Below are 144,179 nucleotides of genomic sequence, written 5' to 3'. Positions count from 1 at the left end.
TGAACTTGCCACACGTGAAGTCAGTTCAGACACTGCCAGCCTGAGTCAGGTCATTCCCCTCATCAGGCTTTTGCAGAAGAAGCTGGAGACATTGAAGGAGGAGCTAACACGGAGCGATTCCGCTAGGCATGTGGGACTTGTGGATGGAGCCCTTAATTCGCTTAACAAGGATTCACGGGTGGTCAATCTGTTGAAATCAGAGCACTACATTTTGGCCACCGTGCTCGATCCTAGATTTAAAGCCTACCTTGGATCTCTCTTTCCGGCAGACACAAGTCTGCTGGGGTTGAAAGACCTGCTGGTGAGAAAATTGTCAAGTCAAGCGGAACGCGACCTGTCAACATCTCCTCCTTCACATTCTCCCGCAACTGGGGGTGCGAGGAAAAGGCTCAGAATTCCGAGCCCACACGCTGGCGGTGATGCAGGGCAGTCTGGAGCGACTGCTGATGCTGACATCTGGTCCGGACTGAAGGACCTGACAACGATTACGGACATGTCGTCTACTGTCACTGCATATGATTCTCTCAACATTGAAAGAATGGTGGAGGATTATATGAGTGACCGCATCCAAGTAGGCACGTCACACAGTCCGTACTTATACTGGCAGGAAAAAGAGGCAATTTGGAGGCCCTTGCACAAACTGGCTTTATTCTACCTAAGTTGCCCTCCCACAAGTGTGTACTCCGAAAGAGTGTTTAGTGCCGCCGCTCACCTTGTCAGCAATCGGCGTACGAGGTTACATCCAGAAAATGTGGAGAAGATGATGTTCATTAAAATGAATTATAATCAATTCCTCCGCGGAGACATTGACCAGCAGCAATTGCCTCCACAAAGTACACAGGGAGCTGAGATGGTGGATTCCAGTGGGGACGAATTGATAATCTGTGAGGAGGGGGATGTACACGGTGATATATCGGAGGATGATGATGAGGTGGACATCTTGCCTCTGTAGAGCCAGTTTGTGCAAGGAGAGATTAATTGCTTCTTTTTTGGTGGGGGTCCAAACCAACCCGTCATATCAGTCACAGTCGTGTGGCAGACCCTGTCACTGAAATGATGGGTTGGTTAAAGTGTGCATGTCCTGTTTATACAACATAAGGGTGGGTGGGAGGGCCCAAGGACAATTCCATCTTGCACCTCTTTTTTCTTTAATTTTTCTTTGCGTCATGTGCTGTTTGGGGAGGGTTTTTTGGAAGGGCCATCCTGCGTGACACTGCAGTGCCACTCCTAGATGGGCCCGGTGTTTGTGTCGGCCACTAGGGTCGCTTATCTTACTCACACAGCTACCTCATTGCGCCTCTTTTTTCTTTGCGTCATGTGCTGTTTGGGGAGGGTTTTTTGGAAGGGCCATCCTGCGTGACACTGCAGTGCCACTCCTAGATGGGCCCGGTGTTTGTGTCGGCCACTAGGGTCGCTTATCTTACTCACACAGCTACCTCATTGCGCCTCTTTTTTTCTTTGCGTCATGTGCTGTTTGGGGAGGGTTTTTTGGAAGGGCCATCCTGCGTGACACTGCAGTGACACTCCTAGATGGGCCCGGTGTTTGTGTCGGCCACTAGGGTCGCTTATCTTACTCACACAGCTACCTCATTGCGCCTCTTTTTTTCTTTGCGTCATGTGCTGTTTGGGGAGGGTTTTTTGGAAGGGACATCCTGCGTGACACTGCAGTGACACTCCTAGATGGGCCCGGTGTTTGTGTCGGCCACTAGGGTCGCTTATCTTACTCACACAGCTACCTCATTGCGCCTCTTTTTTTCTTTGCGTCATGTGCTGTTTGGGGAGGGTTTTTTGGAAGGGCCATCCTGCGTGACACTGCAGTGCCACTCCTAGATGGGCCCGGTGTTTGTATCGGCCACTAAGGTCGCTTATCTTACTCACACAGCTACCTCATTGCGCCTCTTTTTTTCTTTGCGTCATGTGCTGTTTGGGGAGGGTTTTTTGGAAGGGACATCCTGCGTGACACTGCAGTGCCACTCCTAGATGGGCCCGGTGTTTGTGTCGGCCACTAGGGTCGCTTATCTTACTCACACAGCTACCTCATTGCGCCTCTTTTTTTCTTTGCGTCATGTGCTGTTTGGGGAGGGTTTTTTGGAAGGGACATCCTGCGTGACACTGCAGTGCCACTCCTAGATGGGCCCGGTGTTTGTGTCGGCCACTAGGGTCGCTTATCTTACTCACACAGCTACCTCATTGCGCCTCTTTTTTTCTTTGCGTCATGTGCTGTTTGGGGAGGGTTTTTTGGAAGGGACATCCTGCGTGACACTGCAGTGCCACTCCTAGATGGGCCCGGTGTTTGTGTCGGCCACTAGGGTCGCTTATCTTACTCACACAGCTACCTCATTGCGCCTCTTTTTTTCTTTGCGTCATGTGCTGTTTGGGGAGGGTTTTTTGGAAGGGACATCCTGCGTGACACTGCAGTGCCACTCCTAGATGGGCCCGGTGTTTGTGTCGGCCACTAGGGTCGCTTATCTTACTCACACAGCTACCTCATTGCGCCTCTTTTTTTCTTTGCGTCATGTGCTGTTTGGGGAGGGTTTTTTGGAAGGGACATCCTGCGTGACACTGCAGTGCCACTCCTAGATGGGCCCGGTGTTTGTGTCGGCCACTAGGGTCGCTTAGCTTAGTCATCCAGCGACCTCGGTGCAAATTTTAGGACTAAAAATAATATTGTGAGGTGTGAGGTATTCAGAATAGACTGAAAATGAGTGGAAATGATGGTTTTTGAGGTTAATAATACTTTGGGATCAAAATGACCCCCAAATTCTATGATTTAAGCTGTTTTTTAGGTTTTTTGGAAAAAAACACCCGAATCCAAAACACACCCGAATCCGACAAAAAAAATTCGGTTAGGTTTTGCCAAAACGCGGTCGAACCCAAAACACGGCCGCGGAACCGAACCCAAAACCATAACACAAAACCCGAAAAATTTGCGGCGCTCATCTCTACATTTTCCCTCTTCCCTCGTTTGACCCGCCTGCTTTTTTGAAGCCGAAAGGACTGTACCTGATAATACAGTGCGTTTCTTAGGCTGTGAGGAAACCTGAGGTAAAATATTTTTATCCCAGCTGTTGCTGTGGATACGAGGTCCCAGAGATCATCCCCAACCAATTCCTCACCCTTATAAGGCTCTATGTGCCTTTTAAAGTCAGCATCACCTGTCCAGTGTCGGGTCTCCAATACCCTCCTGACAGAATGGACATTGCAATAATTCAGGATGCCAGCCGGCAAAATATTCCTCTGTGCATCCCTCATATATAAGACGACGTCTTATGTTCGCAAAATAGTATCCCTGTTTGAAAGGGGTACAGACCACGCTGCAGCAGTCTGCAGGTCTCAGTCTAGTACCTGAGTGTGTAATTACAGACTTCAGGATAGCCTCCTGCTATTTATCAGCAGGTACCTTCAAAGTGGCCGTATCCTAAGACGGCAGTGCCACCTTGACAAACATGTGAGCGCCTTATCCACCCTAGGGGATATCTCCCAGCGTAACTTATCCTCTGGCGGGAAAGGGTACGCCATCAGTAACTTGTTAGAAATTACCAGTTTCTTATCGGGGAAACCCACGCTTTTTCACACTTCATTCACTCATTTGATGGGGGAACAAAACACTGCCTGCTTTTTCTCCCCACACATAAAACCCTTTGTTTTTAGTAGAGATGAGCGCCTGAAATTTTTCGGGTTTTGTGTTTTGGTTTTGGGTTCGGTTCCGCGGCCGTGTTTTGGGTTCGAACGCGTTTTGGCAAAACCTCACCGAATTTTTTTTGTCGGATTCGGGTGTGTTTTGGATTCGGGTGTTTTTTTCAAAAAACACTAAAAAACAGCTTAAATCATAGAATTTGGGGGTCATTTTGATCCCAAAGTATTATTAACCTCAAAAACCATAATTTACACTCATTTTCAGTCTATTCTGAATACCTCACACCTCACAATATTATTTTTAGTCCTAAAATTTGCACCGAGGTCGCTGTGTGAGTAAGATAAGCGACCCTAGTGGCCGACACAAACACCGGGCCCATCTAGGAGTGGCACTGCAGTGTCACGCAGGATGTCCCTTCCAAAAAACCCTCCCCAAACAGCACATGACGCAAAGAAAAAAAGAGGCGCAATGAGGTAGCTGTGTGAGTAAGATTAGCGACCCTAGTGGCCGACACAAACACCGGGCCCATCTAGGAGTGGCACTGCAGTGTCACGCAGGATGGCCCTTCCAAAAAACCCTCCCCAAACAGCACATGACGCAAAGAAAAAAAGAGGCGCAATGAGGTAGCTGTGTGAGTAAGATTAGCGACCCTAGTGGCCGACACAAACACCGGGCCCATCTAGGAGTGGCACTGCAGTGTCACGCAGGATGTCCCTTCCAAAAAACCCTCCCCAAACAGCACATGACGCAAAGAAAAAAAGAGGCGCAATGAGGTAGCTGGCTGTGTGAGTAAGATTAGCGACCCTAGTGGCCGACACAAACACCGGGCCCATCTAGGAGTGGCACTGCAGTGTCACGCAGGATGTCCCTTCCAAAAAACCCTCCCCAATCAGCACATGATGCAAAGAAAAAGAAAAGAAAAAAGAGGTGCAAGATGGAATTGTCCTTGGGCCCTCCCACCCACCCTTATGTTGTATAAACAAAACAGGACATGCACACTTTAACCAACCCATCATTTCAGTGACAGGGTCTGCCACACGACTGTGACTGATATGACGGGTTGGTTTGGACCCCCCCCAAAAAAGAAGCAATTAATCTCTCCTTGCACAAACTGGCTCTACAGAGGCAAGATGTCCACCTCATCTTCACCCTCCGATATATCACCGTGTACATCCCCCTCCTCACAGATTATCAATTCGTCCCCACTGGAATCCACCATCTCAGCTCCCTGTGTACTTTGTGGAGGCAATTGCTGCTGGTCAATGTCTCCGCGGAGGAATTGATTATAATTCATTTTAATGAACATCATCTTCTCCACATTTTCTGGATGTAACCTCGTACGCCGATTGCTGACAAGGTGAGCGGCGGCACTAAACACTCTTTCGGAGTACACACTTGTGGGAGGGCAACTTAGGTAGAATAAAGCCAGTTTGTGCAAGGGCCTCCAAATTGCCTCTTTTTCCTGCCAGTATAAGTACGGACTGTGTGACGTGCCTACTTGGATGCGGTCACTCATATAATCCTCCACCATTCTATCAATGTTGAGAGAATCATATGCAGTGACAGTAGACGACATGTCCGTAATCGTTGTCAGGTCCTTCAGTCCGGACCAGATGTCAGCATCAGCAGTCGCTCCAGACTGCCCTGCATCACCGCCAGCGGGTGGGCTCGGAATTCTGAGCCTTTTCCTCGCACCCCCAGTTGCGGGAGAATGTGAAGGAGGAGATGTTGACAGGTCGCGTTCCGCTTGACTTGACAATTTTGTCACCAGCAGGTCTTTGAACCCCAGCAGACCTGTGTCTGCCGGAAAGAGAGATCCAAGGTAGGCTTTAAATCTAGGATCGAGCACGGTGGCCAAAATGTAGTGCTCTGATTTCAACAGATTGACCACCCGTGAATCCTTGTTAAGCGAATTAAGGGCTGCATCCACAAGTCCCACATGCCTAGCGGAATCGCTCCCTTTTAGCTCCTTCTTCAATGCCTCCAGCTTCTTCTGCAAAAGCCTGATGAGGGGAATGACCTGACTCAGGCTGGCAGTGTCTGAACTGACTTCACGTGTGGCAAGTTCAAAGGGCATCAGAACCTTGCACAACGTTGAAATCATTCTCCACTGCGCCTGAGACAGGTGCATTCCACCTACTATATCGTGCTCAATTGTATAGGCTTGAATGGCCTTTTGCTGCTCCTCCAACCTCTGAAGCATATAGAGGGTTGAATTCCACCTCGTTACCACTTCTTGCTTCAGATGATGGCAGGGCAGGTTCAGTAGTTTTTGGTGGTGCTCCAGTCTTCTGTACGTGGTGCCTGTACGCCGAAAGTGTCCCGCAATTCTTCTGGCCACCGACAGCATCTCTTGCACGCCCCTGTCGTTTTTAAAAAAATTCTGCACCACCAAATTCAAGGTATGTGCAAAACATGGGACGTGCTGGAATTTGCCCATATTTAATGCACACACAATATTGCTGGCGTTGTCCGATGCCACAAATCCACAGGAGAGTCCAATTGGGGTAAGCCATTCCGCGATGATCTTCCTCAGTTGCCGTAAGAGGTTTTCAGCTGTGTGCGTATTCTGGAAACCGGTGATACAAAGCGTAGCCTGCCTAGGAAAGAGTTGGCGTTTGCGAGATGCTGCTACTGGTGCCGCCGCTGCTGTTCTTGCGGCGGGAGTCCATACATCTACCCAGTGGGCTGTCACAGTCATATAGTCCTGACCCTGCCCTGCTCCACTTGTCCACATGTCCGTGGTTAAGTGGACATTGGGTACAGCTGCATTTTTTAGGACACTGGTGACTCTTTTTCTGAGGTCTGTGTACATTTTCGGTATCGCCTGCCTAGAGAAATGGAACCTAGATGGTATTTGGTACCGGGGACACAGTACCTCCAACAAGTCTCTAGTTGGCTCTGCAGTAATGATGGATACCGGAACCACGTTTCTCACCACCCAGGATGCCAAGGCCTCAGTTATCCGCTTTGCAGTAGGATGACTGCTGTGATATTTCATCTTCCTCGCAAAGGACTGTTGAACAGTCAATTGCTTACTGGAAGTAGTACAAGTGGGCTTACGACTTCCCCTCTGGGATGACCATCGACTCCCAGCGGCAACAACAGCAGCGCCAGCAGCAGTAGGCGTTACACGCAAGGATGCATCGGAGGAATCCCAGGCAGGAGAGGACTCGTCAGAATTGCCAGTGACATGGCCTGCAGGACTATTGGCATTCCTGGGGAAGGAGGAAATTGACACTGAGGGAGTTGGTGGGGTGGTTTGCGTGAGCTTGGTTACAAGAGGAAGGGATTTACTGGTCAGTGGACTGCTTCCGCTGTCACCCAAAGTTTTTGAACTTGTCACTGACTTATTATGAATGCGCTGCAGGTGACGTATAAGGGAGGATGTTCCGAGGTGGTTAACGTCCTTACCCCTACTTATTACAGCTTGACAAAGGGAACACACGGCTTGACACCTGTTGTCCGCATTTCTGGTGAAATACCTCCACACCGAAGAGCTGATTTTTTTGGTATTTTCACCTGGCATGTCAACGGCCATATTCCTCCCACGGACAACAGGTGTCTCCCCGGGTGCCTGACTTAAACAAACCACCTCACCATCAGAATCCTCCTGGTGAATTTCCTCCCCAGTGCCAGCAACACCCATATCCTCATCCTGGTGTACTTCAACACTGACATCTTCAATCTGACTATCAGGAACTGGACTGCGGGTGCTCCTTCCAGCACTTGCAGGGGGCGTGCAAATGGTGGAAGGCGCATGCTCTTCACGTCCAGTGTTGGGAAGGTCAGGCATCGCAACCGACACAATTGGACTCTCCTTGTGGATTTGGGATTTCGAAGAATGCACAGTTCTTTGCTGTGCTGCTTTTGCCAGCTTGAGTCTTTTCATTTTTCTAGCGAGAGGCTGAGTGCTTCCATCCTCATGTGAAGCTGAACCACTAGCCATGAACATAGGCCAGGGCCTCAGCCGTTCCTTGCCACTCCGTGTGGTAAATGGCATATTGGCAAGTTTACGCTTCTCCTCCGACAATTTTATTTTAGGTTTTGGAGTCCTTTTTTTACTGATATTTTGGATTTGACATGCTCTGTACTATGACATTGGGCATCGGCCTTGGCAGACGACGTTGCTGGCATTTCATCGTCTCGGCCATGACTAGTGGCAGCAGCTTCAGCACGAGGTGGAAGTGGATCTTGATCTTTCCCTAATTTTGGAACCTCAACATTTTTGTTCTCCATATTTTAATAGGCACAACTAAAAGGCACCTCAGGTAAACAATGGAGATGGATGGATTGGATACTAGTATACAATTATGGACGGGCTGCCGAGTGCCGACACAGAGGTAGCCACAGCCGTGAACTACCGCACTGTACTGTGTCTGCTGCTAATATATAGACTGGTTGATAAAGAGATAGTATACTCGTAACTAGTATGTATGTATAAAGAAAGAAAAAAAAACCACGGTTAGGTGGTATATACAATTATGGACGGGCTGCCGAGTGCCGACACAGAGGTAGCCACAGCCGTGAACTACCGCACTGTACTGTGTCTGCTGCTAATATAGACTGGTTGATAAAGAGATAGTATACTACTAATATTATATATACTGGTGGTCAGGTCACTGGTCACTAGTCACACTGGCAGTGGCACTCCTGCAGCAAAAGTGTGCACTGTTTAATTTTAATATAATATTATGTACTCCTGGCTCCTGCTATAACCTATAACTGGCACTGCAGTAGTGCTCCCCAGTCTCCCCCACAATTATAAGCTGTGTGAGCTGAGCAGTCAGACAGATATATAATATATATAGATGATGCAGCACACTGGCCTGAGCCTGAGCAGTGCACACAGATATGGTATGTGACTGACTGAGTCACTGTGTGTATCGCTTTTTTCAGGCAGAGAACGGATATATTAAATAAACTGCACTGTGTGTCTGGTGGTCACTCACTATATAATATATTATGTACTCCTGGCTCCTGCTATAACCTATAACTGGCACTGCAGTAGTGCTCCCCCGTCTCCCCCACAATTATAAGCTGTGTGAGCTGAGCAGTCAGACAGATATATATAATATTATATATAGATAATAGATGATGCAGCACACTGGCCTGAGCCTGAGCAGTGCACACAGATATGGTATGTGACTGAGTCACTGTGTGCTGTGTATCGCTTTTTTCAGGCAGAGAACGGATTATAAATAAAACTGGTGGTCACTATCAGCAAAACTCTGCACTGTACTGAGTACTCCTAATGCTCCCCAAAATTAGTAAATCAAGTGTCTCTCTAATCTATTCTAAACGGAGAGGACGCCAGCCACGTCCTCTCCCTATCAATCTCAATGCACGTGTGAAAATGGCGGCGACGCGCGGCTCCTTATATAGAATCCGAGTCTCGCGAGAATCCGACAGCGTCATGATGACGTTCGGGCGCGCTCGGGTTAACCGAGCAAGGCGGGAAGATCCGAGTCGCTCGGACCCGTGAAAAAAAACATGAAGTTCTGGCGGGTTCGGATTCAGAGAAACCGAACCCGCTCATCTCTAGTTTTTAGTGGTACTTGGGTTAATGTCAGAAATGTGTAACACATTTTATATTGCCGGGATCATGTAACGGATGTTCCTAGTGGATTGTGTATATGTCTCAACCTCGTCGACACTGGAGTCAGACTCCGTGTCGACATCTGTGTCTGCCATCTGAGGGAGCGTTGATGGCCTTTGAGACGTCTGGGCAGGCGCGGGCTGAGAAGCCGGCTGTCCCATAGCTGTTACGTCATCCAGCCTTTTATGTAAGGAGTTGACACTGTCGGTTAATACCTTCCACCTATCCATCCACTCTGGTGTCGGCCCACAGGGGCGACATCTCATTTATCGGCAACTGCTCCGCCTCCACATAAGTCTCCTCATCAAACATGTCGACACAGCCGTACCGACACACCGCACACACACAAGGAATGCTCCAATGAGGACAGGACCCACAAAAGCCCTTTGGGGGAACAGAGTGAGAGTATGCCAGCACACACCAGAGCGCTATATAATGCAGGGACTAACTGAGTTATGTCCCCTATAGCTGCTTTTATATAATTTATACTGCGCCTAAATTTAGTGCCCCCCCTCTCTGTTTTAACCCTGTTCTGTAGTGTAGACTGCAGGGGAGAGCCAGGGAGCTTCCCTCCAACGGAGCAGTGAGGGAAAAAATGGCGCCAGTGTGCTGAGGAGATAGGCTCCGCCCCTTTTTCGTGGACTTTTCTCCCGCATTTTTATGGAATCTGGCAGGGGTTAATATACATCCATATAGCCCTGGGGGTTATATGTGATGTATTTTTGCCAGCCAAGGTGTTTATATTGCTGCTCAGGGCGCCCCCCCCCCCCCAGCGCCCTGCACCCATCAGTGACCGGAGTGTGTGGTGTGCATGAGGAGCAATGGCGCACAGCTGCAGTGCTGTGCGCTACCTTGGTGACGACTGATGTCTTCTGCCGCCGTTTTTCCGGACCTCTTCTTGCTTCTGGCTCTGTAAGGGGGACGGCGGCGCGGCTCCGGGACCGAACACCAAGGACTGGGCCTGCGGTCGATCCCTCTGGAGCTAATGGTGTCCAGTAGCCTAAGAAGCCCAATCCGGCTGCAAGCAGGCGAGTTCGCTTCTTCTCCCCTTAGTCCCTCGCTGCAGTGAGCCTGTTGCCAGCAGGTCTCACTGAAAATAAAAAACCTAAATCTATACTTTCTTTCTAAGGGCTCAGGAGAGCCCCTAGTGTGCATCCAACCTCGGCCGGGCACAAAATCTAACTGAGGCTTGGAGGAGGGTCATAGTGGGAGGAGCCAGTGCACACCAGGTAGTCATAAATCTTTCTAGAGTGCCCAGCCTCCTTCGGAGCCCGCTATTCCCCATGGTCCTTACGGAGTTCCCAGCATCCACTAGGACGTTAGAGAAATATGACGTACATAAAATATACCTGCAGGGCTCCAGTAGCATTTCCAACCTCTGTAGTTTGTCCATTTCAGCTGTAGTTGGCAAGGCAAGTTTGGTGTTGTGTGAGGTGAGGACATCCCTCAGTGGCTGTTCGTTTCTGCGGATGCTTTTTACCATGTCCAGAGTCTAATTCCATCTGGTTGGAATGTCTTGTATAAGTGAATCCTTCTTTTGTCCATGTTCAATATGTTGTTGTTCTAATTCTGAAGCACTTGCTTGACTGTGTTTAAAGTGGTCCACAACTTTTTTGCATTGGGCCAGGACATTGTCAAACGCACTGTTCTGCAGAGACACTGTGACAGAACGCTGGAGACTGTGCGCAACGCAGGGGATGTGATCAAAAGGCAGATGTCTTGCAGTAGGGATCATAATTCTCGCACTATCTGTGCTAAGTGTGCCGACTTTATCTGAAACGCTCCACTGCTAGTCAACATGAAGAAAATGTTCCGCGCACGTTTCAGCAAAATGTCTCTCTTCTGTTTTCATTACAGTCAGAGCATGTGAATGCAGCTCCCACTGTTCATCTATATAATGCACTGTAACTCTGAGGTAATTATGGTTACCCAGCAATGTTCAGTAGTCTCCAGTCAGAGCAACATGTGGTGCACATTGTAATGCCGTCGCTTATGTAGTCCTCTCCTTTTCATACAACTCATGTATTCTTCTTGTGATGGTGCGTCTTGAGGGAGGCTCATGTGCAGTCATCCGCTGCGATCCTACAAACGTTCCTCAGACTGATATCTTCCACAATACTAATCGGCCTGCAGTTTGTAGCTATCCACTTCGCTATGGCATTTGTTAGCTTGTCTTGCTTTTGTTTATCTATACCTCTCCCATACGTTGTATCCAATGCAGTCTGCAGAAGTCTCCCTTCACTGTTTGGGTAGGTGATTTGCTAGCATCAACGGTATGTATTGCATTTAAGTGATACCTCAGACTCGAAGTACTCAGGTGATAAGAAAATTCAACTTAGCAGTGGTTACAAAATAACTTTCGCTTAATCAACTCTGCAGTCTGGAAGAGATTTAAAATGAAAATGTCTATGTAAGATTTTGGTACCTTTCTCCATTTTTTCTAACATCCATAAGGGATACTGGGATTCACTTAATATGATGGGGATGCCACAAAGCTTCCAGAATGCAAACTGGGTATCCTCTTTGGCCAGGCTATCAAACTTGTAGAACTTTACAAAAGTGTTTCTCCCCGACCAGGTAGCCATAGTTACAAAGCCAAGGCTCCACGAGCAGCCGCCCAGGAGGATCCCACCAATCTTGTAGAGTGGGCCTTCAGAGACTGTGGAACAGGTAAGGCTGCCAAAGTATAGGCCTTTTGGATAGCAAACCTGATCCAGCAATCAATCGACTGCTTCGAAGCAGGACAACCCTTTTTCTGAGCATCATAGAGCACAAAAAGGGATCCATTTTCTGACCCGAGCCGTCCTCTTGACGTAGATCTTCAAGGCTCTCGCTACATCCAATGTCACAGGATTAGAAGAAGCGTCAGAATTGGCCGGAACTACAATTGGTTGACTCACATGAAATGCCAAAACCAACTTCGGCAGAAACTGCTGGCGAGTCCTGAGCTCCGCTCTTCATGATAAGTCCCCAACTCCGAAACTTGCCTAGCCAAAGCTAGGGCCAGTAGCATCACCATCTTCCATGTAAGGTACTTGTCTTCTACCGTCATCAATGGTTCAAACCAGGAGGATTGTAGAAAGTCCAGAACCACGTTCAAGTTCCAGGGTGCCGTTGGAGGCACAAATGGAAGTTGTATATGAAGGACACCTTGCAAGAAAGTCTGTACTTCCGGCAATGCTACCAACTTCTTCTGAAAGAAAATTGACAATGCCAAGATCTGAACTTTATTGGAGCCTAACCGTAGGCCCATGTACACTCCTGCAGCCTGTAGGAAACATACGAACCGATCCAGGTTGAAATCCACAGGGAAGTACTTTCTGCCTTCACACCAGGAGACATACCTTTACCAGATATGATGATAGTGTTTTGACGTCACTGCCTTCCTGGCCTGAATCATGATTGCAATAACATTGTTCTGCTCAACCGCCATGCTGTTAAACGAAGCCGCCGTAAGTCCAGATAGATGAATGGCCCTTGCTTAAAAAGTTCTTCTCGCATTGACAGAGGCCAAGGATCTTCTATCGACATGGCCAGAAGGTCTGCCTTCCAAGCTCTTCTAGGCCAATCGGGGACAATCAGAATTGCCTGAACTCTTTCCATTCTGATTCTCTTTAGCAGCCTTGGTAGCAACGGGATCGCAAGGAACAAGTATACCAAATGGTAAAACCACGGCGGCGTCCACTGCTGTCGCCTCAGGGTCCCTGGTCCTTGAACGCCATCAGATCGATCTGTGGACAACCCCACTGGTACGCAATCTGTTGAAAGACTTGTGGGTGGAGGCCCCACTCTCCCGGGTGGAGGTCGTGACGACTTAGGAAGTCCACCTCCCAGTTGTCTACTTCCAAAAATGAATATGGCCGATATTGCCTTTGCATTTCTTTTCGCCCAGAGGCGTACCTTTGAACCCTCTTGCATGCAAGCTCTGCTCTTTGTTCCCCCTTGTCGATTGATGTACACTACCACTGTGGCGTTGTCCAATTGAACCTGAATGGCCTGATTCTGAAGCAGAGGAGAGGCCTGAAGCAGAGCATTGTAGATCGCTCGGAGTTCCAGAATGTTGATCGGAAGAAGGGCCTTGTGGGTTGACCACCTGCCCTGGAACAGCGTCCCTTGGGTGACCACTCTCTAACCCCTCAGACTCGCATCCGTGGTTAGGAGAATCCAATCCTGAATCCCGAAGCTCCGACCTTGAACCAGATTGGAGGACTGCAGCCACCACAGGAGAGACATCCTGGCCTGAGGTGAAAAACATATGATCCGATGCATCTCCAGATGCGACCCTGACCACTTGTTCAAAAGATCTAGTTGGAAGGTTCTGGCATGGAACCTTCCATATTGGACTGCCTCATATGTGGCCACCATCTTTCCTAAGAGGCGTATGGAAAGATGGATGGAAACCCGATTCGGTTTTAGAACCGCTCGGACCATTTCCTGAAGCGTCCTAACTTTGTCTGCTGGGAGGAACACCTTTTGAGCCACTGTGTCCCGAATCATTCCCAGAAACAGAAGCCGTTGAGTCGGCTCGAGGCACGATTTTTGCAAATTGAGAATCCACCCATGGTGTGACAGTAGCTGTATAGTGAGGCTGATATTGGTCAATAGATGCTCACGGGATCTTGTTTAGAGATGAGCGCCTGAAATTTTTCGGGTTTTGTGTTTTGGTTTTGGGTTCGGTTCCGCGGCCGTGTTTTGGGTTCGAACGCGTTTTGGCAAAACCTCACCGAATTATTTTTGTCGGATTCGGGTGTGTTTTGGATTCGGGTGTTTTTTTCCAAAAACACTAAAAAACAGCTTAAATCATAGAATTTGGGGGTCATTTTGATCCCAAAGTATTATTAACCTCAAAAACCATAATTTACACTCATTTTCAGTCTATTCTGAATACCTCACACCTCACAATATTATTTTTAGTCCTAAAATTTGCACCGAGGTCGCTGTGTGAGTAAGATAAGCGACCCTAGTGGCCGACACAAACACCGGGCCCATCTAGGAGTGGCACTGCAGTGTCACGCAGGATGTCCCTTCCAAAAAACCCTCCCCAAACAGCACATGATGCAAAGAAAAAAAGAGGCGCAATGAGGTAGCTGTGTGAGTAAGATTAGCGACCCTAGTGGCCGACACAAACACCGGGCCCATCTAGGAGTGGCACTGCAGTGTCACGCAGGATGGCCCTTCCAAAAAACCCTCCCCAAACAGCACATGACGCAAAGAAAAAAAGAGGCGCAATGAGGTAGCTGTGTGAGTAAGATTAGCGACCCTAGTGGCCGACACAAACACCGGGCCCATCTAGGAGTGGCACTGCAGTGTCACGCAGGATGTCCCTTCCAAAAAACCCTCCCCAATCAGCACATGATGCAAAGAAAAAGAAAAGAAAAAAGAGGTGCAAGATGGAATTATCCTTGGGCCCTCCCACCCACCCTTATGTTGTATAAACAAAACAGGACATGCACACTTTAACCAACCCATCATTTCAGTGACAGGGTCTGCCACACGACTGTGACTGATATGACGGGTTGGTTTGGACCCCCCCCAAAAAAGAAGCAATTAATCTCTCCTTGCACAAACTGGCTCTACAGAGGCAAGATGTCCACCTCATCTTCACCCTCCGATATATCACCGTGTACATCCCCCTCCTCACAGATTATCAATTTGTCCCCACTGGAATCCACCATCTCAGCTCCCTGTGTACTTTGTGGAGGCAATTGCTGCTGGTCAATGTCTCCGCGGAGGAATTGATTATAATTCATTTTAATGAACATCATCTTCTCCACATTTTCTGGATGTAACCTCGTACGCCGATTGCTGACAAGGTGAGCGGCGGCACTAAACACTCTTTCGGAGTACACACTTGTGGGAGGGCAACTTAGGTAGAATAAAGCCAGTTTGTGCAAGGGCCTCCAAATTGCCTCTTTTTCCTGCCAGTATAAGTACGGACTGTGTGACGTGCCTACTTGGATGCGGTCACTCATATAATCCTCCACCATTCTATCAATGTTGAGAGAATCATATGCAGTGACAGTAGACGACATGTCCGTAATCGTTGTCAGGTCCTTCAGTCCGGACCAGATGTCAGCATCAGCAGTCGCTCCAGACTGCCCTGCATCACCGCCAGCGGGTGGGCTCGGAATTCTGAGCCTTTTCCTCGCACCCCCAGTTGCGGGAGAATGTGAAGGAGGAGATGTTGACAGGTCGCGTTCCGCTTGACTTGACAATTTTGTCACCAGCAGGTCTTTCAACCCCAGCAGACCTGTGTCTGCCGGAAAGAGAGATCCAAGGTAGGCTTTAAATCTAGGATCGAGCACGGTGGCCAAAATGTAGTGCTCTGATTTCAACAGATTGACCACCCGTGAATCCTTGTTAAGCGAATTAAGGGCTGCATCCACAAGTCCCACATGCCTAGCGGAATCGCTCCGTGTTAGCTCCTTCTTCAATGCCTCCAGCTTCTTCTGCAAAAGCCTGATGAGGGGAATGACCTGACTCAGGCTGGCAGTGTCTGAACTGACTTCACGTGTGGCAAGTTCAAAGGGCATCAGAACCTTGCACAACGTTGAAATCATTCTCCACTGCACTTGAGACAGGTGCATTCCATCTCCTATATCGTGCTCAATTGTATAGGCTTGAATGGCCTTTTGCTGCTCCTCCAACCTCTGAAGCATATAGAGGGTTGAATTCCACCTCGTTACCACTTCTTGCTTCAGATGATGGCAGGGCAGGTTCAGTAGTTTTTGGTGGTGCTCCAGTCTTCTGTACGTGGTGCCTGTACGCCGAAAGTGTCCCGCAATTTTTCTGGCCACCGACAGCATCTCTTGCACGCCCCTGTCGTTTTTTAAAAAATTCTGCACCACCAAATTCAAGGTATGTGCAAAACATGGGACGTGCTGGAATTTGCCCATATTTAATGCACACACAATATTGCTGGCGTTGTCCGATGCCACAAATCCACAGGAGAGTCCAATTGGGGTAAGCCATTCCGCGATGATCTTCCTCAGTTGCCGTAAGAGGTTTTCAGCTGTGTGCGTATTCTGGAAAGCGGTGATACAAAGCGTAGCCTGCCTAGGAAAGAGTTGGCGTTTGCGAGATGCTGCTACTGGTGCCGCCGCTGCTGTTCTTGCGGCGGGAGTCCATACATCTACCCAGTGGGCTGTCACAGTCATATAGTCCTGACCCTGCCCTGCTCCACTTGTCCACATGTCCGTGGTTAAGTGGACATTGGGTACAACTGCATTTTTTAGGACACTGGTGAGTCTTTTTCTGACGTCCGTGTACATTCTCGGTATCGCCTGCCTAGAGAAGTGGAACCTAGATGGTATTTGGTAACGGGGGCACACTGCCTCAATAAATTGTCTAGTTCCCTGTGAACTAACGGCGGATACCGGACGCACGTCTAACACCAACATAGTTGTCAAGGACTCAGTTATCCGCTTTGCAGTAGGATGACTGCTGTGATATTTCATCTTCCTCGCAAAGGACTGTTGAACAGTCAATTGCTTACTGGAAGTAGTACAAGTGGGCTTACGACTTCCCCTCTGGGATGACCATCGACTCCCAGCGGCAACAACAGCAGCGCCAGCAGCAGTAGGCGTTACACGCAAGGATGCATCGGAGGAATCCCAGGCAGGAGAGGACTCGTCAGACTTGCCAGTGACATGGCCTGCAGGACTATTGGCATTCCTGGGGAAGGAGGAAATTGACACTGAGGGAGTTGGTGGGGTGGTTTGCGTGAGCTTGGTTACAAGAGGAAGGGATTTACTGGTCAGTGGACTGCTTCCGCTGTCACCCAAAGTTTTTGAACTTGTCACTGACTTATTATGAATGCGCTGCAGGTGACGTATAAGGGAGGATGTTCCGAGGTGGTTAACGTCCTTACCCCTACTTATTACAGCTTGACAAAGGGAACACACGGCTTGACACCTGTTGTCCGCATTTCTGGTGAAATACCTCCACACCGAAGAGCTGATTTTTTTGGTATTTTCACCTGGCATGTCAACGGCCATATTCCTCCCACGGACAACAGGTGTCTCCCCGGGTGCCTGACTTAAACAAACCACCTCACCATCAGAATCCTTCTGGTCAATTTCCTCCCCAGCGCCAGCAACACCCATATCCTCCTCATCCTGGTGTACTTCAACACTGACATCTTCAATCTGACTATCAGGAACTGGACTGCGGGTGCTCCTTCCAGCACTTGCAGGGGGCATGCAAATAGTGGAAGGCGCATGCTCTTCACGTCCAGTGTTGGGAAGGTCAGGCATCGCAACCGACACAATTGGACTCTCCTTGTGGATTTGGGATTTCAAAGAACGCACAGTTCTTTGCGGTGCTTTTGCCAGCTTGAGTCTTTTCAGTTTTCTAGCGAGAGGCTGAGTGCTTCCATCCTCATGTAAAGCTGAACCACTAGCCATGAACATAGGCCAGGGCCTCAGCCGTTCCTTGCCACTCCGTGTGGTAAATGGCATATTGGCAAGTTTACGCTTCTCCTCCGACAATTTTATTTTAGGTTTTGGAGTCCTTTTTTTTCTGATATTTGGTGTTTTGGATTTGACATGCTCTGTACTATGACATTGGGCATCGGCCTTGGCAGACGACGTTGCTGGCATTTCATCGTCTCGGCCATGACTAGTGGCAGCAGCTTCAGCACGAGGTGGAAGTGGATCTTGATCTTTCCCTAATTTTGGAACCTCAACTTTTTTGTTCTCCATATTTTATAGGCAGAACTAAAAGGCACCTCAGGTAAACAATGGAGATGGATGGATTGGATACTAGTATACAATTATGGACGGACTGCCACGGTTAGGTGGTATAAAAAAACCACGGTTAGGTGGTATATATTGTAATACAATTATGGATGGACGGACTGCCTGCCGAGTGCCGACACAGAGGTAGCCACAGCCGTGAACTACCGCACTGTACACTGGTTGATAAAGAGATAGTAGTATACTCGTAACAACTAGTATGACTGACTATGACGGTATAAAGAATGAAAAAAAAACCACGGTTAGGTGGTATATATTGTAATACAATTATGGATGGACGGACTGCCTGCCGAGTTCCGACACAGAGGTAGCCACAGCCGTGAACTACCGCACTGTACACTGGTTGATAAAGAGATAGTAGTATACTCGTAACAACTAGTATGACTGACTATGACGGTATAAAGAATGAAAAAAAAACCACGGTTAGGTGGTATATATTATAATACAATTATGGATGGACGGACTGCCTGCCGACTGCCGACACAGAGGTAGCCACAGCCGTGAACTACCGCACTGTACACTGGTTGATAAAGAGATAGTAGTATACTCGTAACAACTAGTATGACACTATGACGGTATAAAGAATGAAAAAAAAAACCACGGTTAGGTGGTATATATTATAATAATACAATTATGGATGGACGGACTGCCTGCCGAGTTCCGACACAGAGGTAGCCACAGCCGTGAACTACCGCACTGTACACTGGTTGATAAAGAGATAGTAGTATACTCGTAACAACTAGTATGACTGACTATGACGGTATAAAGAATGAAAAAAAAACCACGGTTAGGTGGTATATATTGTAATACAATTATGGATGGACGGACTGCCTGCCGAGTTCCGACACAGAGGTAGCCACAGCCGTGAACTACCGCACTGTACACTGGTTGATAAAGAGATAGTAGTATACTCGTAACAACTAGTATGACTGACTATGACGGTATAAAGAATGAAAAAAAAAACCACGGTTAGGTGGTATATATTATAATACAATTATGGATGGACGGACTGCCTGCCGACTGCCGACACAGAGGTAGCCACAGCCGTGAACTACCGCACTGTACACTGGTTGATAAAGAGATAGTAGTATACTCGTAACAACTAGTATGACACTATGACGGTATAAAGAATGAAAAAAAAACCACGGTTAGGTGGTATATATTATAATACAATTATGGATGGACGGACTGCCTGCCGACTGCCGACACAGAGGTAGCCACAGCCGTGAACTACCGCACTGTACACTGGTTGATAAAGAGATAGTAGTATACTCGTAACAACTAGTATGACACTATGACGGTATAAAGAATGAAAAAAAAACCACGGTTAGGTGGTATATATTATAATAATACAATTATGGATGGACGGACTGCCTGCCGACTGCCGACACAGAGGTAGCCACAGCCGTGAACTACCGCACTGTACACTGGTTGATAAAGAGATAGTAGTATACTCGTAACAACTAGTATGACTATGACGACGGTATAAAGAAAGAAAAAAAAATACCACGGTTAGGTGGTATATAATTATACAATTATGGATGGACGGACTGCCTGCCGAGTGCCGACTGCCGACACAGAGGTAGCCACAGCCGTGAACTACCGCACTGTACTGTGTCTGCTGCTAATATAGACTGGTTGATAAAGAGATAGTATACAACAATATACTACTATACTGGTGGTCAGGCACTGGTCACCACTAGTCACACTGGCAGTGGCACTCCTGCAGCAAAAGTGTGCACTGTTTAATTTTAAATTAATATAATATTATGTACTCCTGGCTCCTGCTATAACAACCTGCAGTGCTCCCCAGTCTCCCCCACAATTATTATAAGCTTTTATACATTGATGTGCAGCACACTGGGCTGAGCTGAGTGCACACAGACTGAGTCACACTGTGTGACTGCTGTGTATCGTTTTTTTCAGGCAGAGAACGGATATAGCAGAGAACGGATATATTAAATAAAAGTTAACTTAACAACAACTGCACTGGTCACTGTGGTAAACTCTGTCTGCACAATCTCTCTCTCTCTCTCTCTCTTCTAATCTATTCTAATGGAGAGGACGCCAGCCACGTCCTCTCCCTATCAATCTCAATGCACGTGTGAAAATGGCGGCGACGCGCGGCTCCTTATATAGAATCCGAGTCTCGCGAGAATCCGACAGCGTCATGATGACGTTCGGGCGCGCTCGGGTTAACCGAGCAAGGCGGGAAGATCCGAGTCGCTCGGACCCGTGAAAAAAAAAGTGAAGTTCGTGCGGGTTCGGATTCAAAGAAACCGAACCCGCTCATCTCTAATCTTGTTTTCTCAAAAGATCGTCCACGGAGCTGAAACATCATTTCTGCCATCACCTTTGTGAAGACCCTTGGTGCCGTAGAGAGACCAAAGGGGTAGTGCCTGGAATTGGTAGTGATCGTTTAGCAGAGCAAACCTGAGGTAAGCCTGATAGGGCGGCCATATTGGAATATGGAGGTAAGTATCCTTTATATCCAGAGATACCGGGAACTCCCCTTCTTCCAGGCCTGCGTTCACTGCTCGCAAGGATTCCATCTTGAATTTCAAAACCCATAGATATGGGTTTAAGGATTTTAGATTCAAAATAGGCCGTACCGAACCATCCGGCTTCGATACCACAAACAGGTTGTGATAGTATCACCCTCCCTGCTGTTGTAGTGGAACTGGAACAATGACCTGGGTCTGAACCAATTTTTTAATGGCCTCCTGCAGCGTAACTCGAGTTTCCTCTAAATCTGGCAAGCTTGACCTAGAATATCTGTGAGGTGGAGCACTGTTGAACTCCAGTTTGGAGCCCTGGGAGATCAGATCTTTTATCCTGGCAGGAGCTGTCCCAAATACGGCTGAAGTGATGTAACCGAGGCCTTGGTGGATGCAGAGCTGGTGCTCTGTTCTTGTGAACCTGCAGCGGCAGGTTTTCGTGTCTTACCTCTGGTGCCTCTCTCAGCATTTGAGGCGCCTCTGGTTCTTGGATTAAACCTCGCAGGCCAAAAGGACTGCATGGAGGGACCCGAGTAGGAACGTCTGGCCGGTGGAGCTGCAGAGGGGAGATACAGTATGTGGATTTCACTGCTGTAGCTTTTGAAATCCATGTGTCTAACTCACCCCCAAATAGCCAATCTCCTGTGAAAGGTAGAGCTTCCACATTGCCCTTTGATTCCACGTCCGCTACCAATTGACGCAACCACAAGACTCTGCGTGCAGAAACCACCATGGTAGTGGTCCTCGCGTTGATAGCGCCTATATCCTTGATGGAGTCACAAAGGACACATGCAGTATCTTGAATGTGTTTCACCAGCGTCACCATTTCTACTAAGTAACATAGTAACATAGTATCTAAGGTTGAAAAAAGACAATTGTCCATCGAGTTCAACCTATTTGTGGTCTCCTATGCACGATTATTTTGTATAAAATTTTGACTGAAGTTGATGACTGCCGTTACGTTTTACCCCTCTTTTTTTATAATAACCATAGTGCGTGACTATGCCCCGTAACCCTGGATATCGTTATCCATTAGGAAATTATCTAACCCATTCTTAAAGGTGTTGACTGAGTTGGCCATTACAACTCCCTCAAGCAGGGAATTCCAAACACGTATCATCCTTACCGTAAAAAAGCCTTCACGCTATATTGTGTGGATTCTCCTCTCCTCTAACCTGAGCGAGTGTCCACGAGTTCTCTTTGTTGGTCTAACCAAAACAGGTCCTGCGCAAGATCTGTATATTGTCCCCTTATATATTTGTAAATGTTGATCATGTCCCCTCTTAATCTCCTCTTTTCCAGTGTAAACATGCCTAGTCTTGCAAGCCTTTCCTAGTATTCCAGCGTCTCCATACCCTTAATTAGTTTGGTTGCCTGCCTCTGAACCTTTTCTAGCTCCAGGATATCCTTTTTGTAGTAAGGTGCCCAGAATTGTACACAGTATTCAAGGTGTGGCCTCACAAGTGATTTATATAATGGGAGTATAATACTCTCGTCCCTAGCATCAATTCCCCGTTTTATGCATGCTAATATCTTATTAGCCTTCTTTGCTGCAGTCCTACTTTGGGTACTACTGCTTAGTTTGTTATCTATGAGGACACCTAAGTCCTTTTCCAGTACAGAATCCCCTAATTTTACCCCATTTAGCAGGTAGGTGTTATTTTTGTTCTTGTTACCACAGTGCATTACCTTATACTTGTCTGTATTGAAGCGCATTCTCCATTTCACTGCCCAAGCTTCTAATTAAGTCGTTCTGAAGCGACTCAGCATCCCCCACCGCATTTATAACTTTACACAATTTGGTATCATCTGCAAAAATTGACACCATGCTCACTAGACCTTCTGTTAGGTCGTCAATGAAAATATTGAATAGCGGTCCTAATACTGAGCCTTGCGGCACACCACTTAGCACTTCAGTCCAATTTTAAAAAGATCCATTAACCACAATGCGCTGCTCCCTATTATCTAACCAGTTTTTGACCCAAGTGCATATTGTGCTTCCTAGCTGTCACAATCCCATGTAGTTTCTCCTCCATGCCTGGGGTGGCGCTCTCTTCTCTGGTGTTCAGAGTTCTGCTCTGTATCTGCAGCTTGATTAGTAGCTGCTACCACAGCTGTGAGCAGCACCTGTACTCACTACTTAGGCCAGCCACACAGGCTCCCTGTTGCCAGTTCATCGAGTCAAGATTGTTACAGCTCCTGGTCCTGGTCATGCTGATCTCTGCTGCTAAATCGACCAAAGAACTGCCAGTGCTCTTGTTCCCGGCGGGTTTCTCCGCAGTCTACCCCAGTGTCTCCGGTGCTTCCAGCATTAACTGCTGCACAGCTTCCAGCGTTCTCAAGCAGCTTCTGGACTTTAATGTGTCTCGGTCATCAGCGTGCTGGGAGTCAGTGTCTGCATCAGAGTCTTTAAGTATTATTTTCAAGTTCCTAGAATCATCAGTGTCTCCAGTCACCGTGTACTACTTTGCAAACCACCAGTGTCTTTAATTATTGTTCTTATCGAGTTCCTGGAATCATCAGCGTCTTCAGTCACCGTTTACTACTCTGCAAACCATCAGTGTCTTTAATTTTCATTCTCAAGTTCCTGGAATCATCAGCGTCTCCTGTCACCATTTACTACTCTGTAAACCACCAGTGTCTTTAACCATTATTCTCAGGTTCCTTGAATCATCAGCGTCTTTAGTCATCGCTTACAACTTTGCAAATCATCTGTGTTTTCAATCATCATTCACAAGTTCCTTAACTCATCAGCATCTTCAGTCACCATTTACAAGTCTGCAAATCACCAGTGTTTTCAGTCATCATTCACAAGTTCCTTAACTCATCAGCATCTTCAGTCACCATTTACAAGTCTGCAAATCACCAGTGTTTTCAATCATCATTCACAAGTTCCTTAACTCATCAGCATCTTCAGTCACCATTTACAAGTCTGCAAATCACCTGTGTCTTAAATCATCATTCACAAGTTCCTTAACTCATCAGCACCTTTAGTCACTGTTCACAAGTTTACAAATCATCAGTGCCATCCTGTGTTCCAGTTACAGTGCAGTCCTGCAGTCCAGCTACAGTGCAATCCTGCAACCCTGGTACGTGCATACTCTACCACAGTCTACATCATTCTCATGTACTCACAGTTTCCTGGCATCCCATGTCCCCTCAGTTTTCCCTTTGTGTTCTCTAGTTATTCCTGCTTTATATTTATTGTTTACAGTTGTACGTTGCTTTAATAAACTAGTTATTATTCCGTGAACCTCAGTCCCTACTAATATGTTTTCACACTGGGAGATCCAAACGAATTCTGACAGTATGAACTGGCCAAAAACAAACAGCAGAGGAGATAATTGCAGTCTGCCTGAGGGAGTTTTCTCACAGCTCGTTAACCCCTCAGCTCCCGGGACATCACCTTCTTTAGATTTGTTACAACTGGGGGTTTTAAAGGAGAAGTTAGACCAGCTACAGACTTTAGTGTCCGGTATTCTATGCGCTCTTCCTGAATTCCTGGGGAGACTGGTGGACCCAAGTAAAATAGCTCCAGAAAAGGAGTTTTCTTCTGACCCATGGACTGGGCATGCTAGGGGCACCTCTCCTCCTCGGACAAGAGGCAAGTTCCAAAGTTTCCCTCGACCTAGCCTCTCTGAAACAGAACGCCAGTATCGTAGAGACTATAAACTTTGCCTGTATTGTGGGGGTCAAGGACATTTTATTTTAACCTGTCCCCTTCGAAAACCAAGAAATGAGGGCAGAGTGTATCTCCAATCTTTAAATACCATCTGTCACAAAACTGGTCTTCCACCTAGAGTTTCCAAGCCTGTCGCCCCAGGAGGGGGTTCTTCAGAGTGTCCAGCCCCAAGAAGGGGTTCTTCAGAGTATCTTGCCCCAAGAAGGGATTCATCAGAGTGTCCAGCCCCAAGAGGGGGTTCTTCAGAGCGTCCAGCCCCAGTGAGGGGTTCAGAGCGTCCACCCCCAGTGAGGGGTTCTTCTGAGTGTCCAGCCCCAAGAGGGGGTTCTTCAGAGCGTCCAGCCCCAAGAGGGGGTTCTTCAGAGCGTCCAGCCCCAGTGAGGGGTTCACAGTGTCCAGCCCCAGTGAGGGGTTCTTCAGAGCGTCCAGCCCCAGTGAGGGGTTCAGAGCGTCCAGCCCCAGTGAGGGGTTCAGAGGGTCCAGCCAGAGAGACTACAGAGCGCTGCCCAGCCAAAGAGACTACAGAGCGCTGCCCAGCCAGAGAGACTACAGAGCGCTGCCCAGCCAGAGACTACAGAGCGCTGCCCAGCCAGAGAGACTACAGAGCGCTGCCCAGCCAGAGAGACTACAGAGCGCTGCCCAGCCAGAGAGACTACAGAGCGCTGCCCAGCCAGAGAGACTACAGAGCGCTGCCCAGCCAGAGAGTCTTCAGAGTGCTGCCCAGCCCGAGAGTCTACAGAGTGCTGCCCAGCCCGAGAGTCTACAGAGTGCTGCCCAGCCCGAGAGTCTACAGAGTGCTGCCCAGCCCGAGAGTCTACAGAGTGCTGCCCAGCCCGAGAGTCTACAGAGTGCTGCCCAGCCCGAGAGTCTACAGAGTGCTGCCCAGCCCGAGAGTCTACAGAGTGCTGCCCAGCCCGAGAGTCTACAGAGTGCTGCCCAGCCCGAGAGTCTACAGAGTGCTGCCCAGCCCGAGAGTCTACAGAGTGCTGCCCAGCCCGAGAGTCTACAGAGTGCTGCCCAGCCCGAGAGTCTACAGAGTGCTGCCCAGCCCGAGAGTCTACAGAGTGCTGCCCAGCCCGAGAGTCTACAGAGGGCTGCCCAGCCCGAGAGTCTACAGAGGGCTGCCCAGCCCGAGAGTCTACAGAGGGCTGCCCAGCCCGAGAGTCTACAGAGGGCTGCCCAGCCCGAGAGTCTACAGAGGGCTGCCCAGCCCAGTAAAGTGGGGGCTCCTGCCCCAGCCCAGCCCCGTGAAGAGGGGGCTCTTGCTTCGGCCCAGCCCCGTGAAGAGGGGGCTCTTGCTTCGGCCCAGCCCCGTGAAGAGGGGGCTCTTGCCTCGGCCCAGCCCCGTGAAGAGGGGGCTCTTGCCTCGGCCCAGCCCCGTGAAGAGGGGGCTCTTGCCTCGGCCCAGCCCCGTGAAGAGGGGGCTCTTGCCTCGGCCCAGCCCCGTGAAGAGGGGGTTTCTGCCTTAGTTCAGCCCCGTGAAGAGGGGGTTTCTGCCTTAGTTCAGCCCCGTGAAGAGGGGGTTCCTGCCTTAGTTCAGCCCCGTGAAGAGGGGGTTCCTGCCTTAGTTCAGCCCCGTGAAGAGGGGGTTCCTGCCTTAGTTCAGCCCCGTGAAGAGGGGGCTTTTGCCTTAGTTCAGCCCCGTGACGAGGGGGCTTTGAGCATTATGTCAATCTCAGAAGAAGAATCTAACACTCTCGTTTCTCACAACACAGGCCATATATCTAGACACATAGGCACTGTTGTAGTCCTGGGTTCCAATTCTACTACTAACTTGTTGGCTCACGATTTGGGTACAGCCCAGTCCCCCAGGACTTCCAGGAGGGACCAAATCCAAAAAGTACCATCCAAGCCTCTAATCAAAGTTCAGTTAGGATCATCATATATTTCTGACCAGTCTCCTGAAAGTCTGTCGCCTCCTCAGTGTCCTGATGATCCATCTCCAGTGTTTCCAGAAAATCAAGTTTCCACTTCACAGAATTCATCCAACGCTCCATCTTTGGATTACTTTGATGGAGATTTAACGCAATACTACGCACTAGTTAATCGATATGTTTCTATGATGGAGACAGATCTTTCCCTCGGAATTACTCCATCCAACATAGTTAAACTTTTATTCCTGACCTTCAGAGGAGAAGCTGCGGCTTGGGCTAGTCCACTAATTGAGACCAATGCCCCAGTTCTTCTCAATCTTGTGGCCTTTAGTGAAATGGTAATTAAGAAATTCAATTCATGGTCTTACCAGTCTTCAGTCCCAATTGAGGTTCCTGCCCAGCCGGGGTCATCTAAGGTTCCTATCTATCTTGATTCATCCGAGAATCCTGTTGCCAGCTTAGAGACTCCAGCAATCCGCTTACCTGTTGGTTTTCTTCAGCTCCAGTCTATTGTTCCTACTGGGAAATCCACAAAAAGGAGAAAGAAGAAAAAGGGAAAATCTAAGTTGAAAGCCTCTGTTGGACTTCCTTGGCAGCATGAGGATACCTGATATGCCCTCTACCTTTTGATTCAGACTCTGACATGTGTTGAGCGTCTGGAATCCGCTCCTTAGGGAGGGGGTACTGTCACAATCCCATGTAGTTTCTCCTCCATGCCTGGGGTGGCGCTCTCTTCTCTGGTGTTCAGAGTTCTGCTCTGTATCTGCAGCTTGATTAGTAGCTGCTACCACAGCTGTGAGCAGCACCTGTACTCACTACTTAGGCCAGCCACACAGGCTCCCTGTTGCCAGTTCATCGAGTCAAGATTGTTACAGCTCCTGGTCCTGGTCATGCTGATCTCTGCTGCTAAATCGACCAAAGAACTGCCAGTGCTCTTGTTCCCGGCGGGTTTCTCCGCAGTCTACCCCAGTGTCTCCGGTGCTTCCAGCATTAACTGCTGCACAGCTTCCAGCGTTCTCAAGCAGCTTCTGGACTTTAATGTGTCTCGGTCATCAGCGTGCTGGGAGTCAGTGTCTGCATCAGAGTCTTTAAGTATTATTTTCAAGTTCCTAGAATCATCAGTGTCTCCAGTCACCGTGTACTACTTTGCAAACCACCAGTGTCTTTAATTATTGTTCTTATCGAGTTCCTGGAATCATCAGCGTCTTCAGTCACCGTTTACTACTCTGCAAACCACCAGTGTCTTTAATTTTCATTCTCAAGTTCCTGGAATCATCAGCGTCTCCTGTCACCATTTACTACTCTGTAAACCACCAGTGTCTTTAACCATTATTCTCAGGTTCCTTGAATCATCAGCGTCTTTAGTCATCGCTTACAACTTTGCAAATCATCTGTGTTTTCAATCATCATTCACAAGTTCCTTAACTCATCAGCATCTTCAGTCACCATTTACAAGTCTGCAAATCACCAGTGTTTTCAGTCATCATTCACAAGTTCCTTAACTCATCAGCATCTTCAGTCACCATTTACAAGTCTGCAAATCACCAGTGTTTTCAATCATCATTCACAAGTTCCTTAACTCATCAGCATCTTCAGTCACCATTTACAAGTCTGCAAATCACCTGTGTCTTAAATCATCATTCACAAGTTCCTTAACTCATCAGCACCTTTAGTCACCGTTCACAAGTTTACAAATCATCAGTGCCATCCTGTGTTCCAGTTACAGTGCAGTCCTGCAGTCCAGCTACAGTGCAATCCTGCAACCCTGGTACGTGCATACTCTACCACAGTCTACATCATTCTCATGTACTCACAGTTTCCTGGCATCCCATGTCCCCTCAGTTTTCCCTTTGTGTTCTCTAGTTATTCCTGCTTTATATTTATTGTTTACAGTTGTACGTTGCTTTAATAAACTAGTTATTATTCCGTGAACCTCAGTCCCTACTAATATGTTTTCACACTGGGAGATCCAAACGAATTCTGACACTAGCCCTGTTTCTTGTAGCTTGTAGATAAGTCTCATGTGTGGTACAGTGTCGAATGCTTTGGCAAAATCTAAAAAGATTACATCCACCTCATTACCCTGATCTAGGTTTACGCTTACTGTTTCATAAAAGCCCAGTAAGTTGGTTTGACAGGATCTGTCCTTCATAAACCCATGTTGATTCCTTTTAATTACCTTATTGACTTCAAGGAACTGCTGAATACTATCTCTTAGAATACCTTCCAATACTTTCCCCACTATAGATGTAAGACTAACTGGTCTATAATTACCTGGTTCAGCTTTACTTCCCAATTTGAATATAGGCACTACTTCCGCTATACGCCAGTCTTTGGGAACCATACCTGATATTACTGAATCCTTAAAGATCAAAAATAGCGGTTTTGCAAGTTCAGAGTGAAGCTCCATTAGAACCCTTGGGTGAATACCATCGGGACCTGGTGACTTATTAATCTTTAAATGTTTTAATCAGTCACAGACCTCGCTTAAATAAGTACCTATCAGTGGGATATTCTCATTATTGAGATTATGTGTTAGTCCCTGAATTGAGTCCCCTCTAGTAAATACTGTTGAAAAAAAACTCATTTAGTGTGGCCACTATGTCATTATTATTTTTGCCTAAGACTCCCAACTTGTCTTTTAAAGGGCCTATACTCTCCTTCTTTAATCCCTTGCTATTAATGTATTTAAAGAATTATTTGGGATTCACTTTGCTTTCCTTTGCTACTAGTTTTTCAGTTTCCACTTTAGCAGCTCTTATTTCCTTTTTGCATATTTTGTTACATTCCTTATAGTGCTGAAATGACTCTGCTTACCCGTCAGATTTGTATTTTTCAAATGCTCGCCTTTTCTTGCCCATAACTTCATTTATCTTTTTGTTAAGCCACATCGGTTTATGATTCTTATTCCTTTTTTTGCTGCTCGTAGGAATAAATTTGAGAGTATTTTTAGCTAGCAGGAATTTTAGTACCTCCCATTTCTCCGTAGTATTTTTTCCTAAAAACAAACCTTCCCATTCAATATCCCTGAAAAATAGCCTAGTTGAGCCAGTATAGGGCTGTTTATAAAAACTGATATTGAATGTGACCGTTTCCTATGGGTTCCCCTACTATAATACCTGATACCAAATCCCCATTGTTTGTTAATACCAGGTCTAAGATTGCATTGTACCTAGTTGGTTCCTCAATTAGTTGAACGAAGTAGTTATCATTAAGTGTGTTTAAAAACATATTGCCCCTAGCAGTATCACATGAATCGTTTTTCCAGTTTATCTCTGGATAGTTAAAATCTCCCATCACTACTAGGGCCCTCATTCCGAGTTGTTCGCTCGTTATTTTTCATCGCATCGCAGCAAACTGCGCATGCGCAATGTTCGAACTGCGGCTGCGCCAAGTAAATTTGCTAAGAAGTTTGGTATTTTACTCACGGCATTACGAGGTTTTTTCTTCGTTCTGGTGATCGTTGTGTGATTGACAGGAAGTGGCTGTTTCTGGGGGGAAACTGGCCGTTTTATGGGAGTGTGTGAAAAAACGCTGCTGTTTCTGGGAAAAACGCGGGAGTGGCTGGAGAAACGGGGGAGTGTCTGGGTGAACACTGGGTGTGTTTGTGACGTCAAACCAGGAACGACAAGCACTGAACTGATCGCACTGGAAGAGTAAGTCTCGAGCTACTCAGAAACTGCAAAGTAAAATCATTTTGCAATATTGCGAATACATCGTTCGCAATTTAGCTAAGCTAAGATTCACTCCCAGAGGGCGGCGGCTTAGCGTGTGCATTGCTGCGAAAAGCGGCTAGCGAGCGAACAACTCGGAATGAGGGCCTATGTCTCCTACTCCTGTTGCTCTTTCAATTTGCTTTAGTAACAATTCCTCATCAGATACGTTGATATCAGGCGGCCTATAGCATACACCCAATACTAACTTTTTTATTCCTTTTTCCCCGCATGCAATTTCTACCCATAATGTCTCGACAGTGTCTACAGTCCCCTCCTGAATATCTTCCTGTATATCAGGTTTTAAAAATAGCTTTACGTAAAGACACACCCCTCCACCCTTTTTATTTAGTCTGTCTCTCCTAAACAGTGTATAGCCCTCTAGATTGACTGTCCAATCATGAGATTCGTCCCACCAAGTTTCAGTAATACCTATAATATCATAGTTTGCTTGCTGCAAGTATTTCTAGTTCGCCCTTTTTACCAGTAATGCTTCTAGCGTTTACATACATACAACTAACATAAGTATTTTCCCTTGCGTTAGGGACATCTTTCACCTTATGTAGCAATGATGACCTGTAATCGTCATTGGTTAGTGCTTTGGTAAAATCTCTTTTAGTACCGATATTAGTAACCTCACCGCCTGCTCTTACCCTCCCCCCAACTTCTCCCCCATTTCGTTTACTACCGCCATCCCCACTATTCTCACTGCATGACCCGTAGTTTCTAGCTAAACCCTCCCCCCAGGCTCCTAGTTTAAAATCTCCTCCAACCTTCTAACCATCCTTCCCCCCAGCACCGCTGCCCCCTCCTCAGTCAGGTGCGATCCGTCTCGACAAAAGAGATGGCTCCTGACTGAGAAGTCCGCCCAGTGTTCCAGGAACACAAACCCCTCTTTCCTGCACCAATCCCTAAGCCACACATTTACCTCCCTAATCTACCTCTGCCTCCCTGGACTAGCGCGTGGCATGGGTAATATTTCAGAGAATATTACCTTAGATGTCCTTACCTTAAGTTTCTTTCCTAAGTCCCTATAGTCTTTCTTAAGGACATCCCACCTTCTGCTAACTTTGTCATTGGTGCCAACGTGCACCAAGACCGCCGGGACTTTCCCAGCCCCTCCCAACAATCTATCTACCCGGTCCGTGCTGTGCCGCACCCGGGAGACAACAGACTGTACGGCGATCACGGTCCCGGTAGCAGATTGCCCTATCTGCCTTCCTGATGATAGAATCCCCTACCACCACCATCTGACTAGGTACCTCACTATCTTTTATCCCAACTGCGCCAGAGGGACCGCTCCTCTGGATGCTAGAGGGAGCAGTCTCCTCCGGCACCATCATTTCTTCACTATCATTCTCCGATTCCTCGTCAAGTCGGGCAAATTTGTTCGGGTTTGATAGTTCGGAGATGTCGAGCCTCCCCCTCTTTTTCTTCCTTCTAACTGTGACCCAGCTGGCTACCTGATCATCATCCTCTTCTACCACTTCAGATACCTGGATGAGGGAAGTTGTCGCTCGAGGTTACGCCATACCCTTCAAGAATCGCCCCTCTCATCGATTTTGCCTAACAGATGTGGATCCGGCAACAGCAAACACGTTGCACTCGGTGGTACATTCCCTCCTGTCCACAGGAGCGGTGGTACAGGTGCCTCTGACTCAGAGGGGCAAGGGGTTCTATTCACTGCTGTTTCTAATCCCGAAACCGAACGGGTCCTCGCGGCCCATTCTCAATCTGAAGTTCCGTGAACAAGCAAGTGTGAATTTCCAAGTTCCATATGGAAACACTGCGCTCTATTGTTCTGGCCATGGAGCCTGGAGACTATATGGTCTCCCTGGACATAGAGGATGCCTACCTACATATTCCTACTGTGGTATCTCATCAGCAGTACCTGCGGTTTGCAGTGGGCAACCTTCATTACCAATTTCGGGCATTACCTTTTGGTTTGACAACAGCTCCGTGGGTCTTCCCCAAGGTTATGGCGGTCATGACGGCCACGCTACGCCGTCAAGGGGTCAGGATACTACCATACCTAGACGATTTGTTGATCCTGGCGAGTTCCCCAGAACTTCTCCTGTGTCATCTCGATTTGACAATCCAGTGCGTGCATGCCCACGGATGGCTGATCAACTGGAAGAAATCCTCCCTGGTTCCAGCTCGGAGCATGGTACACCTGGAAGCTTTATTGGACACTTACAACCAGCGGTTGTCCCTGTCTCAGGAGAAAGTCCTGCCGCTTCAGGACAAGATCCGATGCTTCCTATCCCGTCCAGGTGTCGATCCATTCGGCAATGCAAGTGCTAGGTCTCATGGTGTCGGCTTTCGACATGGTGGAGTATGCTCAATTCCATTCTCGCCCTCTGCAGAAATTGATTCTGTCCAAGTGGGATGGCCTGCCTCATCGGATCGGATCTCACATGATCTCCCTATCTCTGGAGGTCCGTCTGTCCCTGAGCTGGTGGCTTCAGGACCAACGATTGAGCAGGGGCCGTCCCTTCTGGATATCCAACTGGGTCCTGCTGAAAACGGATGCCAGTCTGAGAGGTTGAGGCGTGGTGTTGGAACAACACTCTCTCCAGGGTCGGTGGACCGAGGAGGAGTCTCTACTCCCGATAAACATTCTGGAACTGCAGGCATGGTTCAATGCATTGACAATGGCCCAGCATCTGATACAGAGCAGACCTGTTCAAGTACAATCGGACAACGCCACCACGGTGGTGTGCATCAATCATCAGGGCGGCACTCACAGCCGCATGGCAATGAGGGAAGTATCAAGGATTCTTCAGTGGGCAGAACGCCATCTGCTGGCCATTTTACAGCAAGGCCTGGATTTAGGCCTGCGTCTGGCCTCCCTCAAGGTTCACATCTCGGCTTTGTCGGTTTGGTTTTAGAGAAAGATCGCTACCCTACCTGATGTCCATACTTTCACTCAGGGTGTGCTGAGGATTCAGCCTCCTTATGTGCCACCTGTGGACCCTTGGGATCTGTCGGTGGTTTTGGAGGCCTTACAAGAGTCTCCGTTTAAGCCTCTTACCTCTGCTGACCTTAAGTGGCTTTCCCTTAAGGTGTTGTTTTTGCTGGCTGTTGCTTCAGCTAGATGGGTCTCGGACTTGGGTGCCTTATCCTAAAAGTCCGCCTTTTTGATTTTTCACCGAGACCGGGCGGTTCTTCGGACACGCCCAGGTTATTTACCCAAGGTGGTGTCTTCTTTCCACCTTAACCAGGAGATTGTGGGGTTTCCGGCCTTTAATTCTCCTGAGTTGTCTTCCAAAGAGCGGTCTTTGGATGTGGTACGGGCTCTCCGTATCTATGTGAAGAGGACTTCCTCCGTTAGGAAATCCGATTCTCTTTTTGTGTTGTTTGGTTTTCACAAACGTGGCTGGCCTGCTTCTAAGCAGACATTGGCCAGATGGATTAGAATGGTGATTGCACATGCTTATGTACGGTTCCTGTTACCATCAAAGCCCATTCTACTCGGTCGGTTGGACCTTCTTGGGCGGCCCGCCGTGGTGCGACCCTGGAACAATTGTGTAAGGCGGCTACGTGGTCCTCGGGGAACACGTTTATTACTATGCCTTTGATACTGCCACTTCCCAGGATGCTTCATTTGGACGCCGGGTTCTTGTGCCCGCTACAGTGCATCCCCTTCCATAAGGAACTGCTTTAGGACATCCCCGATGTTATTCCTTGTGGAGCCCAGTGTACCCTGCAGCAGAAACGAGATTTATGGTAAGAACTTACCGTTGTTAAATCTTTCTGCGAGGTACACTGGGCTCCACAAGGCGCCGACCCTGACGCACTTTGCTTTTTTGGGTTGGTATTGGCATAGCCGCTGACACCCTCTCCTGCGGTGAGTGTGTGGTGTAATTGGCTACGAGCGGTTGTCGTCTCTGGTACCTGCTACTTCATTGGGCTGGTTAACTAAACTGAGCTCACTGGCATGGAGGCGGGGTTATAGAGGAGGCAGCGCTGTGCATCTTGGGAACAGTCTAAAGCTTTGAGCATGTTGGTGCCTCGGATCAAGATCCTACTCTACACCCCGATGTTATTCATTGTGGAGCCCAGTGTATCTTGCAGAAAGAGATTTAACAATGGTAAGTTCTTACCATAAATTTCGTTTTTCTTAGATAAGCGTGAAACCGAGGTGTCCAAAACAGGGGCATTTTACCATATTTTCCTGCCTTCTTGGGCAAATGGGAAATATGTTAATCAAACGATTTGGCACCTGGATTTTTTTTTATCAGGATTGACTCAAGGTTGCCTGAAAAGATCATCTAATTCTTTAGAATCAGGAAATGTGACATTAGCCTATCTCTGCAAAGAGAAAAATGACTGCTGTACCTCAGTATCCTCAGCAACAATGTGCTGGAGAGGAATCTTCTCTAATGGGTTCTAGCTCATCCCCCTCCTCTTCTGGTACCTCCTCGTCAGAGTCCGAGAGGATGTCTGGCAACCCGCACTTATGTGGCCCTGATTTAGAGAGGGGTGACCCGTCTGTCATCTGCTTTACTAGACCGATCTGCTACAGACTGTTGCAGTCTCTGTGTTTCCTGTCTATTAGCAGTTAATTCATTTGACATGTCAGCCATCATGGTCTTTATAGATAATAAACAAGATGGTTCTTGTATATCGTACCCCCCCAAGAAACCTCACTAAGTTGTGAGGACTGGCTGCATTGTTCACATGTGAGGGAATCAGCAATGGAGGGGGGAAACCTGGTGTTGCATACAATACATTGTACTTGTTTCACCATGTTGAAAGGAGACAGAAAACTCACACACCAACACACAGACAAAGGGGGTAATTCAGACTTGATTGTAGATGTGCCTAATTTAGCATATCTACGATCACTTCCACAGACATGTGGGGAGACGCCCAGCACAGGGCTAGTCCGCCCTGTATGTATAGCTCTACCCCCCCTCACCCGCACAGGTACAAAAGCATCGCATGGCGGCATTGCTTTTGTACCTAAAGAGTAGCACCTTACCAGCGCAGCTCCTGCGCGCTGGCAGGGAGCTACCTGTCGCTCTTCGGGTCCCCACGGTCCGGGCCCGCCTGCATTGCCCGGACCGTGCCCCCAAAATGGTGGCCCAACGCCGCTGGCCCGCCCCAGCTAATGCCTCTGCCCGTCAATCAGTCAGGCAGAGGTGATCGCTGGGCTGAGATGCTGATCGCATCCCTGGCATGCGCTGGCGCACTGCGGTGCCTGCGCAGTTCAAACCTTATCACCCGCTGTGCAAAAATGCACAGCAACGATCAGGTCTGAATTAGCCCCAAAGTGCAAGCAAGCCTGCCCAGACTGGTATGTGTGGAAGAGACTCAGCTAGGAGGGACCAGCACACAAGCCAAGCAGACTCTGTAAGACTGCAGGGCTACACTATATACAATTTAAGCTGTGCACAAAACATAAGATTATAAATGCATATATCAAGTGGCTCCCCTCCTTTTTACACCCCTGTACCAAGAAACCTGGTTGCTGGATTGTCCCTGTAGAAGCTGGCAATCATGCTGCAGCTGCTGGAATGCAGAGGAAGGTGCCAGGAAGCAGCTGGTCCTGCTCTGAGTTAGTTCCGCCCCCTATAATGGCGCTGGAGCTTTCATTTATTTATGCTGGCCAAAGTCTCCCAAAAGTGTAAAAACAGACCCCAAACACCTGTTTTCACTAATAGCTGCCAATCTACTTGGGGGGCTATGGGATCACCCCAGGGAGTGTCCGTATGCCCTTCCCCATGATCGCGCCGCACCGAAAAACCGGGGTATCCCCCTAGTGGGTCCCTGGTTGTCACTTAACACTCTTCTCATCTTCAGGCTGCTCTTAGGGGTGTGCGGCGTGCTGTCGGTGTGTGCGCTATAGCGCAATGCCATGCGGTACACTGCCCTTCAGGACTGATGTCCTGTCAGTGGGAATCAGCTCAGGCACCTAATGAGGTCGGTATCCGCCCCCCACCTGAGTCCCTCAATGCAAGGTAGGCTGTTGCCCAGACAGCCTCAGTCACATACAGATATACAAGTATCACATATCAAGTTAATCAGCAGTCTTCTGATGAGCCCTAGTTGCGTTGCACTGCGACTAAGATGCATTCCCCCCCCCCAAAAAAAAAAAAAAAAAAGATGCACAACACTAGCGGAGTTGCACGGGACCTGTCAGCTCACTCATGCCATGTATCTCCTGCTGTATGGCATATTGAGGCTATAGATGTATGAGGTCATATCTGAATGTGCAATACTGCCTGCAGAATGGTTTGGAGAGATGGAATGATTGCAAGTTTCCTCTGGAAAAAAAAACAGACAGGGCTGTGATCTGCACTTAAATTGAGTTGAGTCTGATACAAAGTTGTAAACCCTCTTGCAAGAATAGAAGAAGTCTATATAGAGATGTTTTTGTAGCCTTACGTATAATTTGAACGATGGTGTTAGAAAACAACGTTGCTTTTATGATGGCTGCAACTAGAAAATCTATAATATCTGAATCCATAATACCACGACTATTTGAGATCTTCCCCTTTTCACATTTATTACTGTTGGTGACGTGGCAACCAGTGGGAAAATATAGATGAGAGGATAGTTTCACAAAATTATCAGAATAATTGGTTTAATATAGTGCTCTTTCTCTTACAGGACTATAGGCGCTTAATAGATAACATGTGCATAATACAATACAAAAACTGTTAGCATATAGGGGTTTAGCTTTGTGTGGAATGCAGAGACCATGAATATAATAAAAAGAGTGTGTCAGCCATTTTGGGTCATCAATTGTAGGGATTATTCAACCAACCCACAAAACATCCAGTAGAGGCAGCCATTTTAGGCACACTACATAGGATTACAATGAGAAAGGCAAGTTAGATGCTTGGTTGCATAGCGATAGGAATCAGTAGCAGGAAAAAATAAGTAATAATGCCACTGTATAGGTTACATTGATACACCCTCATCCGGAATACTGTGTCCAGTTCTGGAGCCCATATCTCCAGAAGGATATAAATACATTAGCGAGTGTACAAAGAAGGTCAACTAAAATGGTGCATGGCCTACATCAGTGGTACTCAACCGCGGTCCTCAAGTACCCCCAACAGTTCATGTTTTCCAGGTCTCCTCACAGGATTGCAAGTGAAATAATTTGCTCCACCTGTGGGTCTTTTAAAATGTTTCAGTGAGTAATGAGTACACCTGTTCAACTGCTAGGTAACCTGGAAAAATAGGATTTTAATTACCTACCGGTAAAACCTTTTCTCGTAGTCCGTAGAGGATGCTGGGGTTCCATTTAGTACCATGGGGTATAGATGAGTCCCTTGGGAGCCATGGGCACTTTAAGAGTTTAATAGTGTGGGCTGGCTCCTCCCTCTATGCCCCTCCTACCAGAATCAGTCTAGAAAGTGTGCCCGACGAGACGGATATACTTCGAGAGAAGGAAATACACAGATAGTGGTGAGAGTCACACCAGCTCACACATAACAGAAAGCCAAGCTAACCAGCTCGAAACGATTCAGCGACGGCTGAACAACAGTATTTAACCAAGTAACAATGCAGGAAAATAAAGCGCTGGGCAGGCGCCCAGCATCCTCTACGGACTCCGAAAAAAGTATTTACTGGTAGGTAATTAAAATCCTATTTTCTTTTATGTCCTAGAGGATGCTGGGGTTCCATTTAGTACCATGGGGATGTACCAAAGCTCCCCAGTACGGGAGGGAGCGCTGAGGCTCCTGCAGAACAGATTGACCAAACTTAAGGTCCTCAGAGGCCAAAGTATCGAACTTGTAGAACTTGGCAAACTTGTTCGACCCAGACCAAGTAGCTGCTCTGCAAAGTTGTAAAGCCGAGACACCCTGGGCAGCCGCCCAGGAAGAACACACTTTACGAGTAGAGTGGGCCTTAACATATTTTGGACACGGCAAGCCTGCCGTAGAATTAGTATGCTGGATCGTAAACCTGATCCAGCGAGAAATCGTCTGCTTAGAAGCAGGGCATCCAACCTTGTTGGGATCATAAAGGAGAAACAGAGCGTCCGACTTTCTGTGACGAGAAGTTCTCTTCACTTAAATCTTCAAAGCCCTCACAACATCCAAGGACTTTGAGGTAATTGAGGAGTCAGTAGCCACTGGCACCACAATAGGTTGGTTGATATGAAAAGCCGACACAACCTTTGGAAGAAATTGCTGACTTGTCCTGAGCTCAGCTCTATCTTCATGGAAAATCAAATAGGGGCTTTTGCAGGGCAATGCCCCCAATTCTGACACACGTCTAGCAGATGCCAATGCCAACAGTGTGACCGCCGTCCAAGTAAGAAACTTGACATCAACCTCCTGTAAAGGCTCGAACCAATCCGATTGCAGGAACTGCAGTACCACATTAAGATCCCAAGGTGCCGTAGGAGGCACTAAGGGTGGTTGGATATGCAGAACCCCTTTCAAGAATGTCTGAACCTCAGGGAGAGCAGCCAATTGTTTCTGGAAGAAAATGGACAAGGCCGAAATCTGGACTTTTATGGAGCCCAAGCGCAGGCCCACATCCACACCTGCTTGCAGAAAGAGGAGTAACCATCCTAGTTGAAACTCCACCGTAGGAAACTTCTTGGATTCACACCAAGACACATACTTTTTCCAAATGCGATGGTAATGTTTAGACGTTCCTTCCTTCCTAGCCTGTATCAGGGTAGGAATTACCTTTTTCGGAATGCCCTTCCGAGCTAAGATCTGGCGTTCAACCTCCATGCCGTCAAACGTAGATGCAGTAAGTCTTGATAAGCGAACGGCCCCTGGTGAAGAAGGTCCTTGCGAAGAGGAAGAGGCCTCGGATCCTCCAGGAGTAAATCCAGAAGATCCACGTACCAAGCCCTTCTTGGCCAGTCCGGAGCAATGAGGATCGCCTGTGCTCTTGTTCTTTTTATTAGTTTGAGAATCCTTGAGATGAGCGAAAGTGGAGGGAACACATACACTGAGTGGAACACCCACGGAGAATCCAGTGCGTCCACCGCCACTACTTGCGGGTCTCTCGACCTGGAACAGTACCTCCGCAGCTTTTTGTTGAGGCAAAAGGCCATCATATCTACCTGAGGGACACCCCATCGGCTTGTCACCTCTGTGAACACCTCTGGGTGGAGGCTCCATTCTCCTGGATGGAGATCGTGTCAGCTGAGGAAGTCCGCTTCCCAGTTGTCCACTCCCGGAATGAAGACTGCTGACAGCGCCACTGCATGCTTTTCTGCCCAGAGGATGATTCTTGTTACCTCTGACAATGCCGCTCTGCTCTTCGTTCCACCCTTCTTGGTTTATGTAGGACACTGCCGTTACATTGTCCGACTGAACCTGAATGGCCTGGTCTTGTAGAAGATGTGCCACCTGCAGAAGACCGTTGTACACGGCTCTTAGTTCCAGAATGTTTATCGGAAGGATGGACTCCAGACTTGACCACTTTCTTTGGAAGTTTTCCCCTTGGGTGACTGCTCCCCAACCTCTGAGACTTGCGTCCGTGGTTAGAAGGATCCAATTCTGAATCCTGAACCTTCGGCCCTCGAGAAGGTGAGAAGTTTGTAGCCACCAGAGGAGCAAAAGTCGGGCTTTCGGCGACAGGCGAATCCGCTGGTGCATGTGAAGATGCGATCCAGACCATTTATCCAGGAGATCCAGTTGGAAGGACCTGCATCAAATCTTCCATACTGTAGAGCCTCGTAGGAGGCAACCATCTTCCCCAGAAGGCGAATGCACTGATGAACCGATACCCAGGCAGGTTTCAGGACCTCCTGGACCATTGATTGTATCACCAACGCTTTCTTCACCGGTAGAAACACCCTCTGCACTTCCGTGTCGAGGATCATCCCCAGGAAGGACAGACGCTGTGTCGGCTCCAAATGTGACTTTGGAAGGTTCAGGATCAACCCATGATCCTTGAGTAGTTGAGTTAAGAGAGCAATGCTCTGTAACAGCTTCTCCCTGGAAGATGCCTTTATCAGCAGATCATCCAGATATGGAATAATGTTCACTCCCTGCTTGCTGCGGAGTAGCATAATCTCTGCCATGACCTTGGTGAACACCCTCGGTGCTGTGGAGAGGCCAAATGGCAGTGCCGGGAACTGATAATGACAGTCCAGTAGCGCAAATCTTAGATAGGCCTGGTGAGGCGGCCAGATCGGAATGTGAAGGTACGCATCCTTGATATCCAGGAATTCCTCCTCCTCCAGATCTTAGATCACCGCTCTCAGAGACTCCATCTTGAATTTGAATTCCCTCAAATAGGGGTTTAAGGATTTTAGGTTTAAAATCGGCCTTACCGAACCGTCCGGTTTCGGCACCACAAATAGGTTGGAGTAATAACCCAAGCAATAGTGGGCCTTAACGCCATGCCTGTAGCTGTGTATAGTGATTTGAGCGTTGTCTCAATCTTGCAGTCAGCCAGCTCTTTTAAAGCAGTTGAACCAGGGACAGGTAAAACCACCTTTTTAGACAACCTAGATATGGAAGCGTCTACTATAGGTGGGTTTTCACACTTTTTCCTGTCCTCTTCAGGGAAGGGAAAAGCAATGAGAACCCTCTTTGGGATCTGGAATTTTTTCTCCAGGTTTTCCCAGGATTTTTCAAACAAGGAGTTTAACTCCTTAGAAGCAGGGAAGGTAAGGGAGGATTTCTTATTGTCTGTAAAGTAAGTCTCCTCTACCTGCTCAGGTACTTTTTCAGTAACTTAAATGTCCATAATGGCCTTAATCATTAGTTGCACCCCCTTAGCAAGGGATGCATCTCCCCCCTGTATATCCCCCATCACCGTTCCCTGTATCGGAGTCGGTGTCCATGTCAGCCTGCATTATCTGGGCCAGAGCACGCTTTTTAGGGTATGTAATGGAGGCCTTAAATGAGGTAGTGGGAGCTGAACACTTCAAAACCGCTACAGATTGTTTTAAAACCTGCGTTTCATTCTCATTATGTGACATCCTAAATGAGATCTGGGATATCATTTCCCTTATAGAATCCACCCATGGGGGTTCGGATTCAGAAGGGTGAGAAGGAATATGGCAGTCCTGAGTACATGGAAGAGACTCTTCAGAAGATACACACTCTGCAACGCAAGACACAGAGTCCCTAGACATGGTAATGTGAGATATACAGACACACACAGGCACGTCTGACAGTTTCCCCCAGAGTACCTTCAGAGAGTCACAGAGTATAAGGAGCCAGCCACACAGCGCCCCTGTAGGCAGTTAATAGACTAAACGGCTGGCGCTTACTGAGTAACCTTAATAGGATAAACAGTTCTTATAACACCCTGGTACTGCAGAGGTATGCTGGAGTTATGAAAAGGGCAGCGCTCCCTGTCAGCGTCTCATCTGTGTGATCTGCAGGGAGAAAATGGCGCTGGTGAGTGCTGGATCCACTCTGAGAATTCCCGCCCCCTGTAATGGCGCATCTTCCCGCACTTAATAGATTATACTGGCCTGAGGTATTCGTGCTGCTAACAGCGGGATTAGCCCCTTTTAGCATATTTGACCAGTGTAGGTAATGTGTGCTGGCCCAGGACGCCCCTCACAGCGCCGTACACCATACTAAATGGAACCCCAGCATCCTCTAGGACGTAAGAGAAACATGAACTGTTGGGGGTACTTGAGGACCGAGGTTGAGAACCACTGGCCTACATCACAAAACTTACCCGGAAAGGCTAAAAGATCTTAACATGTATAGTTTGGAGGAGAGAAGGGAAAGGGGGGAAATGATAGAAACTTTCAAATATACCAAGGGTTTTAACAAAGTTCAGGAGGAAAATATTCTTCAAAGGAAGAGAAGTATTAGAACTTGAGGACATACACAAACTGGAGGGGGGGGAGGTTCAGGGGAAATATAAGGAAAAATTACTTCACAGAAAGGGTAGTGGACAAGTGGAATAGCCTCCCATCAGAGGTGGTAGAGGCTAAGACTGTAGAGCAATTTAAAATGCTTGGGATAGGCATATGAATATCCTTACAAAGAATTAAGGTTCAAAAAGCGTTGAGATTACCTAAAGGATACAAAAAGCGGCAGACTAAATGGGCCAAGTGGTTCTTATCTGCCGTCAAATTCTACGTTATGTTACACTGGGCAGGACAGGCAATGCTTGGAACTGATGGCACAGAAATTCTAGGCGGAGTCCTTGCATTTTTTCATTCAACACAGAGCACCAGGTGAGCTAGCAATGTTGGGTGCACTACACTGGTTACAATATGCATATAAGCAATACATGGAAATAGGACATAGAAAGATAAAATAAACAGTGAACTAATCACTACAGATATAGCCACGCTCATCATAGCTACATCTGCCGTGTACGGGCACTCCCGGTGCTGCTAGTTGTGCCGAGATGCATCTTGCCGCCCCCACTCATGCACACGGTCGCGGCAAACCAGGCATGAATGCGCCTAGATGTAGCCATAATGGGTGTGGCTACATCTGTACATTGACAATTCAATGGGCAGTCATCTAGGGAGAACTACATGGGGGTAGTAGTTGATTTACCGACGATCATAATCCCGACAGCCATTGACAGTCAAAATACCGACATTCATTATGCCGACATGTTTAAAATGCAGACATATTCAGAATACTGACATTTGAAATGCTGACATGTCTCAATGCCGTCATGCATTTTTAAGGAATTTTTGCCCCAAAACAGACTTGTTCATACTTTACAATCCCAGTGTCCATGTCGACATTGACACAACAAAAACCCAGAAAAACTAATGTCGGCATTTTGACAGTATTCAATGTAGACATTTTGAACATGTCGGCATAATGAATGTTGGTATTTTCACTGTAGGCCAATGGCTGTCGGGATTATGACCGTTGGTATTGTGTCCGTCGGTAAATCATATTAAACCCCTACAGTGAGCAGGATGAACAATTCATAAAAGTGTAACATACAGTGCGGAGTTACAGAGAAAGGAAAGAACAGTTTTGGTGACGTTCATGATAAAGCAGCAAGATGAGACAGTAGATGACAGTACCAGCATAGGGCAAGAAAATACAACAGAATTTAAACAGAAATTATAGTTCTAGATTAATGTTGCAAATGGTAGATTGAGCAAACAGAATGCTAAATCATGTTTACAAAGCACAATGGGCAACATAACGATGAATCTAGCAATATGAAAGTTTACTGAAATAGAGACCAAGTTAAAGCAGAGGGAGAAGATAACTGTATGTTGGAGGGAGGAGTTAAAATAATTAAACATAAAATAAAGTACAGTAGTCTGCTGCAAACCCACTGGAAGAATCTGCCTTTGTATCCCACCACAAAGGGGGGAATTCAAATGTTTGAAAAGTCAGTTGGGAGTCTGTTTTTTCCTATCTATTAGACAGGAAAAAACAGACACCCAACCAACTTTTCAAACATTTGAATTCCCCCCCAAAGTGTCAACAGCAGTTACTGCCAGATGCAATGGGGGTGTCTAAGCCAGCCAATGTATGGGCTGGAGAGGGAAGCAGCCAGAAAAAGGGAGTGGGCAGCAGGATGGGCATCCAAAAGTCGCCTGTCTGTACTTTCTTCCAGGGCAGCAACAGGAGGATTCGGAATCTATTAAGGCTCTTGGATATCTAGACCTGGAGTAATATTTGTCCACTTTTGACATGATGGCATCCTTCTGAAACGGTATCTGGATGTTAGACAGTCAATAGACAGACACCATACACAATAGGTTAGACAGACATTAGGTCAACAGGGTCAAAAGGTCGGCATGAAAAATGTAGACAGTACAAAAGATCGACAGGGTCAAAAGGTCGACATGAAAATGGTCAACATAAAAAAGATACAGTTTAAAAAAAACGTTTTTGGACTATTTCATACCGTTTCTATCCATGTCGCATAGAGCTGATAAATATTGTGGCAAGCGCAGCGAGCCACCGAGCCCGAAGCGTGCCGAGCGGATTCCTTTCTACAATTGGAGGTCTCAGATGACAAAACTATCCACAAACCACAAAAAAAGGGTATTTTTTTAATGTTAACCATTTTCATGTCGCCCTTTTGACCTTGTCGACCTTTTGTACTGTCTACCTTTTTCATGTCGACCTTTTGTCCTAATGTCTGTCTAACACATATGGTGTCTATCTATTGACTGTAGCTGTCATTCCACACCCGGTGAAACAAAGTCTCGTTAAACCCACATGCTCGTAATTGTTGAAAAATATACATATGTAACATAGAAACATAGAATTTGATGGCAGATAAGAACCACTTCGCCCATCTAGTCTGCCCCTTTTTTTTTTATCCTTTAGGCAATCTCCACCCTTTTTGAACCTTAATTCTTTGTAAGGATATTCATATGCCTATCCCAAGCATGTTTAAATTGGTCTACAGTCTTGACCATACCCCCGTATGAAGGCCTTTGCAGCTTAAGTAGCCCACTGGATTAATAGGAATTCGTTTATTACAATTAATATGGTTGTTTTTAGCCCATCTTATAATGGGTTGAGTTTGTGTATGAGCTTCGGTTTTTTTAGGTTTATTTTTTTATATAGGCCATTGTATGGTATTGTCCAACTGGACTTTCACTGGGTTGTCATGTAGAATGGCATGAGCTGCTACCACATCATTGAAGATTGCACCAAGCTATAGAACGTTGGTAGTAAATCTTGATTTTAATGTCCAATAACCCTGAAATCTGTCCTGATAAGCCACTGCATCCCGTCTTAAGTTGGCATCTGTGGTGCAGAAAATTCAATTTCAAACTCTGAATTGTCAGCTCTTATTGAAGTTGTTGCTATCCAACCAACAGGTAAGCTAATGTCCTGTTTCTGACAATAACCTGACCATGAGATTTTAAATGTAAGTGCGTCAGAATCTCAGGATGGAAGATTCTGGGGAAAAAAATTGTGAAAAATATACAACTTGCACATATGACTGGATACCCATACCATTGTGTTTCAAAATGATGTTGTCAGCTGTACATGAGAGAGTAATGTCTGAGCAGAGTCTGCTTTATGCATGAAATCATCTATCATATTTAACCCCTTGGCCACTAAGTGGTTGATAGGCAAGGAAGTGCTCAAAACGAAAAAGTCCCAACGCAAACTTGAGAAGTTATTGGTGTTTCTCCCAAATGACCGCGTGAAATCTATGATATCTAGAGTTATCAAGTATTCACCTTTTTCCATGCTGTTTATTACAGATCTCAGAAATTCCATTTTGAAGCTCTGCACCGTGAGGTGGAGTTTGAGACTTCAGATTCAAAGTAGGACTGAATGACCTGTCCAGGTTTTCGACCGGGAAGACATAAATAAAGCTTATGTTCAGATTTTCTTACAGGGACTGGGTGATCTATTTAATTGCTCACAAGTAACTGCATAAATATGCCACACAGTTACCCCAAGATCACAGAATTTTGTATGCAAACAAAAGTCTACAATTTCAGGGTGAAATTGGGGCAATTTTATCTTTCCACACCATTGCAATAGCACAGCATGCAATTGTATCAACCCCTTGCTGTGAATAGAGTCTTAATAGTTCCTATTAAAGCCTGTCTCTTTCTGTACTTGGGAGGTAGTCCAGCTGTAAAATACCTGTTATGTTTTGGATCTCAAGGAACCGACACCAAACTCCTGGTGACAATGGGGGTAATTCTGAGTTGATCGCAGCAGGATTTTTGTTAGCAGTTGGGCAAAACCATGTGCACTGCTGGGGAGGCAGATATAACATGTGCAGAGAGTTAGATTTGGGTGTGGTGTGTTCAATCTGCAATCTAAATTGCAGTGTAAAAATAAAGCAGCCAGTATTTACCCTGCACAGAAACAAAATAACCCACCCAATTCTAACGCTCTCTGCACATGTTATATCTGCGCGGCGGCGGCCCCCCCCCCCCCCCCCCCCCTGCAGTACACATAGTTTTGCCCAACTGCTATCAAAAATCCTGCTGGGATCAACTTGGAATTACCCCCAGTGCCACTTATCAAGGTGACTGATGTTGTTGAATAAGAACAGTCCCTGAACAGTAGATAGGCTCCCACTGCGGTCTCTTGTGGGTGGGATTTAAACGCATCGTGGTGTAGGTTTGTCGGCAGGTTTCAGGGTCAGATGGTCTGTCCAGACCGGCTTTCCCTTAGCTTGTTCACCTTTAGATGTGGACTGACTTGACAATTTTGAATAAGTTCTAGACTTTACAATAGGGTGTAAGGAAAAAAAGGAATGAAAGTTTCCAATACTTTGGTGCTGAAGGAAGAAAATAACCTTTTGTTGCAGATGAAGTAGCAAGGAACTTTTCTACTTTCTGACAAAAAGTACATCACCTGTGAAAGGAAGAGATTTGAACGTCTTTTTTTAATTGTGTCAGCTTGCCAGTATTGTAACCAGAGGCACACCATGCTGCTATAGTGGCCAAGGATTTTGTTTTTTTCCATTCCTCAAAGAAAGAAAGGGCCAGCATCAATTGCTGCTTCACCAAAGTATAAAACACATATTAGAAGAGATAAGGAGTTCATATGTCTGTTTAAAATATTCAACCCACTGCTGCTATATAACGAGTTTTATGGTAAGAACTTACCTTTGTTAAAACTCTTTCTGCGAGATACACTGGGCTCCACAAGGATAGACATAGGGGTGTAGAGTAGGATCTTGATCCGAAGCACCAACTGGCTCAAAACCTTTAACCTTCTTACCAAGATGCATAGCGCCACCTCCTATATCACCCCGCCTCCGTGCACAGGAGCTCAGTTTTGTTAACCAGCCCAATGCAGTAGCAAGTAAAAGAGACGACAACTGCCAGTTGCCACAAACACCACATTCTCCCGACAGGAGAAGTGTCAGCGGCTAATGCCATACCAAGCCAAAGAAGCTAAGTGCGTCAGTGTGGGCGCCTTGTGGAGCCCAGTGTACCTCGCAGAGTTTTAACAAAGGTAAGTTCTTACCATAAAACTCGTTTTCTGCTGCGGGGTACACTGGGCTCCACAAAGGATAGACATAGGGGATGTCCTAAAGCAGTTCCTTATGGGAGGGGACGCACTGTAGCGGGCACATTCCAAAGGATGCATCCTGGGAAGCGGCAGTATTGAAGGCATAGAACCTTATGAACGTGTTCACAGAGGACCACGTAGCCGCCTTGCACAATTGTTCAAGGGTCGCACCACGTTGGGCCGCCCAAACAGACCGAGTAGAATGGGCCTTAATGTGATCAGGAGCAGAGAGACCAGCCTTCACATAAGCATGTGCAATCACCATTCTAATTCATCTGGCCAGAGTTTGCTTGTGAGCAGACCAGCCCCGTTTGAGAAACCCAAACACAACAAAAAGAGAATCAGATTTCCTAATAGGAGCAGTTCTCTTCACATAGATACGGAGAGCCCGTACCACATCCAAAGACCGTTCTTTGGGAGACAGATCAGGAGAAACAAGTGCCGGAACTACAATCTCCTGATTAAGGTGGAACGAAGAAACCACCTTAGGTAGATAGCCGGGACGAGTCCTAAGAACCGCCCGGTCACGGTGAAATATCAGATATGGGTAACTACAGGACAAGGCACCCAAATCCGACACTCTTCTAGCTGCAGTAATAGCCAGCAGAAACACCACCTTAAGGGAAAGCCACTTAAGGTCAGCTGAACCAAGAGGTTCAAACAGAGACTCTTGTCGGTGGTTTTGGGGGCGTTACAAGTCCCAAGGAGCCACAGGCGGGACATAGGGAGGTTTGATACGCAACACGCCCTGAGTAAAGGTATGCACATCAGGTAAGATCGCAATTTTTCTCTGAAACCACACAGACAAGGCAGATATTTGAACCTTGAGGGAGGCCAGACGCAGGTCTAAGTCCAGGCCCTGCTGAAGAAAGCCAACAACTTGGCTATACTAAACTTGGAAGCGTCATAATCGTTAGATGCGCACCAAACAAAGTAAGAATGCCAGACCCTATAGTTAATCCGAGCAGAAGCCGGTTTCCGGGCCCGCAACATAGTTTGAATGACCGCCTCAGAAAACCCTTTAGCCCTTAAGATGGAAGCTTCAAGAGCCACACCGTCAAAGAGACAGCCGGGCTAGGTCCCGGTAGACACAGGGGCCCTGAACGAGGAGGTCTGGGCGTTGTGGAAGTAAATTGGATGCTCTGACGATAGGCCTTGCAGGTCTGAGAACCAGTGCCGTCTGGACCACGCTGGAGCTATGAGAAGCAGAATTCCTTTTTCTTGCTTGAACTTCCGAATTACCCTGGGCAGGAGTGACACCGGAGGGAACACGTACGGCAGCCGAAACCTCCACGGTACCACCAGCGCATCCACGAATGCTGCTTGAGGATCCCTTGTCCTTGCTCCGAAGACCGGAACCTTGTGATTGTGTCGAGACGCCATCAGATCTACGTCTGGAAGGCCCCACCTTTCCACTAGGAGTTGAAACACTTCTGGATGGAGGCCCCACTCGCCGGCATGCACGTCCTGACGACTGAGAAAGTCCGCTTCCCAATTCAGGACTCCCGGAATGAATATTGCCGATATGGCCAGTAGATGGCGTTCTGCCCACTGTAGAATCCGTGAGACTTCCTTCATTGCTAGGGGGCTTCGAGTGCCGCCTTGATGATTTATGTAAGCTACTGTGGTGGCGTTGTCCGACTGTACTTGAACAGGACGGTTCTGAATTAAATGCTGGGCTAGGTTCAAGGCATTGAAGACTGCCCGCAACTCCAGAATATTGATCGAGAGGAGGGACTCCTCCTTGGTCCACTGCCCCTGAAGGGAGTGTTGCTCCAGCACCGCGCCCCAACCTCTTAGACTGGCATCTGTCGTCAACAGGACCCAGTCAGATATCCAGAACAGACGGCCCCTGCACAGTTGCTGGTCCCGGAGCCACCAGAGCAGCGACAGACGGACCTCCGGAGTCAATGAGATCATTTGAGACCTGATCCGGTGAGGCAGGCCGTCCCATTTGGCTAGAATCAGCCTCTGGAGAGGCTGAGAGCGAAATTGAGCGTACTCCACCATGTCGAATGCGGACACCATGAGGCACAGCACCTGCATCGCCGAATGTATCGACACTTGCGGACGAGATAGGAAGCAACGAATCCTGTCCTGAAGTTTCAGGACTTTCTCCTGAGACAGGAACAACCGCTGGTTGTGAGTGTCCAATAGTGCTCCCAGATGCACCATGCTCTGAGCAGGGATCAGGGATGACTTCTTCCAGTTGATGAGCCACCCGTGGGCTTGCAGAAACCGGACCGTCACATCTAGATGACGCAGGAGAAGTTCTGGGGAATTTGCCAAGATTAACAAGTCGTCCAAATACGGCAGTATCCTGACCCCTTGACGGCGGAGTACCACCGTCATCACCGCCATGACTTTTGTAAAGACTCGCGGAGCCGTTGTTAAACCAAAAGGTAACGCCCGAAACTGGTAATGGCAGTTGCCAGTCGCAAATCTCAGGTATAGCTGATGAGACACTGCTATAGGAATATGCAGGTAAGCATCCTGTATATCCAGGGAGACCATGAAGTCCCCAGGTTCCAAGGCCAGAACTATAGAGCGAAGGGTTTCCATCCGGATCTTGGAAACCTTCACAAACCTGTTCAATGTCTTGAGGTTGAGAATGGGCCGGGAGGACCCATTCGGTTTCGGGACTAGAAACAGCGGAGAATAGTACCCCCGGACCCTCTGCGCAACAGGCACCTGTACTACGACTCCTGTATCCAGGAGGGTCTGTACCACCGAATGTAGAGTGTTTGCCTTTGTCTTGTCCAACGGGACTTCTGTCTGGCAAAATCGATGAGGGGGTCGGTTTTTGAAGGCTATGGCGTAACCTCAAGTGACGACTTCCCGTACCATGGCATCTGAAGTGGTCTTCAAACATTCCTGAGTATACCCTAGAAGCCGGCCCCCCACCCTGGGATCCCCCAGAGGGAGGCCCGCCCCGTCATGCGGCAGCCTTATCTGTCTGGGAAGCTGGCTGACGGGCCGCCCAGGCTCTTTTGGGCTTAGGCTCACCAGGTTTGGAAGTGCGGGCCTGCTTGTTGTACGCCTGACCTTTTGCTTTACCTGAAGGACGAAAGGGGCGAAAGGAAGTACCTTTAGCCTTCGACACAGAAGGAGCAGTACTTGGCAGACAGGCAGTTTTGGCAGTAGCCAAGTCAGCCACAATCTTCTTTAAATCCTCCCCAAACAGAATATCTCCCTTAAAAGGGAGTACTTCCAGGGTTTTTCTAGAGTCCAGATCCACAGACCAGGATCTCAGCCACAATATCTGGCAAGCCAGGACTGACGTAGTAGAGGCCTTGGCTGCCAGGATACCGGCATCAGAAGCCGCCTCTTTAATACAACGAGAAGCTGTGACAATATAAGACAAGCATTGTCTAGCATGGTCAGAGGAGATTTCAGCATCTAACTCCAAGGTCCATGCTTCAATGGCCTCTGCAACCCAAGTAGCTGCAATAGTGGGCCTTTGTGCAGCACCCGTGAGGGTGTAAATAGCTTTCAGACAACTCTCCACACGTTTATCCGTAGGCTCTTTTAGAGAAGTGACGGTGGTGACCAGTAGAGCTGACGAAACCACATCCTAGCCACATGTGAGTCAACTGGAGGAGGCGTTTCCCAATTCTTAGACAGCTCCAGCGCGAGGGGATAGCGAGCCAGCATCTTTTTTTGAGAAAGAAACTTTGTTCCCGGGTTTTCCCAGGGTTCCTGTCGTATATCAATTAGGTGGTCAGAGTGAGGTAAAATAAGAATTTACTTACCGATAATTCTATTTCTCGTAGTCCGTAGTGGATGCTGGGAACTCCGTAAGGACCATGGGGAACTCCGTAAGGACCAAGGACTACCTGGTGTGCACTGGCTCCTCCCCCTATGACCCTCCTCCAAGCCTCAGTTAGGATACTGTGCCCGGACGAGCGTACACAATAAGGAAGGATTTTGAATCCCGGGTAAGACTCATACCAGCCACACCAATCACACCGTACAACCTGTGATCTGAACCCAGTTAACAGCATGATAACAGAGGAGCCTCTGAAAAGATGGCTCACAACAATAATAACCCGATTTTTGTAACAATAACTATGTACAAGTATTGCAGACAATCCGCACTTGGGTTGGGCGCCCAGCATCCACTACGGACTACGAGAAATAGAATTATCGGTAAGTAAATTCTTATTTTCTCTGACGTCCTAGTGGATGCTGGGAACTCCGTAAGGACCATGGGGATTATACCAAAGCTCCCAAACGGGCGGGAGAGTGCGGATGACTCTGCAGCACCGAATGAGAGCACTCCAGGTCCTCCTCAGCCAGGGTATCAAATTTGTAGAATTTTGCAAACGTGTTTGCCCCTGACCAAGTAGCAGCTCGGCAAAGTTGTAAAGCCGAGACCCCTCGGGCAGCCGCCCAAGATGAGCCCACCTTCCTTGTGGAATGGGCTTTTACAGATTTTGGCTGTGGCAGGCCTGCCACAGAATGTGCAAGCTGAATTGTACTACAAATCCAACGAGCAATAGTCTGCTTAGAAGCAGGAGCACCCAGCTTGTTGGGTGCATACAAGATAAACAGCGAGTCAGATTTTCTGACTCCAGCCGTCCTGGAAACATATATTTTCAGGGCCCTGACTACGTCCAGCAACTTGGAGTCCTCCAAGTCCCTAGTAGCCGCAGGTACCACAATAGGCTGGTTCAAGTGAAACGCTGAAACCACTTTAGGGAGAAATTGAGGACGAGTCGTCAATTCTGCCCTGTCCGTATGAAAAATTAGGTAAGGGCTTTTATAGGATAAAGCCGCCAATTCTAAGACACGCCTGGTTGAAGCCAGGGCCAACAGCATTACCACTTTCCATGTGAGATATTTTAAGTCCACAGTGGTGAGTGGTTCAAACCAATGTGATTTTAGGAACCCCAAAACTACATTGAGATCCCAAGGTGCCACTGGAGGCACAAAAGGAGGCTGTATATGCAGTACCCCCTTGACAAACGTCTGAACTTCAGGAACTGAAACCAGTTCTTTCTGGAAGAAAATCGACAGGGCCGAAATTTGAACCTTAATGGACCCTAATTTTAGGCCCATAGACAGTCCTGTTTGCAGGAAATGCAGGAAACGACCCAGTTGAAATTCCTCTGTAGGGGCCTTCCTGGCCTCGCACCACGCAACATATTTACGCCAAATACGGTGATAATGCTGTACGGTTACATCCTTCCTGGCTTTGATCAGGGTAGGGATGACTTCATCCGGAATGCCTTTTTCCTTCAGGATCCGGCGTTCAACCGCCATGCCGTCAAACGCAGCCGCGGTAAGTCTTGGAACAGACAGGGTCCCTGCTGGAGCAGGTCCCTTCTTAGAGGTAGAGGCCACGGGTCCTCTGTGACTCTCAGTACCTTGGGTATGAGAGGCAGAGGAGGGAACACATACACTGACTGGTACACCCACGGTGTTACCAGAGCGTCCACAGCTATTGCCTGAGGGTCCCTTGACCTGGCGCAATACCTGTCTAGTTTTTTGTTGAGGCGGGACGCCATCATGTCCACCTTTGGTTTTTCCCAACGGTTCACAATCATGTGGAAGACTTCTGGGTGAAGTCCCCACTCTCCCGGGTGGAGGTCGTGTCTGCTTCCCAGTTGTCCACTCCCGGAATGAACACTGCTGACAGTGCTATCACATGATTTTCCGCCCAGCGAAGAATCCTTGCAACTTCTGCCATTGCCCTCCTGCTTCTTGTGCCGCCCTGTCTGTTTACGTGGGCGACTGCCGTGATGTTGTCTGACTGGATCAGCACCGGCTGACCTTGAAGCAGAGGTCTTGCTAGGCTTAGAGCATTGTAGATGGCCCTTAGCTCCAGGATATTTATGTGAAGTGATGTCTCCAGGCTTGACCGAATCTGCGTCCCTCTAGAAGATGAGCACTCTGCAACCACCACAGGAGAGACACCCTTGTCCTTGGTGACAAGATTATCCGCTGATGCATCTGAAGATGCGACCCGGACCATTTGTCTAGCAGATCCCACTGGAAGGTTCTTGCGTGGAATCTGCCGAATGGGATTGCTTCGTAAGAAGCCACCATCTTTCCCAGGACCCTTGTGCATTGATGCACTGAGACTTGGCCTGGTTTTAGGAGATTTCTGACTAGTTCGGATAACTCCCTGGCTTTCTCCTCCGGGAGAAACACCTTTTTCTGGACTGTGTCCAGGATCATCCCTAGGAATAGAAGTCGTGTCGTCGGGATCAGCTGAGATTTTGGAATATTGAGAATCCAACCGTGCTGGCGCAGCACTATCTGAGATAGTGCTACTCCAACTTCCAACTGTTCCCTGGATCTTGCCCTTATCAGGAGATCGTCCAAGTAAGGGATAACTAAAACTCCCTTCCTTCGAAGGAGTATCATCATTTCGGCCATTACCTTGGTAAAGACCCGGGGTGCCGTGGACAATCCAAACGGCAGCGTCTGAAACGGATAGTGACAGTTCTGTACCACAAACCTGAGGTACCCTTGGTGAGAAGGGTAAATTGGGACATGTAGGTAAGCATCTTTGATGTCCAGAGACACCATATAGTCCCCTTCTTCCAGGTTTGCAATCACTGCTCTGAGTGACTCCATCTTGAATTTGAACCTTTGTATGTAAGTGTTCAAGGATTTTAGGTTTAAAATTGGTCTCACCGAGCCGTCCGGCTTCGGTACCACAAATAGTGTGGAATAGTACCCCTTTCCCTGTTGTAGGAGGGGTACCTTGATTATCACCTGCTGGGAATATAGCTTGTGAATGGCTTCCAATACTGCCTCCCTGTCTGAGGGAGACGTCGGTAAAGCAGACTTTAGAAAACGGCGAGGGGGAGACGTCTCGAATTCCAATTTGTACCCCTGAGATACCACCTGAAGGATCCAGGGGTCCACTTGCGAGTGGGCCCACTGCGCACTGAACTTCTTGAGACGGGCCCCCACCGTGCCTGAGTCCGTTTGTAAAGCCCCAGCGTCATGCTGAGGACTTTGCGGAGGCGGGAGAGGGCTTTTGTTCCTGGGAACTGGCTGTTTGTTGCAGCCTTTTTCCTCTCCCTCTGCCACGGGGCAGAAATGAGGCGCCTTTTGCCCGCTTGCCCTTATGGGGCCGAAAGGACTGCGCCTGATAATACAGCGTCTTCTTAGGTTGAGAAGCTACCTGGGGTAAAAATGTGGATTTTCCAGCAGTTGCCGTGGCTACCAGGTCTGATAGACCTACCCCAAATAACTCCTCCCCCTTATAAGGCAATACTTCCATGTGCCTTTTAGAATCCGCATCACCTGACCACTGCCGCGTCCATAAACTTCTTCTTGCAGAAATGGACAGCGCGCTAACTCTTGATGCCAGTCGGCAAATATCCCTCTGTGCATCACGCATATATAGAAATGCATCCTTCAAATGCTCTATAGTCAGTAATATACTGTCCCTATCTAGGGTATCAATATTTTCAGTCAGGGAATCCGACCACGCCAGGCCCGCACTGCACATCCAGGCTGAGGCGATTGCTGGTCGCAGTATAACACCCGTGTGAGTGTAAATACATTTTAGGATATTCTCCAGCTTTCTATCGGCAGGTTCCTTTAGGGCGGCCGTATCAGGAGAGGGTAGTGCTACCTGTTTAGACAAGCGTGTGAGTGCTTTATCCACCCTAGGGGGTGTTTCCCAACGTGCCCTATCCTCTGGCGGGAAAGGGTACGATGCCAATAACCTTTTAGGAATTATCAGTTTTTTATCGGGGGAAACCCACGCCTCATCACACACTTCATTTAATTCCTCGGATACAGGAAAAACTACAGGCAGTTTTTTCTCACCAAACATAATACCCTTTTTAGTGGTACTTGTATTATCAGAGATATGCAATACATTTTTCATTGCTTCAATCATGTAACGTGTGGCCCTAGTGGAAGTCACGTTTGTCTCCTCATCATCGACACTGGAGTCAGTATCCGTGTCTGTGTCTGCCATTTGAGGTAACGGGCGTTTTAAAGCCCCTGATGGCGTTTGAGACCCCTGGACAGGCACAAGCTGAGTAGCCGGCTGTCTCATGTCGTCAACTGTCTGTCGTAAAGAGCTGACACTGTCACGCAATTCCTTCCATAAGCTCATCCACTCAGGTGTCGACTCCCTAGGGGGTGACAACTCTATAATAGGCAATTGCTCCGCTTCCATCTCATTTTCCTCCTCAAACATGTCGACACAATCGTACCGACACACCGCACACACACAGGGAATGCTCTGATAGAGGACAGGACCCCACTAGCCCTTTGGGGAGACAGAGGGAGAGTATGCCAGCACACACCAGAGCGCTATATATAGACAGGAATACCACTATAAAATGTGCTTTTCCCTTTATAGCTGCTGTTAGTATTAAAACTGCGCCAAATTAGTGCCCCCCTCTCTTTTTTACCCTTTTCTGTAGTGCAGGACTGCAGGGGAGAGTCAGGGAGACGTCCTTCCAGCGGAGCTGTGATGGAAAATGGCGCCCGTGTGCTGAGGAGATAGGCTCCGCCCCCTTCTCGGCGGCCTTTTCTCCCGCTTTTTGGTGAGTTCTGGCAGGGGTTAAAATACATCCATATAGCCCTGGGGGTTATATGTGGTGTATTTATGCCAGCCAAGGTGTTTACATTGCTGCTCAGGGCGCCCCCCCCTAGCGCCCTGCACCCTCAGTGACCGAAGTATGAAGTGTGCCTGAGTAACAATGGCGCACAGCTGCAGTGCTGTGCGCTACCTTGTTGAAGAGTGATGTCTTCTGCCGCCGATTTTTCCGGACCTCTTCTTGCTTCTGGCTCTGTAAGGGGGCCGGCGGCGCGGCTCTGGGACCGAGCTCCGAGGCTGGGCCTGTGTTCGGTCCCTCTGGAGCTAATGGTGTCCAGTAGCCTAAGAAGCCCAAGCTACCACCACTTAGGTAGGTTCGCTTCTTCTCCCCTTAGTCCCTCGATGCAGTGAGCCTGTTGCCAGCAGGTCTCACTGAAAATAAAAAACCTAAAACTAAACTTTCACTAAGAAGCTCAGGAGAGCCCCTAGTGTGCACCCTTCTCGGCCGGGCACAAAAATCTAACTGAGGCTTGGAGGAGGGTCATAGGGGGAGGAGCCAGTGCACACCAGGTAGTCCTAAAGCTTTACTTTTGTGCCCAGTCTCCTGCGGAGCCGCTATTCCCCATGGTCCTTACGGAGTTCCCAGCATCCACTAGGACGTCAGAGAAAACTTGTTTAATCACCTTCTGATGCTTGAACCTATCTGGTTTCTTAGGAGGAACGGATGGCTCAGGATCATCCGTAAACTGTTAAATCAACTTAATAGCCTCCAAAAGATCAGGAACATCCACATGTGAACCACCCTCCCCATCAGCCGTATCTGAGTCAGAACTTGTGGGGTCAGTGTAAGTGCCGTCTTCATCCGACGAGGTGTCAGTGACAGCAGTGGATTGTGAGGAGACAAGCGCTCGCTTAGAGGACCACTTGGACGTAGGCGAGCGCCGGACAGACTTTTCAGTAGTCAGGGACTGGTTCAACTTCTTTATTTGAGCAGATAAATCGTCCGCCCACTGCGGGTTAGCTGCAGGGACCACAAACAGTTGCACCGGCATTGGGGATCCCATAGGGGGTGTTAGTTTATGAACTAGCGTATGCAGAAGCGTGGAAAAAGTGGCCCACGGCGGGACATTATTTGCCCCCATTGCCACCGTCCCACTGGGGGGCAAGGAGCCCCCAGAACCAGAGGCCAAAGCTGCTATATTCTCCTCAAAGGTATCTGCGGCTTCAGCAACACCGGCAGTGTGTTCAGCCCCAGAACCGTTACCCTCAGAAGCAGACATGATATAACTTGCAGTATCAGGTAACACAGTACAATTTGTCAGCAGCACAATACCTCTAGCCCAAACCCCTGCGCAGTGTAGTCAGCACCAGCAGAGATAAAGGAGAGATATGGTGACTAAATCACAGAGAAAAATACGTAATACAGTATATCTTTGTGAAAATCCTATATTAGATAAAACCTGACGCAGGTTATAGAATATAGGGATAGCAGGTTGAGTGAAAGACACGAAATTGACACCACTCAGCTATCAAATGCACACACAAATAGTCACAGTCTGTACAATGCAGAGGTTATTACTAACAATAATACTGCACTGGACTAGCTTACACAGCTATATAAGAATAGATATAACAGTACACAGTAAGAACTGGATGTATATCACAGGGTAATTGTACTAGGAAACCCTGACTAAGTGCACTCTTTCTTAACTAATACGGACTAAAAAAGGCAGGTAGAATATTTAAGTGTCTTGTAAAGTCACAGCACTGACAACCAGGCGGCTTTACATAGGAGGATTTGCCCAAGCATTCCCAGGAACAGTGAGCTGAGGGATAATGGCGCCGCAGACACTGCCAGGGAGTGAGGTAGAGACAGATATGCAGCTCCAGGGCGGGAACATTTGCGGGAAATGGCGCCCTGGGGCTGAGGGAGGGGCTCCAGGTCTAACCCTTATCCCCTCTGCTGGCAAAACCACCGGGTACTGCGGGCTACTTGTAAAAAAGGTTTAGAGAGAAAACCTGACCTGCACCCATGCCCTGGTGATCTAGTGGGATCGCCTGTACTGCCAGTGTCCACCGCCAGCGCGCACGGCCCGCCTCCCACTGACCGCGCCGGATCGCGATAAAGTGCGGGTCCCGCGAGCGGGACCCACTTACCTCCTCCCGAAGTGCGGCCACGCGATCCCAGAGAGCCCCAGCCGTGTGTCACTAACTTGGAAGAAAACTGGAGCACCCTGCTGTAGGTACCTGGCCACCAGGGCACGGGAGTGTACAGCGCCGCTGGGGGAGAGATGGAGCTGCAGCAGGCAATGTCTACTGACATCCAGCACAATCTGTGCCTCTGCTGCAGCCCTTGTAGTCTTCTTTTTTCCTCAGAAAAAAAACTTTCTGGAGCTGCTGTGAGCAGCTCTTTCTGTCACATGCTTGCACTGCAAGCACCAACTACAAACTGAGCTCCTGTGCACGGAGGCGGGGTGATATAGGAGGCAGCGCTATGCATCTTGGGAAGAAGGTCAAAGCTTTTGAGCCTGTTGGTGCTTTGGAACAAGATCCTACTCTACACCCCTATGTATATCCTTGTGGAGCCCAGTGTACCCCGCAACAGAAAAATAAGTTGTATTGTTCTCTCAACCTTCCTATCTGTACTATCCATGTATTGCTGTACTTTGGTTAGGGATAAATTGTTGAACTAGAAAATCTTCCTTTGGCGGATTTTCTCTTTTGTGATTATCCCTGGTAGAGAACAGTTTTCTGCAAACTTGACAAGTAAATATAAGGCTTGAAGGCTTGAATCAAAGACCCCATGCCTATAGAATTCATTGGACCTTCCTCAGCTACTGAGGAAAACTCTGGATCAGAATCTGAAGGTGTGTACACACGGTGAGATAAATCTGTAAGATTTTGACTATATAGTCAAAATCTTATGAAAGGTTAGTGCATATCTCAAGGTGTTAGGCAGCTTGCGATACAGATTCGATCCCGATGCGCGCTCCCGTGGGGTCGGTATCGTAAGGCTAGATAGACTGTGCAGGCAAGTCAATCTTGACTATCTAGTACAAAGTATAGTCAAAATCTCAAGCACAGATAGTACAGATTTTGACTATCTGGGGGAGTTCAAGGGAAATCGCATAGTCAAAATCGGACATAGCAAGGATCTCACCATGTGTACAAACCTTAACTGACATACTCCATCTGCGATGATAAATAGATGCAGAAATTCTTGCAATTAGATGGCCTGACCTTTCTGAATACAAGAAACTGAACTACAGGTTCTAATATTCTTCTTAAAGAAGATACAGTACCTATAGCAAACCTTCCACTAAACGCAATATACCATGAACCCATGATATTTCATTGGTTGAAGGTAGATGGCTTTTGATGTAAGTTTACTATAGGGTTAAATTATGGACCCTGAGCAGCATGAAGAGATTTATTGGACTCTGTTGGAGGTATCCAATTACCTGCTGTCATTGCTTCACCGGGGGCTATCCGATTTTGTTTCACCTGCCTCAGGCAGGCAAATAGGCTTCCTTGAGATGTCTGACTAAAGTTCCCTGACACTAAGATATTAATGTATGCCTTTCCATTGGTGTTAGGCACTGGCTGTGACCCAAAATAAAAATGATGTACCTCTATTGCGCAGCACAAGGTGGCATGCTAAGTCTGAGACAGTAGTGGCCAAGCCCAACAGAGAAGTGTGATGGGTGCTGGGAAGAGACCCAAAGGTTCCCTAATGAGTCAATAAAAATAAATAAAAAAGAATTAGAACAAAAGTCACTGCTTACAGCAGCCTGAAAACAGCCCAGCTCAACGGGCACTTCATTACAACGGACTTACGGATGGCCAGTCTAGGTATAGAGGAGGACTCAAGTAATTTACTTAGTGCTGTTGATTTTTTAAACTGTATCAATCAGTAATGAATATAGCTGTGTTCCAGCACATAGAACAGAAAACACTAGCTACCCACTATAGCTAGCTTTGCCAATAACTGAGTGATCGGCTGTTTTATCATGTACTGTAGTATGTAGGCATGAGCATACTGGCCAAACACTGATAAAACGGGTCTAAAAACAGGCAGAAATGCGGGTCTTCGTTTAGCCATGCTACGGTAGTGTGTGACCAATGCATATTTATGAACAGAGCAAACAATTCACAAAAACACAGCCATTTTATGAAGCCTCTGTCACCCAGAAGTAGGGAAAAATAAGATTTTACTTACCGATAAATCTATTTCTCGTAGTCCGTAGTGGATGCTGAGGACTCTGTCAGGACCATGGGGATTAGCGGCTCCGCAGGAGACAGGGCACAAAAATAAAGCTTTAGGATCAGGTGGTGTGCACTGGCTCCTCCCCCTATGACCCTCCTCCAAGCCTCAGTTAGGATACTGTGCCCGGACGAGCGTACACAATAAGGAAGGATTTTGAATCCCGGGTAAGACTCATACCAGCCACACCAATCACACCGTACAACTTGTGATCTGAACCCAGTTAACAGTATGACAAACGTAGGAGCCTCTGAACAGACGGCTCACAACAATAACAACCCGATTTTTTTGTAACAATAACTATATACAAGTATTGCAGACAATCCGCACTTGGGATGGGCGCCCAGCATCCACTACGGACTACGAGAAATAGATTTATCGGTAAGTAAAATCTTATTTTCTCTGACGTCCTAGTGGATGCTGGGGACTCCGTCAGGACCATGGGGATTATACCAAAGCTCCCAAACGGGCGGGAGAGTGCGGATGACTCTGCAGCACCGAGTGAGAGAACTCCAGGTCCTCCTCAGCCAGGGTGTGCCCCTGACCAAGTAGCAGCTCGGCAAAGTTGTAAAGCCGAGACCCCTCGGGCAGCCGCCCAAGATGAGCCCACCTTCCTTGTGGAATGGGCATTTACATATTTTGGCTGTGGCAGGCCTGCCACAGAATGTGCAAGCTGAATTGTACTACACATCCAACTAGCAATCGTCTGCTTAGAAGCAAGAGCACCCAGTTTGTTGGGTGCATACAGGATAACAGCAAGTCAGTTTTGCTGACTCCAGCCGTCCTGGAAACCTATATTTTCAGGGCCCTGACAACATCTAGCAACTTGGAGTCCTCCAAGTCCCTAGTAGCCGCAGGTACCACAATAAGCTGGTTCAGGTGAAACGCTGACACCACCTTAGGGAGAAACTGGGGACGAGTCCGCAGCTCTGCCCTGTCCGAATGGACAATCAGATATGGGCCTTTGTGAGACAAAGCCGCCAATTCTGACACTCGCCTGGCCGAGGCCAGGGCCAACATCATGGTCACTTTCCATGTGAAATATTTCAAATCCACAGATTTGAGCGGTTTAAACCAATGTGATTTGAGGAATCCCAGAACTACGTTGAGATCCCACAGTGCCACTGGAGGCACAAAAGGGGGTTGTATATGCAGTACTCCCTTGACAAACTTCTGGACTTCAGGAACTGAAGCCAATTCTTTCTGGAAGAAAATCGACAGGGCCGAAATTTGAACCTTACTGGACCCCAATTTGAGGCCCATAGACACTCCTGTTTGCCGGAAATGCAGGAATCGACCGAGTTGAAATTTCTTCGTGGGGCCTTCCTGGCCTCACACCACGCAACATATTTTTGCCACATGTGGTGATAATGTTGTGCGGTCACCTCCTTCCTGGCTTTGACCAGGGTAGGAATTACCTCTTCCGGAATGCCTTTTTTCCTTAGGATCCGGCGTTCAACCGCCATGCCGTCAAACGCAGCCGCGGTAAGTCTTGGAACAGACATGGTACTTGCTGAAGCAAGTCCCTTCTTAGCGGCAGAGGCCATGAGTCCTCTGTGAGCATCTCTTGAAGTTCCGGGTACCAAGTCCTTCTTGGCCAATCCGGAGCCACGAGTATAGTTCTTACTCCTCTACGTCTTATAATTCTCAGTACCTTAGGTATGAGAAGCAGAGGAGGGAACACATACACCGACTGGTACACCCACGGTGTTACCAGAACGTCCACAGCTATTGCCTGAGGGTCTCTTGACCTGGCGCAATACCTGTCCAGTTTTTTGTTCAGGCGGGACGCCATCATGTCCACCTTTGGTCTTTCCCAACGGATCACAATCATGTGGAAGACTTCCCGATGAAGTCCCCACTCTCCCGGGTGGAGGTCGTGCTGAGGAAGTCTGCTTCCCAGTTGTCCACTCCCGGAATGAACACTGCTGACAGTGCTAACCCATGATTTTCCGCCCAGCGAAGAATCCTTGCAGTTTCTGCCATTGCCCTCCTGCTTCTTGTGCCGCCCAGTCTGTTTACGTGGGCGACTGCCGTGATGTTGTCCGACTGGATCAATACCGGCTGACCTTGAAGCAGAGGTCTTGCTAAGCTTAGAGCATTGTAAATTGCTCTTAGCTCCAGTATATTTATGTGGAGAGAAGTCTCCAGACTTGATCACACTCCCTGGAAATTTTTTCCTTGTGTGACTGCTCCCCAGCCGTTCAGGCTGGCATCCGTGGTCACCAGGACCCAGTCCTGAATGCCGAATCTGTGGCCCTTTAGTAGATGAGCACTCTGCAGCCACCACAGAAGAAACACCCTTGTCCTTGGAGACAGGGTTATCCGCTGATGCATCTGAAGATGCGATCCGGACCATTTTTCCAGCAGATCCCACTGAAAAGTTCTTGCGTGAAATCTGCCGAATGGAATCGCTTCGTAAGAAGCCACCATTTTTCCCAGGACCCTTGTGCAATGATGCACTGACACTTTTCCTGGTTTTAGGAGGTTCCTGACTAGCTCGGATAACTCCCTGGCTTTCTCCTCCGGGAGAAACACCTTTTTCTGGACTGTGTCCAGAATCATCCCTAGGAACAGCAGACGTGTCGTCGGAGACAGCTGCGATTTTGGAATATTTAGAATCCACCCGTGCTGTCGTAGAACTACTTGAGATAGTGCTACTCCGACCTCCAACTGTTCTCTGGACCTTGCCCTTATCAGGAGATCGTCCAAGTAAGGGATAATTAAGACGCCTTTTCTTTGAAGAAGAATCATCATTTCGGCCATTACCTTGGTAAAGACCCGGGGTGCCGTGGACAATCCAAACGGCAGCGTCTGAAACTGATAGTGACAGTTTTGTACCACGAACCTGAGGTACCCTTGGTGAGAAGGGCAAATTTGGACATGGAGGTAAGCATCCTTGATGTCCAGGGACACCATATAGTCCCCTTCTTCCTGGTTCGCTATCACTGCTCTGAGTGACTCCATCTTGATTTGAACCTTTGTATGTAAGTGTTCAAATATTTCAGATTTAGAATAGGTCTCACCTAGCAGTCTGGCTTCAGTACCACAATATAGTGTGGAATAATACCCCTTTCCTTGTTGTAGGAGGGGTACTTTGATTATCACCTGCTGGGAATACAGCTTGTGAATTGTTTCCAATACTGCCTCCCTGTCGGAGGGAGACGTTGGTAAAGCAGACTTCAGGAACCTGCGAGGGGGAGACGTCTCGAACTTCCAATCTGTACCCCTGGGATACTACTTGTAGGATCCAGGGGTCCACTTGCGAGTGAGCCCACTGCGCGCTGAAACTCTTGAGACGACCCCCCACCGCACCTGAGTCCGCTTGTAAGGCCCCAGCGTCATGCTGAGGACTTGGCAAAAGCGGTGGAGGGCTTCTGTTCCTGGGAATGGGCTGCCTGCTGCAGTCTTCTTCCCTTTCCTCTATCCCTGGGCAGATATGACTGGCCTTTTGCCTGCTTGCCCTTATGGGGACGAAAGGACTGAGGCTGAAAAGACGGTGTCTTTTTCTGCTGAGATGTGACTTGGGGTAAAAAAGGTGGATTTTCCAGCTGTTGCCGTGGCCACCAGGTCCGATGGACCGACCCCAAATAACTCCTCCCCTTTATACGGCAATACTTCCATGTGCCGTTTGGAATCTGCATCACCTGACCACTGTCGTGTCCATAAACATCTTCTGGCAGATATGGACATCGCACTTACTCTTGATGCCAGAGTGCAAATATCCCTCTGTGCATCTCGCATATATAGAAATGCATCCTTTAAATGCTCTATAGTCAATAAAATACTGTCCCTGTCAAGGGTATCAATATTTTCAGTCAGGGAATCCGACCAAGCCACCGCAGCGCTGCACATCCAGGCTGAGGCGATCGCTGGTCGCAGTATAACACCAGTATGTGTGTATATACTTTTTAGGATATTTTCCAGCCTCCTATCAGCTGGCTCCTTGAGGGCGGCCGTATCCCTCTTCCCTGGAGACGGTAACGCCACTTGTTTTGATAAGCGTGTGAGCGCCTTATCCACCCTAAGGGGTGTTTCCCAACGCGCCCTAACTTCTGGCGGGAAAGGGTATAACGCCAATAATTTTCTATCGGGGAAAACCCACGCATCATCACACACTTCATTTAATTTATCGGATTCAGGAAAAACTACAGGTAGTTTTTTCACACCCCACATAATACCCTCTTTTGTGGTACTTGTAGTATCAGAAATATGTAACACCTCCTTCATTGCCCTTAACATGTAACGTGTGGCCCAAATGGAAAATACGTTTGTTTCTTCACCGTCGACACTGGAGTCAGTGTCCGTGTCTACCGACTGAGGTAAATGGGCGTTTTAAAGCCCCTGACGGTGTTTTAGACGCCTGGACAGGTACTAATTGGTTTGCCGGCCGTCTCATGTCGTCAACCGACCTTGCAGTGTGTTGACATTATCACGTAATTCCCTAAATAAGCCATCCATTCCGGTGTCGACTCCCTAGAGAGTGACATCACCATTACAGGCAATTGCTCCGCCTCCTCACCAACATCGTCCTCATACATGTCGACACACACGTACCGACACACAGCACACACACAGGGAATGCTCTGATAGAGGACAGGACCCCACTAGCCCTTTGGGGAGACAGAGGGAGAGTTTGCCAGCACACACCAAAACGCTATAATTATACAGGGACAACCTTTATATAAGTGTTTTTCCCTTATAGCATCTTAATATATATAATCATATCGCCAAATAAGTGCCCCCCCCTCTCTGTTTTAACCCTGTTTCTGTAGTGCAGTGCAGGGGAGAGCCTGGGAGCCTTCCCACCAGCATTTCTGTGAGGGAAAATGGCGCTGTGTGCTGAGGAGAATAGGCTCCGCCCCCTTTTCGGCGGGCTTCTTCTCCCGTTTTTCTGAGACCTGGCAGGGGTTAAATACATCCATATAGCCCCAGGGGCTATATGTGATGTATTTTTTAGCCAGAACAAGGTAATCTCATTGCTGCCCAGGGCGCCCCCCGCAGCGCCCTGCACCCTCCGTGACCGCTGGTGTGAAGTGTGTGACAACAATGGCGCACAGCTGCAGTGCTGTGCGCTACCTCATGAAGACTGAAAAGTCTTCTGCCGCCGGTTTCTGGACCTCTTCACTTTTCGGCATCTGCAAGGGGGTCGGCGGCGCGGCTCCGGGACCGGACTCCATGGCTGGGCCTGTGTTCGATCCCTCTGGAGCTAATGGTGTCCAGTAGCCTAAGAAGCCAATCCATCCTGCACGCAGGTGAGTTCACTTCTTCTCCCCTAAGTCCCTCGTTGCAGTGAGCCTGTTGCCAGCAGGACTCACTGTAAAATAAAAAACCTAAAAACTTTTTCTAAGCAGCTCTTTAGGAGAGCCACCTAGATTGCACCCTGCTCGGACGGGCACAAAAACCTAACTGAGGCTTGGAGGAGGGTCATAGGGGGAGGAGCCAGTGCACACCACCTGATCCTAAAGCTTTATTTTTGTGCCCTGTCTCCTGCGGAGCCGCTAATCCCCATGGTCCTGACGGAGTCCCCAGCATCCACTAGGACGTCAGAGAAATAAGAATTTACTCACCGGTAATTCTATTTCTCGTAGTCCGTAGTGGATGCTGGGACTCCGTAAGGACCATGGGGAATAGCGGCTCCGCAGGAGACTGGGCACAACTAAAAGAAAGCTTTAGGTCTAACTGGTGTGCACTGGCTCCTCCCACTATGACCCTCCTCCAGACTTCAGTTAGGATACAGTGCCCGGAAGAGCTGACACAATAAGGAAGGATTTTGAATCCCGGGTAAGACTCATACCAGCCACACCAATCACACTGTATAACTCGTGATACAATACCCAGTTAACAGTATGACAACAACTGAGCCTCTCAACAGATGGCTCAACAATAACCCTTTAGTTAAACAATAACTATATACAAGTATTGCAGACAATCCGCACTTGGGATGGGCGCCCAGCATCCACTACGGACTACGAGAAATAGAATTACCGGTGAGTAAATTCTTATTTTCTCTGACGTCCTAAGTGGATGCTGGGACTCCGTAAGGACCATGGGGATTATACCAAAGCTCCCAAACGGGCGGGAGAGTGCGGATGACTCTGCAGCACCGAATGGGCAAACTCTAGGTCCTCCTCAGCCAGGGTGTCAAACTTGTAGAATTTAGCAAATGTGTTTGACCCCGACCAAGTAGCTGCTCGGCAAAGTTGTAGAGCCGAGACCCCTCGGGCAGCCGCCCAAGAAGAGCCCACCTTCCTCGTGGAATGGGCTTTCACTGATTTAGGATGCGGCAGTCCAGCCGCAGAATGTGCAAGCTGAATCGTACTACAGATCCAGCGAGCAATAGTCTGCTTTGAAGCAGGTGCACCCAACTTGTTGGGCGCATACAGGATAAATAGCGAGTCAGTCTTTCTGACTCCAGCTGTCCTGGAAACATAGATTTTCAGGGCCCTGACTACGTCCAACAACTTGGAAGCCTCCAAGTCTTTAGTAGCCGCAGGCACCACGATAGGTTGGTTCAGATGAAAAGCTGATACCACCTTAGGGAGAAACTGGGGACGAGTCCTCAATTCTGCCCTATCCATATGGAAAATCAGATAAGGGCTTTTACATGACAAAGCCGCCAATTCTGATACATGCCTGGCCGAAGCCAACAACATGACCACTTTCCACGTGAGATATTTAAATTCCACGGTTTTAAGTGGCTCAAACCAATGTGACTTTAGGAAATCCAACACCACGTTGAGAGCCCAAGGTGCCACTGGAGGCACAAAAGGGGGCTGAATATGCAGCACTTCCTTAACAAAAGTCTGAACTTCAGGTAGTGAAGTCAGTTCTCTCTGGAAGAAAATCGATAGAGCCGAAATCTGGACCTTAATGGAACCCAATTTTAGGCCCATAGTCACCCCTGACTGTAGGAAGTGCAGAAAATGGCCCAGCTGAATTCCTCCGTTGGGGCCTTCCTGGCCTCACACCACGCAACATATTTTCGCCAAATGCGGTGATAATGGTTTGCGGTAACTTCTTTCCTAGCTTTAATCAGCGTAGGAATGACTTCCTCCGGAATGCCCTTTTCCTTCAGGATCCGGTGTTCAACCGCCATGCCGTCAAACGCAGCCGCGGTAAATCTTGGAACAGACAGGGCCCCTGCTGCAGCAGGTCCTGTCTGAACAGCAGAGGCCATGGGTCCTCTGAGATAATTTCTTGAAGTTCCGGGTACCAAGCTCTTCTTGGCCAATCCGGAACAATGAGTATAGTTCTTACTCCTCTTCTCCTTATTATCCTCAGTACCTTTAGTATGAGAGGAAGAGGAGGGAACACATAAACCGACCGGTACACCCACGGTGTCACTAGAGCGTCCACAGCTATCGCCTGAGGGTCTCTCGACCTGGCGCAATATCTTTCTAGCTGTTTGTTTGTCCACCTGTGGCTTTTCCCAACGGTTTACAATCAGTTGGAAGACTTCCGGATGAAGTCCCCACTCTCCCGGGTGGAGGTCGTGTCTGCTGAAGAAGTCTGCTTCCCAGTTGTCCACTCCCGGAATGAACACTGCTGACAGTGCTAACACGTGATTTTCCACCCATCGGAGAATCCTTGTGGCTTCTGCAATCGCCGTCCTGCTTCTTGTGCCGCCCTGTCGGTTTACATGGGCGACTGCCGTGATGTTGTCTGACTGGATCAGTACCGGCTGGTTTTGAAGCAGGGGTTTTGCCTGACTTAGGGCATTGTAAATGGCCCTCAGTTCCAGAATATTTATGTGTAGGGAAGTCTCCTGACTTGACCATAGTCCTTGGAAGTTTCTTCCCCGAGTGACTGCCCCCCAGCCCCGAAGGCTGGCATCCGTGGTCACCAGGACCCAGTCCTGTATGCCGAATCTGCGGCCCTCTTGAAGATGAGCACTTTGCAGCCACCACAGCAGAGACACCCTGGTCCTCGGAGACAGGGTTATCAGCCGATGCATCTGAAGGATCCGGACCACTTGTCCAACAGGTCCCACTGAAAGGTTCTTGCATGGAACCTGCCGAATGGAATTGCTTCGTAGGAAGCTACCATCTTTCCCAGGATCCGCGTGCAGTGATGCACCGACACCTGTTTTGGTTTTAGGAGGCCTCTGACTAGAGATGACAGCTCCTTGGCCTTCTCCTCCGGGAGAAACACTTTTTTCTGTTCTGTGTCCAGAACCATCCCCAGGAACAGTAGACGTGTCGTAGGGACCAGCTGTGACTTTGGAATATTTAGAATCCAGCCGTGCTGTTGTAGCACCTCCCGAGATAGTGCTACCCCGACCAACAACTGCTCCCTTGACCTCGCCTTTATCAGGAGATCGTCCAAGAACGGGATAATTAAAACTCCCTTCTTTCGAAGGAGTATCATCATTTCGGCCATTACCTTGGTAAATACCCTCGGAGCCGTGGATAGACCAAACGGCAACGACTGGAATTGGTAATGACAATCCTGTACCACAAATCTGAGGTACTCCTGGTGAGGATGGTAAATGGGGACATGCAGGTAAGCATCCTTGATGTCCAGTGATACCATGTAATCCCCCTCGTCCAGGCTTGCAATAACCGCCCTGAGCGATTCCATCTTGAACTTGAATTTTTTTATATATGTGTTCAAGGATTTCAAATTTAAAATGGGTCTCACCGAACCGTCCGGTTTCGGTACCACAAACATTGTGGAATAGTAACCCCGTCCTTGTTGAAGTAGGGGCACTTTGACTATCACCTGCTGGGAATACAGCTTGTGAATTGCCTCTAACACTGCCTCCCTGCCTGAGGGAGTTGTTGGTAAGGCAGATTTGAGGAAACGGCGGGGGGGGGGGAGACGTCTCGAATTCCAGCTTGTACCCCTGAGATACTACTTGAAGGATCCAAGGATCCACCCGTGAGCGAGCCCACTGATTGCTGAAGTTTTTGAGACGGGCCCCCACCGTACCTGGCTCCGCCTGTGGAGCCCCAGCGTCATGCGGTGGACTTAGAGGAAGCGGGGGAGGACTTTTGCTCCTGGGAACTGGCTGTATGCTGCAGCTTTTTCCCTCTACCTCTGCCTCTGGGTAGAAAGGACGCGCCTTTAACCCGCTTGCCCTTATTGGGCCGAAAGGACTGTACCTGATAATACGGTGCTTTCTTTGGCTGTGAGGGAACATGGGGTAAAAATGTAGACTTCCGAGCTGTTGCTGTGGAAACGAGGTCCGAGAGACCATCCCCGAACAACTCCTCACCCTTATAAGGCAAAACTTCCATGTGCCTTTTAGAATCTGCATCACCTGTCCACTGCCGAGTCCATAACCCTCTCCTGGCAGAAATGGACATTGCACTTATTTTAGATGCCAGCCGGCAAATATCCCTCTGTGCATCTCTCATGTATAAGACTGCGTCTTTAATATGCTCTACGGTTAGCAATATAGTGTCCCTGTCTAGGGTATCAATATTTTCCGACAGGGAATCTGACCACGCAGCTGCAGCACTGCACATCCATGCTGAAGCAATAGCTGGTCTCAGTATAATACCTGTGTGCATATATACAGATTTCAGGATAGCCTCCTGCTTTCTATCAGCAGGTTCCTTTAGGGCGGCCGTATCCGGAGACGGTAGTGCCACCTTCTTTGACAAGCGTGTGAGTGCTTTATCCACCCTAGGGGATGTTTCCCAACGTGACCTATCCTCTGGCGGGAAAGGGTACGCCATTAGTAACCTTTTAGAAATTACCAGTTTCTTATCGGGGGAAGCCACGCTTCTTCACACACTTCATTTAATTCCGCAGATGGAGGAAAAACTACTGGTAGTTTTTTCTCTCCAAACATAATACCCTTTTTTGTGGTACCTGGGGTAACATCAGAAATATGCAACACATTTTTCATTGCCTCAATCATATAACGTGTGGCCCTATTGGAAGTTACATTAGTCTCATCGTCGTCGACACTGGAGTCAGTATCCGTGTCGACATCTGTGTCTGCCATCTGAGGTAGCGGGCGTTTTAGAGCCCCTGATGGCTTTTGAGACGCCTGGGCAGGTACAGGCTGAGAAGCCGGCTGTCCCATATTTGGTATGTCGTCAAACCTTTTATGCAAGGAGTCGACACTGTCGCATAATTCCTTCCACAGAACCATCCACTCAGGTGTCGACCCCGCAGGGGGTGACATCACATTTATCGGCATCTGCTCCGCCTCCACATAAGCCTCCTCATCAAACATGTCGACACAGCCGTACCGACACACCGCACACACACAGGGAATGCTCTGACAGAGGACAGGACCCCACAAAGCCCTTTGGGGAGACAGAGAGAGAGTATGCCAGCACACACCAGAGCGCTATATAACACAGGGATTTACACTATAATTGAGTGTTTTCCCTTATAGCTGCTTATATTATATATTTGCTGCGCCTAAATTTAGTGCCCCCCCTCTCTTTTTTACCCTTTTGTACTCTAAACTGCAGGGGAGAGCCAGGGAGCGATCCTTCCAGCGGAGCTGTGAGGGAAAAATGGCGCCAGTGTGCTGAGGGAGATAGCCCCGCCCCTTTTTCGGCAGACTTTTCTCCCGCTTTTTTCATGGATTCTGGCAGGGGTATTTATCACATATATAGCCTCTGGGACTATATATTGTGATGTTTTGCCAGCCAAGGTGTTAATATTGCTGCTCAGGACGCCCCCCCCCAGCGCCCTGCACCCATCAGTGACCGGAGTGTGAGGTGTGCATGAGGAGCAATGGCGCACAGCTGCAGTGCTGTGCGCTACCTTGTTGAAGACCGAAGTCTTCTGCCGCCGATTTCCAGGACCATCTTCATGCTTCTGGCTCTGTAAGGGGGACGGCGGCGCGGCTCCGGGACCGAACGATCGAGGTCGGGTCCTGTGTTCGATCCCTCTGGAGCTAATGGTGTCCAGTAGCCTAAGAAGCCCAAACTATCTCCAGGCAGGTAGGTTCGCTTCTTCTCCCCTTAGTCCCTCGTAGCAGTGAGTCTGTTGCCAGCAGATCTCACTGAAAATAAAAAACCTAACATATACTTTCTTTTCTAGCTCAGGAGAGCCCCTAGTGTGCATCCAGCTCAGCCGGGCACAAGATTCTAACTGAAGTCTGGAGGAGGGTCATAGTGGGAGGAGCCAGTGCACACCAGTTAGATCTAAAGCTTTTAGTTGTGCCCAGTCTCCTTCGGAGCCGCTATTCCCCATGGTCCTTACGGAGTCCCAGCATCCACTTAGGACGTCAGAGAAACAATGTATAGAGCAACACAGAAGCAAAATATTTGGGTTTCAACTAACATGGTAGCATAAATGGAAGAAAAAACAAACTAAACAGATAACGTTACAGTATCAGGTCAATATTTGAACAGTTAATATTTTAATATGGACTTATAGACTGCGCAAACACATTTAAACAAATTAAAAGGTGTCATGAATATATTCTATGAATGCAAACACTTGTATTGTGCAATGGTTTTAGGACTTTAATAATTTTGTAACATATCGCATATGTATAGCAGAAAAAAAATGGCATGCGAGACAAACATGATCCATACATAGGAAAATAGCTTTCTCCTGGAATATAAAATACAGCATATCGTCAGACACGTTTACTTCTTCCTTAAAAGAATAGTGCATTTTTCTCGCTCAGATTATACAGATATACATTAATAAGGGCAGCCAGCTAGAATTAATGCAGAATATTTCACTTGTGGATCTTAGTAATCAAAATATATTTCCAACTCATCCAGATATGACTGTAAACAGGTTTTTGATTAACTAAAAAGATGCACATCTTTCTACCTAGTAAAGGTACGTTAGCGTATAAAGTACAGAATTAACTGCAATGATGTCTTGAGGTTTTTATACAATGCTGAGGTTAACATGCATTAGTAAAACGCTCACTCTCAAAGAGGATACACTGCTGAATGTGTATTGTACAATAAGAAGTTCTAGCTCTGCCAAGGTATTAAGTCAGGACACTGCAGAGACGTGTTGCTTAAACCTCAGGAACCGAATGATCCATCAAGTTCTTAATCACACTGGAAGCCATTCTGTTGGAGGAAACAAATATCTCCGTAAGTGATTGGTAGCTCAGTAGCACAAACGTTTGAGTCCAATTTCTTTATACTGCAAAAGGAAACAAGTTACTTTCCAACTATTGACTACAATTCCCAGCATGCCTTACTAGCCAACTATGTGCAGGCTGATCCTGTAGCTGACACAATGCTGAAGGGGAGATTCAACTAGTCTCTGAAAAGCTTGAGGAACATGCCACTATAACAGGAGCAATAGAGAAAGGAAATCTAAAATTATTCTACCTTTCTCAAACAATTATTAGTAAACACAGTAATATGTAATTACTGAAGGTTACATGTTAATGAGAGCAGTGGTTAAGGGTGACGTTGGATGTATATTGCAGTTTTCCATTTAGACGCTATAGTTGAATGCTGTCAGAAACACCCACAAAGGCAGGCCAAGCCTTTCATTTCACAGAGATACACTGGATATAATGTGAGTTCACCACCTTCTTTAATCGTTTTGCATAGTTTCCAGTGAAGGTCTCCAAACATTAATTGGAACGTCTTCATTTACTTAATCCTTTTTACAGAATGGTAGAATCTGGTTATGTGGAATAAGGCACACCTGGAACTCCATCTCTGTCTAATGTTGCCCATACACCTAAAGATTTATTGTCCGATCTGGCTGGTTGGAATGAAAGCCTGGTAATGGATAAGAGCAAATGACAATTGACCATTTGCTCATAAATTCCGTAAAAGTTACAAAAACAGTAGTTCAGACAAATTGGTTAAATCACATTGACTTAACCAATTTGTCTGACTATTTTGGTCTGTTTTCCAGTGTTTTGGAGCAAATGGTCAACTGTAATCTGCTCTCGTCCATTGCCAGATTTTCATTCCAACCAACCAGATCTAACAATAAATATTTAGGGGTATGGCCAGTTTAAGGCACAATGACCAAATCATGGCTCGATCCGTCCAGCGCTCTTCACTGACAAACCGCTGAAAATGGACTAAATGGATGTAATACAAAGCTGAGAACGTTAATGAAAGTGAACACTGTTCTTATAAAAAAGGTCTTTCCCACTAAGAACTCCCACATCATTTAATTATTACAGCTGTAATACTGAACTATTGCAATGCCATGAAGTACTACTCAGACAAGTCAAACTCGCTGCCCAAAGGCCGCATGCAGCCCACAACACATACTATTGCGGCCCAAGTTTACTTTTTTTAAAAACAATGGAATGCGGCCCCACCACCACCGGATGAGTTACTGTTCGCCCGTCTGCCGTGATTGGAGCTTAGGTGCGAACGAGCAGCATTCACAGTTCTACACATGCACGAGAAGATAGAGATGGGGAAATGTCCACGTGGGAAGTTGCGGCGCATGCCTGGCTGCCTTTGCAAAGCTCTGCCCCCCACTGCATCCCGCCTGCTCAGCACCATTAGCATTAAAGCAGTCACGCCCTGTATGTGTGTGTGCCTGACTGCCCTGTGTACCCAGCTGTCGTAATTGCAGGAGAATACTTCTGGAATCTGGATAGAAAAAATAGGATTTTAATACCTACCGGTAAATCCTTTTCTCTTAGTCCGTAGAGGATGCTGGGGACGCTTCAAGAACCATGGGGTATAGACGGGATCCGCAGGAGACATGGGCACTTTAAGACTTTTAAGGGGTGTGACCTGGCTCTTCCCTCTATGCCCCTCCTCCAGACTCCAGTTACAGGAACTGTGCCCAGGGAGACGGACATTTCGAGGAAAATAATTTATTTTTAAACTAAGGTGAGATACACACCAGCTCACACCACAAACACGCCTTACAACATGGCATTCAACAGAACTCCAGTCAGCGGCATGAACCATGTCAGCAACAGGCCGACTATAACAGAAACACAACCTGTGTGTAAACATAACTAATAACTGCAGATAGAGTCCGCACTGGGACGGGCGCCCAGCATCCTCTATGGACTAAGAGAAAAGGATTTACCGGTAGGTATTAAAATCCTATTTTCTCATACGTCCTAGAGGATGCTGGGGATGCTTCAAGAACCATGGGGTTAATACCAAAGCTCTAGAACGGGCGGGCGAGTGCAGATGACTCTGCAGCACCGATTGACCAAACATGAGGTCCTCATCAGCTAGGGTAAAATTGTAAAACTTGTAAAATTTCACAAAAGAGTTTGAACCCGACCAAGTAGCTGCTCGGCAGAGTTGTAATGCCGAGACCCCCCGGGCAGCCGCCCAGGATGAGCCCACCTTTCTGGTAGAGTGGGCCATCACTGATTTAGCTAATTGCAATCCAGCCGTAGAATGAGCTTGCTGAATCGCATTACAGATCCAGCGCGCAATAGTCTGCTTGGAAGCAGGCGTCCCAATCTTGCTGGCAGCATATAGGACAAACAGAGCTTCCGTTTTCCTAAGATGAGCCGTTCTGGTGACATAAATCTTTAAGGCCCTGACAATATTGAGAGATTTTGACTCCGCGAAGGCGTCAGTAGCCACCAGTACCACAATAGGCTGGTTCATGTGGAACAATGAAACCACCTTCGGCAGAAATTGTTGACGAGTCCTCAACTCTGCTCTATCTTCATGGAAGATTAAATAAGGACTCGTGAGACAAAGCCGCTAGCTCAGACACCCGCCTTGTGGATGCTAAGGCCAATAGCATGACCACTTTCCAAGTGAGAAATTTCAACTCTACCTTCTGTAAAGGTTCAAACCAATGTGACTGAAAGAAATGCAACACCACGTTAAGATCCCATGGTGCCACTGGGGGCACAAATGGAGGTTGGATGTGCAAAACTCCTTTCACGAAAGTCTGAACTTCTGGAAAGGCGGCCAATTGTTTCTGAAAGAAAACCGATAAGGCCGAAATTTGTACTTTAATCGAGCCTAACTTTAGGCCCGCATCCACACCTGCAGGAAATGGAGAAAACGCCCTAACTGAAATTCTTCCGTAGGAGCCTTCTTGGATTCACACCAAGACACATATTTTCTCCAAAAATGGTGAGAATGTGTAGACGTTACTCCTTTTCTAGCCTGAAGAAGTGTGGGAATGACTTCACTGGGAAAACCCTTTCGGGCTAGGATCCGGCGTTCAACCGCCAAGCCGTCAAACATAGCCGCGTTAAGTCGTGATATACGCACGGCCCCTGCTGTAACAGATCCTCTCGTAGAGGAAGAGGCCAGGGATCTCTTATGAGTAATTCCTGAAGATCTGGTTACCAAGCCCTCCTTGGCCAATCCGAAACAATGAGGATCGCCTGAACCTTTGTTCTTTTTATGATCTTTAGCACCTTTGTGGAAGCGGAGGGAACACGTACACCGACTGAAACACCCACGGTGTCACCAGCGCGTCCACTGTTATTGCTTGTGGATCCCTCGACCTGGAACAATATCTCTGAAGTTTCTGGTTGAGGCGAGACGCCATCATGTCTATTTGAGGAATTCCCCAAAGACTTGTCACTTCTGTGAAGACCTCCTGGATGGAGATCGTGTCTGCTGAGGAAGTCTGCTTCCCAGTTGTCCACTCCTGGAATGAAGATTGCTAACAGAGCGCTTGTATGTCTTTCCGCCCAGCGGAGAACTTTTGTGGCCTCTGCCATTGCCGCCCTGCTCTTTGTTCCGCCCTGGCGGTTTATGTGCGCTACTGCCGTTATATTGTCCGACTGTATTATGACGGGCAGGTTGTGAAGAAGACGTTCCGCTTGAAGAAGACCGTTGTAAATGGCCCTTAACTCTAGAACATTTGTGTAGACAAACTTCCTGGCTTGACCATTTTCCCTGGAAGGTTTCCCCCTGTGCGACTGCTCCCCAGCCTCGGAGACTCGCATCCGTGGTTACTAGGATCCAGTCCTGGATCCCGAACCTGCGTCCCTGTAGGAGGTGAGAGCTGTGCAGCCACCACAGGAGTGAGATTCTGGTCTTGGCGGACAGGATTATTTTCCGGTGCATGTGCAGATGGGATCCGGACCACTTGTCCAACAGGTCCCACTGAAACACTCTGGCATGGAATCTGCCAAATTGAATGGCCTCGTAGGCCGTCACCATCTTCCCCAGCAATCGAGTGCATTGATGGATAGACACTCTCGCTGGTTTCAGAATTTGTTTGACCAAACTCTGAATTTCCAGAGCCTTCTCTTCTGGAAGAAAAACTCTCTGTAATTCTGTGTCCAGAATCATTCCCAAAAACGACAGCCGTTTTGTCGGATTCAACTGCGACTTCGGCAAGTTTAGGATCCAACCATGTTGTTGTAGAACGGTCAGGGAAAGCGTAATGTCCTGCACCAGCTTGTCTTTGGATCTCGCCTTTATCAGGAGATCTTCTAAGTACAGGATAATTGTGACTCCTTGCTTGCGAAGGAGAACCATCATTTCCGCCATTACCTTGGTGAAAATCCTTGGAGCCATGGACAGACCAAACGGCAACGTCTGAAATTGGTAATGACCAATCCTGAATAGCAAACCTCAGGTAAGCCTGATGCGGAGGATATATATGTGTAAGTAGGCATCCTTTATGTCGACAGACACCATGAAATCCCCTTCATCCAGACTGGAGATCACAGCTCGGAGAGATTCCATCTTGAATTTGAATTTTCTTAGGTAAAGATTGAGGGAGTTTAGGTTCCGAATTGGTCTGACCAAACCGTCCGGCTTCGGGACCACAAACAGGCTTGAATAAAAGCCTTCTACCTGTTGAGACGGGGGAACCCTGATAATGACTTGATTTAGACACAACTTTTGTATTGCATCGCATACAACCTTCCTGTCCGGAAGAGAAGCTGGTAAGGCCGATTTGAAAAATCGGTGAGGGGGAACGTCTTGAAACTCCAGTTTGTACCCCTGGGACATTATTTCTAAAACCCATGGGTCCAGGGCCGAACAAGCCCAGAATTGACTGAAGAGCTTGAGACGTGCCCCTACCGGTGCGGACTCCCGCAGAGGAGCCCCAGCGTCATGCGGTGGTTTTGGCAGAAGCCAGAGAGGACTTCTGCTCCTGGGAACCTGCCACGGCCGGAGATCTTTTATTTTTTCCTCTTCCCCTATTAGCAAGGAAGTAATAACCTCGGCCTTTTTTGTATTATTTGGCCGAAAGGACTGCATCTGAAATTGGTGTGCTTTCTTTTGTTGTGGAGGAACAAAAGGCAAAAATGACGACTTACCCGCGGTAGCCGTAGATACCAAATCAGTGAGACCCTCCCCAAACAAGACACTATCTTTATATGGGAGAGACTCCATAGCTTTCTTAGAGTCAGCATCAGCATTCCATTGATGAATCCACAATGCCCTCCTAGCTGAAACCGCCATGGCATTGGCTTTTGATCCCAAAATGCCAATATCTCTCGCGGCCTCCTTTAGGTAGGCCGCAGCATCCTTGATTTAACCCAGAGTTAACAGTATGCTATCCCTATCTAGGGTATCTATATCAGATGACGAGCTCTCTGCGCACTTTTCGATAGAATTACTCACCCACGCAGATGCGATGGTTGGTCTGAGCAGTGTACCTGTGGTGACGTAAATGGATTTTAATGTATTTTCCGGTCTACGATCCGCAGGATCCTTAAGTCTTCCGTGTCAGGAGACGGTAAAGCCACCTTTCTAGACAACCGTGATAGAGCCTTGTCCACAATGGGGGATGACTCACACTTTTCTCTATCCCCAGAGGGGAACAGATACGCCACCTGAATCTTTTTGGGAATCAGAAACTTTTTGTCAGGATTTTCCCACATTTTTTGAAACAGAGTATTCAGTTCATGAGAGGGAGTAAACGTTACCTCAGGCTTCTTTCCCTTATACATACAGACCCTAGTATCAGGAACCGCAGGATCTTCAGTGATATGTAACACGTCTTTTATTGCCACAATCATGTACTGAATGTTATTTGCCAATTTAGGGTCTAATCTGGCATCACTATAGTCGACACTGGAGTCTGTGTCGGGATCTGTGTCTGCCAACTGAGCAAAGGAACGTTTTTGTGACCCCGACGGGGACCTGAGACGGAAACGCCGACAGTCATCATCCACCTGTGCCGCACTCGAACAGCAGGGTCCCAATCTGTGCGTCCAGTGCTTTGCTCTAACAACCCGACCGGTTTCGTCACAGCAGCCTTCGTCAGGGGGTGTCAACACATACACACACATCCATACATCTCACAAACACACAATATATATTATATAGTTTTTTTCTCTAACGTCCTAGGGGATACTGGGAAGTATTAGTACCATAGGGTATAGATATGGTCCATTGGAGCCTGGCACTTTAAGAAATCTTCAGTGTGTGCTGGCTCCTCTCTCTATGACCCTCCTGCAGACTCCGTTTAGAAAAATGTGCCCAAGGAGCTGGGTGCATTCTCTGGAGCTCCAGAGTGTTTTCTTCAGAAATTTGTTTTAGTTTGTTATTTTCAGGCAGCACTGGCAGGCACCAGTCTGCATGTGTCGTGGGACTTATAGGGGGGGGGGGGGGGGGGGGGGTGAATGGGAGACACCGAACCAACCAACATCTTATAGGGTTGCCACCACCCCTAACAGATGCTGAAGACGCGGTGCGGTGAGTACAGACACGGGTGACAGTGGCGGCATAAGGGGGCCGCGGGCACTTAGCTGCAGGCTGCGGTGCTCGCTGCGGACACCCACACTGGCGCTAGTGCAGGAAGGGGTTTTAACCCTGTTTCCTGCAATTTGGACACAAATGCCAGTATAATACATGTGAGGGGACCGTGCGCCATTATGGGGGCGGGGCATCCTAGAGAGCAGGACCAGCAGTGAAGAGGCGGCATTTCCTGCTGCTATAGCCTACTGACTGCACGCAGAGAAGTGCTGCTCCTACACAGATCCTCCAGAGTCACTTTGTACGGTACCAAGGGGATTTATAGAAAGGGGGGAGCTTTTTTAGTATCAGAAAACCAGTAACCTTATATAAGGCTCTGGTTTATGCCCAGCAAAGCAATGCTTTAGCTGTGCGGCATTGTGTGCTGGTCTCATCTCTCTCTATATCACCCCAGGCAGGCTGTCTGGAGTCCTGCATTCATATTACTGTGTTTTTCACTATTTCTGTATTATTTCACTTACTGTGTGTGTGTATATCAGCATGTCTGGTAAAAAGGCTGTATGTCCATCCTGCAACATAAAGCTTTCCCCTTCACCAGAGGGACCTCTACTATGTAATCAATGCTCTCTCCCTTCTCAGGGAAGCAGTACACAGGAACCAGAGTGGTTGGAATCATTTAAAGAAATGATATGGAATATTAATTCTGAATGGGCTATTGCCAGACAGGAAAGGCAAATGCTAAATAAATCTGTGGATGATTTTTTAGTCCATTCTGCTGACCACAGACAGGCTTCACATCCCCCTCTGCTTATCTCACATAAATGCACACTCCCACATATACTTCAATCTGACTCTGAAAATGACTTGCCAGATTTGGAAGGTGGTGAAGTGGAGGTAGAAGGTGATAATACTCTGTCTCATGGTGTGGGAGCCCTAATATATTCTATTACAGAAGTCCTCAATATACCAGTTTAAGAGACAGAACCTGATGAAGAGTTGTTTTTTAATGTGAAACCAAAATCTACTGGCACATTCCCTGGCTCCAACGAATGAAACACACTTTTTAAAGAGGCGTGGGTTAATCCTGACAAGAAATTTCAAACCCCTAAGCGGTTGCTAAATTCCTTCCCTTTCCCCTCTGAGGATAGGAAGGTATGGGAGAACCCACCGATTGTGGATACCTCAGTGTCCAGGCTGCCACATAAGATTGTGCTGCCTGTACCTGGTGCTCTCTCTCTAAAAGACCCTGCTGACCATAAAATGGAGACTACACTCAAATCCATTTACACCGCAGTGGGAGTCGCACAGAGGTCCACAATTGCTCACAAGGGCCATGGTTAAGTGGTCTGGTGATATATGGTAATATCTGGCAGTGGTAATATCATTAAGGGGTTTGACACTTTGCCTCAGGATAAGATCCTGCAACATATCCAGGATGCTGCTAACTTCATGAGTGAGGCAATCAATGAGATAGGCCTCATTAATGCCCGATCCACGGCTATAGCAGTCTGAGCCTGCAGGGCTCTGTTGCTGCGACAATGGACAGCAGATGCGGATTTCAAAAAAGGTGTGGAAAATCTTCTCTTCACGGGAGATGCCCTGTTTGAGGAGGAATTAAATAAGTGTATTTCTCAAGCAACGGCGGGTAAGTCCACCTATCTGCCGTCTACTACGCCTCCGGCTAGACGTCCTTACCCCGGTCCCTCTCTACAGTCCTTTCGTGTGCCCGGGTTTAGAGGCCGGGCCAGGGGTGCCTCAAATGAGGCCAGAGGAAATAGAGGTAAATCTCGCAGACCAGTGGCTGCTGGATCACTGGACCAGACCTCAGGTTCTTTCTCCACAAAACCTTTCACGTGACGGTTGGCCCCAGCTGCAGGGGAACTTTCAGGTGGGTGCTCGACTGCAATATTTCGCTCATGTATGTGCGGAGTCCTGCCGGGACCCTTGGGTGAGGGAGATCATATCCCAAGGGTACCGGTTGGAATTTCAAGCACTCCCTCCTCACAGATTCTTCAGGTCAGCCTTACCAGCTTCACCTGTAGCAATAGTTACCTTGCAGGATGCAATGCAAAAACTTCTACACACACACAAATGACTGTTCCGGTCCCTCCTCTGCTCAGAAGCAAGGGGTTTTATTCAAGCCTATTTGTGGTACCGAAACCAGATGGTTAGGTATGGCCAATCTTGAACCTCAAATATCTGAACCCATATCTACAGGTGTTCAATTTCAAGTAGGAATCTCTCAAAGCGGTGGTTTCTGGCCTGGAGGAAGGGGAATTCCTGGTATCCCTGGAGATCAAGAATATATATCTGCACATTCCGATATGACCCCGCATCAAGCTTATCTCAGATTCGCAATACAGGACCGCCACATTCAGTTCCAGGCCTTGCCCTTTGGCTTATCCAAGGCACAGAGGGTGTTCACAAAAGTTATGGAGGAAATGATGCTGCAGCTACACTTGATGGGTGTGAACATAGTCCCTTACTTGGACGATCTCCTCATAAAGGCGGTGTCCAGGGAGCTTCTGTTACAAAGCATCAACTTGACTACACGTCTTCTTACGGACCATGGGTGGATCCTCAATTTCCAAAAATCACACCTGGAACCGTCATGGAGGCTTCAGTTCCTGGGGATGATACTGGACACTGTCTTAGAATGTTTTCCTACCTATGGACAAAGCCTTGACAATTCAGGCTATGGTCCGCTCTGTGCTCAGACCCCGCAGGATCTCTGTGCACCTTTGCATCCGACTACTGGGCAAAATGGTGACCCCCTACGAGGCAATCCAATACGGCCGGTTCCATGCCCATCCATTCCAGCTGGACAAGTGGTCGGGTTCTCACCTGCACATGCACCAGAGGATATCCCTAATCGCTGAAGGCAAGCATCTCCCTGTTATGGTGGCTACAAGTCTCTCACCTTGTGGTGGGTCGGAGTTTCAGGATCCAGTCTTGGACTCTGCTGACGACAGATGCAAGCCTCCGTGGTTGGGGGGCTGTGACCCAGGGGGTACAGTTCCAAGGGACGTGGTCGAGTCAGGAGTCTTCTCTTCCGATAAATGTTCTGGAACTCAGGGCGATTTACTATGCCCTTCTACAGGCATCCTCTCTTCTCCAACATCAAGCCATACAAAGTACAATCGGACAAAGACACGGCGGTGGCGTACATATACCGACAGGGCGGAACAAAAAGCAGTGCCGCAATTCGAGAAGTCTCAAGGATACTCCTCTGGGGAGAGGTCAACACAAGGGCCATATCTGCCATATTCATTCCGGGGGTGGACAACTGGGAAGCAGACTTCCTCAGCAGGCACGACCTTCATCCGGGGGAATGGGGCCTTCACCCTCAGGTGGTTTAACAGCTGGTTCAATGGTGGGGCTGCCCGCTGATAGACATGATGGCGTCTCGTCTCAACAAGAAGCTCCGTTGCTACTGTTCCAGGACGAGGGATCCGCAGGCTGTAGCGGTGGACGCTCTGACGGTGCAGTGGACCTACCAGTTTGTCTATCTGTTCCCTCCGATTCCTCTCATTCCCAGAGTTCGAAAAGGACTCAAAAGGTAAAGAGTTCAAGCAATTCTAAATTGCCCCAGATTGGCCTTGCCGGGCCTGGTATGCAGACCTCCTGACCATGTCTCTCGAGGAGCCCTGGCCTCTACCGCTTCTAAAGGATCTTCTTCAACAAGGGCCGTTCGTCTATCCAGACTTACTGCGGCTACGTTTGACGGCTTGGAAGTTGAGAGGGAGATTCTAGCCAGAAAAGGTCTTCCTTCCAGGGTCATCTCAACAATTGTCCAAGGCCAAAAGGTGGTCTCGTCGAAGCATTACCACTGTATCTGGAAGGAGGATGTTTCTTGGTGGGAGAATAGAAAATATTCTACGGTGGATTTTCAACTTGCCCGTTTTCTGCTCTTCCTGCAAGCAGGCGTGGATATGGGCCTAAGGTTAGGCTCCATCAAGGTTCAGATTTTAGCCCCATCTATTTTCTTCCAGAGACAGCTGGCTGTAATTCCAGAGGTACAAACGTTCCTGAAGGGTGTCCTTCGCATTCAGCCACCCTTTGTCCCTCACATGGCTCCGTGGGATCTCACGGTGGTCCTGACCTTTCCCCAATCGGACTGGTTTGAACCTTTACACAGGGTGGACTTGAAATATCTTACTTGGAAGACCGTCATGTTGCTGGCTTTGGCCTCTGCTAGGCGTGTGTCGGAATTGGGGACCTTATCCTGTAAGAGCCCTTATTTGATATTTCACAAGGATAGGGCGGAGCTCAGGACTCTCCCGCACTTTTTGGCGAAAGTGGTATCGGCTTTTCACATCAACTGATAGTGGTTCCGGTATTGTCTTTGGTTGCGCCAAAGTCCTTGGACGTGGTTCAGGCTTTGAGGATTTACGTCAAGAGGACTGCTCGTCACAGGAAGTCCGACTCGCTTTTTGTCCTCTACGACGCTACCAAGATTGGATGTCCTGCTTCTAAGCAGTCTATTGCCCGTTGGCTCAGGCTTACTATCCAACAGGCTTATTCTTCGACAGCGTTGCCTCTGCCGAGTTCTATTCAGGCCCACTCCACTAGGTCGGTGGGTTCCTCCGTCTCAGCCTTACAGTTGTGCCGAGCTGCTACTTGGTTGGGTACGAACACGTTTGTTAAGTCTTCTAAGTTCGATACCGTGGCCGGTGAAGACTACCAGTTTGGTCAGGCGGTTTTGCGGGTATCTCAGCACTCCCCCCACCCGTTCTAGGAGCTTTGGGACTTCCCCATGGTACTAATACCTCCCAGTATCCCCTAGGACGTTAGAGAAAATAGGAATTTGATACCTACTGGTAATTTCTTTTCTCGTAGTCCATAGGGGATACTGGGCGCCCACCTCAGTACTTCGTTTTTCCTGCTTACTTGACTGTAAGTTCTTGGTTGGGTCTGCTATTGCTGTCCCTGTTCTGGTTAGCATTGTTTTCCTTGGTTCTGGTTAGCATTGCTATCTTTTCGTTTTGGTTAGCGTTGCTATCCTTTGTTACTGTTGTGTGTTGGTTCGTTGCCTCACCGCTATTATTGTATGTTTTCCTTCTCGCAAAGTATGTCCGTCTCCTCGGGCACAGTGTTCCTAGACTAAGTCTGCAGAAAAGGCATAGAGGGGAGGAGCCAGCACACACTGAAGATTTCTTAAAGTGCCAGGCTCCAATGGACCCGATCTATACCCCATGGTACTAATACTTCCCAGTATCCCCTACATACTACGAGAAAAGGAATTACAGGTAGGTTTCAAATTCCTATTGTGCACAAATCTGCCAATGTGCTGTTTCCTTATATGGCTTTTTTTAAATGCATATACTGTACACAACGATTTATATTGGGGGTTGTCTCCATACTCTGAGGAGAAAGATGTATAAATAATGTTTTGAGGGTTTCACAACCCAGACGCTACTTTTCCTGGGACCTATCAGGCCAGCTGTGAAACTGTACAAGTTAGAGATAACAAAACTAAACATTTTCTCATTAACTTTACAGACTACAATCGTCAAAAATAAACTGACACCCTCTTTCAAATCTTTGTGTTCACATAACATGATCTAACGAACAACCCTCTAGTCATCTCAAGACCTAACATTATCAAATTTTGTGTGATAAACAGGATTTTATGGTTATTAAAAAATAAAAAAAAAGCAGCCAAGTCCACCCCCATGATTCATTACTTTTCAGAATGACCTTTAGCAATAACAACTTGAAGTAATCATTTTCTGCATGAGTGTTACATTTATTCATTCTGCCTAGTACTAAGTCACCAGAAATACCCCTATTTCTCTAACGTTTGCAGTGCCGTAATTGGAAAGGCATGGTCAGCGCATTCAATTTACATTTTTGAAGGTAATATTTAACTCACCTTTTCACCATGTGTTCAAAAATATATGCTGGCATTACAGTGAGAGTGACTATGTTCGCAGAGCCTGCAAGTATGTCAGCAGCCTGGGAATCCTGTCGAAACAAAGCAACACCAGCATGTTTAAAATCTATTTGCTGAGAAATCCATTACAGACATTTAACGGATATACACACACAGGATCTTATTCAGAGTTAGGAGCAACGCAATAAAAGGAGCAATTCTCTTTTGGGACAAACCGTGCTGCAATGCAAGGGTTGCAAAGGCATTTATTTTTGCACGCAGGGAAAATAATGACTGCTTTTGCCAGCTCCCCAGCGTACTACACAATGTATGGTACCTCCGCAACTGCCCGCTGCCAGGATTGACTAATCATATGCACAGCATATATGATCAGTTGATGTGACGTCCGACCATCAGGGCCGCGCACTGCATCGTATTAGCACCCAAAACATGCACAATGTTCATGCAATGGGCTGAATGACGTGTCGATATTGTGTATTCGTACACGATATTGACGTAGTGTATGGCCAGCTTAAGTCTGCACATTTATGTCCCCATCTGCAGTGCAACATGGTTTTTGCTAAGGTGCAATTTATCTTTTTTTACATTTTGTTCCTAACTTTGAAACAAGCCCACAGTGTTTCAAGCACAAACATATAAGTGGAGGTATGGTAAAGATAACTGAAAGGGGTGCCTAGTCCCTGAAGCTTCTGACCACTTTAAATACATTTTAACCCACTATTTAGTAAAATGCAAATAAATATTAGGTGCTATCCCCTTTGTGTCCTCAACACACACGGAATGGACATACAGGTGACAGACACAGAGTAACAAACGTTATGCAGAAATCCGGTTCCATCCCTAAAGTAACTGCCTGCAGTATATTAGTAGAACTCCTGGTTTGTCAACTCTCCCAAGGAAAGTTCAGGGATAAAGCTTTGCCAGAATAACATTCAGGTAAAGGAGCTTCCATCTTTCAGGATCCCGGGATGTAGTTAAACTGCTGCCGAATGGGATCCCGGCAGTCGAAATACAGATGGCGGAATCCCGAAAGTCGGCATAAGGCCAGCAACAAAACCCTGACTGAGCTCGGAATTCCGAACCTTCTTCCAGCGGGACGATTATAGGCATTAGAAGGGGGGCTAGGAAGCAGAGATAGGATGGGTATGATTAGGTACTGCGGAAGGGCGATTAGGGTTAGGCACCTGGAAGGGGAGGTTAGGGTTAGGCACCAAGGGGGGAGGGTTAGGGTTAGGCAGTGGGGAGGGTTAGGCACCACCGGGGACAGTTAGGGTTAGCCACCACTGGGTACGGTTAGGGACCCACAAGGAAGGGTTAGGGTAGGGAAGGGGAGGGTTAGGGTACTTTTGGAGGGGCTGTCGAGATTCTGACCGCCGGCATCCTGTTCATGGGTATATCATACTGAACACTTATGGACTACAGCTGTTCTCACCAGCTGGGTATACATGCGGTGTTGATGGTGCTTCTGGATCATTCTATGTTCTAAAGCTCTAGCAACTGTACACTAAAAACGGAAATTACTGGGCTTCTTCTTTATACTATATAGCGTAATGTGCACAAACTCAGACACTTCATACCTTTATTCCAATGACATTCTGGCCATTGATTTCACAGAGGTTGTGTTCTGTGAGAAGTCCGTTTCTGGCGGCAGAGCTGTCCTTGACAATGGAAGTAATTTTGCCATTTTTGAAAACGAATCCAACATGCCCGCTGCTGTCTTTGTGCAATGTGATCGTGCGCTCAAATGGCCTGGGGTGGGGGCGAAATGCATATACTGAGAGTACAGAATTAGTTTGCAACCTGTCTGGTAATTCTTTATAAATATACATAAAGAATCAATAAGCCTTCAGAACTAATGGAATACAAATATATATTGAACGTGACATCAATGAGTAAATTGCGGCTGAGCAAGAATATCTCATTGTGTATTCCTCTAAGAGCTCATCCATGTGAATGCTTTCCAAGCATTGTCTCAAAAACATCTTTATGCTAGCATAACTTGCAAATACTGTGAACAGCATTAATGGCATATCTACATTTTTGATGCAATTATTTTCAGATAAATGAGGTCTGAAGACTGACAACCAGCATGTGTTTTTTCATGTACTTTTTATGTGAGAATCTCTAAACAAGCTCACTTGGAAATGGACAGCCCTCAAACCATTGTGCAACATACCTAGGTATGTTAAATATTTGACAAGTTTACTTAAAAGGAAGAACCGTGTACCAACCTGTCTCTAACCACCATAGATATTTTGTCTCCAGCAGCTTGCTTGAGAAATTTATGAGACTTGTCAGAGCTCCAGCCAGCACAGTTCTCACCGTTGATCTGCAGAACTTGATCTCCAAATTTCAGACCAACCAAAGATGCTGGAGAGTTCACCTGTACAAGCTGCACGAATATACCCTGAAATGCAAAATAACACAATATAGACAGCGTACAGATAACAATTCTGCCTCCATATACTGAAAGAACAGGATTTATTCAACCAAATTTAGACCCAAATGTAATAAGCTTTAACAAGAGATAAAGTGGAGACAGATAAAGAGTGATAAATGACCAGCCAATCAGCTCCTGTCATTTTTCAAACACAGCCTGTGACATGGCAGTTAGGAAGCTGATTGGCTGGTCATTAATCACCATTTTCTCTCTTGTTAAGGCTTAATACATTTGGCCCTTAATGTGATATCAAGGTCTTTTTTTGCCTTATTGAAGCATAATTGAAGTATAGAAGTAATTTTCACAATGACAACATTAGAAAATGTAGGTAAAGTACATCGAAACAAATCATGTACAATGTTGTACAGGGGGGTGATTACACAATACATAACATATCAGAAAACATAATCTTAAACAGATTGAGCGAAATTGGCAAGTTTTGTAAGTGCATATACAGGTTGAGTATCCCATATCCAAATATTCTGAAATATGGAATATTCCGAAATACGGACTTTTTCGAGTGAGATAGTAAAATCTTTGTTTTTTGATGGCTCAATGTACACAAACTTTGTTTAATACACAAAGTTATTAAAAATATTATATTAAATGACCTTCAGGCTGTGTGTATAAGGTGTATATGAAACATAAATGAATTGTGTGAATGTAGACACACTTTGTTTAATGCACAAAGTTATAAAAAATATTAGCTAAAATTACCTTCAGGCTGTGTGTATAAGGTGTATATGAAACATAAATGCATTCTGTGCTTAGACTTAGGTCCCATCACCATGATATCTCATTATGGTATGCAATTATTCCAAAATACGGAAAAATCCCATATCCAAAATACCTCTGGTCCCAAGCATTTTGGATAAGGGATACTCAACCTGTATTACAAATTACCTTGAGAACAAAACACACATCAATTCACTCTGTTATCTGTGTGCCCATGAAGTATAGATGTGCAATTACATGAGTATTTTTCAGAGATTAAACAAAGTAAACTTACATTGTCAATAGACTTAAGGCGGAGGCCAATCTTTCCATCCTGATCTTTACACAATATTACTTCACGGACTCCTTGTTTTATTTCTGCTCTGCGGATTCCAAGATCACTCCCACTTATAGGTGCTACCATGTTATTTATGGCTGACGGTCTTGCTACCTGGAGCTTGAGAAGTATACAGAGATGTGCCCAGTGTCATTGGGATATAAACCAGCGTAAAACAACATTTCATGTCATTGAGCAGAAAGTAATTTAAGGGTGTGGGGGGTAGCTATGCGATTTTGTCATAGTTGTGCACCCCCAGCACAGAGCTAATGCTAAATTATCAGTTGATCAAACTGTGTCAGAGGTCACCTAAAGTGTGTCACATGACCCTACTGATGCACTGGGATTTATGCAAGTGACTATTAAAGATTTAAAAAGCAGAAGTGTCACTGTAGAAAGAGCCGCGTCAGTAATACCAGAAGATGAATATACTGTAGCTGTCCATAATTTAGTATGGCTCCCTGACCTCTACTCAATCTAATGTTAATGCTATATTGAAATTAATTAGCAGTCTAGCATTAACATAAGGGATCATTACTATTAGCAGTCCTTTTTTCTATGAAAATGTGACAAGTTGATACAAGATTTATAGTAACTCTCATACTCAGCACAAGTCTTATTTTATTCACTTTTAGAAATTAAATCACCGATTTATTCCAGTTTCCCAAAATAGCTAAGAATTAAAGTCCTATAAAAAATAAAAAAATAAAAGTAGATGCCTGTACTGCGTACCACAGAGTACCATAAGAAAAGACAGCACTGACTATTACAGCGTTAATGAAAGATGGGTCAGATTGAGAGATGTACACATACCGATAGTTTATGTACATCTCCGATGTTTCATGTACTCATGTTGTCAGACACCACTGCCTGCAGCGTGAATTCACTGGCAATCCCAATTATTCAGAGGACTGATGTTCATGCAGAACGATTTGATGCTGCATCTTCAGAAGCAGCAGCGTATCACACAAGCATGCAGTCTAGTAACACAAGATGCCATCTGCTGCATTAGCATATCCATTATTTGCTACTGAATGTCCTACCACAGGTGTTCTTAACCAGGGGGTACCTCCTGGGAATACAAAACATTCAAGCTGGGGGTACGAGACATGCCACCCCATTTTAATAAACTGTCATTTCAATTTGTTCAGTGTGTCCCTTATATGTGTTCTGCGTCAGCAGGGGCACCAGTGTTGCGTCCCCCCCAAAAAGTCTACTTAATCATGTTTTCAATTTTGAAGAAACAGAGGTTCAGAGTCAGCCGTGTCCTGCTACAGCCTTGCTGCTTTTAGCAGCGTACTCTAGCGGGAGCGCAATGCATATGCATCGCTAGCCGGCTCCCATTAGAATGAATGGGTGGTAGGAGTGTGACTGCCACCTCCCAATCAAAAGCCATATAGCGTTGCCAGTGAACTGCGAAGGTACAGGGAACACTTCTGTAGGGCAATTTTTAATTTTTTTCTATATGAGGATTTAGTTATTTTTTTGGTAAGTTTTGATGTTGGGATGGATGCATTTTCATAAATTGGTTTTAGGACAGTCAGTGTAACATCCCATGGGGGCTTTTAGTCCTACGAACGTACTAATTTTCTACAACAAAATTATCATACATTATAATTAACATGGGGTACAAAAGTTCGGAACACTGAAAATAAAATTGTGCTTGTCAGAGGTGCTGTAAAGTACAGCTATTGCTGCACTAACTCAAGGGTGCAAGAACGTCACTCACAATTGAATTCCCCCAATAGCGTCTAAGTAAGTTAGCAATATAAATGTGACGTAAAACAACAACTGTGCAAGATCTGCTAATAACAGTCACAAATATGCATTTAAAGATATTAATTACTAGTCAAAACTGAATATATTGGAGAAAGAAAATTATATTAAACATGTATTTTTTTTTTTTATTAATTCTACTGAAGGAAACTGCAGACCGGTTATTTCAGCAAAAGGGAACAATAGCGCACACTATATAGAGAAGGTAATTAGAATGCCAATTATCTCAAGGTCTGTTATACTGTATATATATATTACTAGCTCTTTCATATGAGGAAACTTGTAGTTTAGACTTATTGATCCGTTAAGTAGTGACCATTTGAGTGAAGGTAATAGCAGCACCAAAAGCATCAATCTTTAATATTCACTTTTGATGTGCTCTCAAGGGATATCAAGCTACGTAATCAAATGGAAGACTGAAAGGGACCAGCTCCTCCACTTCTAGTTGCCATTACAGCTCCACAGCACACAACCTCATTACACTCACTTACATTGCAGGTCAAACTGGTCTACTTAAAAACACAGACTTCTAAATGGTTATTTAATTATGAAAACAAAGGCAGACATTACAGACTAATTTACGCTTACCCCAGATGTAGGCACCATGGACATATTCTTGTGTATTTCATCTTCACTCAGATTTAAACCCATGTACTGAGAAAGCTCTGGATACAGTTTAGGGTATAATCCTGGACCAAGATATTTTTTATTTTTATTCAAACCACATTTGGAAAAACAACAACAACAACAAAACGACTGGTCAAAATGTATCACACATCAATGTCCTCCCAATGTTTAAACTAATGAAAGGACTTGTAAATAAAGGCAAGTTTGAGGTGTTAACGGAAGTGGATAATGATCAGCATCAGATTCAGTCACCTCTCTATATGACCTGTAATCAAAATACTTTAATTTCAATGAACAAACATTCATAACCTACTGAAATAGAACAATCATTGATGTCAGACTTCTGTTATAATCCACAGCAACATGTGTGGTTGTTCTATAAGCACTACTGTGGATCAGGGTACTAAGTGGAGCAGTCCAGAGGGTTTTAAAAAGTAGAACTTTTATTTTTTGTTTTATTTGTTTAGACTGGTCCAGCTGCACATAGGTAAGGCCTGTACTTTTTTTACAACTATACAACTATAACGGAGGATAGTCTATAATAGAAAAGGAAAGTAATTGTTGCCTTAACTTGTCTTTTCTACTCCATATTCTATAACCATATACTACCAATTTTCCCCATCACTTTCTTCCGCTACTGAGTAAAAAGGGAATATAGTTTATTTAATATCACAGTGAAATGTTACACATGGTGTAGGTGTTTATGCATTTTATTTCAGACTGACTCAGTCCTTTGCACAGTCTAAACATTTACAATTTATGGCCCAGATTTATCAAGCCTTGGAGAGTGATAAATAGTACGGTGATAAATTACCAGCCAACCAGCTCATTTTTCAAACACTGCCTGTGACATAGAAGTTAGGAGCGGATTGGTTGGTACTTTATCACTGTGCTATTTATCACTCTCCAAGGCTTGATAAATCTGGGCCTATGTCTGCAGCTTATAGAAACAACCTCTCTCTTACCGCAGGACTGAACAGCCAGAGGCTCAGTGCGCTTATGTTTTGCTACAGAGGTACAATGCTCTTTACTGAAAAGTGATTCCAATGCTACATATAAAAGGAATACGTGATAAGGGATCGGGAAGTGCTCTGTGGTGCTAAATTTTGGGCCCTATTTGATGTTACTATGTATGAATCTATCGCAATCCCATGCTGTTGTAAAAATACTATGGGCCCAATTCAGACCTGATCGCAGCAGCAAATTTGTTAGCTAATGAACAAAACCATGTGCACTGCAGGGGAGACAGATATAACATGTGCAGAGAGAGTTAGATTTGGGTGGGGTGTGCTCAAACTGAAATCTAAATTGCAGTGTAAAAATGAAGCAGCCAGTATTTACCCTGCACAGAAACAAAATAACCCACCCAAATCTAACTCTCTCTGCGCATGTTATATCTGCCCCCCCTGCAGTGCACATGGTTTTGTCCATTAGCTAACATATTTGCTGCTGCGATCAGACCTGAATTAGGCCCTATGTGCCCTATATTTCTAAATACATACAATTGTAGTGAATTGGAAAACCCATACGCAAAGTCCCAACTGGTAGCGTCCAGTTAGTATTGTCTCAATAAGTCATTGTATGGCTCATTAGCGAGCCTTTGGTGGGTTCCCAATCTGTTAATCGCAGTCTCCCACACTCTTGTTTGTGTTGTGGTATAAGAGATGCCGAACGTCGTTAATCTGCAGGGTGGGTGTTAAAACCAGTAGCGTGGTTCAAAAGTTAACTGCACTGTAGGTAAAGTATCCTAAATAATAGTACCTGTAGGTGGCTTAGTGGGCAATACCTAGGGGCAGAGTTTTCATGAAGATAAGGTGGCACGAGGTTTTGTACTCCAGTGTCACGCTACTGTCCCCACTTTGGTATATTGCTCACCACCTCCCCAGCGCAGGGCTAATAGACAATGCAGTATCAGGAACAATTGGACACCATGCACACAAGTGCATTATAGTGTCAGACTATACTAGACCTTTAGAAGCAATTACCTATCACTATATACAGTACATATAAAAGGAACCTGGCACTGATAGAGATATATAGTAGACAATATGGTTTTATATAGAATAAACATATTCAGTAATTACCTCCATTCTGAGATGCAGATGAAGATGCTGAAGCTTCAGATAAAATAGCAGGATTCGCTGGGTTTGTTGCAAATGCAGTCTGAGCCTGCCAAACCATTTACAAAAATATACTGCTTTAATAAAACATGCCCATAATAAAGCAAATTTATGATATACAATCACCTTTGTTCTTTTACCATCCGGATTGATATGACAGGGTTACAGATTAGGGAGCACAATTTGTCCTTTTAGGAGATTCTTCTTTCATATTTATACACAGGGAAAATTATTTTCACATTTACATCTATGATAGCAGATAGTGAAGGGGACTCAGTACAGGACAATGTAAGAAGAGCAGTGTGGGAAGAATCCGTTTATCAGACATAACTGCAGCTCTTCAGCAACAGGGGTTTTAGGAACATAGGTAGGTAATAGCTTTGGAAATGGTCACTAGTGTCAATCATAGTCAGAAGAAAGCTCTGCTGATAAGGCTGTACATTACTAATGCACAAACAATTGATCCAGTGGAGTTTAAAATGAGCACATATAATATATACTAATGGTTCATTTTAGTAATCCCAGAGGATGACAGGAACACAGAGTCTCCTGAACGTGTTCATAAAGATCAGATTTAATACAAGTTGGGCACTGGCTTACTTCCAGCTTTCTTGCATAACACACACACACACTATTTTTCTGGTTATATTTCCTTCTTATGATTCTTCTAACCTGTGTGTCTGGTGAGATATGAATGTTTAATAATCATTTAACCCTTTACAGTGTTAAGATTATGCAATGCAGAACAGTGCCCCATTAAAAACTGACAAGATGGCATGTAATCTGCTGCTCATAGCACTATCATGTTGTTGAGCAGCATAAAATATGTTCTAAATACAAATAAATACCCTCACGTGTTTCTTAGAGATCTGCAAGAAATACATGTCTCAGTCTGGGCCCCCTAATTTGGCTTCTTCAGCAAAGACCCAGAGCTCACATATAGCCAGGACCACTGAGGATCATCTTTAGTGTTGCTCAGGTCTCTCCATAGCCAGGAAACAAAACAGCAGAGGAGTACAGTAGTTCTAAATTAGAGCCACTGTGTTGGAAATCTCCCCACTCCACCTACGGACAGACACATGGGGGCAATATAATTCAATTGTTGCTCCGATTGGGAGTCCAGTACTTCCGACAGACCCAAAGGCACCGGGATTAGCTGTGCAAACTGTCTAAACCGGACTTAAATGCTGCCCGTCCAGATGGGAAACTTTTCGAACATTTCTGTATTTGAGCCTGCACGGCAGAACAATTGAATTGCTGCCGGCGGGCTCACAAACAATTTAATCATCCCAATGGAGACCTAGAGGTGAATAGAAGCAACCCTAGCTCTGAGTGTAAGGTAGTGTGTATTCCAGTGCAAAACCCTTAACAGTTTAAATGTATACAAAACAAAGGTCACTTACAATTAGTATTCACTATAAGAGAATTTATTTTTATATAAAAAATTCAATTGTTACACAATTTTTGAGCCTATAATCAGGTCTGAGACCTGACCCAATGGGGGAAATTCAAATGTTTGAAAAGTCGGTTGGGTGTCTGTTTTTTCCTGTCTATTAGATTGTTTTTTCCTATCTAATAGACAGGAAAAAACAGACACCCAACCAACTTTTCAAACATTTGAATCTCCCCCAATGAATGCTCAAAAATTGTGTAACAATTACATTTAAACTCTTATAGTGAATACTCATTGTATGTGACCTCTGTTTTGTATACATTTAACATTTCACACACAGATATTTCCTGAGGGACCAGGAGATCCCTTCTATTCCACTAGCATCATACCTACTACGGTGAAATACGTATCCCTCAATTAGCGCAGCCACTACCCAGTTGTCTGTTCCTGGCTGTAAGTGAGCATCGGGACACAGATACAGGAATTATAAATATTTTTTTTTTTTTAAAGGGAGGGGGACCCTATCAGAGAGCTTAAGGGAACCGAGTACAGATGTGTCCTCATACATCTTTGCTGCACTCACACCAAACAGCCCCCCCATGGCATGCCAGGTCGCTCGAGATTCTTCTGGTGTAGGACGTCTTTTTTCCAAAAATGTGTCTTATTCGCAATGCAATGTGACTAGGACACACAAGGAGAATGTGCTGATTAATTTGATATATGACACTTGTACATCTGTGTACGAGTCCCTGAATCTGTACACGAAGTGCTACAATATAGCAGCCACAGCTCTTTTCAAACACAAGTTCTGTTCTGCTCCGTATGCAGACACAGGGGTCTATTTACTAAGCCTTGGAGAGAAGTAAAGTGGATGGAGATAAAGGGGTCTATTTACTAAGCCTTGCATGGAGATAAAGTACCAGCCAATCAGCTCCTAACTGCCATGTCACAGGCTGTGTTTGAAAATGAAAGTTAGGAGCCGATTGGCTGGGACTTTATCTCTGTCGCATTTATCTCCATCCAAGGCTTAGTAAATAGTCCCCAAAGAGGTCTATTTACTAAGCCTTGGATGTAGATAAAGTGCATGGAGATAAACTAGGGTATTCAATTATCCGCAAATTCACTGCAATTTTTCACGGGTATGCGCGCTCCCGTTTTTCGACCTATTTAATTACAAATGGGTTTCAAGTGAAAATTGTTGCAGTAAAAAGTCTAGGTGAAATGGGGAAATCAGCCTGTACCCCAAAAAATGCTAAACTAACATAGGAAAACAGAAGAGAAGTGTATTAGAGATCACATTAGAGAGTTTATCGGGACTTAAATTGTGTGAAATGGATGTTATATGCATTTTTTTTGAAATGCAAAAAAAAAAAAAAATGATAGAAAGCAAGTTTTTTGTGCAAAATAAATGCTTTCATTAAATTTGGGGTACATGAAAATGGGTATAAGTATATATTTGGGTCATTTTAGGGTACTTTAAAAAAAAAAGTGGAAAGACAGATTACTCCCACCTGCAAGCCTAAAAACACCTGTCACACTCATAAAGCACCCCAATATACCTTTCCCATACCTTGAACCCCAATTTCCATCACTTTGTACTTTTTCACCCCAAAAATGACGTCATTATTGGGCAATTAAAAATAATTAAAAACTTCAACGTGCCTAATTAGTCATTAATTGGGGGGTCCCAGGAGTTCTGTACCATATCCAAACATTTTTACCTTAAAATAGTGACTTTTCCCAACTTTTCCCCTGCTCAGAGTAAGTGAAGTGAAATTAGTGAAAAGATTATCACCGAAAAATTTTCCAGGAAAATTGAATAGGCTGTAATTGCGTTTCGCGGGAAAAGTCCGTTATCGCTGCTAATTGAATATCCCCCAAAGTCCCAGCCAATCGGCTCCTAACTGTCATTTTTCAAACCTTGCCTGTGACATGGCAGTTAAGAGGTGATTGGCTGGTACTTTATCTCCGTCCACTTTATCTCCATCCAAGGCTTAGTAGATAGACCCCAAAGTACCAACCAGCTCCTAACTGCAATTTTTCAAACCAAGCCTGCAACATGGCAGTTAGGAGCTGATTGGCTGGTACTTATCTCTCTCTCCAAGACTCAGTAAATAGACCCCTTATACCCCTTTTACACTCGCACACCCGGGTCACTCCCGGGATGCATTCCCGGGACTGACCACTTTCACACTGTCCTTAGACCTGGGATCGACCCGGGACAGCCCCATTTACACTGATCCCGGGATATCCCTGCAACATGCACTATAACCATATGGCATGCAGCAACACTGTATATATGCTCAGTGTCACCCACATGCCTGCAGCCACCCCTCACAGCGGCCAGAGCTCCCGGGGATGGGGCGTACGGGGCTGCCAGGGATGAGGCACCGGGGATGCGGCATACGAGGCATCGAAGACATGCCCAGCAGCGCCGCACGGAGACAATGAAGGGGAGGCTGCGGCGTACACAGGGCAGGTCCCCCCTCCCACTAGTGGCGGGCACCATGCACTCCCTCCGGCTGCCCCCCACCACCGTTCCCAGCTGACCCCACGGCTGACAGATACCGGGGACACACGTCCCGGACACTCAGCGCGTACAGCCCGGGGTAATGCAGCACATTGCACCCCGTCCCGGGAACCCCCGCCTGCCGCACACGGTTTACACCAGAACCGCCGGGCCTTGCCGCACCGTATCCCCGGAGTCTACTGAGGGCACACGCCGAGGCCTGCGAAGGGAGAGCTTGGCACGGGCAGCTGACAATGGGTGACAAGCCCAAGAAAGCTCCAATCCGAGGGCATTTAACAGTCCCGGGTAGTGAATCCCGGGACGGGCCCTTTCACACTACACAGCTTCCCGGGATCCTCGGCCCGGGAAATTGTCCCTGTACCCTTCCACACTGAGAAAAATCCCGGGATGATGCGCGTTCATGTGCAATATCCCCGGATTTTTCTTCGAGTGTAAAAAGGGTATAAGTCACATACTGGTACTTATACCATCTTTCATGCTACCAAACAACAGATAATGGTAAAAATTGACATGACTGAAAACAAAGCATAATAAATCCAACTATATAGATTAACCCTTCGATTACCAGTTATCTCATGGATTCCTCCTTTATAACATCCATAATAATTAATTTTGTGTCCTAAAAATCTCTCAAATCAGAATTCATGAATATAAACTAATTTAGTGGTGTATAGCTTACCTGGATGACCTTGTCAACTTTCAGGTCCTCAAGAGATGGATACAAAGACATTGTAGGTGCTCCTGTTTAAATAAAAAAACAAAACACATTTAGATAACCATTATCAGAAAGTGCAATATGTAGGCTTCCGACAGTACCATAAATCAAACTAGTTTACAAAAATAACACTGATCAGGATTGGGGGGGAAAAAGTTTGTTTTTTAGACTTTTTTTTTTTTTTTTTTTAAACAATTTTTTTTTGCATTAATGTTTAAATGAAGAAAACACACACACACACACACACACACACACACACACACACACACACACACACACACACACACACACAAGGTAATCGTGTTAGTTATAATACTGTGAAACATTGCTATATATTAGAAACCTTGTTCAACCATGTTATAATGCTTTCTAACATTAACAATCCAAAGTTATTAGGCTTTGATATGATTTATTTGAAATCTTTCAATAAAACCAATTTTAGACTAAATATAATTAAAACATGCAAAAGTACTTTTCAGAGAAACGCACAAAACACAAAAAAAGAGTTAAGCATTAGCACTGAATGTCAATGGCAGTAAACATTTTGAATAAAAACACTAGTTTAGATACCTTTTCAGTTCCAAGTATGTTTCGAAGCTTCGAATGAACTAAACCAAAAGAAAAAAAAATTCTTTCTACACTAGCTGAAGATGATTGAGCAGTCAGAAGTTGTTCAATAATGGGAAATAAATTAGGTTTTGAATTGAAGTAAACATGAACATTAAACGATGAGGTGTTTTCTGTGTATTGCTTGTTTAATGTGTTGGTGTTGTTTACTCTTTAAGACTGAGTGTTAACTGTGGTTTTTTCCTGTCCTATGGGAGTGTTGGGGGAGAAGCTTGATGCTAGGCAGATTTAGCATCTCTCTTATCTGATTCATCTCCCTATATCTTTGTTGTGTGTGTGATTTACTGCATTGGTTCATCTTACTAAAGGGCCCTACACACTGGTAGATAACACAGCACGATATGAACGTTCTCGTTCATTAATGAACGAGAACTCATTCATATCGTGCAGTGTGTAGGCATCAACGATGCGCGGCCCCGTGCTCGTTCAGTGTTGGTGCCCTGTCGCTTATGCATGCAGGCCAATATGGACGAGATTGTTCATATTAGCATGCATTGCTATGGCGCAGGGCGATGGGGGGAGTGAAGATACTTAACTCCCCCCTTCACCTCCCCCCCGCCGCCGGTTCGCCCGTCTGCCATATCGGCGGTCGGGCAGCTTGGCGGCGGGTCGCCTAGTCTGTAGGGCTCTTTACATGGAAGACCACAAGCAAAAAAAAAAGTTGTTTTTTTTTATTTTTATTTTTTATAAACCATTTGGTTTAAACCTGACAACCCTGTCACTGACAAAACCATTTTAACAGATGAAGATTAAAAACGGGACAGAGTTTAAGATTTTTTTCTCTCTCTCTTTTTAGTAGCAATTGAGAAACAGCCTAAAAAACAAAGTTGTATAGAGATGTAGCCACGCTCCTGTATCCTATGGTATGGTCACTCACAGTGCACACTCGCCGCAGGTGCGACTTAGCATGCTGAGCTGCGGCTAGTCGCACCCACGATCAGCTCTACAGAAAGCCTATAGTCGTGGCTACAACAAGCTGCATCCGCGGATAGTCGCAGGATGGATGAGTGTGCCTACAACTGTACACTGGCAAGGGGGCAGCCCACAAAAAGTGATTCTCCAAATATAGTTAACATCAAATTGAGAACATAACTGAAATACATATGTAAACGTGGCAGTTAGTTATAAGTATGTAGCAATCATCTTTCCAACAAATGTATCATATCTTGGGAAATTTGTAAAGAAAAAAAAAAAGAAAGATTTGTGGATCAGCTGATTACAGGCATATGACAGTCATATGATACGCACTAGCAAAGTCCAGCATACTGCATCACAGTCATTTACCAAATGTGGGAATTCTCCACAGGTTCTCAGAAGAACTAAAGAATGTAACCTCTTCTGTCTATTATGTAACCAGCTATAATTATTGTACTCCACTTTCTGTGGTTTATTAAATTAAAAAAAAAAAAGTTGCTTTTGTGGCAGACTAAAAAAAAATAAGAATTTACTTACCGATAATTCTATTTCTCATAGTCCGTAGTGGATGCTGGGGACTCCGTAAGGACCATGGGGGATAGCGGCTCCGCAGGAGACTGGGCACATCTAAAGAAAGCTTTAGGACTATCTGGTGTGCACTGGCTCCTCCCCCTATGACCCTCCTCCAAGCCTCAGTTAGGATACTGTGCCCAGACGAGCGTACACAATAAGGAAGGATTTTGAATCCCGGGTAAGACTCATACCAGCCACACCAATCACACCGTATAACCTGTGATCTGAACCCAGTTAACAGCATGATAACAGAGGAGCCTCTGAAAGATGGCTCACAACAATAATAACCCGATTTTTGTAACAATAACTATGTACAAGTATTGCAGACAATCCGCACTTGGGATGGGCGCCCAGCATCCACTACGGACTATGAGAAATAGAATTATCGGTAAGTAAATTCTTATTTTCTCCAACGTCCTAAGTGGATGCTGGGGACTCCGTAAGGACCATGGGGATTATACCAAAGCTCCCAAACGGGCGGGAGAGTGCGGATGACTCTGCAGCACCAAATGAGAGAACTCCAGGTCCTCCTCAGCCAGGATATCAATTTTGTAGAATTTTACAAACGTATTTGCTCCTGACCAAGTAGCTGCTCGGCGAAGTTGTAAAGCCGAGACCCCTCGGGCAGCCGCCCAAGATGAGCCCACCTTCCTTGTGGAGTGGGCATTTACAGATTTTTGGCTGTGGCAGGCCTGCCACAGAATGTGCAAGCTGAATTGTACTACAAATCCAACGAGCAATAGTCTGCTTAGAAGCAGGAGCACCCAGCTTGTTGGGTGCATACAGGATAAACAGCGAGTCAGATTTCCTGACTCCAGCCCTCCTGGAAACATATATTTTCAGGGCCCTGACAACGTCTAGCAACTTGGAGTCCTCCAAGTCCCTAGTAGCCGCAGGCACCACAAATAGGTTGGTTCAGGTGAAACGCTGAAACCACCTTAGGGAGAAACTGAGGACGAGTCCTCAATTCCACCCTGTCCGAATGGAACATCAGATAAGGGCTTTTTCAGGATAAAGCCGCCAATTCTGACACGCGCCTGGCCCAGGCCAGGGCCAACAGCATGAACAGCATGACCACTTTCCATGTGAGATATTTTGACTCCACAGATTTAAGTGGTTCAAACCAATGTGACTTTTGGAACCCAAAACTACATTGAGATTCCAAAGTGCCACTGGAGGCACAAAAGGAGGCTGTATATGCAGTACCCCTTTTACAAACGTCTGAACTTCAGGGACTGAAGCTAGTTCTTTTTGGAAGAAAATTGACAGGGCCGAAATTTGAACCTTAATGGACCCCAATTTCAAGCCCATAGACACTCCTGTTTGCAGGAAATGTAGGAATCGACCCAGTTGAATTTCCACCGTCGGGCCTTACTGGCCTCGCACCACGCAACATATTTTCGCCAATTGCGGTGATAATGTTTTTGCGGTTACATCCTTCCTGGCTTTGATCAGGATAGGGATGACTTCATCCGGAATGCCTTTTTTCCTTCAGGATCCGGCGTTCAACCGCCATGCCGTCAAACGCAGCCGCGGTAAGTCTTGGAACAGACAGGGTCCTTGCTGGAGCAGGTCCCTTCTTAGAGGTAGAGGCCACGGATCCTCCGTGAGCATCTCTTGAAGTTCCGGTTACCAAGTCCTTCTTGGCCAATCCGGAGCCACGAATATAGTGCTTACTCCTCACCATCTTATCAATCTCAGTACCTTGGGTATGAGAGGCAGAGGAGGGAACACATACCCTGACTGGTACACCCACGGTGTTACCAGAGCGTCTACAGCTATTGCCTGAGGGTCCCTGGACCTGGCGCAATACCTGTCGAGTTTTTCCCAACGGTTTATAATCATGTGGAAGACTTCTGGGTGAAGTCCCCACTCTCCCGGGTGGAGGTCGTGCTGAGGAAGTCTGCTTCCCAGTTGTCCACTCCCGGAATGAATACTGCTGACAGTGCTATCACATGATTTTCCGCCCAGCGAAGAATCCTTGTAGCTTCTGCCATTGCCCTCCTGCTTCTTGTGCCACCCTGTCTGTTTACGTGGGTGACTGCCGTGATGTTGTCCGACTGGATCAACACCGGCTGACCTTGAAGCAGAGGTCTTGCTAAGCTTAGAGCATTGTAAATGTCCCTTAGCTTCAGGATATTTATGTGAAGTGATGTCTCCAGGCTTGACCATAAGTCCTGGATATTCCTTCCCTGTGTGACTGCTCCCCAGCCTCGCAGGCTGGCATCCGTGGTCACCAGGACCCAGTCCTGAATGCCGAATCTGCGGCCCTCTAGAAGATGAGCACTCTGCAACCACCACAGGAGGGACACCCTTGTCCTTGGTGACAGGGTTATCCGCTGATGCATCTGAAGATGCGACCCGGACCATTTGTCCAGCAGGTCCCACTGGAAAGTTCTTGCGTGGAATCTGCCGAATGGGATTGCTTCGTAGGAAGCCACCATTTTACCCAGAACCCTTGTGCATTGATGCACTGAGACTTGGCTCGGTTTTAGGAGGTTCCTGACTAGCTCGGATAACTCCCTGGCTTTCTCCTCCGGGAGAAACACCTTTTTCTGGACTGTGTCCAGGATCATCCCTAGGAACAGAAGACAAGTCGTCGGAACCAGCTGCGATTTTGGAATATTGAGAATCCAACCGTGCTGCAGCAACACTACCTGAGATAGTGCTACACCGACCTCCAACTGTTCCCTGGATCTTACCCTTATCAGGGAATTGTCCAAGTAACGGATAACTAAAATTCCCTTCCATTGAAGGAATATCATCATTTCGGCCATTACCTTGGTAAAGACCCGGGGTGCCGTGGACCATCCATACGGCAGCGTCTGAACTGATAGTGCCAGTTCTGTACCATAAACCTGAGGTACCCTTGGTGAGAAGGGTAAATTTTGACATGAAGGTAAGCATCCTTGATGTCCCGAGACATCATGTAGTCCCCTTCTTCCAGGTTCGCAATCACTGCTCTGAGTGACTCAATCTTGAATTTGAACCTCTGTATGTAAGTGTTCAAAGATTTTAGATTTAGAATCGGTCTCACCGAGCCGTCCGGCTTCGGTACCACAACAGTGTGGAATAATACCCCGTTCCCTGTTGCAGGAGGGGTATCTTGATTATCACCTGCTGGGAATACAGCTTGTGAATGGCTTCCAAAACTGTCTCCCTGTCAGAAGGAGACATCGGTAAAGCCGACTTTAGGAAACGGCGAGGGGGAGACGTCTCGAATTCTAATTTGTACCCCTGAAGGATCCAGGGGTCTACTTGCGAGTGAGCCCACTGCGCGCTGAAATTCATTGAGACGGGCCCCCCACCGTGCCCGATTCTGCTTGTAAAGCCCCAGCGTATACTGAGGGCTTGGCAGAGGCGGGAGAGGGTTTCTGTTCCTGTGAACTGGCTGATTTCTGCAGCCTTTTTCCTCTCCCTCTGTCACGGGGCAGAAATGAGGAACCTTCTGCCCGCTTAAACACGAAAAGACTGCGCCTGATAATACGGCGTCTTCTCATGTTGAGAGGCGACCTGGGGTACAAACGTGGATTTCCCAGCTGTTGCCGTGGCCACCAGGTCTGAAAGACCGACCCCAAATAACTCCTCCCCTTAATAAGGCAATACTTCCAAATGCCGTTTGGAATACGCATCACCTGACCACTGACGTGTCCATAACCCTCTACTGGTAGAAATGGACAACGCACTTAGACTTGATGCCAGTCGGCAAATATTCCGCTGTGCATCACGCATATATAGAAATGCATCTTTTAAATGCTCTATAGGCAATAATATACTGTCCCTATCTAGGGTATCAATATTTTCAGTCAGGGAATCCGACCACGCCAACCCAGCACTGCACATCCAGGCTGAGGCGATTGCTGGTCGCAGTATAACACCAGTATGTGTGTAAATACATTTTAGGATACCCTCCTGCTTTCTATCAGCAGGATCCTTAAGGGCGGCCATCTCAGGAGAGGATAGAGCCCTTACAAGCGTGTGAGCGCTTTATCCACCCTAGGGGGTGTTTCCCAACGCACCCTAACCTCTGGCGGGAAAGGATATAATGCCAATAACATTTTAGAAATTATCAGTTGTTATCGGGGGAAACCCACGCATCATCACACACCTCATTTAATTTCTCAGATTCAGGAAAACTACAGGTAGTTTTTCCTCACCGAACATAATACCCCTTTTTTGGTGGTACTCGTATTATCAGAAATGTGTAAAACATTTTTTCATTGCCTCAATCATGTAACGTGTGGCCCTACTGGAAGTCACATTTGTCTCTTCACCATCGACACTGGAGTCAGTATCCGTGTCGGCGTCTATATCTGCCATCTGAGGTAACGGGCGCTTTAGAGCCCCTGACGGCCTATGAGACGTCTGGACAGGCACAAGCTGAGTAGCCGGCTGTCTCATGTCAACCACTGTCTTTTATACAGAGCTGACACTGTCACGTAATTTCTTCCAACAGTTCGTCCACTCAGGTGTCGACCCCCTAGGGGGTGACATCACTATTACAGGCAATCTGCTCCGTCTCCACATCATTTTTCTCCTCATACATGTCGACACAAAAGTACCGACATACAGCACACACACAGGGAATGCTCTGATAGAGGACAGGACCCCACTAGCCCTTTGGGGAGACAGAGGGAGAGTTTGCCAGCACACACCAGAGCGCTATATATATACAGGGATAACCTTATATAAGTGTTTTTCCCCTTATAGCTGCTGTATAGTTAATACTGCGCCTAATTTGTGCCCCCCTCTCTTTTTTAACCCTTTCTGTAGTGTAGTGACTGCAGGGGAGAGCCAGGGAGCTTCCCTCCAACGGAGCTGTGAGGGAAAATGGCGCCAGTGTGCTGAGAAGATAAGGCCGCCGATAAGGGGGCGGAGCCTATCTCCCGTTTTTTTATGTATTTTGGCAGGGGTTAAATGCATCCATATAGCCCAGGAGCTATATGTGATGCATTTTTTGCCATCCAAGGTGTTTATTATTGCGTCTCAGGGCGCCTCCCCCAGCGCCCTGCACCCTCAGTGACCGGAGTGTGAAGTGTGCTGAGAGCAATGGCGCACAGCTGCAGTGCTGTGCGCTACCTTGTTGAAGACAGGATGTCTTCTGCCGCCGATTTTCCGGACCTCTTCTGCCTTCTGGCTCTGTAAGGGGGCCGGCGGCGCGGCTCTGGGACCCATCCAAGCTGGGCCTGTGATCGTCCCTCTGGAGCTAATGTCCAGTAGCCTAAGAAGCCCAATCCACTCTGCACGCAGGCGAGTTCGCTTCTTCTCCCCTTAGTCCCTCGATGCAGTGAGCCTGTTGCCAGCAGGTCTCACTGAAAATAAAAAACCTAAACTAAAACTTTCACTAAGAAGCTCAGGAGAGCCCCTAGTGTGCACCCTTCTCGTTCGGGCACAGAGATCTAACTGAGGCTTGGAGGAGGGTCATAGGGGGAGGAGCCAGTGCACACCAGATAGTCCTAAAGCTTTCTTTAGATGTGCCCAGTCTCCTGCGGAGCCGCTATCCCCCATGGTCCTTACGGAGTCCCCAGCATCCACTTAGGACGTTAGAGAAAAATATATTATATATTTATTGGATTTTTTTTTCCATAAAAATGCAGAAAAGCATACAACATGCTTAGACATTATCCAGAAAAGCAGCTACAAAAAGTCTTCTTATGGTGCCAATACAGTTGTGAGATATCTGCTACAATCCTTCCATTTCGACCGCATTGGTAAAATCGCAGGATTGTATGCACATCAAATGTGTCCCCCGATGCGATGCGCGGGCATGCTGGTCGAATCTCGCATCTCAAGATATGTGCTGCACTAAATATTTAACGGATCGCACATGCGATCGCATGCTGTCTTTAACACATTCGATTTATCGCACTGCGATGTGCGATCTGTGAGGTATTTAGCTCACTTCCTGGACACTCCCCTCCACCCTGGTCGCAAGGGGCATGCGATAAATCGCATGATTTTATGCGCATCAAATGCACAAAAAAACACTTTAGATGTGATTTTTTGCACAGGGAGCTTCAAGGGAAATCGAAACGCGATATTGCATCGTGCTCAATCGCACAAGTGTAAGAATAGCAATGCACAAATCCTTTGATAATTCAAGGAAACCAGAGGAACATTAGCAAACACTAAACGAAAATACAATGATGACAATGATAATAAAAACCCAGTAAGAAAGAAAGAAAACCATCCAAAACTACTAGCTCAACCCCAGAAGGATCTTGAGGAATGGGGAAGATACCACATTTCTTGGATAGGGCGGATTAATGCCGTTAAAATGAACCTATTACCAAGACTACTCTATTTCAAACATTGCCAATTTGAGTTCCCCCGTGTCTACAAGGGACTCCAACACAGCATAATGTCATTCATATGGTCAAAAAAGAAACACAGAGTGAAACGGTCAGTGATCCAAAGGCGTACTTCAGAGGGTGGACTCGGGGTCCCTAACAAACTCTTATTACCTAGCAGCCAGACTTTCCCAGTGCATTCTCTGGAATAGACCTGCATCTGAAAGAATTTGGGTTGATGAAATAGAAACAAATGACCTTAATCTCCATACTATATCCTCTCTTTTGTGGATACCCAGAAAGTCCCGTCCTAAAACAATTCTCAGTTTTCCTGTAGTCTCACATACATCAGATGTGTGGGCCATGGCAAACAGGAAGTTTGACAAAGCCCCGGCCCCCCAGCCCTCTGATTCCATTGTTTGACAGTCCTGGTTTCAGGCCAGGGTGCTCCGCTCCCTTCTTCAATTGCTGGTCGAATGGCGGAATCAGACTACTTAACGACATTACTAAAGATTCTTCTTTCCCCACATTTGCGGACCTGCAAATTAAACATTCTATCCCGCATACATTTTTTTATCAATATTTACAAATTAGACATTTTCACTCTGCGGTTTCTTCTCAATTATGTGCTAGACCTCTTTCCTCGGTGGAACACTTAGCATTTTGTAAAGCTACCACTAAAAGACTTATATCCACCCTATCCTCCTCAACTGCAGGGGCTAAAGATTCTCATGAACAGGTATGGGAATCCGATCTAGGGGAAACGCTAGAGGCAGACGAATGGTCCTCAATTTATTCTAGGGTGGCCTCTAGTTCTGTGTGTGTGAGATTGAAGGAGAACACCTATAAACTTTTCTATAGGTGGTATTACGTCCCAACTAGGCTTAATAAAATTAATCCTGAGATTTCCCCACTGTGCTGGAGATGTAAAAATATGGACGGCACATTCCTTCATATATGGTGGACATGCCCAATTCTTGCTCCCTTGTGGAGGGAGGTGGCGACATTGGCCTCTGCAGTCCTATCTGTTCCAATTCCTTTTAAGGCCGGCTGTTTCCTCCTGTCAATGGATATCCCCGAGATACACGCCACCAGCACAAATTATTCACTCACATGGTCCTTGCAACCAGATGTTGTATAACAGCGCAGTGGCGGTCCTTGGGGGTCCCCAAGATAGATGAGATAATAGCTAAAATCTGGCATATTTACTCAATGGAACATATTACAAGTATCCTGAAGAACTCTTCGGCTTCATTTATAAAGGTTTGGAACCCATGGTCCTTAATTTTTAACTCCCCTCTCGCCTTTACTTAAAGTGATGGCAAACTATCTAGAGTATATTAGACCAGTTTAATGTATCCAATTCACTGAGCTAATCGGTTGGAACTTTGGATGACCTGTCGGATCGTTTCCTCCCATCACCTCCCCTACTCTTTACCTTCTCCTCTCTTTGTTTTTTTTCCCCCCTTTCCTGTCTTCTTTTTCTTACTGTCATTGTCACCTTGCGTTTTAGTTTCTCTAGCGACTCCTTTTCTTTAACTTTTTTATAATATTAAAACAAAATGTGAGAACGATTTTAAGAAGTATTACCTACATATCTTTTATTGGATCTGATATACTTTGAGTTTTGTGCCCAATTGGCCTACTAGATTATTCCCTTTAGGCTTTGCTGTAAGCCGTTTGTTCGCATTTTCAATGGCCTCTGTGTAGGTCATATGTGTTTTTCAGTTCTGTACAAGTCTTCTCACGAATAAAACTTATATTTAAAAAAAAAAAAAGTAGGGGTAAAAACAAGATTAATATGTCATGTTTATCAGCCATTTCAACAGGTACACTGGGGAGTACAAGATGAGGATCATGAGAGAGTCTAATGACAGAATCTACGATACTGAAAAGTCTGATCCACTCCTCCAATTATACTCAATCGCATCAGCACTTTACAGTAATTGAGTTTGACATCATCCTCTCATATTGTCGTCTGCATCCCAGAGTCCAGACCAAGATCTTTCTTCCAAAGGGGGTTAGGTAGCAGAACTGAGCTAGCTGCAATGTGTGCAAGAAATAAAAACCCTCTTGATTTGGAAAATAGATTTTCAAAAAGGATGTTTTTAAGTGGTGTCTACAATTAAAAAGTTAGATACCGTAATTGTTTAAATTAGAACGGCTACGTACTATATGGTAGCAAGGGTGGGGTAGAACAGTAGTACAGGATAATTTTTACTTCTATATATAAAAAAAAAAAAAAAAAACCCCAACAAACACATTTGTCAGTGTACTATACAGGTGTTATACAATGTACTGACTGCATGTAAAGCACTAAAAGGACATCAAAAACATGTAGTTGCAATATCTCTGGGCCTGTCCACTCACACCTGACATCCCTGGACGTAAAGTGCTTCAGGGGGACAAAAAAAATCTGGACTGAAGACAAAGTCAATTTTGCTACATGGCCAACTGGAAGATATTAGATGCAGCACTTCTGATAAAATTCATATTTCTAAAACCAGGCATACATTATACAATTATCCTCAGATTAGCGGCAGCTTAAGTCAATAATTGCACAGTGAAGAGCAACAAATATACTGTAGCTGCGCTGTTCTCCAATACGTTTATTTGCTGACCACCTAAGTATATGTATTAAGCTTCACATTTACGTATAGTTATACGGATTCGGTATGATATACCGATGGACGGGATGCCTGTGGTCAGAATACCGACAACGGCATACCTGTCACCAGAATACAGGCAGCCCCCCCAAAAAGTACCCTAACCTTCCCCTGCCCCATACCCTAACACTCTTGCGGATGCCAAACCCTATCCTTCCCATCCCCGCTGCCTAAACCCAACACTCCACGCTTGGTGCCTATCCCTAACCTCCCCTCCCTGGTACCCAACAGCCCCCTTCCCGTCTCTGCACCCTAAACCACTTTCTAATGCCTACACCTAAACTCCCACCCCCCCACGGCAGGACATGAGCGCGTCCTGGTAAAAGAGCGTTTGGGATTCTTGCCGTAGGTATTTTGAAGCCAGGATCCTGATCTCCGTCGGTATTATGCCGCCGGTCGGGATTCTGGTGGCATTGTAACTACATCCCAGTTATACATCTCATTCAGCTCCACCACTCACTTTTTTTGTCCTTTAAAAAATGCACAGTGAATGGCCGTGACCGATCAGCAATGATAGGACAGGTGAGCAGGAAAAGTCTTCCAACATGCCCGGCTGACCCCAGGATTGGTCGGCTGCATCTGGCAGTGCATGCCCTACATTTCTCCTTCACAGGAAATGTTTTCTCCCATGGGGAGGAAACCAGATATTGTGTGCCAATACACTGTGAAATATTTCTGTATGGCTACGATATCAGCTGGTATCAACCTGACAGACATCTGACAATGTATGCCCAGCATTACTCAATCATCTGAAGAGTTTAATTGAATACACTAGCATAGTGTTTCTTCATGCTGCATAGGAAACACAATGTGATGTGCTATTATCGTGTAGCATGAAATTACTCAGGAAATAGTGATTGCCTCAAAGTGTTGACTATTGCTCAAACTCATAACACTCAGATGTATTCTCTCTCTCTCACCCAAACAGTCCTCAAGGCACTTCAATGGTCCAGAATTTAGTGATATTCCTGTTTAGGCACAGGTAATCTTCACGCTAAACTGTTTCAGCAGGATGCCACGCCCAAATTTTAAAGTGCAAAATGCCCCCCATGCGCCCTGCCCATCTAGCAGCGCCCTGCTAAAACAGCCTGCCGCCGTGTAAACATATTCCGTGCACGTCATCTATTCACATTAAATGGAGAGCTTGGGGGAATCCCAACACCTCTGTAGGTGCCGAGTATGCCGCCATCAGTGAAGCCACAGCTGGGGCACGTCCCCATTAGTAACGTCGAGGGGACCGAACCGCCCCCAACAGTGACGCCGGAAGGGCCGTGCCCCCCTTTCGAGCTATACCGACTCGGCACTCCTGCACCCTGCCTGCCCAGAATCCTGGGGGGGGGGGGGGAACACTACACAGGTGACTTAATTAGTACCTCAGTCAGTTTGATTATACAGAGCATGGATAGTCCTAAAACCTGGACTGTTGGGGTGCCTAGAGTACCACGTTTGGGAACCACTGCACTAGATGATTAAGCACAGATAACTCAATCAACCATTGACCTACAGATTTTGCTACAGTCATGCCAAATAGCCCCTCTTGGCACACCAGGACGCGTGAGAATCTTACAGTGATGGTCGTCTTTTCTGACAAAAATGCATCTTAGTCACAATGCAATGTGACAACGCAAGAGGAGATTGCGCAGATTGATTTGATTTATGACACTTGTATATTTGTATGGGACTGAGTCTCTGAATCTGTACACAAAGTGCTACAACGTAACAGCCGCAGCTTTTTCCAATACAAGTTCTGTTCTGCTCCATATACAGACTCAGTCAAAAACAATAAACAAAGCGTCATATCAAATTAATCAGCACAGTCGCCTTATTGCGTCCACATTAAGAAGCATTTTCGGCAAAAAAAGATGCCCTGACATTAGCAGAGTCGGACGGGAACTGGCGGCTCACTCACGCCAGACATCTCGTGCTGCATTGCGTATTGAGGATAGATGTATGAGGACACATCTGTAAACATTGAGACAATTCCTCTTTTATTACACTTTTTATAAAATGGAAATACCTGTTTTTAGTAGATCATTTGACCACCTATGATTTTTATAATATCTGATGAAACTGCCGAGTACTGTAGGCCACATGCTTTTGAAAGCATCATAATGAGACTACACGTCCTTAAGTCCATTGTCTGATTAATTACGACCTGGTGGGAAGGTGGGGTGGATCTGACATACTGCGGCTTACACTGCATATGGAGCCTCTGTTGTAGAGACAATTTCATCAGGGGTCGCCAGCAGCAAGCTGGAATCGAGGCTCAGGGGAGGTGCAGGTACCCAACACCAACTACAGAGTGGTCATTACATTTTACAAATATTTAAAATGGTGGTCTACTTATGGAAGCTTTCGCAATTTGCCCCTGCTGTGTGGTACCAGGGAAGACCGACTACCTGTACGAGAAGCCAGTCCAGCCAATTTTACAGGATGAAGAGGGGAATGCTGTTTGATCAGAAACCTTGATACTGTACGTCACAATTCCCTCAATGTATGTGTGTAGCAAATGCCTCACCTGACTGCAAAGGACATACCGTATATACTCGAGTATAAGCCGACTTTTTCAGCACTTTTTTTTGTGCTGAAAAAGCCACCTCGGCTTATACTCGAGTCAGCTTTAGTGCCAGATATGCCCCACAGTGCCAGGTGTGCCAGATATGCCCCACAGTGCTAGATACTTACCCTCCGTCGCTCCCGTGCTGTCTTCTGAAGGAGGGACACAGAGAGCACAGCGCGCGGCTCTCCTGTGTCCCTCCTGCATCTCCAGCGGCAGCGGCGTCTGAGTGGTAAAGGAAATGCACGAACCGGCACTTCCTTTAACATACGCCGCTGCCGCCGGAGATGCAGGAGGGACACAGGAGAGCCGCGCGCTGCGCTCTCCGTGTCCCTCCTTCAGAAGACAGCGCGGGAGCGACGGAGGGTAAGTATCTAGCACTGTGGGGCATATCTGGCACACCTGCCACTGTGGGGCATATCTGGCACACCTGGCACTGTGGGGCACACCTGGCACTGTGGGGCACACCTGGCACGTCTGGCACTGTGGGGCACATCTGGCACTATGAGGTCTGTGTACGGGTAGAGCTGCATTTCCCGCCCTAGGCTTATACTCGAGTCAATAAGTTTTCCCAGGTTTTTGTGGTAAAATTAGGTGCCTCGGCTTATATTCAGGTCGACTTATACTCGAGTATATACGGTACATCCAATTCAAACTTATACATCATACAGTGGACTTATAAAAGACAAGCATGCACAGCTTCCCATAACTGGGCAAATATTTCACGTTATGTGATGCTATATATCAGGGATGAAAAAGTCCAGACATCTGTTCATCTAGAACTAGTACTCTGGAGACAAGTTGCTAGGCCTTTTCTCTTCTGTAATACGGACTGGTTCGTCACTGTTAGACATGGGACGCAGAAATATTTAATTACAGACCTAAAAAGGTGCCCATACACTTGTGCAATTTGAGCTGATTTCATGAAATCGTATGAAAAGTAGCAAATCGCAGGTGTTTTACTTCCGATTCAGATCCAATGCACGGTCCCGTGCTCATCGGATCGGAGTCGGAGATCGCAAGGGCTGCACTATCAATGTGTCGGATACCGAAACCTTGGCTGGGATCGCATACAATACATCGTATGCAAAAAAAAAAGCGCATGCGATGTATCATATGTGATCCTGTCACCCAGCTGCCAGGGAGCACAAGGGAATCCTATGCGACTACTCCCCTCAGAGAAGTCGCACAAGTGTATGGGGACCTTTAGTCTGCAGTGAAACAATACTATGCCCCTCATACAATTTCCTTGACACAGGACACTGACATCACTTCCTTTTCAGACCACCACAGCAGTTGAAAGCTGCATTACAAGAATACTCTCTTGCTGATCACATAACCGTGAAAGACACACGATACATAACTAAGCTGCAATTCAAACATTTTAAAAGGGGAAAACCTTAAATAATTTTTCAGTTGTCTATTCAGGTGAGGATTATTATTTATTTATTATCAGTCATTTATATAGCGCACACATATTCCGCAGCGCTTTACAGAGAATATTTGCCCATTCACATCAGTCATTTTCTGGAGATGGTTTAAGCAGATCTTAAATATAGCCACAGATAGGTAACTGGCCAGAATAAAATCTGTGGCCCCAGTGCTATGACAGCAACACTAGCCACTGCGCCACCCAAATCTTCGGTAGAAAGCAGTAAAATATTCATATATCTGGAGGGGATCGGTATGGAATCCAGGCGTACGGGATGCCGTCTGTCACCATACCGACATCGGCAATGCCGGCAGCGGGGTGAGCGCATCAAGGCCCCTTGAGCACTCGCTGCAGGCGCAGTGGCTAACTTCGCTCTCCACAGGTTCTATACTCCCTCTATGGGTGTCGTGGACATCCACACAGAGGGTTAATCACCTACCTCGCCGGTATTCCGGCACAGCATTGTACCCCTGTTGGGATTCGGCGTCGGTATTACTACCAACGGAATCCCAATGGTCGGTATTTTAAACGCATACCATCTGGAGGTTACTTAGAATTACAAATGAAAACCAATTTATTTTAAATACAAGTTTTACTTCAATATAACCCAAGTGATCTCTTATCACAAAATGTCTTTCCATGGATACATACTACTTATATTATGTCACCTCCTTTCTAGTATTTACTCATAAATATGTTATGTTTATACACAGTATCACCTTCAAAGTAAAACTTCCTTCCAGGATTATTGCATCCAAAAGTGCTTTGTGTTTGTTATGAGATCTGCTAATATTACTGGTAGTGTACTTCACTAAAGTGCTCCGCTATACACACAAGCCAATAACCACAACAAGAAGCAGAAAACGAAACTGACAGCATTGCCTGGTCACGGAGTCACCAAATAAAGTAATGCATACTTTTACAATAAATATATACAACAGCATAGGGCAACTATAAAAACTTTCAGCACTTTAACAGATGCCTTGCAATTTATAGGTTTACGTCCTATTGTAAAGCGCAGAGAAATAAACTAGCGTTAGCTACAGAGATAGTTAGCATAATTTAGCCGTCACATAACACAAAGTTGGCAAAGACTATCTCAGACCAGCATATATGGCATGAATGGAGGCAATGTTGTTGAAGAGCGAAAAAAACAAACAGCTACACACACTGTATTTTCCTTTAGGCATACATGATACACACATGAGGCGGATAGCTACTACATTGTTATAGAGGTCATCGAAGAATAGCCCCGTGATAGTGGTTAGCATTACTGCCTTACAGCAATGAGGTCACAAGTTCAATTCTTGGTTACAGCCCATCTGTGTGGAGTCTGTACACTCTCCTCATGTGTGGCTTTCCTGCGGGTGCTCTGGTATAGCCATATGCCAAAGACATACAGCAGGTTACATATAAAATTATGCACATGCCTGCACTTGCATGTTATGGACCTGAGACTGTAAGCTCCACTGGACCAGGAACAGAAATGACAGACATATTCACTGTACAGCGCTGGGTAAATCAGAAGTGATATTATTATTATTATTATTATTATTATTAATAATAATAATAAATACATACTATAAAACACACAACTGCTGAAGCAGAACTCAGTGGTGACTCTGGGAACAGGAACAAGCAGGAATGTTATGTTATGTTATATCTAAGCAGCTGCAAGAGCCCTGCTCTGTCTTGGGAGACGGGGGCAGAAATGAAAAAGAAAGCCCCAATGGGAAGAAGCTAGGGCAGAGACAGTGTAACTAGGGGCCTAACCTCAGTACACTGGTGGGTAACAGGCTATGAAGCCGCACAGGGCACAGCAGGACAGCCATAGAGAGTGACAGCACCGCCGCACGCACACATACCTCGGTGACACACAGGACAGGTAATGGCAGCACCGTTATTCCTGGTAGGAATGGCCGCACGACGCCTGGCTGGGGTGGGAGGAGGAGGCGACTGCTGCTGATGATGAGGAGGAGAAGGAGGAGGAGGACTGTAACTGCTGGAAGACAAAGCGAGAACCGGGGCGGTCCCGGGGACGGGAAGTGCAGACGTCACTCTGAACACTACTCGTGACTGTTGCTAAGGGCGACGAGTGGGGGCAGCAGAGGAAGAAGAAGAAGGAGGAGGAGGAAGAAGGACAGCAGCTCTCAGAGTCTCTATGTGTATATTAGTCACGACTCACTGGTATCCGCCGCCAAGGTCTGACATCATCACAGCGGTGTCGGCTTCCTGATATCATATGCCGCCTCCTCAGTCTACCGTAACACAGTGCAGTCACACAGGGAGCGTGTGCGGGAGATTTACTTACTGCTGCACGAAGCCCCGATACGTTCTTTCCTTATTTACTCTGTAACTTCCTAGTCATTGTTATAGCTGGGAAATGTAATTAGATAGTAACATCACTATACCTGTGACTCGGTGCAGTGCTCTTCACACTGGATAATGTCTTGTGTTACAAATTCATTAAAAGAAAAAATAAGATTTTACTCACCGGTAAATCTATTTCTCGTAGTCCGTAGTGGATGCTGGGAACTCCGTAAGGACCATGGGGAATAGACGGGCTCCGCAGGAGACTGGGCACTCTTTAAAGAAAGATTAGGTACTACATCTGGTGTGCACTGGCTCCTCCCTCTATGCCCCTCCTCCAGACCTCAGTTAGGGAAACTGTGCCCGGAAGAGCTGACATTACTAGGAAAGGATGTGGAATCCAGGGTAAGACTCATACCAGCTACACCAATCACACCGTACAACTTGTGATAACTATACCCAGTTAACAGTATGAACAACAGCTGAGCCTCATTAAACAGATGGCTCAGAACAATAACCCTATAGTTAAGCAATAACTATATACAAGTATTGCAGAAGTCCGCACTTGGGACGGGCTCCCAGCATCCACTACGGACTACGAGAAATAGATTTACCGGTGAGTAAAATCTTATTTTCTCTGACGTCCTAGTGGATGCTGGGTACTCCGTAAGGACCATGGGGATTATACCAAAGCTCCCAAACGGGCGGGAGAGTGCGGATGACTCTGCAGCACCGAATGAGCAAACTCAAGGTCCTCCTCAGCCAGGGTATCAAACTTGTAGAATTTTGCAAACGTGTTTGAACCCGACCAGGTAGCAGCTCGGCAAAGCTGTAAAGCAGAGACCCCTCGGGCAGCCGCCCAAGAAGAGCCCACCTTCCTTGTGGAATGCGCTTTCACTGATTTAGGATGCGACAGGCCAGCCGCAGAATGTGCAAGTTGAATCGTGCTACAGATCCAGCGAGCAATAAACTGCTTAGAAGCAGGAGCACCCAGCTTGTTGGGTGCATGCAGGATAAACAGCGAGTCAGTTTTTCTGACTCTAGCCGTCCTGGAAATAGATTTTCAGGGCCCGGACTACATCCAGCAACTTGGAAGCCTCCAAGTCCCGAGTAGCCGCAGGCACCACAATAGGTTGGTTCAAATGAAACGCTGATACCACCTTAGGGAGAAATTGGGGACGAGTCCTCAATTCTGCCCTGTCCATATGGAAGATCAGATAGGGGCTTTTACATGACAAAGCCGCCAATTCTGACACACGCCTATCCGAAGCCAAGGCCAAAAGCATGACCACATTCCACGTGAGATATTTCAACTCCACGGTCTGAAGTGGCTCAAACCAATGTGATTTTAGGAAATCCAACACAACGTTGAGATCCCAAGGTGCCACTGGAGGCACAAAAGGGGGCTGAATATGCAGCACTCCCTTAACAAACGTCTGAACTTCAGGCAGTGAAGCCAGTTCTTTTTGAAAGAAAATAGACAGAGCCGAAATCTGGACTTTTATGGATCCCAATTTTAGGCCCATAGTCACTCCTGACTCTAGGAAGTGCAGAAATCGACCCAGCTGAAATTCCTCTGTTGGGGCCATCATAGCCTCACACCAAGCAACATATTTTCGCCATATGCGGTGATAATGTTTTGCGGTCACATCCTTCCTAGCTTTTATCAGCGTAGGAATGACTTCAACCGGAATGCCCTTTTCCATCAGGATCCGGCGTTCAACCGCCATGCCGTCAAACGCAGCCGCGGTAAGTCTTGGAACAGACAGGGCCCCTGCTGTAGCAGGTCCTGTCGGAGCGGCAGAGGCCAAGGGTCCTCTGAGATCATTTCTTGTAGTTCCGGGTACCAAGTTCTTCTTGGCCAATCCGGAACGATGAGTATAGTTCTTACTCCTCTTTTTCTTATTATCCTCAGTACCTTTGGTATGAGAGGAAGAGGAGGGAACACATAAACCGACTGGTACACCCACGGTGTCACTAGAGCGTCCACAGCTATCGCCTGAGGGTCCCTTGACCTGGCGCAATATCTTTTTAGCTTTTTGTTGAGGCGGGACGCCATCATGTCCACCTGTGGCCTTTCCCAACGATTTACAATCAGCTGGAAGACTTCTGGATGAAGTCCCCACTCTCCCGGGTGGAGGTCGTGCCTGCTGAGGAAGTCTGCTTCCCAGTTGTCCACTCCCGGAATGAACACTGCTGACAGTGCTATCACGTGATTCTCCGCCCATCGGAGAATCCTTGTGGCTTCTGCCATTGCCATCCTGCTTCTTGTGCCGCCCTGTCGGTTTACATGGGCAACGGCCGTGATGTCTGACTGAATCAGCACCGGCTGGTTTTGAAGCAGGGGTTTTGCTTGACTTAGGGCATTGTAAATGGCCCTTAGTTCCACAATATTTATGTGTAGGGAAGTCTCCTGACTCGACCATTGTCCTTGGAAGTTTCTTCCCTGAGTGACTGCCCCCTAACCTCGAAGGCTTGCATCCGTGGTCACCAGGACCCAGTCCTGTATGCCGAATCTGCGGCCCTCGAGAAGATGAGCACTCTGCAGCCACCACAGCAGAGACACCCTGGCCCTCAGGGACAGGGTGATCAGCCGATGCATCTGAAGATGCGATCCGGATCACTTGTCTAACAGATCCCACTGAAAGATACTTGCATGGAACCTGCCGAAGGGAATTGCTTCGTAAGAAGCTACCATCTTTCCCAGGAATCGCGTGCAGTGATGCACTGACACCTGTTTTGGTTTCAGGAGGTCTCTGACCAGAGATGACAACTCCTTGGCCTTCTCCTCCGGGAGAAACACCTTCTTCTGTTCTGTGTCCAGAATCATACCCAAGAACAGCAGAACCAGCTGCGACTTTGGGATATTCAGAATCCAGCCGTGCTGTTGCAGCACTTCCTGAGATAGTGCTACTCCGACCAACAACTGCTCCATGGACCTCGCCTTTATAAGGAGATCGTCCAAGTACGGGATAATTATAACTCCCTTCTTTCGAAGGAGTATCATCATTTCGGCCATTACCTTGGTAAATACCCTCGGTGCCGTGGACAGCCCAAACGGCAACGTCTGGAATTGGTAATGGCAGTCCTGTACCACAAATCGGAGGTACTCCTGGTGAGGTGGGTAAATGGGGACATGTAGGTAAGCATCCTTGATGTCCAGTGATACCATATAATCCCCCTCTTCCAGGCTTGCAATAACCGCCCTGAGCGATTCCATTTTGAACTTGAACTTCCTTATATAAGTGTTCAAGGATTTCAAATTTAGAATGGGTCTCACCGAACCGTCTGGTTTCGGTACCACAAACATTGTGGAATAGTAACCCCGTCCCTGTTGAAGGAGGGGAACTTTGATTATCACCTGCTGGAGGTACAGCTTGTGAATTGCCGCCAGTACTACCTCCCTGTCCTTGGGAGTAGCTGGCAAGGCTGATTTGAGGTAACGGCGAGGGGGAGACGTCTCGAACTCCAGCTTGTATCCCTGAGATACCACTTGTAGAACCCAGAGATCCACCTGTGAGCGAACCCACTGGTCGCTGAAGTTCCGGAGACGGGCCCCCACCGCACCTGGCTCCACCTGTGGAGCCCCAGCGTCATGCGGTGGACTTAGTGGAAGCAGGGGAGGATTTTTGTTCCTGGGAACTGGCTGTCTGGTGCAGCTTTTTCCTTCTACCCCTGCCTCTGGGCAGAAAGGACGCGCCTCTAACCCGCTTGCCTTTCTGAGGCCGAAAGGACTGTACTTGATAATACGGTGCTTTCTTAGGCTGTGAGGGAACCTGAGGTAAAAAAGTCGACTTCCCAGCTGTTGCTGTGGATACGAGGTCCGAGAGACCGTCCCCAAACAATTCCTCACCCTTATAAGGCAAAACCTCCATGTGCCTAATAGAATCAGCATCACCTGTCCACTGCCGAGTCCATAATACTCTCCTGGCAGAAATGGACATTGCATTAATTCTAGATGCCAGCCGGCAAATGTCCCTCTGTGCATCCCTCATATATAAGACTACATCTTTAATATGCTCTATGGTTAGCAAGATAGTGTCCCTGTCAAGGGAATCAATGTTATCAGACAGGGAATCAGACCACGCTGCTGCAGCACTACACATCCATGCTGAAGCAATAGCAGGTCTCAGTATAGTACCTGAGTGTGTATACACAGACTTAAGGATAGCCTCCTGCTTTCTATCTGCAGGCTCCTTTAAGGCGGCCGTATCCTGAGACGGCAGTGCCACCTTTTTTGATAAGCGTGTGAGCGCCTTGTCCACCCTAGGGGATGTCTCCCAGCGTAACCTATCCGTTGGCGGGAAAGGGTACGCCGTCAGTAACCTCTTAGAAATTACTAGTTTCTTATCAGGGGAACACCACGCTTCTTCACACAGTTCATTCAACTCATCAGATGGGGGAAAAGTCACTGGCTGCTTTTTCTCCCCAAACATAATACCCTTTTTTGTGGTAACCGGGTTAATGTCAGAAATGTGCAACACATTTTTCATTGCCGTAATCATGCATCGGATGGCCCTTGTGGATTGTACATTTGTCTCATCCTCGTCGACACTGGAGTCAGACTCCGTGTCGACATCTGTGTCTGCCATCTGAGGTAGCGGGCGTTTTTGAGCCCCTGATGGCCTCAGATGCCTGGGCAGGCGCGGGCTGAGATGCCGGCTGTCCCAAAGCTGCGTCATCGAACCTTTTATGCAAGGAGTTGACACTGTCGGTTAATACCTTCCACATATCCATCCACTCTGGTGTCGGCCCCGCAGGGGGCGACATCACACTTATCGGCACCTGCTCCGCCTCCACGTAAGCGTCCTCATCAAACATATCGACACAGCCGTAAAGACACACCGCACACACACACAGGGAATGCTCTGACTGAGGACAGGACCCCACAAAGTCCTTTGGGGAGACAGAGAGAGAGTATGCCAGCTCACACCAGAGCGCTATATAACAGAGGGATTTACACTATACACAAAGTGAATTTTCCCCCAATAGCTGCTTATATCACAATTTGCGCCTAAATTTATGTGCCCCCCCTCTCTTTTTTACCCTTTCTGTAGTGTATACTGCAGGGGAGAGCCTGGGGAGCGTCCTTCCAGCGGAGCTGTGAAGAGAAAATGGCGCTGGCTGTGCTGAGGAAGATAGCCCCGCCCCTTCAGCGGCTGGCTTCTCCCGCTTTTTTAATAATAATTATGGCGGGGGATTAGGCACATATACAGTTTAGAACTGTATTATGTGCATTTTGCCACTTAAGGTATACTAATTGCAGCCCAGGGCGCCCCCCCCCAGCGCCCTGCACCCACCAGTGACCGGAGCGTGTGGTGTGCTGTGGGAGCAATGGCGCACAGCTGCAGTGCTGTGCGCTACCTTATTGAAGACCGGAGTCTTCAGCCGCCGATTTTCTCCGGTATCTTCCGTCTTCTGGCTCTGCAAGGGGGACGGCGGCGCGGCTCCGGGAACGGACGATCGAGGTCGGGCCCTGTGTTCGATCCCTCTGGAGCTAATGGTGTCCAGTAGCCTTAGAAGCACAAGCTAGCTGCAAGCAGGTAGGTTTGCTTCTCTCCCCTAAGTCCCACGTAGCAGTGAGTCTGTTGCCAGCAGATATCACTGAAAATAAAAAAACCTAACAAATACTTTCTTTATAGTGAACTCAGGAGAGCCCACTAAGTGCATCCAGCTCTGGCCGGGCACAGATTCTAACTGAGGTCTGGAGGAGGGGCATAGAGGGAGGAGCCAGTGCACACCAGATGTAGTACCTAATCTTTCTTTAAAGAGTGCCCAGTCTCCTGCGGAGCCCGTCTATTCCCCATGGTCCTTACGGAGTACCCAGCATCCACTAGGACGTCAGAGAAAAGTTAACACAAGACAAGTCACTCCAATGAATCACTGGTTTCCCAAGGCACTGCAGTAGACATTGCAGCCCCAATTTTAAATATTCTAAGAATACGGGTCAATAGATTTAGCAAGCAGCTATTCTCTTCAGTAACAGGCCGTGGCACCCTGCATGCTAAAAAGAGGTACCATGGGATGGTGCTGTCTCATGTGCCCAGGGTGGTGGCACCGCTCGCCCACCCCTAATTATGGTCCTGCCAGGCCCTCTGGGGATTCAGGCCCCTCCACTCCCAGCCCAATACTAAGTAGTATTGAAGAGTGGTCTTCAGTATGCCGACTGTCGGGATCCCGGCGCACAGTATACCGGCGCGGGAATGCCGACAGCCGGCATACCGACACTTTTTCTCCCTCGTGGGGGTCCACAACCCCCCTGGAAGGAGAATAAAATAGCGTGGCGCGCATAGGCTCATTTGTGCTTGACACGCTGTCGGTATGCCAGCGGTCGGGCTCCCGACGCCGGTATGCTGGCCGCCTGGAGCCCGGCCGCCGGCATACCATACTACACCCGTATTGAACGCCTTCTGTTACCAATAGCCAGTAGATTTTGAAAGCTATAATATATAGTTCTCTTTCTCTATCGTCCTAGTGGATGCTGGGGTTCCTGAAAGGACCATGGGGAATAGCGGCTCCGCAGGAGACAGGGCACAAAAAGTAAAGCTTTAGGATCAGGTGGTGTGCACTGGCTCCTCCCCCTATGACCCTCCTCCAAGCCTCAGTTAGTTAGATTTTTGTGCCCGGCCGAGAAGGGTGCAATCTAGGTGGCTCTCTTAAAGAGCTGCTTAGAAAAGTTTAGCTTAGGTTTTTTATTTTACAGTGAGTCCTGCTGGCAACAGGATCACTGCAACGAGGGACTTAGGGGAGAAGAAGTGAACTCACCTGCGTGCAGGATGGATTGGCTTCTTTGGCTACTGGACATTAGCTCCAGAGGGACGATCACAGGTACAGCCTGGATGGTCACCGGAGCCTCGCCGCCGGCCCCCTTGCAGATGCTGAAAAGAGAAGAAGGTCCAGAATCGGCGGCAGAAGACTCCTCAGTCTTCTTAAGGTAGCGCACAGCACTGCAGCTGTGCGCCATTGCTCTCAGCACACTTCACACGGCAGTCACTGAGGGTGCAGGGCGCTGGGAGGGGGGCGCCCTGGGAGGCAATGTAAACCTATTTTTTGGCAAAAAATACCTCACATATAGCCTCCGGGGGCTATATGGAGATATTTAACCCCTGCCAGAATCCGTTGAAGAGCGGGAGACGAGCCCGCCGAAAAAGGGGCGGGGCCTATCTCCTCAGCACACAGCGCCATTTTCCCTCACAGAAAGGCTGGAGGGAAGGCTCCCAGGCTCTCCCCTGCACTGCACTACAGAAACAGGGTTAAAACAGAGAGGGGGGGCACTAATTTGGCGTTAGAAATATATAAAAAGATGCTATAAGGGAAAACACTTATATAAGGTTGTCCCTATATAATTATAGCGTTTTTTGGTGTGTGCTGGCAAACTCTCCCTCTGTCTCTCCAAAGGGCTAGTGGGTCCTGTCCTCTATCAGAGCATTCCCTGTGTGTGTGCTGTGTGTCGGTACGTGTGTGTCGACATGTATGAGGACGATGTTGGTGAGGAGGCGGAGCAATTGCCTGTAATGGTGATGTCACTCTCTAGGGAGTCGACACCGGAATGGATGGCTTATTTAGGGAATTACGTGATAATGTCAACACGCTGCAAGGTCGGTTGACGACATGAGACGGCCGACAAACAATTAGTACCGGTCCAGACGTCTCAAAAACACCGTCAGGGGTTTTAAAACGCCCGTTTACCTTAGTCGGTCGACACAGACACGGACACTGAATCCAGTGTCGACGGTGAATAAACAAACGTATTCCTTATTAGGGCCACACGTTAAGGGCAATGAAGGAGGTGTTACATATTTCTGATACTACAAGTACCACAAAAGAGGGTATTATGTGGGATGTGAAAAAACTACCTGTAGTTTTTCCTGAATCAGATAAATTAAATGAAGTGTGTGATGATGCGTGGGTTCCCCCCGATAGAAAATTATTGGCGGTATACCCTTTCTCGCCAGAAGTTAGGGCGCGTTGGGAAACACCCCTTAGGGTGGATAAGGCGCTCACACGCTTATCAAAACAAGTGGCGGTACCGTCTATAGATAGGGCCGTCCTCAAGGAGCCAGCTGACAGGAAGCTGGAAAATATCATATAAAAGTATATACACACATACTGGTGTTATACTGCGACCAGCGATCGCCTCAGCCTGGATGTGCAGAGCTGGGGTGGCTTGGTCGGATTCCCTGACTAAAAATATTGATACCCTTGACAGGGACAGTATTTTATTGACTATAGAGCATTTAAAGGATGCATTTCTATATATGCGAGATGCACAGAGGGATATTTGCACTCTGGCATCAAGAGTAAGTGCGATGTCCATATCTGCCAGAAGATGTTTATGGACACGACAGTGGTCAGGTGATGCAGATTCCAAACGGCACAAAGGTGTATTGCCGTATAAAGGAAGAGGAGTTATTTGGGGTCGGTCCATCGGACCTGGTGGCCACGGCAACTGCTGGAAAATCCACCGTTTTTACCCTAAGTCACATCTCTGCAGAAAAAGACACCGTCTTTTCAGCCTCAGTCCTTTCGTCCCTATAAGAGTCATATTTGCACAGGGATAGAGGAAAGGGAAGAAGACTGCAGCAGGCAGCCCATTCCCAGGAACAGAAGCCTTCCACCGCTTCTGCCAAGCTCTCAGCATGACGCTGGGACCGTACAGGACCCCTGGATCCTACAAGTAGTATCCCAGGGGTACAGATTGGAATGTCGAAACGTTTCCCCCTCGCAGGCTCCTGAAGTCTGCTTTACCAAGGTATCCCTCCGACAAGGAGGCAGTATGGGAAAAAATTCACAAGCTGTATTCCCAGCAGGTGATAATCAAATTACCCCTCCTACAACAAGGAAAGGGGTATTATTCCACACTATATTGTGGTACTGAAGCCAGAAGGCTAGGTGAGACCTATTCTAAATCTAAAAAAATTTGAACACTTACAAAGGTTCAAATCAAGATGGAGTCACTCAGAGCAGTGATAACGAACCAGGAAGAAGGGGACTATATAGTGTCCCGGGACATCAGGGATGCTTACCTCCATGTCCCAAATTTGCCCTTCTCACTAAGGGTACCTCAGGTTCGTGGTATAGAACTGTCACTGTCAGTTTCAGACGCTGCCGTTTGGATTGTCCACGGCACCCCGGGTCTTTACCAAGGTAATGGCCGAAATGATGATTCTTCTTCGAAGAAAAGGCGTCTTAATTACCCCTTACTTGGACGATCTCCTGATAAGGGCAAAGTCCAGGGAACAGTTGGAGGTTGGAGTAGCACTATCTCGGATACTGCTACAACAGCACGGATGGATTCTAAATATTCCAAAATCGCAGCTGATCCTGACGACACGTCTGCTGTGCCTAGGGATGATTCTGGACACAGTCCAGAAAAAGGTGTTTCTCCCGGAAGAGAAAGCCAGGGAGTTATCCGAGCTAGTCAAGAACCTCCTAAAACCAGGAAAAGTGTCAGTGCATCATTGCACAAGGGTCCTGGTAAAAATGGTGGCTTCCTACGAAGCAATTCCATTCGGCAGATTTCACGCAAGAACTTTTCAGTGGGATCTGCTGGACAGATGGTCCGGATCGCATCTTCAGATGCATCAGCGGATAACCCTATATCCAAGGACAAGGGTGTCTCTCCTGTGGTGGTTACAGAGTGCTCATCTTCTAGAGGGCCGCAGATTCGGCATTCAGGATTGGATGCTGGTGACCACGGAGGCCAGCCCGAGAGGCTGGGGAGCAGTCACACAAGGAAAAAATTTCCAGGGAGTGTGATCAAGTCTGGAGACTTTTCTCCACATAAATATACTGGAGCTAAGGGTAAATTTATAATGCTCTAAGCTTAGCAAGACCTCTGCTTCAAGGTCAGCCGGTATTGATCCAGTGGGAAAAACATCACGGCAGTCGCCCACGTAAACAGACAGGGCGGCACAAGAAGCAGGAGGGCAATGGCAAAAACTGCAAGGACTTTTCGCTGGGCGGAAAATCATGTGATAGCACTGTCAGCAGTGTTTCATTCCGGGAGTGGAAACTGGGAAGCAGACTTCCTCAGCAGGCACGACCTCCACCCGGGAGAGTGAAAACTTCATCGGGAAGTTTTTCCACATGATTGTGAACCGTTGGGAAATACCAAAGGTGGACATGATGGCGTCCCGTCTGAACAAAAAACGGGACAGGTATTGCGCCAGGTCAAGAGACCCTCAGGCAATAGCTGTGGACGTTCTGGTAACACCGTGGGTGTACCAGTCGGTGTATGTGTTCCCTCCTCTGCTTCTCATACCTAAGGTACTGAGAATTATAAGACGTAGAGGAGTAAGAACTATACTCATGGCTCCGGATTGGCCAAGAAGGACTTGGTACCCGGAACTTCAAGAGATGCTCACAGAGGACTTATGGCCTCTGCCGCTAAGAAGGGACTTGCTTCAGCAAGTACCATGTCTGTTCCAAGACTTACCGCAGCTGCGTTTGACGGCATGGCGGTGGAACGCCGGATCCTAAGGGAAAAAGGCATTCCGGAAGAGGTCATTCCTACCCTGGTCAAAGCCAGGAAGGAGGTGACCGCACAACATTATCACCACATGTGGCGAAAATATGTTGCGTGGTGTGAGGCCAGGAAGGCCCCACGAAGAAATTTCAACTCGGTCGATTCCTGCATTTCCTGCAAACAGGAGTGTCTATGGGCCTCAAATTGGGGCCCATTAAGGTTCCAATTTCGGCCCTGTCGATTTTCTTCCAGAAAGAATTGGCTTCAGTTCCTGAAGTCCAGAAGTTTGTCAAGGGAGTATTGCATATACAACCCCCTTTTGTGCCTCCAGTGGCACTGTGGGATCTCAACGTAGTTCTGGGATTCCTCAAATCACATTGGTTTAAAACCAGTCAAATCTGTGGATTTGAAGCATATCACATGAAAAGTGACCATGCTCTTGGCCCTGGCCTGGGCCAGGCGAGTGTCAAATTGGTAGGTTTTTTCTCAAAAAAGCCCATATCTGTTTGTCCATTCGGACAGGGCAGAGCTGCGGACTCGTCCCCAGTTCTCTCCCTAAGGTGGTGTCAGTGTTTCACCTGAACCAGCTTATTGTGGTGCCTTGCGCCTACTAGGAACTTGGAGGACTCCAAGTTGCTGGATGTTGTCAGGGCCCTGAAAGTATAGGTTCCAGGACGGCTGGAGTCAGGAAAACTGACTTGCTGTTATCCTGTATGCACCCAACAAACTGGGTGCTCTTGCTTCTAAGCAGACTATTGCTAGTTGGATGTGTAATACAATTCAGCTTGCACTTTCTGTGGCAGGCCTGCCACAGCCAAAATATGTAAATGCCCATTCCACAAGGAAGGTGGGCTCATCTTGGGCGGCTGCCCGAGGGGTCTCGGCTTTACAACTTTGCCGAGCGGCTATTTAGTCAGGGGCAAACACGTTTGTAAAATCCTACAAATTTGATACCCTGGCTAAGGAGGACCTGGAGTTCTCTCATTCGGTGCTGCAGAGTCATCCGCACTCTCCCGCCCGTTTGGGAGCTTTGGTATAATCCCCATGGTCCTTTCAGGAACCCCAGCATCCACTAGGACGATAGAGAAAATAAGAATTTACTTACCGATAATTCTATTTCTCGGAGTCCGTAGTGGATGCTGGGCGCCCATCCCAAGTGCGGATTATCTGCATTACTTGTACATAGTTACAAAAATCGGGTTATTATTGTTGTGAGCCATCTTTTCAGAGGCTCCGCTGTTATCATACTGTTAACTGGGTTCAGATCACAGGTTGTACAGTGTGATTGGTGTGGCTGGTATGAGTCTTACCCGGGATTCATAAATCCTTCCTTATTGTGTACGCTCGTCCGGGCACAGTACCTAACTGAGGCTTGGAGGAGGGTCATAGGGGGAGGAGCCAGTGCACACCACCTGATCCTAAAGCTTTACTTTTTGTGCCCTGTCTCCTGCGGAGCCGCTATTCCCCATGGTCCTTTCAGGAACCCCAGCATCCACTACGGACTCCGAGAAATAGAATTATCGGTAAGTAAATTCTTATTTTTACCTTGTTTAATAATGATCTGTGTACCCTTTGAAGTATTAATTATGATCTGTGCCCCTTAGATGAATAAATATTATGGATTTACTATTGTTTTGAATATCCTATTATCCAGTACCAAGGCCCAAATGTATTAAGCCTTAACAAGAGATAAAGTGGAGACGGATAAAGAGTGATAAATAACCAGCCAATCAGCTTCCCAAATGCCATGTCACAGGCTGTGTTTAAAAAATGACAGGAGCTGATTGGCTGGTCATGTATCACTCTTAGGGGGTAATTCAGACTGCATCGCTGCAGCGGCAGCAATCACCGTCTGAATTACTTTGTGCTGCGCGTGCGCACTCCGGGAGCCCAGTGAGATGCTATCAGCATCTCACTGGCTGCGATCGCCTCTGCCTAATTGACAGGCAGAGGCGGGAGGGAGGGAGCGTGGTCTAACGCCGTTGGTGGGGCACGGTCCGGACAATGGAGGCGTCTCCGGACCGTTGGGGGGGCAGGCCATGGCGGCTGCGTGACGTCACACGCAGCCGCTGCGACCTGGAAGTGGTGGATAGCTCCCTGCCAGCGCGCAGGAGCTGTGCAGGTAGGGAGCTACTCGCCATGTACAAAAGCATTGCCACCAGGGGAGTAGGGCCTGACGTGCGGGGCGGACTAGCCCTGTGCTAGATGTGCTAAATCGTAGATGTGCTAAATTTAGCACATCTACGATCAACTCTGCATTACCCTCTTTATCCATCTCCACTTTATCTCTTATTAAAGCTTAATACATTTGAGCCTAAGTCCATTACAGCCCAGTGATAGGAATACCCAGGTTCCATTCATATGGAGGTTGTTTTGTGACCACATATATCTGTCGCTAGTATGGATCATATCCCCATGTGTTTTTAAATTATATTAAACTTCTTTTGGTTGGCATAATGCACCATGAGCATACCTCTCAACTGTCCCGATTTTCGCAGGACAGTTCAGTTTTTTGGGATTGTCCCGCTGTCCCACCCGCGGGTCGCAGTGTGCCGCGGTGGGGGGGCAGTTGGGAGGCTCCTATCACTCACTGCCCTGCTTAGCAGACTAGCGGTGAATAGACGCTGTGCATATGCGCACAGCGTCTATTCACAAGAGACAGAGGGACTGGGGGCATCCCAGCAGCTCATAGAGCGCTGGACATGCCCCTACAGTTACAAAATATGGGTGTGTGGCTCGCGATCACAGCACTCCTGTGAAGCCACACCCCCTTTCCCACAAGCCACACCCCTTTTCCAACCGGTCACTGCAGCACCGCATGAGGGTGTCCCGGGCTACCATCTAAAGCTGTTGGGAGGTATGCATGAGTTCTGTTTTTTTCTCTATAACTGCTATCACCATCTCTGTGAGGATGCAGAAGGGTGGACAAAGATACCTTTACTGTATATGAGGTGTGAGGATACGGATTCTCTGATCACTCAGGTAAACAGTTTAGTAAATTGGCAAATGCCCTTTATTGTAAATATACACACACACACACACACACACACAGTACACAATAACATTAACAATTGCAAGACAGGATGATATCTTACTAAATCACCACAGTAGCATAGGATTACAAATGCCTGCAGTATTCCTGTGTCCCCTGGCCTGGGATATCAGCTCACACAGCACCCTTCGCCACGAATTCTCGCCACTGACGGCACTGTAATGCCTAGTCAACTCCTGCACTTCAGAAGTACATCCACTCTCTGACCTGTGCAGATCTCACCCCCACCAGTAGAGATCACTGTTCTTTTTATACCCTACCCTGTCTATTCATAACACAAGCAGGTTATAACCCTTTCAGACAGAAACTGAAATTACTGGGTGAAGCAGTTCCACCCGGTAATTTCATGAAACACACAGGTTCTTTCTCTAACGTCCTAAGTGGATGCTGGGACTCCGTAAGGACCATGGGGATTAGCGGCTCCGCAGGAGACTGGGCACAACTAAAGAAAGCTTTAGGACTACCTGGTGTGCACTGGCTCCTCCCACTAAGACCCTCCTCCAGACCTCAGTTAGATTTCTGTGCCCGGCTGAGCTGGATGCACACTAGGGGCTCTCCTGAGCACCTAGAAAGAAAGTATATTTAGGTTTTTTATTTTCAGTGAGATCTGCTGGCAACAGACTCACTGCAGCGAGGGACTAAGGGGAGAAGAAGCGAACCTACCTAACAGGTGGTAGTTTGGGCTTCTTAGGCTACTGGACACCATTAGCTCCAGAGGGATCGACCGCAGGACCCGACTTTGGTGTTCGTTCCCGGAGCCGCGCCACCGTCCCCCTTACAGAGCCAGAAGCACGAAGAAGGTCCGGAAAATCGGCGGCAGAAGACTTCGGTCTTCACCAAGGTAGTGCACAGCACTGCAGCTGTGCGCCATTGCTCCTCATGTACACCTCACACTTCGGTCACTGATGGGTGCAGGGCGCTGGGGGGGGGCGCCCTGAGGGCAATAAATAACACCTTGGCTGGCAAAATATACATCATATATAGTCCCAGAGGCTATATAGATGTAAAATTACCCCTGCCAGTATCACAGAAAAAGCGGGAGAAAGTCCGCCGAAAAGGGGGCGGGGCTTCTCCCTCAGCACACTGGCGCCATTTTCTCTTCACAGTGCAGCTGGAAGACAGCTCCCCAGGCTCTCCCCTGTAGTTTTCAGGCTCAAAGGGTTATAAAGAGAGGGGGGGCACTAAATTTAGGCGCAATATATGTATACAAGCAGCTATTTGGGGAAAAATCACTCAGTTATAGTGTTAATCCCTGCATTATATAGCGCTCTGGTGTGTGCTGGCATACTCTCTCTCGGTCTCCCCAAAGGACTTTGTGGGGTCCTGTCCTCAGTCAGAGCATTCCCTGTGTGTGTGCGGTGTGTCGGTACGGCTGTGTCGACATGTTGGATGAGGAAGGTTACGTGGAGGCGGAGCAGAGGCCGATAAATTGGATGTCGCCCCCTGTGGGGCCGACACCAGAGTGGATGGATAGGTGGAAGGTATTAACCGACAGTGTCAACTCCTTACATAAAAGGCTGGATGACGTAACAGCTGTGGGACAGCCGGCTTCTCAGCCCGCGTCTGCCCAGGCGTCTCAAAGGCCATCAGGGGCTCAAAACAACACCCGTTACCTCAGATGGCAGACACGGATGTCGACACGGAGTCTGACTCCAGTGTCGACGAGGTTGAGACATATACACAATCCACTAGGAACATCCGTTACATGATCTCGGCAATGAAAAATGTGTTACGCATTTTCTGACATAAACCCAAGTACCACATAAAAGGGGTTTTATTTTTGGGGAGAAAAAACAGCCACTGTTTTGTTCCCCCATCAGATGAATGAATGAAGTGTGTAAAGAAGCGTGGTTTCCCCCGATAAGAAACTGGTTATTTCTAAAAAGTTACTGATGGCGTACCCTTTCCCGCCAGAGGATAGGTCACGTTGGGAGATATCCCTTAGGGTGGATAAGGCGCTCACACGTTTGTCAAAAGGTGGCACTACCGTCTTAGGATACGGCCACCTTGAAGGAACCTGCTGATAAAAAGCAGGAGGCGATCCTGAAGTCTGTATTTACACACTCAGGTTATATACTGAAACCTGCAATTGCCTCAGCATAAATAGTGCTGCTGCAGCGTGGTCTGACACCCTGTCAGATAATATTAATACGCTAAGACAGGGATAATAATATTTGCTAACATTGAGCATATTTAAGACGTTGTCTTATATATAAAGGATGCACAGAGGGATATTTGCCGGCTGGCATCCAGAATTAATGCAATGTCCATTCTGCCAGGAGGGTAGTAGAAACCCGGCAGTGGACAGGTGATGGTGATGCTGCATTTAAAAGGCACATGGAGATTCTGCCTTATAAGGGTGAGGAATTGTTTGGGGATGGTCTCTGGGACCTCGTATCCACAGCAACAGCTGGGAAGAAAATTTTTTACCTCAGGTTCCCTCACAAAGGCCTAAAGAAAGCACCGTATTTTCAGGTACAGTCCTTTCGGCTTCAGAAAAGCAAGCGGGTCAAAGGCGCTTCCTTTCTGCACAGAGACAAGGGAAGAAGGAAAAAGCTGCACCAGTCAGCCAGTTCCAGGATCAAATATCTTCCCTCGCTTCCTCTGAGTCCACCGCATGACGCTGGGGCTCCACAGGTGGAGACAGGTGCGGTGGGGGCGCGTCTCGGGAACTGCAGGGATCAGTGGGCTTGCCCACAGGTGGATCCCTAGGTTCTGCAATTAGTATTACAGGGATACAGGCTGGAGTTCGAGACGACTCCCCCTCGCCGTTGCCTCACATCAGCCTTGCCTGCTGCCCTCGGAGAAAGGTAGTACTGGCGGCAATTCACAAGCTGTACTTCCAGCAGGTGAAATCAAGGTACCCCTCTTTCAACAAGGCCGGGGTTACTATTCCAAAATGTTGTGGTACCGAAACCAGACGGTTCGGTGAGACCCATTCTAAAATTGAAATCCTTGAACACTTATATACGAAGGTTCAAGTTCAAAATGGAATCGCTCAGGGCGATTATTGCAAGCCTGGAAAATTTCAGGGTATCACTGGACATCAAGGATACTTACCTGCATGTCCCTATTTACCCTCGTCACCAGGTGTACCTCAAAATTGTGGTACAGGATTGTCATTACCAATTCCAGACGTTGCCGTTGGTCTGTCCCCGGCACCGAGGGTATTTACCAAGGTAATGGCCGAAGTACTTATCCCGTACTTGGACGATCTCCTTATAAAGGCGAGGTCCAGGGAGCAGTTATTCGTCGGAGTAGCACTATCTCGGGAAGGGCTACAACAGCACGGCTGGATTCTGAATATTCCAATGTCACAGCTGGTTCCTACGACGCGTCTACTGTTCCTGGGTATGGTTCTGGACACAGAACAGGATAAAAAGGGTTTCTCCCGGAGGAGAAGTCCAAGGAGTTGGCGTCTCTAGACGGAGACCTCCTAATACAAATACAGGTATCGGTGCATCTATGCACACGAGCCTTGGGACAGATGGTAGCTTCTTACGAAGAATTTCCATTCGCCAAGTCCCATGCAAGGATCTTCCAGTGGGATCTGTTGGACAAGTGGTCCGGGTCGCATTCTCAGATGCATCGGCGGATAACCCTGTCTCCAAGGGCCAGGGTGTCGCTGTGGTGGTTACTGCACATCTTCTAGGGGGCCGCAGATTCGGCATACAGGACTGGGTCCTGGTGACCACGGATGCCAGCCTTCAAGGCTGGGGGGCAGTCACACAGGGAAGAAACTTCCAAGGCCTATGGAAAAGTCAGGAGACTTCCCTACACATAAATGTTCTGGAACTTTGGGCCATTTGCAATGCCCTAAGTCAGGCTAGACCCCTGCTTCAACACCGGCTGGTGCTGATCCAGTCAGACAACATCACGGCGGTCGCTCATGTAAACCGACAGGGCGGCACAAGAAGCAGGATGGCGATGGCAGAAGCCACAAGGATTCTCCGATGGGCGGAAAATCATGTGTTAGCACTGTCAGCAGTGTTCATTCCCGGAGTGGACAACTGAGAAGCAGACTTTCTCAGCAGACACGACCTCCACCCGAGAGAGTGGGGACTTCATCCAGAAGTCTTCCAAATGTTTCCACTGGTGGACAGGATGGCGTCCCGCCTCAACAAAAAGCTACAAAGATATTGCGCCAGGTCAAGGGACCCTCAGGCGATAGCTGTGGACGCTCTGGTAACACCGTGGGTGTACCAGTCGGTGTATGTGTTCCTTTCTCTGCCTCTCATACCCAGGGTAATGAGAATAATAAGAAGGAGAGGAGTAAGAACTATACTCATTGTTCCGGGTGGCCAAGAAGAGCTTGGTACCCAGAACTCCAAGAAATGATCTCAGAGGACCCATGGCCTCTGCCGCTCAGACAGGACCTGCTGCAGCAGGGGGCCTGTCTGTTCCAAGACGTACCGCGGCTGCGTTTGACGGCATGGCGGTTGAACGCCGGATCCTGAAGGAAAAGGGCATTCCGGAGGAAGTTATCCCTACGCTATTTAAAGCTAGGAAAGAAGTGAACGCAATCCATTATCACCGCATATGGCGGAAATATGTTGCGTGCTGTGAGGCCAGTAAGGCCCCAAAGGAGGAATTTCAGCTGGGTCGTTTTCTGCACTTCCTACAAGTCAGAGGTGACTATGGGCCTAAAATTGGGTTCCATTAAGGTCCAGATTTTGGCTCTATCGATTTTCTTCCAAAATAGAACTGGCTTCACTGCCTGAAGTTCAGACTTTTGTTAAGGGAGTGCTGCATAGTCAACCCCCGTTTGTGCCTCCAGTGGCACCGTGGGATCTCAACGTAGTGTTGGATTTCCTGAAGTCGCATTGAGTTGAGCCACTTAAATCCGTGGAGCTACAATACCTCACGTGGAAAGTGGTCATGCTGTGGGCCGTGGCGTCGGCCAGGCGTGTATCAGAATTGGCGTCTTTGTCATACAAATGCCCTTATCTGTATTCTATATGGATAAGGCGGAATTGAGGACTCGTTCCCAATTCCTTCCTAAGGTGGTATCAGTTTTTCATGTGAACCAACCTATTGTGGTGCCTGCGGCTACTTGGGACTTGGAGGATTCCAAGTTTTCTGGACGTAGTCAGGGCCCTGAAAAGTATATGTTTCCAGGACGGCTGGAGTCAGGAAAACTGACTCGCTATTTATCCTGTATGCACCCAACAAGCTGGGTGCTCCTGCTTCTAAGCAGACTATTGCTCGCTGGATCTGTAGCACGATTCAACTTGCACATTCTGCGGCTGGAATGCCGCACCCTAAATCTGTGAAAGCCCATTCCACGAGGAAAGTGGGCTCTTCTTGGGCGGCTGCCCGAGGGGTCTCGGCTTTACAAATTTGCCGAGCTGTTACTTGGTCGGGTTAAAACACTCTTGCAAGAGTCTACAAGTTTGATACCCTGGCTGAGGAGGACCAAGAGTTTGCTCATTCGGTGCTGCAGAGTCATCCGCACTCTCCTGCCCGTTTGGGAGCTTTGGTATAATCCCCATGGTCCTTACGGAGTCCCAGCATCCACTTAGGACGTTAGAGAAAATAAGATTTTACTCACCGGTAAATCTATTTCTCGTAGTCCGTAGTGGATGCTGGGCGCCCATCCCAAGTGCGGATTGTCTGCAATACTTGTATATAGTTATTGCCTAACTAAAGGGTTATTGTTGAGCCATCTGTTGAGAGGCTCAGTTGTTATCATACTGTTAACTGGGTATAGTATCACGAGTTATACGGTGTGATTGGTGTGGCTGGTATGAGTCTTACCCGGGATTCAAAATCCTTCCTTATTGTGTCAGCTCTTCCGGGCACAGTATCCTAACTGAGGTCTGGAGGAGGGTCTTAGTGGGAGGAGCCAGTGCACACCAGGTAGTCCTAAAGCTTTCTTTAGTTGTGCCCAGTCTCCTGCGGAGCCGCTAATCCCCATGGTCTTTACGGAGTCCCAGCATCCACTACGGACTACGAGAAATAGATTTACCAGTGAGTAAAATCTTATTTTTTCTGTGTGAAAGGGAATTTACCAGGGTTGGAGACACTGGATTTTTGACCTGGGTTGACCCTTTGGGATCCGGTCTCTAAGTCGACAAGACTTAGGTCGACAATGTCTTGGTCAACCACTATTGGTCGACAGTAAGTATGTCGACATGGTTTCCAGGTCGACAGATAAAAAACAAATAAAAATAGGCAGAGAGAAGAACATAGGAACAGAAAAAGCACAAACAAAACTCTAAAAGCTATGTGTGCAAATGCTAGGAGCTTAGGAAATAAAATCCCAGAACTAATTGCAAAAATAACAAGGGATGATCTAGACATTGTGGCAATTACAGAGTCATGGTACAATGAAAATCATGACTGGGACATAGCTATACCGGGATATACTTTATTTAGGAAGGACAGAATTGGAAAAATCGGAGGAGGGGTAGCAATGTATGTAAAAAAAAGCATAAATACTACATTAATACAAAGTATTGAAGAAAAAACTGAGGCCCTTTGGGTGACCATAGAAACAGGGGAAAAGTCGATTATTCGTATTGGCGTGATATACAGGCCACCAGGTCAGGAAGAGGAACTCGACAAAAACCTTTGAAGGATATAACTAAAATGGCATTAAAAGGAGAGGTAATAATCATGGGAGATTTTAATTTTCCTGATGTAAACTGGGAGGTGTCTGTTGCTAGTTCCACTAGAAGTAGGGACATTTTAAATTCCCTTCAGGGAGCATCCCTCCACCAATTGGTGAGGGAGCCCACTCAGAAAGACGCAATATTAGACTTAATACTTACAAATGGAGACAGAATATCGGACGTAAAAGTGGGTGAAAACCTTGGATCCAGTGATCATCAAGCAGTATGGTTCAGCATAAAGACAGAGACTGACTCACCCAATACAAAAACAAAGGTGTTGGATTTTAGGAAGGCTGATTTTGTAGGGATGGGAAAATGTGTAAGCGATTCTTTGGCAGAGTGGAGGAACTTGGAAGCAGTGCAGGAGAGGTGGGAAACATTAAAATGTGCAATATTAAAGGCAACAGACCTTTGTATCAAAAGTGTTAGGAAAAACACAAGGAAAAGGAAGCCAGTGTGGTTTGCGAAAGAAGTAGCAAATATTGTGAAAGCAAAAAAGTTGGCTTTTAGGAAATATAAGCAGATACAAAATAATGAAGACAAAGAGATATATCTTGTTAGACAGAAGGAGACTATAGCTAGCCATACATCAGAACGATTTCTTTCCAACCAGCCAACTTTTTGGCTGGTTGGAAAGATAATCTGGCAGTGTGTGGGAGCAAACGATTATCAGCCGTTTGCTCCCACACGCTAAAAAACGGCCAGAAACGGTTGGTCCAACTAGTTGGGAAAATCAAACCTGTTTGATTTTCCCAACTAATCTTTCTAGTGTAGGGGGAACGTTTCCCCCAACTGAACGATTAGTTGGCGGACACTGACCTGCAGTGTCCGCCTATTTCTGTCACACTGGGCTCTTTACTCCGGAACAGTAGATCTTCTGCTATACCGGCCCGGACACTTGCCTGAACCTGCAACCCTCAGACCCCTGCTTCCAGCCGCAAAGAATTTGTGCTGGGCAGCCCACTGCAAGGATCTCCTCACACGGCTCCATCCGGAGGGACGCAGAGTACAGATGGCGGGCACAGAGGGTGCTCCCAGGGCTTGATTGGGCACATTTCAAGTGAATGCAGATCAGCAGCTGCAAGACCTGGTATGCTGGAGAAGAAGAATCAGCCTCTCCAGGGTTGTCTGCCTCACTCTGCTTCCTAATACAGTAGTTTACCCCCGCGATCATAACTCACTGCATGATCGCAGCAAGAACCATACCCGCGATCACGGCTCCTACCTCCACACCGCAAGTGCAGCATGACGGGACCCGGACCCCCCCCCCCCCGCGCGCGACTGCATATCACCCCTCTGGGATTGGAAGCCCACCTGTCATAAGCGCCAGGATCATCTGCCCCCCTCTCTCTCTGCCCTAATCTCACTCACTCTTCCTGGCCTCTCTCTCTCTCTCTGTTCCCTAACCTTATCCTCCACCTCCTGATCTCTCTCCCTCTGCCCTAACTTCACCTACTTCCTGCCCTTTCTCTCTCTCTGCCCTAATCTCACCCACCTCCTCCTGACCACTCTCTCTCTCTATCTTAACCTCTCCCACTTCCTCCTGACTTATATCTCTCTCTGCCCTATTCTCACCTACCTCTTCCTGACCTCTCACTCTCTATCTGTTCCCTAACCTTACCCACCTACTTCTTTCTGCCCTTTTTCTCTCCCTCTGCCCTAATCTCACCCACCTCCTCCTGACCACTCGCTCCCTCTCTCTGCCCTAACCTCTCCCACTTCCTCCTGACTTTTCTTTCTCTACCCTATTCTCACCTACCTCTTCCTGACCTCTCACTCTCTCTGCTCCCTCCCCCCAACTGAACAATAAGTAGGCGGACACTGGCCTACTTATTGACACCATCAGTGTCGGCTGGGCGCCCGGTCAGCCCAGGATCCCCGGCAGCGACGGTACTTTGGAGCGGGCGCTGGTTCAGGGGCAGCTGCGGCAGTGCATTACTGCTGTCTGGCTGCCCCTCTCACCCCGGCAGCGGCGGCAGAGGAACAGGCGGTGGGAGGAGGTTCAGAGGCAGCTGTGGCAGTGCATTACTGCTGTCGGGCTGCTCCTCTCACCCCGGCAGCGGCGGCAGATGACAAATATCTAAGTGTATCATCATAATATTACTCACTCAATGACTAATATACAGGGGAGTTATTATGGGTTGTTATTGACGAGGCTGAAGTCTGTTATCGAGAGATATACTGTAGTTACCGGCAGTTATAGTAATGGCAGTTTATAAGGAGTATTATCTTCATGATGTTGTACCAATGCCATACATAAACATACATTGTCAGTTAACCTTATCAGCTCTGAAGGCTAAATACAACTCAAGAGTACAAACCCTGCCTACCATTATCGAGTAGGTATTGTAGCAAGTAGGACATGCATATGGAATATACAGAAATGCTCTTGTCTGCATATTAGCTGAAGTGCCCAATACAACAGTCAGCAGATTTACAGAAAATATCTCTATATTTGGATAATTGTAATTTATTTAATTTATTCGAGATTGGTTTGCACAATAGACGTGGCTATGTAAGGGGCTCTACTTGGCGTAAATGCATGTAAGGTGGCCTACTTGGCGTCATGTGTGTAAGGGGCTCTACCTCTACTGTAGGAAGGCACTGTCCGCCTACTTCGGTGACGTCACAAGTTGGACAGAAGTTGGCAGGTTGGTTGGTCTGATGGAAAGTTGGTTAGATGTGTGGAGCACTGATGAAAAGTTGGTTAGATGTGTGGAGCACTGTTTTTGTTGGACAGACAAGTTGGACGGTTGGAGGTTTGGAAAGTTGGAGAAAAGTTGGTCTGATGTATGGCCAGCTTAAGAAGGTAATCAGATGTGCAAAGGCACAAGCTGAGGAGAAAATGGACCAGTCAGTGGGTAAAGGAGGCAAAACTTTTTTTAGGTATATAAGCGAAAGGAGAAAAACAAAAGGCGGAATAATAAAACTAAAGACAGACACTGGGAGTCTTGTTAAGGGAGACAATTTAATAGCAGATCATCTTAATTATTTTTGCTCAGTATTTACTACTGAAAGAGAGGGGAAGGGGCCACAGTTAAGTTGCAGGGATATTCAGGAAAATGAAACAAGTACATTTACAGAGGAGGAGGTCCTAATAGAACTGTCAAAGCTGAAAGTGGACAAATCTATGGGGCCAGATGGGATACATCCAAGGATACTAAAAGAACTTAAAGAGGTGCTGGTAGCACCATTGACAGAATTATTCAACCAATCATTAGCTACAGGAGTAATTCCAGAGGATTAGAAAAGAGCAAACGTAGTTCCACTGCACAAAAGTGGAAGCAAGGAAGAGGCAAACAACCAGAGCCGGCCATAGGCATAGGCAAACTAGGCAATTGCCTAGGGTATTTGATATGCCTAGGGGCATCAGCAGCTTCTGCTGATTAAAATTATATGCAGCATGCCTATATTCTGTGTGTAGCATTTCATATGCAGATACAGCCACAGTTACACACAGTATATAGGCATGCTGCATATAATTTTAATCGGCAGAAGCGGCTTGTGTATCCTAGCCACATAGCAATGCAAATAAGATGCATTTTCATAAAAAGGTGTGCCCGACGTTAGCATTGAGGCAATATGTATCAGGACACAACTGTATCCAAGCTGAGGCAGAGGTCACAGTGTTAGTGGCAGTGTGAGTGCTATGTGCATGTGAGTGGGTTGGTTGTGCAGTAGTGTTCGGAATATGTGTAAGGAGCATTATGTGTGTCATGTAAAAATGCATTAATAATGTGCAACATATGTGTAAGGGGCACTATGTGTGTCATTATGTGTATAAGGACATTAATAATGTGCGGCATATGTGTAACAGGGTACTACTGTATGTGTGTCATTATGTGTATAGGGGCACTAATAATGTGCAGCAAATGTGTAGGGGACACTGTGTGTCATTATATGTATAAGGGCATTAATAATGTGTGGCATATGTGTAAGGGACATTATGTGTAAAAGGGCATTAATAAAGGTTGTCATAATGTGTAAGGTGTATTATGTTTATAAGGACATTAATAAGGTGTCTCATGTGTGTAAGGGGCATTACTGTGTGGAATGTGTGTAAATGCATTACTAATGTGTGGCATTATGCGTATAAGGTGCTCTACTATGTGGCGTTGCGTATAGAAAGGGAACTACTGTGTCGTCTAATGTGAATAAAGAGCAATAGGGTGTGGGTAATGTGAATAAGGAGCAATTCAGTGTGATGTAATGTGAATAAGGGGCTCTACTGTGAGGAGTAACGTTTATAAGGTAAAGTGATACTACTGTGGGATGTAATATGAATTATGGACACTATTGCATGATCATATGTGAATAAAGTTGCAGTACTGTGTGGCGTAATTGGAATTGGGGTTATTGCGTGGCCATGCCCCTTGCCAGCAAAAACACACCCCTTTTTGGGCTGTGCGCCAAATGTGCAAACTGTTCCTATTTAAAATATAGGGGGTACAAGGTCAGAGGCGGAACCAGCGGTGGTGCTAGGGGGCACCAGCCAAAATCTTGCCTAGGGCATCATATTGGTTAGGGCCGGCTCTGCAAACAACTACAGACCAGTGAGTCTTACATCAGTAGTAGGGAAATTGATGGAAACACTCTTAAAAGAAAGAGTTGTAGATTATCTCAAATCCGGCAATTTACAGGATCCCAAGCAGCATGGATTCACTGGGGGGATAACAAATCTTATTGACTTTTTTGACTGTGTGACTAAAGTGATGGATAAAGGTGGAGCCATGGATATAGCTTATCTAGACTTTAGTAAGGCTTATGACACTGTTCAACATCGCAGACTGCTAAATAAACTTGAAAGTTTGGGATTGGATATTAGGATTATTGAATGGATAAGATCTTGGTTGAAGGATAGAAAACAGAGAGTTGTGGTAAATGGAGTGCATTCACAGGAGGGAAATGTTACCAGTGGAGTACCCCAGGGATCTGTACTTGGACCAGTGCTTTTTAATATCTTTATTGGTGACATTGCAAATGGCATTAAAGGGAAAGTATGCCTTTTTGCAGATGACACAAAGGTATGCAACAGGGTAGACACACCAAGTGGGGTAAAACAAATGATTGAAGATCTAGGTAGACTAGAGGAATGGTCAAGAGTGTGGCAATTACAGTTTAATGGCAAAAAATGCAAAATCATGCATTTTTGGGTCTCAAAAATCCAAAGGCTAAATATAGTATTAATGGCACTATACTGGAAACTACTGAGGAGGAAAGGGATCTAGGGGTCACTATTTCAGATGACTTAAAGGCAGGTAAGCAATGTAACAAGGCAATGAGGAAGGCTAGTCAGATGCTTGGCTGCATTGGGAGAGGAATCAGCAGCAGAAAGAAAGAAGTATTAATGCCACTGTATAGGTCATTGGTACGGCCTCATCTAGAATACTGTGTTCAATTCTGGAGGCCATATCTTCAAAAGGATATTAATACATTAGAAACTGTACAAAGAAGGGCAATTAAAATGGTGCATGGCCTACATCACAAAACATACCCAGAAAGACTAAGAAATCTCAATATGTATAGTTTGGAGCAGAGAAGGGAAAGGGGGGACATGATAGAAACTTTCAAATATATCAAGGGTTTTAAAAAAGTCCAGGAGGGAAACATTCTCCAAATGACAAGAAGCAATAGGACACGAGGACATGCACTGAGACTGGAGGGGGTGAGGTTCAGGGGAAATTTGCGGAAAAATTACTTCACAGAAAGGGTAGTGGACAAGTGGAATAGCCTCCCATCAGAGGTGGTAGAGGCCAAGACAGTAGAGCAATTTAAACATGCATGGGATAGACATAAGGACATCCTTACAAAGAAATAAGGATCAAATAAGGTTAGAGATAAAAATAATGTAAAAAAAAGGGGCAGACTAGATGGGCCAAGTGGTTCTTATCGCCGACAAATTCTATGTTTCTATGACATGTACTAGGTAGACATGAGGTTTTCACATTTATTTACATTTTTTGAACTTTTTCATACTTTACAATCCACGAGGACTGCAATTGGGAATGGTAACGCGTGCCGAGCGCATTGGTAGCGGAGCGAGGCACCTTGCCTGAAGCTCGCTCGCCATGCGAGGGGACACGGTGCACTAATTGGGGTTCCCGGTCACTCTACGAAGAAAACAACAATTTTTTTTTAAACTCATGCCGACCTTTTTCATGTCGACCTAGAGTCCCTGTCGACCTAGAACCCATGTCGACCTACTTACTGTCGACCTAGACACTGTCGACCTAAGTCTTGTCTATCTAACATACCACACCCGACCCTTTCACACAGACAAAATACGCATGTTGATATGCCAATTACCGGGTAGAAATTCTCGACCTGGTAAATTGCCTGTCTGTGTGAAAGGGGCATCAGGCTGGGACCGGCAAAACTACCCGGAATTGAAATGCCGGGTAATTGCCAGGACTTTCAGACTATTCTGTCTGAAAGTGGTATTAGGGTGTCACAGAGTAGTGGAGACGAGGTGTCTGGGTTCCTGTACACAATGGGATCAGATTACCTGCAGCTCCATACATAAACTGTTTACTACTTACGTACTCATTCTAATCACATCTGATTGTACAGCTAGGGAATTTAGAATACAATGAATTGTTTTAACTATGTTAAATAACACTCTGGCATAGACTTATTCCTGTTAACAATGACACACATTGAACACAGTATTACCAAATAAAATACATATTCCAAATATACTAGATAAAATATAACTGTACAATATAATAATAACACAATGCAATACAATGTTGCCTAGCATATAACTAATAACATATCGGCAATTAGTGGAGTCCATGCGTAGGACCCGGGCTAGGAAAGTAACTGCTTTTCTACTACCACTGTGCGAAACGAAGTGCAGGCTGTGTCGTCACATGAAGAATACAAGGTGTTTTCAAGTGAGCATCATTTCTTACTTTGACTCATCTAGTGGAGCACTTGACTTGGTCAAGTGCTCATTGGGGAGCACTTGACTTGGAAGTTTCAGGGGCAAATGCAGGATTTAGTAAGGGGAGTTTCCATGTGTATGTGTGTGCATATAAAATAAAATAAAAAAATAAAAAATATTTGATATACACATATACATATACATATCCACACTGCACTGTTGGGTCCGGCACTCCTCGTCCCTGCTGGGTATTTGCTCCGGTGCCCTCCTTTAGCAATGGTAGCTCAGTATATACACGATGGAAGGCGGCACTCGGAGACTTTCATCTATTCAAAAAAGCGTGCTTTAATCAACGTTTCGGGATACGTACTCCCTTCCTCAGGACACAGCAAACAAGTGTACAAACTGTGCAAAATAACATTTAAATAGCTTACCAGCCCCTGGCTCGCCCGTTCCCGCCGCTGCCTGCGGCGGGAACGGGCGAGCCAGGGGCTGGTAAGCTATTTAAATGTTGTTTTGTACTGTTTGTACACTTGTTTGCTGTGTCCTGAGGAAGGGAGTACGTCTCCCGAAACGTTGCCCGTCCACAGAAGGACGTCACTGCCGAGGGGCGGAGTCATCTGAACCCGGAAGTGCGGGCGCCGTGGAATGCCGCACTTCCGGGTTCAGATGACTCCGCCCCTCGGCAGTGACGTCCTTCCGTGGACGGTCAATGCCGCTGCTGCAGGGGTAAACACAGGAAGTGACAGCGCGTTACCATGGGGATGTAACTACACAATAACAACACATATCAAGCATATTGACGTGACATGTAAAATCTGACCACATCCTGCGGAAATTAGTGTTTTAAACATTAAACAAACCCCAAAGTGCACATTAAGACACACACTGCGTAAGACAAGAGTGTGATGACAAAAGTGAAAACCATATCTAAAATCCATTTTTTTAAAAATATGTAAGAAATACATGATATTCATTAAAGGCATATCCCCTATACTATTAAATATACTGCTTTAATCAATTTAATAATTTAATAATGATCTAACCCGTAGTGGCACACTGATTAAAAGCACACAAAATTGGTGACGGACATCACATATACCTACACCAAATATGTGTGCCAATATTTTTCAGATTTTTACATAACAATACAGAGTGGGCTTTCCTACACTGCCGCTACACATGCCGCCTGGCTCAAAAGGGCCACTACCTAAGGATGGAATATTGGCCCCACCTCCTGACTTTAAAGAAAACAATTAAGGCTCAAGTATTCATTTAAGCCCCGCGGGTGGATCGTGTCCAATTTATGGATCCACCTTGCCTCAAGTTGTAACAATTTATTGGCACGATTACCTCCCCGCAATGAGTCTGGGACCTGATCCACAATTTTATATCGTACCGATGCCATACTGTGGCGCATCTGTGCAAAGTGACGCGCCACTGGTTGGTCACTCTTGCCCGCTGCTAATGCCGCCCTGATGGCGGATCGGTGTTGGGCCATCCTTTCTTTAAACATGCACTGTGTTTTGCCCACGTAGTATAAACTACAAGGGCCAATCAGCACATAAATGACAAACACTGAACTACCTGTGTGGGGATGCGGGATGGAATCCCCTGTCAGCATGTAGCTGCAGGTGTTGCAGCCCAAACACTTGTGGCAACCCGCTTTACGTGTCAAAAAATGAGTGCTGGGTTGCATTCACTTAAACCCGGTCACATCATTCTTCACTATTAGATCTTTTATTTCTCTAACATCCTAGTGGATGCTGGGGACTCCGTAAGAACCATGGGAATAGACCGGCTCTGCAGGAGACATGGGCACTTTAAGAAAGAATTTAGATTCTGGTGTGCTCTGGCTCCTCCCTCTATGTCCCTCCTCCAGACCTCAGTTTGAATCTGTGCCCGGACGAGCTGGGTGCTGTTCAGTGAGCTCTACTTGCTGTAAGAAAGTATTTTGTTAGGTTTTTTATTTTCAGGGAGCTCTGCTGGCAACAGACTCCCTGCATCGTGGGACTGAGGGGAGAGAAGCAGCCCTACTCTCTGAAGATAGGTCCTGCTTCTTAGGCTACTGGACACCATTAGCTCCAGAGGGATCGTACACAGGATCTCACCCTCGTCGTCCGATCCCAGAGCCGCGCCGCCGTCCCCCTCGCAGAGCCAGAAGACAGAAGCCGGGTGAGCATAAGAAGCAAGAAGACTTCGAAATCGGCGGCAGAAGACTCCAGTCTTCACTGAGGTAGCGCACAGCACAGCAGCTGTGCGCCATTGCTCCCACACACACCTCACATATTCCGGTCACTGTAAGGGTGCAGGGCGCAGGGGGGGGGGGGGGGGGGGGGCGCCCTGGGCAGCAATTGGGACCTCTTTGGAAAAAGTTTAGCATATATACAGTTGTGCACTGTATATATGTATGAGCCCCCGCCAAGTAAATGTATATTTAAGCGGTACAGAATCCCGCCGTCGAAGGGGCGGGGCTTCTTCCTCAGCACTCACCAGTGCCATGTTTTTTCTCCACAGCACCGCTGAGAGGAAGCTCCCCAGCCTCTCCCCTGCAGATACATGGTAGAAGAGGGTAAAAAGAGAGGGGGGGACATAATTAGGCGCAAAAATCAATATAAACAGCAGCTACTGGGTTAACATTAAGTTACTGTGTTATTCCTGGGTTAATAGCGCTGGGGTGTGTGCTGGCATACTCTCTCTCTGTCTCTCCAAAGGGCCTTGTGGGGGAATTGTCTTCAGATGAGCATTCCCTGAGTGTGTGGTGTGTCGGTACGTGTGTGTCGACATGTCTGAGGTAAAAGGCTCCCCTAAGGAGGAGATGGAGCAAAATGTGTGTGTGAGGGGTGTCTCCGTCGACAACGCCGACACCTGTTTGGATATGTGTAATTAAGTGCTAAGGTGAATTTATTGCACAAAAGATTAGAGAACAGACAGGGAATCTACCCATGTCTGTCCCTATGTCGCAGAGACCTTCAGAGTCTCTCAATGCTCACTATCCAAAATAATAGACACTGATATCGACACAGGGTCTGACTCCAGTGTCGACTACGATAATGCAAAGTTACAGCCAAAATGGCAGGAAAGTATTCAATATATGATTATTGTAATAAAAGATGATTTGCATATCACTGATGACTCATCTGTCCCTGACACAAGGGTACACATGTTTAAGGGGAAGAAAGCTGAGATAAATTTCCCTCCTCTCATGATGAAAAAGAGCGGGAATCTCCAGACAAGAGACTGCAGTTTCCCACAAAGAATTCTCAGGGAGTATCCTT

General features: G+C 47.0%; 1 protein-coding gene across 3 annotated transcripts; it reads right to left on the bottom strand.

Moving 5' to 3' along the window:
* Positions 1–70,851: 70,851 nt before the first annotated feature.
* SDCBP (syndecan binding protein) lies at positions 70,852–113,671 on the bottom strand. 3 transcript variants are annotated; one of them, XM_063923765.1, is made up of 10 exons: positions 113,437–113,671; positions 97,082–97,119; positions 96,476–96,537; positions 91,838–91,922; positions 89,715–89,815; positions 87,309–87,470; positions 86,091–86,266; positions 85,437–85,608; positions 83,839–83,930; positions 70,852–71,447 (listed from the first exon to the last, which is right to left on the bottom strand). In XM_063923765.1, the coding sequence occupies exons 3-10, from the start codon at positions 96,524–96,526 to the stop codon at positions 71,393–71,395; spliced, it is 894 nt and encodes a 297-aa protein (XP_063779835.1). In that variant the 5' UTR covers positions 96,527–96,537; positions 97,082–97,119; positions 113,437–113,671; the 3' UTR covers positions 70,852–71,392. The 3 variants fall into 3 exon arrangements, with proteins under 3 accessions (XP_063779835.1, XP_063779834.1, XP_063779836.1); XM_063923764.1 differs by lacking the exon at positions 97,082–97,119; XM_063923766.1 differs by lacking the exons at positions 89,715–89,815; positions 96,476–96,537; positions 97,082–97,119; positions 113,437–113,671 and having other exon boundaries at positions 91,838–91,920.
* Positions 113,672–144,179: the final 30,508 nt, after the last annotated feature.

Source organism: Pseudophryne corroboree, chromosome 5 (genome assembly GCF_028390025.1).
Source record: "Pseudophryne corroboree isolate aPseCor3 chromosome 5, aPseCor3.hap2, whole genome shotgun sequence".
Taxonomy (NCBI): Eukaryota; Metazoa; Chordata; class Amphibia; order Anura; family Myobatrachidae; genus Pseudophryne; species Pseudophryne corroboree.
The sequence above is the reverse complement of the archived record's forward strand: the minus strand, read 5'-3'. Positions and strand labels throughout refer to the sequence as shown.

What these genes read in the sequence shown, in the direction of transcription:
- SDCBP (XM_063923765.1), bottom strand. Translation starts at nt 96,526, where the DNA reads ATGTCTTTGTATCCATCTCTTGAGGACCTGAAAGTTGACAAGGTCATC. An exon ending in AAGTTGACAAGGTCATCCAG is followed by an intron (nt 91,923 to 96,475) that starts GTAAGCTATACA and finishes ATGGTTTGGCAG; the next exon opens with GCTCAGACTGCATTTGCAAC. An exon ending in TCTATGGTGGTTAGAGACAG is followed by an intron (nt 85,609 to 86,090) that starts GTTGGTACACGG and finishes CCCCCACCCCAG; the next exon opens with GCCATTTGAGCGCACGATCA.